This window comes from Chelmon rostratus, chromosome 12, assembly GCF_017976325.1.
Source record: "Chelmon rostratus isolate fCheRos1 chromosome 12, fCheRos1.pri, whole genome shotgun sequence".
NCBI lineage: Eukaryota > Metazoa > Chordata > Actinopteri > Chaetodontiformes > Chaetodontidae > Chelmon > Chelmon rostratus.
In genome coordinates, this window is record NC_055669.1 from 20,037,650 (window position 1) to 20,181,828 (window position 144,179).

Below are 144,179 nucleotides of genomic sequence, written 5' to 3' on the forward strand. Positions count from 1 at the left end.
ATATACTGTATATATAATTTAAGATTAATCTGTAGAATTAAACATCAATCATGAATTCTTTCACATCTTGAATAATTCTGCATTTCATTTCAACTTATGAAATAAATTTCACAGAGAGCAAAATGTCTCATGGACCTTTTTAATCCAGGTTTTGGAAAAGCTTATGTTTCATAGTTCTTGCTTCAATACTGCCCCCATGTGGTATGAAGCTGAATGTTTCTCAGGTACCACATTGCTCAAAGGAGTCAAATGTTGTGTTCATGACTCCTGCAACAGCTGTCTGCGGAAAATTCAGCAGCCAAACAGCCATCATTATTATAGTTTAATAAAGCCAGTCAATCTCTGTGTTCTCTGTTCAAACTGTGTTCAAACAGAAACTTAACTATTTTGGCTTGAGAATGAATTTGCCATTCATAAATGTATTATATTTAAACTGATTATGATGAAAATGACCGCCGTCTCTGACTTCCTCCGAGCGGCGTGAGGCAGCTGAATAGATCAGCTGAACAGTCTTCGTCTTTAAGTTGACGACTGTCTTTCTCCTTGGGTGATGTGACAGGCAGGTCTGGTGCACCATATGAAATATGAAACAGGATGGGGACAACGTTGTCAGCCATGTCACAAAGCATCAGTGAGGACGACAGGACCAAAGACCCCGGTCTGCTGTGCTGACATCTCTGCAGCTAATCGGAAGGTACAGGCCCTCACAGCTGCCGGACCAAAAGATGGAGAGAGGGTCAATAATTTAGCAGTTGCAATATGTGGAGGCTGGTCCGATGTTAAGGTCTCCTTCCATCCTTCTCCTGCCCTTTCCGTCACTCTGACTTTCCCGCTCACACATTTTGTGGACGTTTCATCAAATGCAAAGGAGTGCTTTAAATTAAACCCCAATCCACAACTTTAGAAGACTGCAAAGAGTGTGATGTTTTAGACTTGCTGTGCGGTATAACCTATATGTTACTACTTTCTGCTATAATCTGCACGACTGGACTGACACTCTGAGGTGGATTTCTATATGCGAACTGCAAGGACACATTGCAAACCATGTGACCTGTCTTCTCTTCTTCATTTATCGATATGTCTTATTCTATCCATGAGACATTAAAGAATTTCCCAGGTTTTTCTCTGCTCATGGGTCACGTTGCCATGACAACGGAGATGAGCTGAGTGTTCTGTCAGGCGTCACCCTTGCTGTCTCACCTCTGGTGGCTAGCACTCCAGTGTCACCGGTCCAGCGCTGCTGACAGTGGCTCAGTAGGTGGGCCGGGAAGGGACAGGGAGGAAGCCAGGGTGACGGGACAGGGAGACAGGCGGAGAGACGGAGGAAGTGAGGGTGGAAGATTTGGCTCACTGGCCCTCTGGGCCCCAACGCTGCCCTAATGACGGATGCCAGCGTTGCACTCAGGTGAAACTGAAGTGGCTGCAGTGTGATGGCAAGCAGTCGTCCCAGTGGAGGAGAAGAATACACAATAGAGGAAGGACACTCGACGGCATCGCAGCTCTTGTTCAGGACACTCACTGGCCGTGTAGCCGTCTGATTAAACAACATCAGCTGACCATTGGTTAAATTACTCCCGAGCAGTGAGCGTCTGATCCATGCACAGCATGCATGCATTTCTCTGAATGTTGCTGCACTGTACACAACATGTAAAGAGTCTCCAGCCGTTACACAAACACACGAGCAACAGTGGAGGGAATGGGCTCATCAGTGTAAGCTGCAAACATTAGCATGTCTGGCTAACTATCTTACTACTTACAATGTTATAGCATTGCTGACAAAGGCAAGGGGCATGCCGTGCAAACGACACTACACTTATAGGAAAATGTTAAAAAGTCAAGCCTTGTTTTCAACCTCAGGTTAATAAATTGAGAAGTTAATTACTGTTCTGGTCATTTTTACAGTTTATGCTGGAAGTCTTTTGTGTTGAAAGTCTCTGACAGCCTATTAGCCTTTCACATACTGAGTAACCTCTCTAGATGGCAGCACGACAGTCGTCACTGGAAGGGCTTTAAAGGATGCTGAAGTGTGAAAAACACTCCCTTTTGAAGGGATGACAGTCAAACAGTGTCATCATATAGTTCCTCATGTCTGATCCAACCACATTTTACCAACAGATGGACAGATTTCCTGCATATGGGTGATTCATGTATGTTGCCCTTTAAGTTTGAAAGTGTAGACTGTATGCATTGACATCACTTTGCATATGAGACAACTCTCTTCACATGACAGCTGCTGTGAATGGGGAGAACAGCTGATGGCACAACAAGCCTTTACAAAGTTATCAGGAGTATTGTTGACTCTTTTTAACCCTTTTTCCATGTGAATGCATCAATGGCAGATGCTGTATTTTCCTGCTGTAGTTTTGTATTTTCCACTTTGGAGGGAGTGACTGTTGTGATGTGCACGTACAGTGATTTTAGTGCATAACCTCAGTAGAAAAGTAAATTACCAAACATTCCCATGCATGTTTTTGAAGTGACATAACTGTTGCAACACTCCAACTTTAAAGTGGACAAAAACAAAACCGTGGAAAATAATCAGATTCATCAAATCAAGATCATCATTCAAGTTGGAAAGAAAGGTTTATTTGCATCTTTGCAGGAAGTTTTTACAGCTTAGAGTCAGCATGAATAGCAACGAAGGGGTCCTCATCAGTGTTGCTAATCCAGAAGTGGGCGCGGCCGTCGCCTCCAACAGTGATCTGCTTCCCAGTGCACCTGCTTCCCTCCTTCTGGCCGGAAATGACGTCACAGTAGGTGCCACCAGGCATGCCGGTGTTCAGGGTGACATCCAGGTTCCTGAAGGTGAAGACAGGGTACACACTGTTTTTAAGAAACCTGCAATCTCACAATGAAACTGTAGAATGAAGAACTTATTTTGCTGTAGTTTCTGCAGAAACTAAAGGAGAGAAATGTATTCATTATTTGGTGGAAGTTTTTGTTTGTGTGTATTACAAGCCAGAAATCCAATGAACATTTGTTACTGATGGTGTTCAATCTTCAATCTTTCAGTCTGCAGGATGTTGAAATGCATCTGCATTCAGTCCTGTATGCTTGTTTAATCTGGATATTGCGTGATTTAAATTAGTAATAAAAATCCTTACCAGTCATCGTTGTTGAAGACAATGAAACCGCGGTTACCACGTCCAAAGGCAACCTGGTTGCTCTGATTGTCCCACCAGTTGGAGTGAGGCTGTCCGTTGACCACGTTGCGGAAAGCAACCATGTTCCTAAAGGACAGATGTGACACAATTAAATTAAATGCATAATTTGTATGGTTTCTACGCCCATACGACCAGGCAGAAGTGAATGAGCTCTGTGTGTAAGATCAACAGTTCCCTGCCTCTTGCTCTCTGAGGACTCACTTGATCTGACGCCATCTGTGCTCACACACCCATCCGTCTCCACAAGTCTGGTCAGCGTTGATGGGAACAGCCTTGGTGGATCCATCGCCGTGGCTGGGAGGGCCCATCCAGTCATTCTGATCCTGTAAGATAATAACGGACGAATGAGTTCAGCAAAGAAAAAATGAATCCAAATGCACACTACACATGGCACTTTGTCATTATTTCTACTTAAAAGAGACTCTACCTTTCCATTGACAAAGTTGCGGTTCCAGCGGAAGCTAGACATCACCCTGGTTACTCCGTAAGGGTGGGCCAACATGTAGCCCACAGCCATCTTGTAGAGCCTGGAGTCCCAGAAGGTAACGATGGATGCACCACCAGCGCCGTGGCCTCTCTGGTTGTCGTGGTTGTCGACGAAGACAAGGGCATTGCCGTTGGGCATGAAACCCCATCCCTCTCCCCAGGTCCTGCACGCAAGAATACAGATTTATCAAAGATGAGTACATTTGTGAAACACACAAGCTATCTCATGGTTAAATAAATATTCTAACACATCAATTGGATGTGTGATTTAGGCACACCAACAGAAATGCACATACTTGGTGTAACTCAGCTTCTCGCCGTTCCATTTCCTGAAGACAGTTCCCAGTTTGGCACCATATTTGAACTCAGTCACCCTTCCCAGATGGAAATACTCTCGAGAGCCGATGGGTTCGCCTCCCAGATCAATAACCTAGAGGGAAATCAACACATAATTCACATCATCCATACTATTCGTAGCAGGTATGGTTTAGATTAACAGCACCATGTCAGTGATTTGTGGAGTAATTTAACAAGTAAGATGTTTTGATTCGGCCCTAACAAGAACCACGTTTCCACTGTTAAACATCCATGCTGTTAGTGAGTGCACTTTTTTTTTTTTTTTTTTAGATCACAGGCTGCTTTTGTGGCGTACTGCCTCGGTGTTTTCAGTTTTTTTACAGTTTCAGTCTTACCTGTGTTTACCTCCTTGTCATCTACTGTGAATATTAACATCTGCTCCCGTGCACGTGTTTGTGTTTGTCATCTTGATTTCTGCGCTCGTTTTCCCACGGCTCTGCCGACTGCTGTTTTCGGTCATAAATACTGGTCATGTGGGCGGTTAGAGCTCATCTAATCACATGCTTGCATGTAGATTTCAGCTGGGGCATGTTCAATCATGAGCCTGAATGCAAATCGGTTTCACTGGCAGCAGTGTTTTTTTTTTTATTAGTTTTTTTTTACTGTATGTTTTCCTGCAAACCAAGTCAGAACTCCATCCAGCCTTTGGTTTCAGTGAGATACCAGTAAAATACAACTATCAGCCGCAGGGGTGAGCTGAAGTGATGATGTATGCATCTGCACTGTTTGTCCTTAACACTACAGCATACGTATTTAGTGAAATGTGTTGGTTGTGTGGAAATTGAGCAAGCTTCTAAAAGAACATTTTGAAAAACCCACCTCCTGGAAGATGAAGGGTCTGGAGCCAGCGGCGAACCACTTGGTGTTGAGGTTGTGCAGACGTCCATAGACAGCGGACAGGTCACCGGGCCACATGTGCTTGCAGGCATCCACTCTGAATCCAGCCACACCCATGTCAATCAGCTTGTTCATGAAGTCGGCCACCTTGCTCCTGACGTAATCTTTCTCCAGGGCGAGGTCCAGCAGACCGACCAGACGACAGTCACGCACCTGGAGTGGCAAGAGCAAAGTTTTACAAGTCCGAAAATGGGCCAGGTAATGGTAAAAAGTTAAAACTCTGCTGTTCCATCAGTGTTTCTGAGGACATTGATTACCTGATTGGCATCGCCATAGCTCTCAATATTGCCGCTGCCAGTCCTGCATTTCTGGTCATTGAAGTCCGACCGGGAAAAGGGGACAGTAGGGAAGTCCTCCCTCCCAGCACTGAACCAGCTTCCACATGCAGAGTGGGTTCCCTCTCCACCCCCGGAGCCACACATGTGGTTGATGACAGCGTCCACATAGATGTTGACCTGTGGGTAAATACAGTATTGTAGGTGCAACAAAACCAATCAACACCTCCCTTCTGCACTTTCACTCCTTTTCTTAGCACCTACAGTTCATCCTAAGGTCAGAGGAAAGTGGCATAGCTGCACTGCTCACTGCTGGTTTACTGTTATGTTGCTGGTCAAGGAACTACTACTACGAGGTGCTGTCAAACATAGAAGAACATTGTTCCGTGGGCCTGTCTCTAATTCACTGTTGCAGTATTTTACCCCAACGTTGTTGCATCTGGTAATCATGTCTCTCAGCTCGTTCTCATTGCCGGATCTGGAGCACAGGTTGTAGCCGATTGGCTGGTATCTCTGCCACCAAGGCCTCCAGGGATTGTCGAGCCTGATGTGCTCATTTGGAGGGGAGATCTGAGGGAAGAGAACGAAGACGGTAACTCTCACCTTTAATACAGGAACTGTCTGCAGACAGCAGATTGTTGTTAAATGGGTTTTTACTGAGTGAAAAATTTGTTATTAAAGGTGCACTCCAGCGATTTGACATATGAAGTTCATCACAATGAATACTACTCAGCTGTACGTGCATCTCTGGAGGAGTTGTCTAAACTTAAAAAGAACTGAAGGCTGATTGCATTGTGGGAAATGTAGTGTTCTGCAGCTTAATCCATATCAACCCAGTATATCTCTTTTTCTGCTGTTTCTTTTTATTAACGTATCTCCTGAGAGTCCTCCAAGTTTAAGGTGCAACACTAAATCACCAGAGTAGCCCATGAAATGTAATGTGTAGGAGACGGATGAAAAAGAGACACTACTGTTAAAGGTTGTATAAATGGAAAGATCTGTATTCTGAGTTTGTATGTTATCACAGCCTAAACAGAAGAGAATCAAGCTGTCAATTTTCCAAATGACAGCTTTTTTGAAAAATCTGACCCCTTCTTTTTAGATCTTGAAATAAGGTATCGCCCTCCTCCTCTAGATTTAAAAGCTACCCACCCATGTTCAGCCATACATACCTGAACTCCACCAAAGCCATTGGGAGCCAAGTAGCGTTCACACTCTGCAGCGATGTCCGCCCAGCGCCACTCAAACAGGTGGACGATGGCGGTCCTGCCGTGCTTGGTGTGAGGGTTGTGCTGGGCGAGGCCGAGCCCGAACAAAGCCACCAGAATGAACAGCTTCATGCTTTCCCTGGATGAGAGAGAAAACCACACTCACCTGCTGCCTCGCTGCCACTATTTATGCTCATTTTCTCTCTCGCCTGGACCAATGAGAGACTGGCAAATATCAGCAAGGAGGTTAAACAGGTGCTTCTTTCTCACGGCTTCCTGCCTTGTTTCAAAACTACTAAAAAAAATAGCTTTGAGGATATGCGCCAAGGTCCTAATGCTTTCTTATTCATTTTCTGACAGCAACGTATCTGTTAACACTGAACGTTCTGCTCTCTGCAGGTCAAAACTAACTGAAACGCATACTCAGCAAACACCAAGATTCAGCAGCAGCACCAGCCCACAAAAATAAGTCTCTATATATAGATATAGATAGAGATATATAAATAACAACCATCTTCAGTGATTTGTAAAATTCCTCCTGCACTGATTCAGATGTAAAAACATGAAACTAGTGTCTTAAACATCTTACCTCTAACACTATGGACGTTCAGTTTTATCCTGCTTGTTTATTCAGTTCAATAACCGTATGGTTCTGCAACAGCCAGTTTAAACTTACCCTGAGTTACAAAACGGAGTTGCAAAACATTGATCTGGAGCGATCTATTTTGGGAAAAACAAATAAAAAGCTAAGGCAGGTTCATTTAGATTCTGTATTAGTTTTTTTTATGTGATGTGTGTGTGTGTTTATTGGGGGATTGGGCCTACGTGTCGCAGAGCAGTTTCTCTTTACGTTCCGCATATTTTAAGTTTATAACGAATCAAACATGTGAAGTGACTGTCCTCGATATGAATTTCACAAATAGTCCTAAATGATGAATATCACCAATAACAGTGAGTTCAGCTATTGTCCAGGAGGGAAATAGTGTATCTATGTCACATTTTTATGTCATTCTGAATGCAAAATCTTTGTATGGAAACATAAAGTATTCCTTGGTGTACCACTCACAATGTGTACAAAATTATGCCAAAATTGCTGACAAGAAATTGAGGTTCTATGATCCACTCATCAGGTCTTACACCTGAAGCCAGAACCAGTCAAATCCAACTTTATTTATAAAGCACATCAAAAAACAACAGCAGTTGAATAAAAAATGCTGTACCATAAAACAGCAAAAACAACAACTATTCTCATAGTTAAAAGCCAATCGATAAAAATGTGTTTTAAGATGGGATTTAAAACCAGGCAGTGTGGGGGGTCAGCCAAACATACAGAGGCCATTTGTTCCAGAGTCTCCTCTGTGCTTCAGCCCCGATCATGGGACAACCAGAAGCAACTGGTCAGCTGAGCTGAGAGAGCTTGATGGTGCATGTGGTTGTAAAAGGTCAGAGAGATAGGTTGGAGCTAGCCCATTTAATGATTTGTAGGCAAACATTAACACCTTAAAATCAGGCCTAAAACGTACAGTAAAAGGAGGCCACTACTGGGAGATGTGCTCTTGCTTGTCTTTTTCTGTTAAAAACACAAAGGGGCAACATCTGTGGGACAAGCTGAAGATTGCATATGACCAATAACGGTCTGATGTATGACTCGTGTGTGCACACAAAAAACATGTTTGCACCATTTCCCACACGTGAACTAGCATTAATAAAAGAAGGATGTTCACACCTCAGGCATACTTGAGAGGCGGAGCAGGCACGAGAGTTGATATGCAACCAGATGCTTAACAAAGTCTCTGCATCAATATATGGGAAATTGTGAGAGTGGAAATAAGGCATGTGCACATGTGCCCATTTCCACAATAACTGAGAGTTATAGAACAGATTCAGCCAAATGATCATAGCAGTGGTCAGATTTACATTACTGATGTTGTCTCCCATACACACACACACACACACACACACACACACACACGCACACACACACACACACACACACACTAAAAAAACACGTCAGAGGTGCAGCAGTTGCAAAACATCCTTGTATAACTTCACAGTGTCGTTATCTGCTTCTCATCCGCAAAAACCAATACAGATAAGATAGAAAGACACTCGAGCTGTATATGAGGCCAACTTTGTTATGTAAAACAAGGTGAGTAGAGCAGCCCTGACAAAACACAAGCATTTTCCCACGAGAGGCTCCAGTGAGACCCTGCCTTATGTATGTATGTATGTATGTATGTGGGTAAAGGGTCATGCTGGCAGTCCGGGTCAGCTCGGGAGAGACATTAATAATGTGATGATCAGATGAGCACTTCACTGGTCAGATTGTATGATATTCAACAGTTCCTTATGCTTCCACTCTGTTCTATTATGAATGAAAATCAACAGAATGAATGAGTTAGGTATTTTAGAGGAATGCATTGGCCTCTTTCCTCCACCACATTTATTCAACCAATGTACTTTACAGTCAAAGATTGGAGATGTGAAACGTCGAATCAGTTCATAAATTCTGTATCACTGCAGATGAAAGTACGGTTTATGAAGCTGCTACAATTAGCTCTACCTTGACAACATTAAAATACTGCTTACATGTATGAATAAGTGATAACAGATGATGTTCAAATAAAAACATTGGGCTCTAAATGGTGCTATTTGAGTGAGTACTTTTTTCTTCTGATACTACCAAGAAAATTTCCTTTTAATACTTGCTACTGTACTTTGTTCAGTAAGGTATTTGAATGCAGGACTTTTACTGGTAATGGGTATTTTTGTGTGGTTTTGCTACTAGTTAGTACTGAATACTAACTTACCCATTGACAGCAGCATGAATGCAACACTACATGAACGTTTGAAGCAGCAGTTACTGGACTCTCAGAGACTGCAGATGTAAATGCTGTTTAAATACAGTGGGTTTTCATATGTTTTGAATCAGCTCATGCACCACTATTCCTCCCAAATCCCAAATGCAAATTTCTTTTATTGGAGTTTTATAACAGTTTGTTAATAAGAGGACTAACCTCTCTGAGGTCTGACTGACCCGAACCATACATAAGCTGATGTTACAGTCTGTGTCCCTTTTTCTGTATGTGTTTGTCTGACTTTTTGGGAAACATGTTATATGTCTTCATGCTTGGTCCATATAACATAAAAACCATTTCATTTTTCCTTATTTTGGTGTAATATCAATGCTGTGTGGTCATTTGCAGAGTTTGTCACCCTAAACAACCACTCAGTACTGAAGAAATATTTAGCTTCAGTGCAGTCAGAAGAAAAGAAATTAATGTGCATTTATTATTAGTATTTTTACACAAACAGCAGCCTATTTCAGACTCATATAAAGAATGAAGACAATTCAAACAAGGGATTAAAATCACGCTAATTCTGTCCAAATGTGGAGTCATGTTAACAGTCCTGAAAGCCTCCTCATGACACTGGTACATTATCACTGCCAGTCTGATGTCAGTTACTATACAACTCTAGGCAGCATGTTATAACAGTGGTGGGAAGTACTTTCATATAACAACAGCTCCCCCAATGGTTCTTGAGAGAAACTGCTCCATTTAAAACAGCATATACACACTGTGCATGATTCTGTGTTAACCGTCCTATAACAACATCTTTCCCTTAAGTAAGTATACTAAAATTTGTATGTACTGGTATGTGGATATAATTTCTTTGTTCATATTTAAATTAATTAATTAGCTTTTGATTTATCATATAATTGGGAGGAGTTCTGTGAACAACATCTTCTGCATTATCGATTGCATTCTGCATTGTCGCTCAACACATACAACAAAACTGCAGCAAAGTAGCATCCAGAGGGTCCAGCTTCCACAGCGAACAACATAAAAACGTATGTCCCCGCGTCCCTGCGGGGGCACTGCGTGAAAGAGGGCAGTAAATGCCAGACTGTTGGTTTGTGTGCGCTGAAAGCTTTTGTAAATAAGGCCCGGTGTGCCTCATCACGCCTCATCCCACCTGCTTACTATCTGACCCAGCTCCTGCCCCTCCAGTCCCCCCCCTGCGGAGAGTGTGTCAAACAGACATCTGCCCTGCCTTACTGGGTTTCGTTCCGGGTCGCTCCCCCCAGTGAGTCTGTGGGTCGCCGGCTTGTAAAAGTGAAGGGGCCCTGACACGTTTGTGGTGGAAACACTCACTAATAACTCATCTGGGTGCAGTCGGCGACACATAAGGACTAAAGGGATAAAGATCTAATTTTACAGTGCAGGTTTGTTCTTAGGTTGGGATGCTCTGTGAACTGTAGCAGCACTGTTCTCTGCTGTTCTTTGAAGCCAACAAAATCAGACCAACACATGCTCAGAGGCATCAAAAGCTGCATTTGTGAAGCTTTATTTGGACATTAAAAGCTGAATCCAGTTAATTGTGAATATGAAATTACCTGACGTTTGCTGAGGTAAAGCTTTGCTCTATTTCCAGTCAAAACAGCTCAAACTATTTTATTTTATTGTTTTTAAAGAGTCCTGCCTCACATGCTGTTAATGGCTGGTGGCTACGCACCCACTGCCCAAAAGCCTGATGCCCAGAAACCTCCCGAACACAGCAAAATAAGAAAATATAGGTGCACACTTGTGTGTCGTAAGTGATGAGGGGTGGGGGACCATGTGCCTCCGAGCTTATCAGTGCCGTCATGTTTTTCTACAGTTGCCTGTTGCAAAACACGTGGCAACCAGTGCTGGTTGTAACGTCTGTAAAATGATGATTCCAACTATCTTTCTATGGAACATGGGTTTAAACTCCGGGAATACCGTGTTTTTTACATGCATGTCCGTCACTGAGGGTAAATACCCTGTATTACTATAACATTGACACCATGCAGACAGGCTTAGTAGATTTTTTTTGTTTAATTAAGAAAACCTAAATAAAAATGAATGCTTTGTAAATAGATAGATGATGCAGACTTAGCTACAGTTAGCTCTCAGGCTACCAGCAGAACCCCTTAATGCTTGATGCACAGGAAGGAAAACACTGTGTTCACAGTCAGAGATAATAAAACTGTTGTGTTGTCACTAAAAACCTGCTTGAGCCTACAAATAATGCTGTGGGTATCAATAAAATCTCATCAGCTCCCATCTCTTTATGAGTCTATACATTGCCTCTCTGGAAAATCCTCCTCATGCAGCCTTTAAATGTGCAATAACTTTTTTTGGCCACTTTGGGGCAGCAGAAACGTTGTCACCATGACATTGATCTGAGATGAAACAGTGAACTTCTCAGCAAGCAGTTGCTTATTTACGTTCAGCAGACACGTAACAACATCATCACTCATCTGCTTTTGGTCTCAGACAACCCCGGAAGGAAACATCTGGCTCTTTGGTTGCAAAATGCTGCCAGCCCGTCGCTAACTGTGTCTGTGTGCTGTTTGGTGCTCAGCAGGTCGTGTGCAGGAGTTTTTTGGAGCTTTTTTTTTGCTGAAAACAGGTGAGAATTATGTTGTGAGAAACTTGAAACTTGCCATAAAGCTCCATAAAGCTGAGAGGAGCTGCAGATTTGGGCGATAATTCTCTTCATCTCGACCAGCGGTGTCACATTCTTCACATCGTCGTTTGATGCGGTGGTATTATAAAAACACCGCTTTAAGGTTTCTTTTGAATTCCTGGCATGAGGTTTCCATCCTAATGACGCATCGTGCTCTGTGGGAGGAGATGTCAGGAAAGTTAAGGCCCTAACTCACTCACATTTTCCCATGGGCCCCCAAAAATTCCAGTCAGACCAAAGACCTTTCCTGTATGGACAACACAGGACATACCTCCAGAGGCGATGAAGGGTTTTGGGGACAAAGCGTCCTTTCACAGCTCGAGCCCTGAGAGCAGGTGAAAGGAGAGAAGCCGCCCCTGCTTCTGTCATGGGAAAGTGGAAGAATCGTAGCGAAAGGGGGGGGGGGGGGGCTGGAGGGTTGGCTGGAGAAAGTAAGGACGAATGAGCGAGAGATAAAAAGAAAAGGGGGTCAGCAGGTTAGGAGTAAAAGAGAAAAGAAGAAGAAGAAGAATGAGAGGTGGGTGTGCGGTGTTGGCTGATGACAAATGAGGAAAATCAGGGTGAAGGGGGGGGCGCTGCTGTAGTTCAGGGCAAATGAGGAAAAACACAGAGGGAGCGAGTGGAAAAAGAGAAGGGGGAGCAAAAAACGTGGAGGAAAAAACGTGCAGCTGATGGAAGGATAAGAAGCTGTATGTACCTCTTCTTACACCTCGGCTCGGTTTAAGAGCTGCTGGTGTGCAGACAGAGCACGGCACGCTGGAGCTCAGCTAGTCTCACTGCTGGAGATAGTGCTGCAGACACAAAGCGAGCAGGGCTGCATTCAGCACAAAGCTGCAACACTCACTGCTTCTGGAAACGTAAAAATCCACGTGGCTGAAGGGGCGTCAAACGACAGCTCTAACCACATTCACGGCCCGGTAATAGTGTGATGTAAAGCATTTGTCGCTTCACTGGGTGCTGCAAAAAATTTACTGCCCCTAGCTTCGCGTGGCTTTTTAATGATCCCAGTAATGCCGTCAAGTGTACTAACAAGTGTTTCTCGCTCTGACGAGAAGTGTGTCACCACATTTTTCCCTTTACGGTTTTAAAGTGTTCAATAAATGAATCGCATTTTGGGATGTTTTTCAGGTTTCCTTAACTGAACTGGGCATATCAGGGAGGAAAAAAGTCCCATAAAGTGAAATCCAGGGGCGCTTCCAGAGCAGAGCTTCAGCCCAGCGTCCTCCTTTTACTTGCCATGATGATATGTTGTGCAGATGTTGGGAAAAGCTTTCCATCTCACTGCACAGAATAACAGCAGCAGCGGAAGTCCCCCAGGAGAGGTTCACGCTCTGAAACCTGCTAATACACACACACACACACACACGTGCACACGCATGCACGCATTTGCAGACTTGAACTCAAACACCTTTACATTTTTAGACAAGTCATGGATTCGCTCTTTCTCTCACACACATGCTCTCCATCCAGCCTGAGAAGACGCTTCTTGTAGAGACACATGCTTCTCACATTGAGACATTAAAGAGACACATGTAGACAATAATCTTGACCATCCGCATTACAGTGTTTCGCAAATTATTTGTATCAGTGAGTCTCACTGCTTAGTCTTCCTGCTTTAAGCAGGACAACAGTCATCTGGAATAAAATGAATAAATATATTTTTATAGCATATATATACATATATAGGAATTAATTAAGAATCCTGTGTTTGTCTGAATGTAAGTCCAATATTCACGCTCCTTTTATCCTCATTTTGCTCTCCAACAACTCCCGAGGGAAACATCTGGCTCTTCAGCTGCTGAACGCTCCACTTTGATCACCCGCTCGTCGCTAACCTTTTCTGTCTGCTGTCTGGTGCAGAGCAGGTAGTGTGCTGTTGGTTTTTAGAGCTTTTTTCCACTGAAAGACAGCCTCCTGCCGCAGTCGGAAACAAGGCTGAGAGTGAGAGTGAACCAAAACAGTGAAGTGGTAAAAGCAGGAGAATGCCGAGCATCACACCTGGTTCTGTGTCACTTCAGAGACGTGACGCACTGTTAATCTAAACACAGTGATTGTGGCCGCTTTAAAGGGATTCTCCAGTGAGTTGCTGTTACACTTCCAAAAAAGGTCGTTGGACTCTTTTTGTTAGACCCTCCCTGCCTGATAAACACACACCACACCCGGTTCAGCTGAAGACGCAGCCATTCTGTTAGAAATAAACACATTCTCGTGCCTAAACAACTGAACGGGACTCCCAAGAGGACATATTTAGAGTGCCAGGGATAGGCGTTTTTTTAAAGTCAACAGCGCCTTTTGATGGAGGGGAAGGGACATGAACAGCAGTCTCCTGGGTGACTGGGTCCTGGGTTAGTCTGGCCCATCCAGATGCAGACTTTCTTGCTCTTTACACCATGTCACGTGACCTCCTTTGCCTAATTACTACGGCCACTAGCGGTCAGGGCCTCACAGTAAACGTAGATATGAGTTGTAATAACAGGGTGAGGTCGTGTAGCATATGCTGTCGCCTCAAAGCCGAGCCAAGTCTGAGGACATCATCAGGGTTTTTTCTCAGAGTTTAGAAAGCTGTTGTGCTCCCCATGACAAGTAAACCAATCCTCATTTGCAAAACAACTAATTAATTACTAAAATTTAATTAGACTTTAAAAAGATGCAAAAAGAGAGGTTCATTAACATAAGATCAAGTCAAATATCCATGACGATGTGTGTTCGGTTCCAAGTCATGCCATGAGTTTGCATACGATCTCTCTTCACTGTCACAAAAGGCCAAATTTGCCTCATTTCCAACTTTAGAAGAGACATGCACGAGAAACAGAACACAAAAAATGAACTTTACCCCAAAGACATGCTATGCAATGCATGCCTTCAAGTGAACGTTAATAGGTCTTAATAGAGGGAATGCCGTCGTGCTGCTGGTGACTGGAAAGTTCACCATAAAATTACAGATGGAGTCAATTTTATGATCCTCTTTCACAGTAGTCAGCGGGAAATGAGAGCTTTGCTTTCATGGGCATAAGCTGAGCAACAGTTTTACTGTGAGGAAAATTCCCGAGCTCCCCTGTACTCCTGAAATGTTTGTAGTTTCTCCTCCTCAGACATTTGTTACCTTTTATACTACAATAACAGAGAATTGAAGGGTGCCGAGTTTCAGCTGTAGGGCCTTTGGGAAAGACTTGAATCCACCCACTAACCCTTGTTTTCTGTGATTTCCTCCAACTAGAATTTCTAGATATTTCTGAGGAATGTGTATGATAGATCTGCTTTATTGATTTTAAGAGCTATTTATGTAACATGTAAGAGGAAAGCCTGAGTCAATTCAAGCTTAAGATAAATCACTTTTGCTAAAAAATAAAATCTGTGAATTCTGAGAGAGCTGCAGTAATCCCTGACTCTCTCCCACACCTGACAGCCTTTTCCATACCACTGCTGGCTCTGAGATCAGCCTTTGTTTAGCAGAGCTCTGCTCCTCCACACCGAGAAGGCAGCGTCGTGAGAGCAGGCTTGGTGATGGGTTAGAGCCGGCAGGCGTCCTTCAAACAACACAACATCGGCCTCGCTTTGATCAAACACGCCCTGGAGTCCCGCCTCGGCCTCAAACATGTCCTGCAGTATCGCTTCAGTCTCACCCTGCTGGCTATCTGTAGCTGGTCTGGCGATTTCAACAGACACCAGAGTCCACTAAACATAAAGTGAGCATGAGGGACCACTGCTGTTTGAGTATCAAATATTTCGCTGTATGGAAATTTATTTAACTGGCAGCCAAGCAGCACCTCAGAAAGCTCAGCAGATGATGAACATCCTCGCTAAACTGCAGCAATGTGCGGGACAGATGTCTGTCTGAGGCACAGGAGGTAGCATTACAGCACTGGAATCAGCTCTTAAAACACTCCTCTCCCTCAAGAAAAAATAGCAGCAAGTCTTTAAAGGCGAAGACGCGGTGCTGTAGGTCTCAGGCTTATACTTAAAGAGGAATAATCACAGGTTGTATAGTTGGCACGGAGAGGGAAGAGGCCGGCAGTAAACCTCGACCCGATCTCACACTAATGAGCTTTTGCGTAAACGCGCCGAGCACCCGTTGCTCGTCCTCGGCAGACTCGATTTGTTTTTTGGTCGTAAACTGTGTAGTCCAGGATTTGCCAGATCTGTCCAAGCTCCTGTCTTCAGCTGGCTGCTTCTCTCAGCTCGCTGCCATAACAGTAGCCAAGAACTACCTCTGTGCAAGGCAATGGCATAGACACACACACACACACACACACACACACACACGTGGTGGACTGGGAGGAAGTGGGTCAATAGATCTCGTCTTACATTAGAGAATGACTTCAGCGACAGTGTGTCTTTATTTTACCTCTTGTATCAGCCACAAAAACTGAGCGGTAAACTTCAAAGGTGAATATTCGCAGCTCGTAATCTACTTCACACGGAGCAACACAGGAAGTTTTCAAAGTGTAAACACTTGTAACTCATAACTGATGGCCTATGTGGGAGGTATCTTCAGCTGCAACCCTGATTCCAAAAAGTGATGTTGTGTGAAACATAAATACAACAGAAAGTGATAACTTGATCATTATTTTTGACATATACTCAATTGAAAACAGCACAAAGACATTATATTTACTGTTTGACCTCATCAGCTTCATTGATTTGTGTAAATGCCTGCTTATTCTGAATTTAATGAGCAACACATTTCAAACAAGTTGGGACAGGAGCAACAAAAGACTGGGAAAGTTGTGGAACGCTCCAGAAACACCTGTTTGGAACATTCTACAGGTAATCAGGTTGATTGGTAACAGGTGATAGTATCATGATTGGGTATTAAAGGAGCATCCTGAAGAGGAGATTACCACATGGACTCATGAACACTTTGTAAAACCGCTGTTGGTAAACGCAGCTCATGTGCGAATGGTTGCATTCTGTTCTTATTTATGTTTTACAGTTTTTCGGAACTGGGGTTGTATTAATCTTTCCTACATCGTACCTCCCTCTGTCCTGTGTGTTCCAAACACATGGTGTACTAATTAAGAAACAATGTCCTCTTTCTTAGAGAGACAGAGGGAGAAACGGGGAGGGAGAGGGGGAGAGGAGGCAGACGAGTGAGAGACAAGGGGGGGCGGAGTAATAAAGCACATCCCTTTTCCATATTGAAAGACGTTTAACCCAGTTTTTCATGTGAGAAAGTGAAGCAGTATCAGGGTGCATGAAAATAAGGCACGCTGATACTGTGGACAAACTGCTGACGAATAAAAACAAGGTATCCATGTCAGACTTGTGTCAGCAGATCAATGTGAAAACCAGCTCAACACATACATCATTCTGCACAGCGATACATGCATTAACAATAAAAGACAGTTTGTCCAATTCATTCATTTAATCATTTATCAAAAGTAAGTTTATTCCTTTGTTAGCTCAGTGTTTGACATGAGCACAAATCATGCAAACTAACACTCAGCACTCAGTCAGAAACCTGATGCACGCTCTGTCTCTGACTTTCATTCAGTGAAAACTGTGTGCGTGGCTCACACTTCGATGCAACTCTTCCTGGATGTGTGCGTTCAGGTTTTCACTGACAGACGGCGGATGTTCAGTTTCAGTGCTGTGCAGAAAATATGACAGGATGCTTAACTGAATTTAAACCCACCATCAGTCCTAATCATCCTTCAAGCCTTCATCGCTTGTGCTGGCAGGAGGTTGGCAGCAGGGGTGGATGGATGATCGGTTCAGATGACGTCTCTGCAGCCTGGTAGAAAACGTTGTGACTGGTATCAGGTCACACTGAGAATCACTGGTTTAGAACATCTCTTAAAATTTTAAAGTAGGGATTATAACCCTGACTCAATAAGATTTTTGTCACTTCTAATATTTGTTTTAAACTGCTCAGCGTATCGGTTTTGATCAGGATAAGATTCTCCTCCGTCTTCTCCTCCTTCTTATACTCCATAAACCAATTAAAAAGACACTAAACTATGTGACAAATGCCTTTCCACAAAAATGAACTGAGCTCGTAAAAAGTTGCCAGTTTGGAGATACAGGGTTTTCACAGGACAAAGACTCATTTTATTCCTGTACAACAAGAGTTTCGCTCGCAACCTTTTTCTTTTTTATTCCCTTTTTTTCCTCCTCGTGCATGAATACCTGCATTGTCCACAATAAAGTGTGGATGATTTGGCATGAGTCAGCATTTTTTTTGGTTCATCAAGACTGGTTTAAAATTCGTCTGCGACTTTCGTCAGAGTAACGAGTCCTTAGCCAAAACCTTTTAGGGTCAAATACAAAAGACTCTTTGGTTGCCTTTTATACTGGGTGAAATATAAAACAACAAAAAAGTCAAGTTTGAAATTGTTCAACTCTGATGAAACAGTGGAAACACTGTAGAGTGCACATAGCAAAAACAACACCACACACGTATCCATTGCCCCAGTGCATGCTGGGAGGATTCCCAACACACAAACCTTATGTAACTTCAATCACATGATCAGCACTCAGCCAATGACATGAAAGCTGATCATGGTTTCCACTCCCATCTCATTATCATGATGATCGTTATTCTAAAATAAGAGTGCGCTGTAACTCAACATAACCATCCAGAACTGACAATTTTTATATATTTTTTATATTTTCTTATATTATATTTTCTCCTTTAACCATCCTGTGACCCCTCAGATTGATCTTGTGACTCCTTGTAGGGGTCCTGTCGCCCAGGTTGGAAACCACTGCTATATGTCGGCCCCTGCATGTTTTTCTCAATCCCACTGTTAGACCAGCATTAACACTAATACTGTCATCTAATAATCTTTATATCTGATAATCGTGACAAACACTCTCACTGTTTTTCTTGCTCGTACTTTCTTCAAGCCCTCACTGCTGTTTCTTCTCTCTCTGTATGGATTTCCATATTTCTATAATACCCTTGCAAATGCACAGCAGCACCATAAACCTGGCCAGAGCACCATTTGGCTGTGAGAGTGGATGTAGACGTAGAGGCCCTGTAGAATATCCAGGAAGTTAATGTTGGAGGACTTCCATGAGGCATTCTGGAAAAATCTAATTCCAGCCAAATCAAATTAGAACCTCCAGAGTTGTGAGAGTCTGCAGCTGAACGTCCAGCCTGTTCCTGGGTGTCTATTATCTGCTCGTCCCAACACACACCACAGTCACAGGGGACCATCCCACACCGTGAACTCCACACTTGTGAGTGCACTTGTACACCTCCAACACTAGGGGTCTCTCTAAGGACTTGCTGAATGAAAGCCAAGTGGCTCAGCAGACAAACCAACAATTAGAAAAAGCTTTACTTCCAAATAAAGCTCACCTCCTCAAGCGGGGGGAGGGAAAGTAAGTGATTTTGTGCCCAGCGACTCCATCAGTGCAGCCTGGAAGTGGGCAGTAAGTTTATTGGCTCCTAAAGCTTAAAGAGGAGAGAGCTTTTGCCTGAGATTCCTCAGTTTCTCCTCCTGGTTCTCAATTTCTCCTTTCATTTTGCTTTGCTGGCATAAAATCTGAAAATCTAAAATACAACTGTGGTGATTACAGGAGCCCGTCTCTGTCTTTCTCTATCTGTGCATTTCAATTTCTGTCTTTTTTTTAAATTCCATCATTCATTGAGAAGTTCAGTAATATTCACTGTATATCTTGTCCCCCTGATTGCTGACTTAAAACTTTCGGTCGTTTTTCTGAGACCTAACTGTGGGGTGAGAAACTAAAAATAACAGTAATAGTAATAATTAAGTTTAATAGCCAACAGTCTACAGCCACAGTAGCAGCTCTGTGAGGCAGCTGTGCTTTAAACTAAATGCTGAAGTGAACGTGCTAACATGCTAATTATGACTATCCTGACATGCTGACAGTATGTGCATCGTATGAGTATTGCAGGTATGATGTTTTCACCACCTGTAGCTTGTTCGCATTTGCTAGTTCGTATTACTTACTTTTGCAGATATTTGGTCATGATGATCAGATGTTGGCACAGTTGGCCAAAGTATTAGAATTCATACAGAGGGTGGCATGAATGTCTGTACCAAATTTCATGGCAATCTATTCAATATCGGTGGAGACGTTTCACTCTAAACCACAGTCGTCAGCCTCATGATGGTGCCAGAGGAAAACTCAGAGACATCAGGATACATCCAGCACTTTACATATTTCAGTCTGCCTCAAAGCGGAGCGACTCACTGACGGATAGATGTTACCATCACCAGAGCCAGAGCTGCTAAAAGCAGTCAAATTTAAAGATCTCTAGTCACAATCACTCACCACGTGTGCAACGTAAGTCTTTAATACCTGCAAATTCTCACACACGGCAACTTTAATTAGCCAATAATATAACATACAGAAATATAACCCACAGTCTAACTTAAAGGTATAGCATGCAGGAATCGACAGATTACTTTTCTATGAGTGTGTACGCTGTTTTTTTGGGAACTAAAAGATCTAAATGTTTCTCTCACCATTGCAGCCCTCACAGCAAAGATGCAAAAAATAGAGGACCTCATCAACACTCCAACCGGTCAAGCCAACACACAAACTAACTTTACTGAAACATTTTTATGAGTCAAATCATGGGCCAGCATTTACACTCGAGGTTGTTTTCGGGGACGTGTTAAGCAAAATTTCACAGCCTCAATCGCAAATCAGTTTTCAACTTATCAGAACTTCCGTTCTGTCTGAAGTTCTGAATGGTGCAGTAAAAGCGGTCTGTCAGTCAGTTGTATTCGCTTCTTTATTGAGTGTGATCGAGCTCGGGCCAAACGCCTGGAGCCAAACCTAAGCCCAGACCGTTATTAAGTGTGTGTAGCGCATATCTGGAGCTTGTCTGACAAAACCACCCAGTATTGGCAAATGCGGGTAACAGTGGTTTCTGTAACGTAGCTGCAGCTATAAGGCATTGATGCGATCACGGCTTCAATTACACTGAGATGATCGCAGGCTGACGGGGCCACTGTCACATTTGTCAAAGGAGTACCAGGAATTTCTCTTTTCCCCTGAAAAACAGAAAATAGTTTCTCCCGGATGAATTATGCCATATATTGAATATAAAAGTAGACGATTCCCTCACACATATATCACCTCTGCCTCTTTTGTTGTGTGTACAAAGGACTCTTTCCTTATTCCAACCTTCAATCTCAAATCCTATTTTAGGCGCTTCTCCTCGCTGAACCTAAGCAACTTTTCTTAGAGACTGAACAATGTGCCCACATTTCTCACCCACTTACACCTAAACAGGATCTTTCAAAATACAGCCTTTAAATTTGCGTGTGCGTATCTCTGTGCTTTGTGTGTGTGTGCATCTCCATCCCCGAGAGCAGACGTGCATGGGTGTGCGTTTACTTCACAGTTTATGCGTATATGTGATTTTCTACGTTATATTTGTTCCAAAGCATCAATTTGGTGCGCAGGGCTTGACTTGGTGGCCAGTAATAAACTTCTATTCCAGTGCTGCCTGTGCAGTGGCCTTCACCACAGGCAACTATGTGGCTGGCCGCCTGTGCCGCCACAGGGAGAGCCATACATTTGACTGGTATGAGTCACTGCCCATTTACTACAGCTCTCAGACACCAGGCCACGCAGTGGTGCATCGAGTTGTCAGGCTTCAAAGCAGCTTTGAGGTTTAACAGAAATTGGGTGGTTTAAATGAAATTCAGATTTTATGGAAAGGTTAATAAGTTGACAAAATGTTCCTGAAAGGCTGCACATGATGAACCGCCATGGGTTTTCACTGAGGACAAGTTTGTGCACACTGTGGTGTCTTATAAACAAAAAAAAAGGCTTGACATTATCCTAAACTGGCAACCACATGGAAACAATTTTATTAGTTTTACATTGTAATTCTGGTGAGAAATACTAAGGTTTAGCAATTAAAAAGACAAGACATGCAGTAAGTGGTGAAGCACCTTCTGTCACTGCTCTTTGGCTTCATTTGCCAGTTTACTTGAAGATTCACTGTATATTGTAAAAGTAAGATGATAATATTCTGTCATAATGATATCAGCACATTATAAAGTAGTCAAAAGCAACTTAGTAAGCGTTTAGTAAAAAACTGCCTGCTTTACAGAATATAGCATTCTGCTTTACTGCTATGTTTTAACTAAGAAATATTACTGAAATAACTACATTTTAAAAGTGATGATGTCAGCAATATTCAATATAATATTAATATTTTTTGCCAATACATGCAATGAAAAGAGCAAAACCAGCTGATCCCACTAGCAAATATTGTCTGTGTATTGAAAGCCTGCAGTTTATTCCTCTGGAGCTCCACTGTTGTCCAGAAACTATTAACAACACATCAAAGCGTCACGCTGTTGCACAGGGTGACATGTTCATTCATTACGATAAACGTAGGCGGTGTAGTTTATTTTGAGCCGATCCCCACGTACACCATCCTGCTGCTGTAAATTCTCAGTCGAGTACCAAACGTGCATTAATCCTCAGCTGAAAGTAATCCCCAACACTCTGCTGCAAACCAGCTGTTTTACTAAACTACTGAGGATGAAATTATTATATGCTGTACTTGTGAAGGTTCAGTATGGACCAATGGGTTTAAGAGTCTGACGCGTTTGTGGTTTTGGTGTTTTTATAGGATTTGTTAACAATAAAAAAATATGTGCAATAACACCAACCTCATTCTTTAAATAGCCTCAGAAGGATCTGCATTAATCTAGTGCTTTGTTGATTAATGACAGTGCTGTGTTTCTGTTTCCTACATTTTATGTCCAACAGTCTGCAACGTGTCATCACACCATCTGTCCATAATGTACGAATGCATGACGTTATTACCATGCACATACAGTATACAGTTTCCACAAACTGAGTTATCATTTGCAATTCCTAGATCAGAACAATCACATCTTCCTCCTGGATCCACCCCCGGCATTTTTATAAAGACCTGTATGACTGACAGGAAAAATTGAATCTATAGGAAAAAATGCTACCTGAATCATGGTGAAAGCGAAGCTGTCTTTGGAAACAATGACTCTCCTATTGGGAGGAATGATTCCACGTGCAGGAATGTGTTCTCGCTCTGTTTAAATGATTCCAGACATGCTGCTCTCCCTATCGGCTTTGTGCGGGTGCACAGGCAGCAAGCATGCACGTGCATGCATGAGCGTACGCACTCCCACCCCCTCCACCCATGATCGCACGCTTGGTACTTGAATATTTCAGTAATCGGCAGCACCCGTGAGGTTTTGCTGCAGCATCACTTCCCAGGACTTGTTATGGCGTTATGCATCTGAGACCAAAACACAGCCATTACTACAAATGTAAACCCAGCTGCTCTGCATCCTCTGAGTCTGAGTCCTACTTAAAGAAGTGTTAAGTACCTCCACTGGAAAATGCAATGGATCAGCGTCACTCAAAAATGTCCATAATGGTCTTTTATGTTATTGCAGGTCCACCCAGCAGCTTTCCTTCCTTACAGCCAGGATTTGCCATTCTTTGACAGCCAGATGTTGGACTCAGAAAAAAGACTTCTGGGTGGTGCCAACCTCTCTTATTAAGAGCAGAGTTTAAGGCGGTACGATAGCTGACATAGGTTAAGATAAAGATATGAATGCATTTCTTTAAAACAGCAAGTTCAAGTTTTCTTTAGCATCAAAGTAATTCAGTCATAGTTGTGTGTACATCCATTGGTACACTGTAAACAGAAACTGCTAATAGCTAATTTGGCATACTTTTCATGGTGTTAGTTTGCCAACATGTAAACAAATATAGGCTAAAAAAACAGCTGACTAACAGACTGCACAGCAACATTATAAAGTCCCCAAATTATGGGAAGTGTAGCTCTAAAAGCAGGATTGTCCCAGAAATCGGAAAAGAATAATAGGCTTATTGAAGCTACCAAACCCATAAAAAACTATTTTAAATATTAACAGAGCTAAAAGGAGTTAAATCTTTCAATTCAGCAGGTGGGCAAAAATTTTGAACTTGAAGATAGTGTTGTGTTTACTGCTTCATTCAACATCCCCAAGTGGCTGAAATCAGTTGAAGTTGCGAATACATGCCATTAATAAGGCGCTACAGCCTCTGTACTCAGGCACAGCGCTCAGATAACACAAAGAAAAAAAATGAGCTTCTAACATACTAATGTTAAACTCTTTTTCCACTACTGTTCCACCGCAGTCCTGCCTTTAAGAATGATGGCTTTTGATTGGCTCGTTGCAGAACCTTGCGGAGGGACGCATAGGCACCGCAGCTTACCAGCACCGTGGAAACAGCGCTCCATCCAGCTGCGGGTTACTGTAACCCGAAACCACCATGTTGGAAATCACCCAATCCATACACTGTAGGAGGTGATGAACATGGAAAATAGCGAGCTACTGCTGCTACTGCTTTTTTTACCTTTTCCACTGTAACTGTCAGCTTAAACGCCGGTAACACTCAAGATGGAGGGAATGCATAAAAAAGTCCTGGCCACAGAGATCAGTGCATGTAGGCTATCTACCAAAATTACTCATCGACCAAGTTTTTATGATCCTCTATTCAAGCAAAGCATTGTTGCGGTGCCATCAATGGAAGATACAGTCAGGGCCTCATTGCAAGTGGAACAAAATGGCCCATTCATATTCTCGGAGTTGTGGGTGATATGAGCGCACTACTCTATAATCTGCTTCATCTGTTTTTCCATATCTCCAGCCACAGTTGTGCCTTTGGTCTTCATGGACGCACACACAGGCGTAATCAAGGAATGAAGCCAATGTGGTTTGTATTGAAGCCACTTTTTGTTTCGAGGTATGGTGACATTGTCTGTTGGCCACAGCTCTCTTTCAGTGTCACAAATCTGAATCGTTTGGCCTTGACTGCAGAGCACTTTATCTTTTTTATCAGTGTATTTGATAGCCTTCACTAGCCATAGACATTAGCCATGTATGACACACTAAATTCAAATAAGAACAGATTAAAGGAACCAACCACTAATCAGATGATCACAGGAACACTAACAATACAGGAACAGCTTTGAGCCAGGATCATAAAAAGTGCAACTTTAGTTTGATCCTTTGTTTGCAACATTTTCCTAACTTATTTAGAGTCGGACAGCCCTTCAAGATGTGACTAAGCAGAAAAACATGTGATCCAGGGGGTGTAATTGGGAAGCCAAGTCACAATTTAGATTTTTAGAGGACCAATTTAGATGCCAGCTCCGATCCTCGGGTTCCACCATGACCTACATTTTTTCTGTTTTATTCAACCTCTTTTCAGCATGTCGTCACTCTGAGGATAAACCAGAGTGACCTGGCAATGATGTGAATAGTTTTCCAAGTATTTGGTCACAAACCATTGTACTGGACAGATGACAATTTTGACATGACGGTGGCGCTAGATGAACACTCATCACCGAAGCTGCTACAATAAATCCTGTGGGGAGCATGAATGGTGTGAAATTTCTCAGCAATCGGTACAATACACCATAAATGTCAACCTCATGGTGACACTAGATGAAAAGTCAGGGGATCTCCAGAGTTATCAGGGTTCATCATCTGAGAGCCATGAATGTCTGTAGGAAATTTCATGGCAATCCATCAAGGATGTGTTGAGATATTTTAGGTGCTGCAAACAGAGCAGCATCGCCATACCTGGAGCCAGGTGCAGGTTTCCATTGACAGCAGGGCCCCTAGAGGAATGGTTACAACAGAGCTCTCAATAATCTCTCCATTACTCTCTCTACTTTAGTCTTCTAGTTTCAGTCCTTTTTCCCTTGTCTTCATTTGGAGCCGGGTAAACCATGTGCTGATTTACAGTCCCACATCCAGCAGTCGCTTGATAAACAGTCCACTGTGTGTTTTGTCAGTTTAACTAATGTTCAAATGCTTATTTATTAGTTAAAGCTGTGTTTGTACTATTGGTTTCATTCATTTGCATCATACTTTCCTCTTATTTATTCACATAATAAAAAATAATGGCTATCCGCTCATGAGAATGACAAGCCAAGGCAGGTCTTCAGGCTGATTTGAGAAGACACCTGGAACTTCAATAGTTACTGGCTCGTGGTCATAAGAGTATGTGTCCAAACAGCTTCTAGGACTGTTAAAAACAAGGTCAAATTAGCCAAATACAGCTCAATGCACGCAGCTGGACTCAGTAAATATGCCTATATGCATTTGTGTGGAACTCTTATCTCAAAGGGGTGATGGCTGGTTGGAAAAGGAGCCCCCCTTTGACTCGTTTTATGACTGAAAACCCTGCTTTCATACCCACTCATTAAGATGTCAGAGGGAATATACCTATGCAATAAAAAGCTAACAAGCAGACATTTGCTTAGTCTCTAAACTGTTAGCAACAGCCTTTAACTCCAGCATAAAGTCTCACTCCTGCCTGTTTCTAGATAGTCATCAGAATTAAAGTGGAAAGTATAACCCTCTTCCTGAGTGTTAAAACATTCACAACAACCTTGAACAGCACTACAGAACAGTTTCTATGTTTTTTTCTTGAGGTTCAGGTACCCCGTGGAGTTTCTGATCACTTGTAGTGCAGCAGGGAAATGTTTTGATGAATGCACACAAGCAAGGCAGCGCTAACATACACAGGAGAACATGGTCGAAGGCCATGCTATTCATGCTCTTCCAGTGATTGACAGTTAGCAATGCGCACCGTGCCAGGAAAGGCTGGAAAGACAAAGAAAGCTAGCAAACAAACATGGCTGTAAACAATGCAGGTTTCAAAATACTGTATACATCGGCTTTCCAAATGTTTCATGAGAAAGGAGATGCACTCAGCATTGTTTGCTAGGTCTTGATGTTTTGGTGGAAAACAGTGAATTAAAACAAAGCTTTGTTTGTTTCCAAGAAAACGCCACAAAATACCTTTAATACATACATACACATGCCCATGTGTGCATGTAAAGACTGCATAAAATTCCCTTTTCTGGACGGTTTCCTTGCTGAGCTGGAACAAACCTTGATCAAGCTAACATAGGCAGCATTTTTGCACATTTTGGCACACACAGGACCTACTACTGTGACCAATAATTCTCCTGTGTGAGTAAAGTATTGAGATGGACTTGAAAAAGCTGCAACCTATCCTGTAAAGCAATGTTTTTGTCTGATTTTTAGCCACTAAGTTGCAGAGAAATCTAAAAGAAGCTGACCTGGGACTTATTGGCTAAAAAAACACAATGGGAGCACAGCATGAAGCCTTACCCTAGTACAAGTGGAATAAAAACGGATAATAATACCATAGAAACCATAGATGTTTTCTGCGATACATTTAGGTGCTTTCCAGAAACAGCAATTTACTTTATATTTATCTTTATAAATATCTGTGTTTGCATTCATGAAGTCTTAATTTTAACCACCTACATTCACATTTAAAGTCAGATTTAGGTGAGAACAATTTATACCTATATGTTGGCTATATTATGTTTTTCATCATTTACTACATTTATAACTGCAAAATGTGTGAAATATCGCTATTATCACTGAAATTATTGATTTGAGGTGCCAGAGCCAAAATAATCCACTGAAATGGCGTATCGGTGTGTTCAGAATGTCATTGGTTATTTGAAGCATCAGTCATCTGCAAAGTCACCTGTGACTGGCTCGTTCTTCCTTTCAATTGAGACTGTTATTGGCTTCTCTGCCTGTTAGGTTCATGTGGCAGATTGTGATTGGTCACGTGAGGCCTCAGGTAATTGAAACCTGAGACTCTGGAGAGTAACTGGAGACAGATTAGAGTAATTCTTCACAGATGGGCGGAAGTTTTAACATAAACACAGAAGACAAGCGGAAGACGAGCACATTGCCTGCTAATTTGAAAAGGAGAAAAAGTCTTTCTGTGGATTGTGATCATGTTTTGGGCTAAGTATTTTTACTGCAGTGGAGCGTTTGGATCTTTGTTGATGCTACCAGACCGTTTATATCAGAGCGTTATCGATTTGTGGATCACTGAGAGACGTAATCGGTGAGTTGCCTTAATGTTAAGTCAATTGTTTGTAGCGTTTATTGTGCCTCTTGTTGTGATTGTGTAACCGGGTGGAAATCTATTTTTTAATATAACAAAGTCCGCCAGAGGAGTGCGTCTGATGTGTTGCGTCATCACGCACGTACCTGGGAGGTCGCGGCTGTCCAATCGCGTCGCTCGGAGCGCGTATTTCAAGCTGTCGCCCCGTCTCTCATTCAGAAGGTGAGGGAAAGCGTGCAGAGCAGCTGCTACAGGTCGGTCGCTACAAACAATTACTATTTTCACAAATAAATTCTTGGTTATATATCTCGGTAATTGGTTTGCATGAATTGCTAATCTGGGTGAGTAATAAGAGTACAAAAGTGAACGAAGCCTTTGTGACAATAGACAGAAAGACAAATAAACAGCAAGAAATGCCTGTACGGCCCACGGGTAGGCTGTCAGAACACTAAGGGGTTTTAATAGCTGGTCACCAGTTAGATTCTAGGCACTAGCTGTTAGAAGATGTTCACAAACAAACGCCTTCTCAACCAAACACAGAGGACATTTATCGTCCAGCTGGAGTCCTGTTTCTGGCCACCGACTAACAAAAGTCCAAGAATCACTTTCCTTTCGGCTCTTTCCCTCTGGTGGGTCTCCGCCAGCTGCTGAGAAAAAAATGTCTGTGTCTCTGGGTGTCTGACCGGCTAATTGCTAACTGTCACCAGCTGGGCGCTAACGATATACTGTATGTGACGGTCATTGTCAGCAATCAGAACACAGTGGGTTTATCAGAGCTGATGGGCTGAAAATGGTTTGCTGCAGTTGGACAGAGTTTTTGAGAACTGTGATTGATCGAGATTGATCAACACAATAAATCTGCAAGTCACATAAAACGAAACAATAAGATAAGACAGCCGAATGAGCTCAGCAGGGCCAATAATTGATGTTACATGTAATTATTAGGGACTGACTGTTGATGAGCTGCATTCACAAGTGGTGCTTAAACAGATTTAATGATTTGCTGTTTACCACCTCAGACTTTGACCAATTCCCAGACTCCATCCATCTTTAAAGATTGATCATCGGTTGAAAACGTAGGAATGTTAGTGAGAATAGTCTCATAGTCTCAGTAGTACAATTGCTATTGTACAAATGTCAGAGTGAAGCAGAATTCATAAAGTTGAATAAAAGTTATTTTTTCTTTTTTTAATGCGGAGCATCAAAGATGACACAGAGATTTAATGCTTGACCACAACAAACAAGAGTAATGAGGAACATTCATGGCCTATAAAAACAGCAACTCCCAAAGTGCTCTAAATCCAATAAGGTTCATGAGTTCAAGCATCTTTACTGTACAAACCATGTGTCTTCATCTGCCAAGTTCTCTGCTCTGTCTTTGCTTTTTGCTCTTCTCTTTTATCGTTTGCGGTATCTTTCCAGCCTCCTTCAGACTTTATCTCACTTATTTGTTGTTCTAGTTTAAAGACCCAGAGTCGATATGTAAACTGGGTTAACTTACATCCTTAATTTTCTTCCCCAAGTATGATAACAGAACATGACTTTGTGATGGTTTTTGTCTGTGCCTAGCTGTCTTTGCAAGCCTCCACATTCGTTTTCAGCCAGTCTCTCCCCGCTATCAGTTTTAACTGCCGACGGCTGGAGACAGAGCTCAGGGAGACTTTGTCTCATGAAATACGAGATGCTTGGGGCATGTTTAGATTATCACAGACCTCTCCACTTAACTCGCCATAACACTCAGTTCACTGCTGAGGGAAAAGGCATTCATCACGCAGACTTGACAAGAAACATGAAAATAGGATGGCCACTTTTCATCTGTGTCACTCCTCTGGTACAGTTGGAGGTTGAGCACCAAGATATCTGATCTCAGCTTTCGTACAGACTTACCTCTGTGCTGCTATCAAGAAATTAAACTCTTATCATACAGTTTTGATCATATCAAGTTTAACTGTTTATATACTCTGAGCACTCTGTTTATTATTGCAGCTAATGTGTTCAGTGTTTGTCCTCTCTTGAGGTGTTTGTAACACTCTGATCTAGTGCAGTACCTCTTAATCTGTGTATATTTCTGATGCTGATGATACGGCTCCAGGAATGGCAGGGGTCAGTGATCCTGAGGGAAATATCTCAACAATTGCATGGATAGCCATGACATTTACAGATATTCATGTCCCCTTCAGGGTGACTGTAATAGCTTCTCCTGTCTTTTCCTCTCGCGACATCAGGTCAAAATTTAAATCAAATTTTCTCGATTAACCGGATACCTGCAGAAATGACATTCCTGGCAGCCTAGTGAGCGTTAGCATGCTCTCATGCTAAACCAAGATGATAACCATGGTAAATATTATACCTTCCATGTTACCATGTTAGCATTGTGAACAAGTAATCGTGCTGATTTCAGCATATGTAGTATCTAGAAAGCACTGTTGTGCCTAAGTAGAGCCTAACCTGGAGTCACCAGTGGCTGTCAATGCTTAAAGTCTTGCTATTCTTTCCTTATGCTTTGGTCATTCACACCTTACACTTGTGCACGTCCTTGTATTACTGTAAACACCCTAACAAAGAATGTGTGCATACTGTGTAGGAAAAAAACCTTTATTGGACAACTCAGTTTTAAATGTATCTAAATTGCTTGTTGTTGAATTACGTCTAATGTCACGGACGGATTTGGCTGACTGTTTAATTGTTTATTCTGTGATATGATCGATTGTTACTGGAGCCAATAACGCTGCCTGTCCTGGTGCTGTGTCGGCCGTTTCTTTTCTCCTCTTTGCACCATGTCAGTGTGCAGCAGCCTACAGAAAGCGAGGACTTTGCAGCATAAAGCTAGGTGACCTTCCAAACTTTTGAAAGTGAAAGCACACCTTCCCACGTCCTTGCGAGCTCCTTCTAGGTGAGGCTGTCTTTGTACCACGTACAGCTATAATAAGCATGCTCAGACAAACATACATTCCACTCAGTGGTTATGCGGTCTGCAGTGTCTAGTATGCATCCCTCTCCACCCTCAGCCACACACGGCCTTGTACAGTAGCTGGATAATTCATAGCGACGAGGATCTCTTGAGGTTACATCTCCTTGTGATCTGATGGAGGACGGCTGAGTTCAGAAGACCTGTTTGAAACTTTGTTCTTACTGCCGCTGTTTAGGCCTATTGATGAAGGGAACCATCATTCAACTACAGACGTGTTCAAGGGCTCCCTGTCACCCAAGTGAAGTAACTTTGAGCACCTACTGAATTTCTATGTGCTCCAGGGTTACTGGCTGCCGTGTGGAGGAAGCAAATGAAAAGAGCCATCGAGGAGGTTTTATAATGAGTGTCATGAGGATGTGCTGCCTTACGTTTCTTTAGAAGACCTTTCCTGGGTACATTATAATGTTCCATAAGCATCACAAGCCACAATAAATGTACAGACATACTGTTTAGAGAGAACTTTTATTCTAAAAGTAAAACTCCTGAGCTCGAGTGACTGTAATTCTGCAGAGAGGTGTGTCAGTCAACTGTTTCTGGAGAGCAGCGAGAGGAATTATATTCTGAAGACTTGAAAGCACTCAGTTTAAAAACTGCAAATAGAAAAACAGCCACTGGGCAACATTTTCAAGACATTTTTGTTTTTATAGCTGCTCTGGGCTGAACCGTGTAAGAAGTAGAGACTTAATATAGAATAATTATACAATGTCTTGGTACACATTGGCAGTAAATGCATCAGTTGTAATCATATGCTTTCAGCTACAAAGAGGGCAGCTCTAAAGACAAGGCTTCTCGAAAATTGTAGACCGTCCCATGAAACAAGAATCTATAAGGAGCCACTGGACGCCTCTCAGTACATTTTGTCGGCTTTCCGAGTCCTGTTTGAAAGAAAAGCTGAAGACTTCAGTTTGTGCAGATTTCCTCGCTGCCAACACAGGAGGGCTCGTCAGTTTAAACCAAACATTTTGGGCCACCGTCCCGGGAAGCAACATGAACAAGAGGTTCTGACATGTTCCGCCAAACAACCTTAAACGAAACGAAAAAAAAAAAGAAAAAGAAGAAGCCGACCATCTGCCAGAAAACCAACGTGCACAGCCAGGCCGCTTTCAAGAACGCTGACTGCTGAGCGAGCACAAGGTCATCACATCGGGTCGTAGATGAATAATGCAAACAATTCAGATAGTCCTGCATCACAAAATTAGCCACAGAGCTCATTTGAATGTTTTTATGAGTGACCCCTTTCTGGTCATATTTCCTGTTTGAGCGTGATCGAGAAACATATATACCATAGTGGTATTTCACTATTTTCATCCACAGGGTTTGCTGCAAAAGTGCCAATAAAACACATTTACATTCACAAACAGTGAATTTTCAATGCAATGGTGCTTGTCTTCACTCCGTTTTTAGCTCCACTCACAAATCCCTCCAATATCTCAACAGCTATAAGATGGACTACCATAAAATCTTGTGCAGACTTTCATGGTCCCCGGAGAATGAAGCCTACTGACTTTAGTGTTCCCCTGACTTTTCCTCTAGCAGCTAATTTTCCACTTTTACTGTGAAATATCACAACATCTCCCGGATGGCTTGCCACAGAATTTCCATGGATCCTGCATGATGCATCCTAATGACTTTGATGAAACCTCTTGGAAAAATTGTCGGATGGATTGCAGTGAAATTTGGCTCAGACATTCAAGTCCTTTCCCTCTAGCACCATCAAGTCAAATTTGTGTTTGTCCAATATTTTGGTTCATGACTAAATACCTTCAAAACAAATGACAGACACCCTCATTCATGCTCAGCATGTTAGCATGGCAATATTAGCATTTAGCACCACTGTGCATCAGTACAACCTCACAGAGCATGGCTGGAGACTCTTAGCCTTGTTTAACACCAGCCACCAATTCAATTTTCAACTTAAGTGAGCAGCTGCCACTGAAGTGCCCATGAGCAAGACATTTTCTTTTATCCAGTGGAGCTGCTTAGTGGCCCAGAGTAGAAAACTGTGGTTTTACACAGTTGCAACCAGATGAGTTTGCATAAAAAAATGCTCAGCAAATGACTCTGGGCAAAGACATGTCGAAAAAAAATGCAAGGCCCTAATAAATCTGACCACTAGTTTTGCACAGCATGGAATCTGAAGCAAGTGATCAAAGCCACACTTACACGCACAACAGCATCAACGTTTTTTGAGAGGAAGTCCAGGCATGAAGCCATTGATCTGTTATCCCTATTATACATTATCCAAACATTTTTAATTAGCCAAACTGCACAGCGCTTTACTAACTCTTTACCTCAGCACACTAAATATCTGCTAAGCCCGTGCTTGTCATTTCTGCCTTGTGATAAAACACATAAACAGCGACAAATTTTCCAAAATGTGGTTTGCGTTTGTGTGCAAGTGGCTGCCATCTCACTGTTAAACCCGTCTTTCATCAATGCGCAAGGAAAACCAAATGAAGGGGAGGACTCTATAGCTACCACCTGTGCTTCCATTCTTTGTTCCAGTCATCTTTAACCATTAATTATTTTCAGGCTTCAGGAGCTCTGCTGTCCAAAAAATAAAAAATAAAAAATCTAAAGGCTCCTTGAGGAAACTCCTCAAGTCTGGAAAACATTTAATTTTGGCAACTGAGTCTTTTATATTAGCCTTTGGCCCATGTAGATGCTATTCAGACTCTTTTCACATTCTTAGGCTTTCAGGAAACGTCTGAACAGCTCCACCCCACCACTTAATTTGCATTTAATGTGTAGCATTTAGTTTAGTGCCTCTCCTGCTGCTCCATAACCTTTCTTCTAAACTTATTTCTTTATGGCAAAGTTGGGGCAATTTCCTTTATTTGTAGTCTCCTTTCCATCTCCGCTAAGAGAAACGTGTTTAGGAGTATCTGTGCAGGACACTGCACTGTGTCCTGTCATTAGGCTGCACAGGGGTGTAGAGATGCTCCGCTTGATGCTGCTCAGACATCTTCCAAAGCACAGGGGGCGGGTCCCGAGACAACTTTCCCGACTGGTGATTTGATGAACGCGGGATTTTCCAGTGTCAGTATCTTACAGTCGGTTCAGGTTCGGTGTTAGGGCGTTTGTCCAGCCTCCTGACGGTGCGCAACTCTCCGGGAAGAGAGTGGAGTGTGCTTTTTTTCATGAGAGCCCTGTACCATCAGTCTGAGAGCTGGGCTGAAGGGGGAGCGGATCTGAAGGGCCCAGTCTGGCTGTGAGAGGCATCTTCATACTTTCACACATGGCGTTGTAGTGTAAGCACATTTTTTGTGGATTGTGGAAGGACCGATTTTTTTTTTATTCAAAGTCGCCCGTTTTCTGAACAACCGCGGGCGTTCACCATGGAGATGCAAAGGTGGAGCACCAGGTGGAAAACGAAAAGGTGGCTATTGGATTCAACGCTAACTGCTGCGGTCTCATTGCTTTTAATTCTACAAGCTGCCGATGTCAGAGCAGGTAAGAAGCCGCATCCTACCAGAGTCCAGGGGAGAGGGCATCCCGGGCAGCTTGAGAGCGTCCGATAGGCTGGCGAGCAGCCCGCTGGTGACAGGAGGCTAAGGTGGCAGCCAGCGACTGGCCATCAGCTTTAGTTAAGCAGATCGCTGGCTATCAAAGTCACCATAACTCAGATTGCCAAACTTTTCAGTTCCTCAGTAGACCTATCCACCGTATCCAACAGAACAGGTGACACTTTGTGCGTCTTTTTTGTCTTCCTGGTCATTTATCTTACGATGATGACGGACGGTCGTTTTTTTAAAGTTTATTATCGAATGACACCAAATTAATCTAGCATCATATGACTGCACCTGCATCCAAGTTTCCAGGATCTTTTAAAGGGCTGCATTACGGTGTCAGTCCTGTGTCACAGCTAAGTTGATCACTTCGAATTTGTCACCCCAAAACTCGCCTTAAACTTTATAAGCTCCCTACCCGGTTTTAATGTCTCCAAATTCATGTTGGATACATTTTATTCCTGGCACAAACCCACGGAGACGCATCTGCCTCTCACTTTCCTCTGAGTGTGTAAGTAGGCAAAGTCTGCCATCCAGGTGTGGTCACAGAGGAGAGACTGACAGTTTCTTCAACACAAACACTCCGGTGGTCCGCGTAAAAAGAGCGCCCTGAAAATTACCAGTGAGCTGCAATGGCGCTTATTTGCGGTGAATATACTGTTGTAATTGACACTCTGCTGTTTGATTTTGGAAGCCGGTGTTCTAACAGAAAAAAGTTCTCTGTGCATTTGGGTTCCACTTCACCACTTGGCTGCACTACTGGAAACCCTTCAGCTTTTACGCACAACTTTTACGCACGACGTTTGGCGACCTAGCGAGTAACCCACATATAGTGCATCAAGTTTTTCCACAATATCAGTGAATTAAAAACTTAATATTTAAGTCAAATTAACAAAAGGCGTGAAATTGCTTTCTTATTTTGTGTAATATGCTGTCAGCTCCTTCATTGATATCACAATCAGACAGCTGTCAAGTCGAGTTTACTGTGACACAGTGAGCACAGTGTAACTTTAAACCCGCAGAAATTGTGATGAATCTTCTGAGAGTTTATAGAAATACGATGGGCTCAACATTTCGGAATTCTGGGACTGAAATTCAAGTTCTGGCCTGAAGGATCACCATCTTTCCACATTATCCGGGCTCCCACTAAGTCCAAGAAGGGGCGTTGATGGAAAAAAGAAAAAAAAAAGTGGAGTATTTTCTTTGCTTTAAAAACACATATGTGGGTCACATTAACTACTCCTTTATTTTCCTTTGTCTGTGAGCTCAAAGAGACGTCCAAAGTGTACTGTGGCTTTAACAAAGATGAATTTGTGTGTGTCAAAGTTGTGTGTCTGTTTGGATGCATGTTGCTTTTTTAATATTTGTGGTTTAAATCAGTTATCAGCCTTTTAAATGCTTCCCTTATTGTATCCGACCAATAATACAGACAGAAATGAAGCTCTTGTTTCTGTTTTACGTAGCTTTAACCAATTTTTAATCAGACACTTGTATACAATAGTTGGTCATTTGTGTAATGTTTTGCATTTCCTGTCTTAAGTCCCACCCAGTTTTGAACCATTATTTTCACTGTAAATCCAACAATACATAAAGAAATCATTCAGCACAGGGCAAATTGCAGAGAACTCCCCAAAAATGAAAAGATCATGAAAGCAAATACCACAGTGGCACGGTTGCCCATTGCCCATCTTTCTTCACTCTGACTGATATTTAAACTAACCATAATTGCATGATGTGCTAGCAAACATTTACAGGCTTTCCAATGTACTTTAATTGCTGCCTTTGCTGCCAGCTCTCAGTAGATGGCAGTGACACTGAAAAGATGCTGCTGCACGACCGCAGGGCCACAGACACATTAAGTCAGAATGTCACAGACTTAAAAGTTAATCACAAGTCTCAACTTAAACATCAAGCTGTATGGCTCTGATGAGCCATACATGGAAATTTCTCCTGCTCATCTGAAAATGGTGCTTTAACGCAGGTGGGGTCTTCTGGTGAAATTGCTTTAAATGGTTTTGATGGGTTTCTCGTGTCACGACGTGCTCCACGGCCTCAGGGAAGATCGCACTCCTTTGTCACGTTAGTAGCTTGTTAACATGGCAGATAGTATATCACAGGTCCCCGGCAGCAGTCAGGAAGATGTGTCATTAAAATCAGAGAGACTGACAAATTACCCCTCAGACAAGACTGTGGCTAGACTGGTACCTTTAGCACGAGAGAGCTGTCTCCTCTCTCATGTGGTTTTCATCCTTATCATTAGAATATGGTGGATTTCTTTTTAAAGGTGGAAGGGTGGGAATCTTCTTTTCAAGTTGTGTTGAGGGTATAGCGTGCTGGCTCAAACTCCTGCAATACCCAAACGCTTTTAAGAAGCTGTGCCTATTCATTTGAGGTCATTAATGGTTTTGGGATATTGCCTGTTTTTCAGGGCTTCTGTGAAGCAATGGTCGTGGAAGGAGAGGGGCTGAAGAGTCGGGGTGCGGGTGGGCGGGTGTGGGGAGGGGGGTTCCTGGCCAATTCAGCACATCTGGAATATATGAGGCCTTGAGGTATGCAGTAATGCAGAATGGCATTCTGAAACTCACAAAGAGACCTTTAGTCCAAGCTTTCTTTAAAAAACAGTAGCTCTGTACTTGGGACAATATTCAGAAGAGCCACAGACTATTTTCTTTTTTATGAGGCATTTGGTGTGAGGTTTAAAACCTGGCGTTTGGTGCCTCACATTTGTATTTTATTCTGTCTCTGCTCGAGTCAGAAGTCAGTCAGTTAAGGACAAAATGAACCCTCTGTCTGTCAAATTACTCGGTGTGCAGTGTCAGTCATAAAGCCCTTTTACTCCATCTCTCCCTCAGTTGATAAAAGTCACTGTGGGACTGAATTTAATGAAAATAAAATGTTAATAAAAGCTAAAATAAAATCCTGCTCCTGCCTCCCTCCGTCCTGCTTTTGCAGCTTGCTCAACGGTTAAACTCTTAGCCGTTTAAAATCATGAACTGTGGCTTCAAATGATCTGGACCCGTATCAACAGAAGCGACCGCAGGCCTTTCCTTCACTTCGAGCCCATCTGCACAACTTCAAATGAGCTAAAACTCGAGACACGACCGCTGAGCATGTGCTCGAATCAAGCGGGTTTGATTCACCACTCAAGCTGTTGTTTTTCTGGTCACAGGAGACGTAGCTACAGGAACGGGGCCTTCTCAGTTTAGTCTCATGTATGTTTTAGTTAGGGGGGGGTATAGGGAGTGGTGCCAGTGCCATAATGGGTTCAGCATGTGGACTCGTAGCTCCACCCATCAGACCCCCACCTGATCAGTAAAAGTGAACAGGAACTGCACAATCAGCACTTCCTGGCTTCACGTGCCACATGATTTAGAAAAACAGAAAGTGTCAACAGGGGTGTATTTTTATTTTAAATTTCCTGTCGCTTTTATTATAGATGATAAAATTACACATTTACACAGTTTAGGTGCACATTTTGTTGTAGGAATAGACGAAAATTATACTTCCAATTACTGGGAATAAATGGTTTTAACACTCTATTCCTTTACGCTATATTGCTTTGAATAATATTCTCACCACCAGTATATGCTCTGTTGGTTCATCTGTATCTATTGACCAAACTCTCTTCCTGGTTCGAGCAGTTTCATGGAGGATTATAAGGCAGATGAGGAGGTTTCCTGCAATGTGAATTTCAAGAAAGCCGTCTGTCTGATCCCTTTAAATAATTTTCCCACAATGTTTTCAAGCTGTTATCAAACACATGGATCTCTCTTTTTTTCAGGGAAGGGAGATTTCACATTAAGCCTGTTATCTGCCGTTCCTTAAAGGCTTTATCTTCCCAGCTGAACATTCAGACATTGTTTATCATCGCTGGGCCTTTGCAGAGGACGACACATCCTGCCTCTTGACTCACTGAAAAGACAGATGAGTAGTGTGATGTCTGGACAGGGTTGTGCTGCTTTTTGCTGCTGTGGTTGAACAAGTAGCATTTAATACTTGGGTTTGACTGAGTTTGGTTTGGAGCGCAGCTTTAACTGTTACTGCTGTTATTTTCTGCATTGGACCTCTGTCAGCTTTTAATATTCACTTCTTAGTTGTAGATCTATTTTTTCATTGGGCTAATACATATTGCAGTATTAATGTGTTAATACAGCTTGAGTGGTAAAGTCTTTGTATTTACTTCACTATATTAACAGCACAACTGTACAGAGATGTTATTACATGTGGTGAACATCATTAAAATAGAAGACAACAAATGTTGAAACAGTTATGGCGAGAAAGTGCTTGATCCTTTTTGTAAATGCCAACGTATTATTAGCAATTAAAACACCAACTTTGATTTAGAGACCCCTCACAAACATGGATAGGACATAATAAATCAGGATTTTATTAATGACTGTGAAAGAAGACGCAGCAAATGAAAAGTTGATCTCAGGGCTTTTGCTGCTGCAGCCCTGTTTGATCTGGTACGAGCAGGAGCTTAGCGTGGCTAATGTTAGCAAACGTTAACTAGATCCTGCAGTGTAGCTGCCATCACTGAGTCAGTTTCTTCTCTGCATATTTCTTCTCTACTGCTACTACCCTTACACTACATTTTAGCATTTGCCATGATCTTGCAATTGGGACTTCTGGTCACGGCTAAAGTAACAAGTTGCTATAAAGATTTTGGTTGAAAATACATAAAAACTGCTTATTGCAGACATCATATTGATAATTATACACTTCATCCGATAACTTAAAATTGCTGTGCATTGCTGTAATTTGGAAACAGTGTCTGTCTTACACAGTTTGTCCACTAGGGAGCACTGAAAATTTCTATTTATTTATTTATTTATTTTTTATTTTATTCACTTTATTGATCCCAAACTGGGAAATTCTTCTCTGCATTTCAACCATCACTGTTTTGAAACACACACATGCAACATGCAGTGAAACACACAGCCACTTCTTATGTATACTAGTCGCATCACACCAAAAAAAAAAACAAAAAACAATAGAGCAAAAAAATTGTGCTAATAAATCATAATCAGATTTTTTTACATTTTTAATTCCCAAATATTGATTTCCGGCTTCAAATAATGACCTGAAATTAATAAGCTGCTCTTACTTCATATTTTAAAGCAGATGCAGCTTCAGGCAGGCATGCATTAAATCACTGTGCTGTACGTCAACACTCCTGTTTATACACTAGCTTTAAAACAGACCCTATTAGGCTTTCCCACAATCAGACTGTCACTGATGTTCCTCTGGGAGGGGGAGAGATAGGGATTTACCAGAAAAACAGTTACAGTTAGACAATAGCAGGAGGGAGAAGAAATGAGAAACAGTGTTTATGGCTGCTCTACACAGTAGTTTCACCCCTGAGTTCCAGGTCCATTGATAGAAAAGAGTCTAGTAATGTTAAGAAACTTGTAAAGCTGCCCCCCTCTGTGCCCTCCTTACTCCTTAAACCCAGTGATCAACAGCAATGGGTTTTATCATCCCATAGATGCTGTGGCTTTTGGCTGTGGGGGTAGCAGTGGAGGCAAGGAGGGGGCCAATTATGTCTGCTGAATGGTTGCTAACATTTTTACTGCTCCTCTGCCAAGGTAGCTCATAAACGGACAACAGCTTGAACTGACAGTTTTGGCCAACAGTCCCTGCAAAGGCAAGGGGTGTAATGTTGACTTATCATCGAAATGCCAGGCCCTATTAGATCTTCTGTTAACTGCTGAAATATGCTTACAGTGTACTGTAAAATCCATGACGTTTTTACAACATGTACGCTAATAATACAGTCTAATAAAGAGCACGTTCTTCTATAATCTCATACATCATTTCGATTGCTACATTTTTTCAATGTTATATGTTTTCGTTATTTGTACTTATTTCCCATTAAATTCAATTCAGTTTAATTTAAGCAAGCCTGCACATATGATGCACTCAGCCTGTGTTTTAGGAGACCGATGACCTACCTTGAAGAGTTGAGTGTGAAACATCACATTTACAATCTGCTTTGTGATTGGAAAGGATGTTTTCCGATCTATGCAATTGTACATGAACGCAGCATCGTAGAACACTTTTCAACCAATCTAAAGTGTGCGCTAAATTTTCACATCTACCTTTGAAAGTAAACATTAATTCAAAAATACAAAATCAAATCACCAAAAAAAAGAAGTTTTCAAAGGTATTGGTGTGTGCCACCCGAAAGGTTCCACAAATGAGGAGCAGTGACTCAGCCCTTTGGAGCTTTGGACAAATTCATTCCCCAAATAACCTATTTCTGTGCAGATGTTCTGACACTTGGCTGCCCAAGTATCACCGGCTAATGTAATCAAGTCTTTGTTCTGCCTCCACAGCTGATCCAGTTGACGTACTGAAGGTTCTAGACTTCCAGAGCTCTCCTGAAGGAGTACGGAAAACAACGGGCTTCTGCACAGTCCGGAGAGGATCCAAACCCGACGTTGCTTACCGAGTGGGAAAAAATGCTCAGATCAGCGCTCCCACCAAACAGCTCTTCCCAGGTAACCTCACTACTTCCCTCCCACAGATTACAAGCACTTGAACCAGGAAACTTTGTCCATCAGCTGCTCTGGATAGTACAAAGTTGATCTCACATGTTTTTACATTAAACCTTGCAAAAAGCAGCTTTTACACAGGAACACATGCAGTCTCATTTTAAAATGACCTATCCAGCCTTTAAACAGGACAAAGAGTCTACAGCCAGGCTAGCTGCTCTGTAAGGCTGCACTTAGCCTCAGCGGTGCATTAAGCTAAATGCTAATGTTGGCATGCTAACATGCTCTAATCGACAGTGTGTATGTAAGGTGTATTGTTTACCATGTTCACATTGCTCATCTTAGTTTAGCATTTTAGCATACTATCATTTGCTAATTAGCACTAAACAAGCTGCGGCTGATGGGACTGTCGCGATGAGCTTTGCAGGTTTTTGTTTCCTGCCTCCAGCGTGGCTAAAAAAAAATTATGCAGATAAATGTTTAGATGAAAATCTAAGTGATGCTTTCATTTACTCTCTTGAACCACTTAATGGCAAAATAGAAACATCTTTAATATATTTCAATTTATGAGCCTCTGCGATGAAACTCTTCACTACAAACACCTGTCCTCTAAACTGCTGTGCAGACCCGCAGCAGTTGTTCTCCAGAAGATGCCCATGAACGCGTTGGTGCTTTTCAGTGGGCCCCAGCTGAGCCCGTGGGGGATGATAGTCACTCAACACATGAAAACATAAACATATGACTCAAGTAAAAAGACCAACACCAGATTTTTTGTTATTTGATATTTTGGGGCAGCCCACAATTTATTGCAGCAAATCACTGACAGGGATATTTCTTTTGATGTTTTGTGGACTGATCTTGTCAATAAAGTATCTGTCTTCGAGTTTGATTGCTGGCAGACTCCAGTATGCTGTATTTGGCTCACGTACTGACATCGAGCAGGGTTTTCATAGTGAACGTTGCCTGACTCAAAGCCTGCTGCCCGGCTGTGTGTGAGAAATAAAGCCATATTTATTTTACTAGGACCGAGTCCACTCAGAGAAACACAACAGCCATTTGACTGTATAACCATTTGGTTTGCTACTTTCTTACACTAATTACCGCTAATCAGCTAATCTGAAGATTGAATAACGAGCTGTTGAAGACCTATGTCATTACTGATGGTAGTAGAAAACCAAAGTTGACATAAGTAAAGTTGATATTTGCCAGTTCTTTCCAGTCTTGCTAGTTGCTTTTTTTTCTGTATTTAAGCACAAATGCATTGCATTATGATTTACTGTATATCAATAAAGTTCACATCCATTGGAGGCCTGTTATTTTTTTATTGCTCGGCCTAAGTGTAGAAATATCCCCCAGTTGCTTACTTACTCAAAACTAACTTGGCAAGAAAGTGTGTGGAAATTTATTAGGGACTGAGTGCTGTTAAATAAATTGTCCCACTCTGTGCAGTATGTGCTTTTTTTTTTTAATTTGGCTTCATTTCAAAGAACAAAAAAAAAAAAAGAAAAGAAAAGAAAAACAGTTCAAAACAGTGTGATGCATTAGAACTTAATTTCTGTGATTTTTGGCGTAGACTGCCAGCACACCTTACACTTTCAGTAACGGAAATTTGAAGAATATAATGAAGCGTGAGAGGTGAGACTTTGGAGGTGCCATGGAAGCAAAGTGTCAAAATGTCCTCAGTCAGACTAACTAGACTTTTTATTTGATCAGGATTAGTTATTTTTTCATTGAACCGAGCTATTATGGTTTTAAAAAATATGACATTTGTTTGAGTATTTACAGGCCTTGTAAAATTAATGTGGCTACATCACCACTATAGAGTCCTTTCAGGGGGTGCCAAGGTCTCTTTCAGCTTCCTTAATAAACGCTGCTCCAGGTCCAGTTGTCTAGACACTGTGGTTTATTGTGAGGAGAGAAAGTTAGGCAGCTAATAAACTTGCCATTATTCAATTTACTCATTACAATACAATTGCCTTCTATTGACATCAGTGGAAGATAGACATGTAAAAGATAGGGCATAAGTGGAAATCCAGTCCCTGCTCATTTCCACTTTACATTTAATGCAGTGAAGAGCTCCCCTTTCAAGGCTGAGACTTCATAGTTACTGCAAGTTAGCTCTAGGAAGGAATAGCTGCATTTAATGTAAAGGAATAGTTTGACAAAAGGGAAGGCTAGGTGAAAAGACTGAAATCACTCTCAGTATCTCTGTGCTCAAGATGCAGCTTCTGCCATCAACCAGTGACTTAGCTTAGCATAAAGATGTCCAGAAGTAAAATCTTCCAACACCTCTAAAACTGACTAATTAACATGTTTTATCTTGTTTGTCTAATCTATGCAAAAAGTTCACTGGCTACTGGCGGTAGCTTCATATTTAGCATAGAGATACTGTGAGAGTGATTTCAGACAGTCACTCTCATAGCGATCGTCTGAATCACAGACACAGACTGTACAGACGAGAGAGTGGTATCAATTTTCTCATCTAACTTTCAGCAAGAATAAGCATTTTTACCAGAATGTCAGACTATTCCGTTAACAATAAACCAGTCTGCAACATCCTCAGAAATGAATAAAAACCTCCTGACCCAGCTTTCCCACAAGAGTTCTTTAATTGAATTTAATTGAAAATGCTGTGGTTATACTGGGCAGCTCCCATGTGTGTAATTGGATGAATCTGAAGCAGAGCAATGCTGTAAAACCTCTGACAAAAATGTGTATTTTACCCAGAATTTTGCAACTACATATCTATTGGTTTTGACTAACATACCAACCTACATGCCTGGTGCTTGTTCCACCTTCAGGGGGAGTTTTCCCAGAAGATTTCTCCATCCTGTTTACCATCAAGCCCAAGGCCGGTCTCCAGTCCTTCCTGCTGTCTGTGTACAACCAGCAAGGCATCCAGCAGCTCGGCGTGGAGGTGGGCCGCGGCCCCGTCTTCCTGTATGAGGACCAGCATGGCAAGCCTGCCCCGGAGGAGTACCCCCTGTTCCGCTCCATCAACCTTGCTGACGGCAAGTAAGTGACTGACTGCTGCCCAGGAGGGCTTGAACACGTTGGAGGTCAATGTGGGTGGTAGATTTTTGCATCCCCTGGTTGTTTGCTTTTCCCTGCCCCATTTTCAGTGTTGAATTTAAAATCTGTTGCGAAGCTGGTGTGATTGGCTCAAAAGCAAAGCACTTTATCCAGAATTACAAGTTGTATTTTACGCTAAACAAAACCAATCCGCTTGACATGTTTTCTCAAGCACTCAGAACATGCCTAACTCTTTTAGCCTGGTAAACTGACACACAGTTCTGACGATTTATTACCGTCATGTGTTTGTTCAGACATTGTACCATATGGAACAAGTCAGACAGTGATGGCAAATAATTTGCTGCCAGCAATCGGATGACAGCCTTTTCTTTTCCATATTATTTACAGCAGTGGTATACTGGTATACTGATATGCAGTAATGAGCAGGGCATTCATAAATTGCATAGCAGTCCAGTGACGCTGAAACAAATCATTGTTACAAGTTGTCATCAATCATTTGCACAAATGCTCACAGAAATGCCTTGAAATGATTCCATGCATGGTTGTTTGTCTGTAATGAATTATATGAGAAAAAAAGACAGTGTAATTATATAGTACAAACATTACTTTCATTTGCAATTTTGCTATATATGTAGCTTGCAGTCGTGTGCACTTCATACATTTTGACACAGTTGAAATGAACCAATTTCCAAATTCCAAGCATACTAACAAAGCTGCCTCTGTGTTTATGAACCACCAAACAAGAGATTTATCAAATATTTGTATGATTTTTTAATTAACTGGGTTTGCTTAGGCTTTTTCTGACTCTCTCTGACATACTGTATCACCAAATCTAAATACTCCATATTTACCCGTGTACTGAAAGACATTCTGTACTGTACTTTAGACATTCAAAGGACGACGTGTTGGAAAAAGCACTTACTTGCTTTCGTGCCAAGAGTTTCAAGGGAGAGTTGAAACCACTCACATGTCTAAACAATAAATATGAAGCAATCAATTATCTTAGCATAAAGTCTGGACACTCAAGGGAAACAGCTATTAGTTTCATGAGTTTATGCTATTGGTAGGCAGATTTTGGTTCTTTCTGAAAGAGCCAGGCTAGCTGTTTCCCTGTTTCCGGTCTTAAAGGTAGGCTAAGTTAGGCTAATCAGCTGCTGGCTTTAGCTTTTTATGAAATTAACCACATTTACCAGGATTTGACCGGTGGCTACTGCCATTTTCTCGCCCTGTTTATATTTAGCACTCAATTACAAAAGAATGTCTCGTTTAACTCTTGCCAAGACAGCAAACATTTCCCAAAATGTCAAACTGCTCCTTTAACCATAGACTGGGGCAGTTTTCTTCAAAGGACAGGAAGTGGCAGAGCATTCTGGTTTTATTTCTGACCTCCTCCAATTGCGCCCTTGTTGCACAGATGGCATCGTGTCGCTCTCAGCGTGGAGAAGAAGAGCGTCACCATCATTGTGGACTGTAAGAAGAAGGTGACCAGGCCACTCAGCAGAAGTGACCAGGCTGTCATCAACACAGAGGGCATCACTGTCTTTGGCACCAGAATCCTGGATGAGGAAGTCTTTGAGGTATGGCGGCCATGTTGAATCCTGTTTTAAGCTAGCTGTGTTGTGAAGTGTATGATGTGAAACGAGTTGAAGGAATGGTTTGACATTTTGGAAAATGGATTTATTTGCTTTTTTTGGTCTTGAGTGAGATGAGAAAATGGATGCCACTCACACTCTTTTGTGCTTTAAGTGTAAAGCTAGCAGAGCCAGGAGGCGATTAGCTTGGGTTAGCATGAAGATTAGCAGCCTCACTGTGCCCCGCCATGGCTGCCAAGGAATTTCCCGTAAAACCATTTTTACATTTTTGTTTGTGTGCAGACTAAACATATGAGATGCAAGGTGATAATTAGTGAGCTTTTAATGTGTTGGTAGGCATATTTTTGACCTTTGAAGAGAATCATGCTCACTTTTTTCCTCTTTTTCAAAACTTTAAGCTATGATACTGATTTCTGACACTAAAATGTGTATGAGTCTGCTTCAAGATGTCCCTCCATTGTTGCAATTATTTAATGTCTTTCACAAATATGATGCAGATATTCACCACTACATTGAAGAAATTTTGTTTTCAGGGAGTCTCAGTAATTCCTCCATTCTGTATGGATGTAATTGAAAACACATTGTGAAATCTTACTCTCAGTGAGCTTAATTTACCGTTGTGAAAAGGGACAATTTTAGTGTAGTGTCTAATACTTTAAGTCCAAATGCTTTAAGGCCAGACCTTTTATTTGTCTTTCATTAACTTGTGCATACAGTAAAAGGAGAATTTTATTGGCCAGAACAACAATATTGGCTTTGTGTACTTGGCAAGAGCCATGAGTAATGTCTGTGGAAAGGCTACTTGCACAGTGTGCAAGTAGCACAAAGTCCTTTTTTCCTCTCAGCACTGGTTTTATTTGTTTAAATAGTTACTTGATAAAAGAAAGGCTGATGTCTAATAGGCTTCAGTTGTTCATATTTGGACAGTGTGCCATTTGAGATGTATGAATTTTGGAGCAATTTGTGAATTGATACCATATTGCTCCCCCAATAACTGTGACTATCAGAGCTCAGACTAATTCATGGCTCAGTGTGTCGTTACTGAGGTGGCGATTATGAGATGGAGGCAACCAGGTTTAGCACAGGTAGCTGTTAGCTGAGTGGAAAATGTGGGCTGAATGCTAACTCCAAACACAATAGACTCTCTTTGTTGTCTGCATGTGGAATGCTGGCTAAGTAGAACAGTCTGTAAACTGTTTGCCTCCAGGTCAGAGATGACTTTCCACAGAAAATGGGATCCCACTCCTCTTCAATGATAGGTTTTTGGCACTGCAGGATGCAGATGGTAAAACATATAGACATTTTTAGGTCATGATAAGAAGGGTCCATAGAATTTACAGAAATATATGTTGTACACGTGGCCTTTACAATGAGCACAACTACAGTAACTTAGTTTTAAAACATGACCAACAGTAAAGAACATAGGAGTGAAAGTGCAGTGATAAGTGTTGGGACTGTAATTAGGGTAATTAAGAGTTGAGTGGTGAGGATAAAAGTAGCCCAGCCTTTTCTATTTTTTAATGCTGATTTATGACCAGCCATTTGGCTTTTGTGAGTGCTCTTTGTTTCAACGTATATTACTCTAAACGATGTTGAATTACAGACTAATTTGTTTTGTTCTCCCTTTAAAAACCTGGAGAAGGGAAAATGATTCCTTTTGTTTCAATGGTTGGGGCTTTTTGCACGTTGCAAGGTGGTTTTAATCAGTGTATCACACAATAGCAGTGCTGTGGTGGCCTAGCTAGACATGCAGCCATATCTTAAACTGTAATTATTTCCACTTCAAGTTTAATAACTCAAGCTGTTGATTACAAACTGGCTACTTGTAGGCACTCTGTACTGTTAATGGCAAAAAAAATCTTACTGGCCACAAGGGTTTTGACTAATTACAGCATATTCCTATAGATAAAACAGGATTGTTAGGTAGATGCAAGCCATTTGTTTGCTACCAATTTGTTTCTTATGGGATTATACTTTGGCATACATTCTACAGCTGTTTTAGCTACTATAATCAGTATACCTTGAAGGCCATGGAAACTGCTGGCTACACTGTCTACAGTAGACAAACACAATGTGAAAATGTGAAAGGTTGTGAAAGCTTTGCTGTGTAATGTACTGGTTCCCAGCTGCCAGAGACCACAAGTCATACATTTAAACATACACTTATTCACTTTCTGCTCAGAGTTAGGTGAGAAGATCAATCAAGACATGTTCTTAAATCTCACTGTGGCTATAGGCAGAGATGGAAGTCCATTCCAGATTCTTACCCTAACCTTAAAAAATAATCTACCTAACTTTGATCATCTCTAACTCTAACATAAGCATTACAGTTGTAGGATCCAACAAGACACAAACTTACTGTAGCTTGTCTTCTGTCGGGGTATCTGAAGAATTCTAGATTTACGGCTATGAGAAAATATCCAAGACCAAACAGATTAAGAAATTGTGGCTGTTTAGCATACCCAGCCTGAGCCTCACAACTTTGGAGGCATTCCGCAGTTTAATTACTGAGGTTGGCTCAGAGCTTTCTCACCAAAACGGCTTTGAGCTGAGAGCACATGGCTACATTACTGCAGTAGATTGCATAAGCAGGTGTCAAAGCTGGAAGCACAGGGAAGAGTGAAGGCTAGGGGAAAATATGATCAGTGTGTGCTTAGTCTTGGCTCAGATTGCACAGCTGTTTAAAAGATATGGTCACTGACCAGGCCTCCAAATGCCCCCCCCCCCCCCCCCCCCCCCCTTTTCTTCTTTTAAATAAAAGCCACAAGATATTTGAATCATCTCTCATTTTTATGCAAATCCGTTCTTCAGACTTTAAAGGATAGGGTGGAACTCTTTGTTTGTGCAGTACGTCTGAGTTTGTGTTGACTTGTGTGTTGTTATATACGTGCATGCATGCATAAAAATGTGTATTGTGTGTGAGAGAGGAGAGTCTGGGGAGAGAGAGGCGAAGATAGTTTGTTTATGTGTCTGTCATTACTGCATAGTAGATTGTTCCAAAACGCTGTCCCTCAAGCAGGACAGTCTTTGGCAGAGGAATCTAACTAGGCTCTGATGGGCTCAAAGCCTTAAAGTGAATCATTGTTTATGGTGGAGTTGGCAGGAGGAGAAATGGTCTGACTGTTTCTCATCTGCCTCAGTCACTTTTCACTCTCCAGTACCCGTCACAAAATGTTTTGTTTAGGCTTGTGTAATAGGAATATAGTAATTATTTCATATTTGTTTGAGTGTTAGTGTGACTGAGAAGGTTTCTGTCAAATTGCATCTGCATGTGACCTCCTAGCCCCTTGTGCTGTGACCCTCACTAACTGGTACGAGCACAGCCAGGAAGTAATGGACCCAAGGTGCTTCTTAAAAACTTTTGCTGATGGAAAAGTGCAGAACGAGGGGGGAAAAAATGGAGATAGAGAAAGAGATGGAAGTGAAGAGAAGCAAGCAGATGGTTCAAACAGTTCAACAGTTTTGTGAGCTACTGGCAGGCGAAATGTTTTAATATTCGAAGGGTGCAATACAGTTGTATGCCCCCAGTGCTTGAAAAGAAATGTTATCCCTCTGCTGACCACAACGGCTGCATTTGATAAAACAGTGGGAGAAATCTGGAGAGTATTATACATTTTTCCTCTCCTCTGCTTCTTGGTTAATTGTTGTCCTTGTACAGTTTTGAAATTCCATCCCTCTATTTGTTCTTTCAAGATGTGAACCCGTCCCACAGTTTGGAAAAGCAGGCTTTTTAGCTGATACATGCGCTACATTTGTGCAGAGCTGGATGCAAGAAATAAAATAAGGAAAATACAGAAGTGGGATATGGCTACAAAAGATACTGCAAGTTTGCACAATATGCATTTTGAAAGCAGAAACATCTGCAAGAGTTGATTTGAGCAGCCGTAGTCTGTATGGGCACATCTGGCTGATGACGCCTCTGGAGGATCAGTGTGGCAGGAAGGTCATAATGACACCATTAAAAGTTTTGTTTGAACTGTTTCTTTAATAGAAGGTAGTTCCAGTGAAAGGTTTTACAGCAAGGTCTGCAGATCAGCCCGAGTTGGGACATTTCAGGAGAAGTAAATGTGAATATTCTCCTGTCCTGTTCTGACATGTTAAATCTCAAATGAAGGTGCGGTGGTAAGGACCCTGCTGAGAGTCCATGCAGTTACACTTTAAGCCCAGAAAAAACCCTGGTGTGGATGCTGTTTCTTAAATAAGCAAGCCTGTAAAGCTAAAATTGATCACACAAACATATAATTTGCGATGGCACCCTTTTGTTCTCCAGCCTCTGCATGTATGCCTTTGTCTTTTACTGGGTCAGACTGCAGATGCTCCGGGCATATTTCCAAATGTGTATTCCAGGTGCATTAATATCTCCCAGCTGTTCCTGCAGACAAAGTGACCTGCTGCACCTAGCCACAGACAACAACTACCTAATGGAATACTTACATGTTGTTCTGTAGGCATTGGTGGAAACAATTTGTTTTGTCTGTAAAATGTCAGAAAATAGTCAAAAATGGCTAGTTTAATTTTCCAGAGGCTACATAAACTACAGAGGCTACAAACCCCAAAGATATTCCATTTACAGTGATACACAACAGAGAAAAGTGAAAAAATGTTTGGCATTTCGCTTAGTAATTAGTTATTAAGTAATTATCAAAATAAGCACAGTTTATTAACTCTGACATGAACTTATACACAAAGTTCATAGTCCTGATTTTGATGTGTTCACTTTAGGTACAAGCACAGAAATGAGAACAGATATGTCACCCAAATTTCTACCAAGGGCAGAAATGCTGCATTTTAAACGCCTCTGAAGAGCACTACAGGTCTCAGGGTTTGTTCTACCCAAAACAAGGTCTACCAGTCAAATGCTTTAAGTCGAAGGAACCATGGTTAAAGTAGGAGCATGGATGGTTTTAGGTTATGTCAACCCTTGCCAAAGAAGTGGGATCTGACTGCAGTCTGAGAGCAAGATTTGCCTGTAAGTCTCTGTTCAGGCAGTGAAAAATTGAGTTTGGCATCCCTCCAGAAATTAATGCTCTAATGTTGATCAAGTTTCTAAATCAAGTCGTCGTATTTTTCTGGAGCCAAACCCAAACTATGACTTTGTTTATGCCTCGAAATTAGTCCAACAAATACAGGAGGGGAAAACCCCTGTGCTCCCTGTTATTCCTGATCCGTCGCCAGCAGGAGCTATCTGCATCCAATCAAGGTTGTGTCTTGATTTTGAGGTCAGTCATTGGCTTTGTTGCTTATGAATGAGGAAATGTGTGTTCATAATCAGAGAGTGATTGGCATTGGCGTCTGAGTGGCATTCAGAAGCTCTTATTCGACGTCCTATCAACAAAACAATGCCAAGAACAGATTTCATGGTCTGCTGGGAGCTCGTAATACCGCCTGCTATTAGGTGATCATCCGTCTGCCAGTTTTTTTGCTTAAGTGACTTCTGGTCCTCGTGGGTGTGGGCTGTGCATCGGGAGGGATACTCTTCACAGCAGACGCCAAGGTAGCCCAGAAGAGGGAGAATCCAGTGCTGTCTGTTTTAGATTTCTTAGCTTAAAATCAGATGTAAAACGTGTGTGCTTGAGGAAAAACCGGTGGTGCGTTTATTTCCAATACAAAAAACCAGCCGTACTCTCAAAATGGTTTTGCCTGTGGGTGAAATGGAGGCGAGAAGGAGTCTCCTCTCTCTTGTCTTTGATTTGTCCTTGCATGTACTTCTCTCCTTCGAATGGTTGTTACAGTGTGAGATGAAGGTTAACATGTGTCGAGGCGCATTGTATTAACATGCACATTGTACACAGACCCATTAATAGATTGATTGTAGTGTAGCCTAGACAGATGATTTATCCCATTGTGTCTGTGCCAGCTCTGAGCAGAGCCAGGCCATTGCTGTAGATCGTTCCTGGAATTCTGAGGAGGAACCTCAGCAAATGCCAGAGAGATGTGCAAGACAATCCAGACAATAACATCAACAAAAGCACCGAGATGCAGACGAAGGAGGGTAAAAAGAGGAGAGGGGGGAACGGTGAGGGAGAAGCCGATCACGGAGTATGGGAGTGATTGAATCACTGACTGGCTTTGTAAATGGGTTAAATGTGTGTGGTCTCTTGACATGATGTTTGTGGACTCTCCTGCTTGTTTTCTTGCTGTAGTCAATGCATTCTTGCTATATACACCTCATTTTCTTTTTAAATATACAGATAAACCAAGCTTAAAAGTAAAGTGAATGATTGAGACGGAATGAACACAAATAGGCATAGTTTTCTGTCCAGGCACACAGGAAGGCAGAGAGGAGGAAGCAGACAGGGACGTTGCCAAATGCAATATGTCTTTGTTTTCAGCCGTCCTCTCTGTTTCTGGCATTGACTTTGGATCCATTTGTCCTAAATTATTAAAAGAACATGCAGTACGCAGAGGCTGATTGACTGCCTTCCATTTGAGACCTTCTGGTTGTCATTGTAGTTTCTGGTAGGAGGTTCAGAAGGTGCGCGGTGATTGTGTGAGCGAACGTTCAATAAGCTCAGGCGGCCTGCTACGCACTCACTTACACACAGTCATACCTGGAAGCTTCCCAGTACAACCACAATCTGATCTGCTGGCCACAGCTGGGGCACGAAATGTCTGGCTCAAGAGCTGTTTTCCCTCCCCCCACCCAGGTCTTCTGCAGTCTCGGGATGGAGCTGACAACCTTTTAGTCCCAGATGTTTTCTTAAGGCCACTGTTATTTTAATGAGGGGGCTATGGATGCTGAGGAGGGGAAGAACAATGATTTGATTAAATGTACTGTACTTTTCTGTTTGCTTTTAAAATACATCTTTAGTTTTACAGTTGCGATTCTTCTTTTTGTAATTCGCCAGGAGTACACAGACAAGGCTTGAAATGTTCAGATCATGGGTGTTATAGGCATGGGCGTTTGTAAGTGTGTAATTTTATCACATTTTATCACCACCTATGTGGGTGGGATCTTTTCACTAATGAGGACTGAGCTATATTTTTCTCTAAGATCCTGTAATCTGTAGAGATTCTCCATCCCTCAGAGATTGGTAGATGGTAAAGGAGACCTACGCAGGTTACACTGTGAAATAACATATGTATATAAAATCCATGTGTTTTTGCATGGGATCTGCAAGTGAGTGATTATAGTGGCACGACAGGTAACAACAGCTGGCAGCCGAAGCCTACTCAGTGTGTAAAATTTAAAAATATATCTTCTGATTGTTCCTTCAATACAACCCAAACAACAAAAAGCAAATGAGATGTTCTGGTCACCTATGATAGGAGCATGGGGGCGGTGGATATCTAATGCATTCCAGAGGTCTAAGCTTGTACAGATGTTCCCTCCTGTAATTTAATGCAATCTGCATGTATGTGCTTCCTCTCTTAGGGGCCACCCTGATTGCGGCCTTGTTTCACCTTTACACAGTGCTTAGGTTATTTTCCCTGTTTATTTATCCTCTATGTTAGTTATTCCAGGTGGATTCTGGAAAAGGATCAGCTGAGGTGCTCATGTGGTAGATTGGTATAGATCACATTCTCCACATCAGTGGCATAGCAGTTCCTGGTTTAGAAATTCCTCAGGAGACGATCATGGAAAAAGAGCCTTTGGCTGATGGAAGGGTTGGAAGCGGGGATCTAATTTCCTTTTCCAAAAGCTCATGAAAAACAGACGGCCTCAGATAAGTACAGACCTTGGTTATTTATCTGCTGTGTAAGGCGACTTGCCGTCCCTAATGGCTGAGCGAGGGGACTGTGCTATAGTTCTTTTTTTAAAACTCCCCTAAAGCCTTGATTTATTCTATACAGTTATATGTAATGAGACTACTGCCTGTGGTACTGTACAACATCTGCCTTGTTGTTTTATTGTCACATTGTATTATCGCCACATTGGTGCAAAGCTCGGGCAATCAAGCAAGGACGACTAGGTGCATACTTCAATGTCAACATTTGGTTCCTATTTGGAGTCATGAAAGAAACAAAGAAATGGACAATGTGTGTGGCCTCTGGAGTTACTTTGCAAGTCAAGGCTCCGGAAATAAAAGTCACGTTCATTTTCTACACGTGCAGTGTTAGCTGACTGGCAGTTGGAGCACGTCCGAGGCTTGAATGTGCATGAAATTCAATGACAAATTCAACAGTCAACAAAGATTAGCAACCGTGTCAGAAAATGCCTCATCAAAAGGTCCAAAATGTGAATAGAAATGTAAGTAGAGTGGTCAAGTACAACCCCCAAAGAGCATTTCCAATCATATGCAAAGAGTGTTTAAAAATCAGTTATGTGTGTGTGCTGCTAACTGCGAGTGGAAGCTAAAGATTATTCTTTCCATCCACTTTTGGATTCTGGATCAATTTTGGATGAATTCCGCATCTGTGGTGCCTTGTTATGTTCCCAACTGCAGTAACGAAGTGTTCTGTATGGCTACAGCTCTTATCCGTGCCTCTGACTGGCTTCTCCTCAACAGCAACACTGCATGAGGCTCCTTGGTATTTTAGTATTTGGAGGCATTTGCTTAACGGAACTGGAAAAACTTATCTGAAATTTAAATAAATAAAACTGTTGGCCATAACATAAACCTACAGTGTTGTTAATTATCTAGCAGACCCCCCTATTAAATTCAGGAGGATAAATGAAAACTTTCTACAGTGAGGAAAACTCTAGAGCCTGTGAAATATGTCGACATGGCTTCTGCTGACATCCTGCTTTTCTTCTTCCTCTCTTCTTCCAGGGTGACATCCAGCAGCTGCTGATAGTGGCAGACCCCAGGGCAGCCTATGACTACTGTGAACACTACAGCCCCGACTGTGAAACCCCCAACCACCACGACACCCCCCAGGCTCAGGAACCTGAGGGCGAGGTCAGTATCTGGATGGGGAAGAAAGAAGGCTGGGGCGAGATGGATTTAGCAGTAGAGATCGGGTAAGAGGAGTAGTTGTCTGGAGGGAGGGAGAAACCAAAAGAGAGTTGGGAGAGAGGAGGGAGGGAGGGAGGAATAGTTGTAGCGAGGAAAGAAGGGAGGGAAGCAGGGAGGGAGGGAATATGGGAGCTGGACTTTGAGATTTAGTAAGGACGATAACAGAAATCTGGAACGACGCCTTCAGACTTGGGTGTTGCTCATAAAAGTTAGGAAGCACAAGATGAAGTAAGAGAAGGCAGCCTGGACAGATGAAAATTAAGTGGATCAATATGAAAGACGGGTGACGTAAAGTCAAACTCAAATTTGAATTCTCCTCACTTTTTGTGCAAGTAAATGAAAATGATGGCGACTACAGCTATTGTGCATATTGTTCCATTTTTTTTTCCAACGAGGATAAAACTTTGGACGTCTTTGTAGAAGCAAAGTCGAAGCTTTAAGCCTCATGGTGGGCATTCGCCATGGCAACTGTTCAGTGATATTTTAGGGCTGTTGTTGCTAGGAGACATGCTGTCAACGTTTAGGGTGTGGTACTGACTGGAGCGCTTCATAGCCTTCTACAGCTTACGTAACCAGCGTTCAATTGGTTGAACATTACTTTACCAGAGAGGCTTTGATCATAATGGGTCCACCTGTTCATCTCTGTTGCTGACGAGTGTTTTGCCATGAGAATTGTTGAGTAGCGTGACAGTGTGAGACTGTAGGTGAAAACTTAGCAACCCTGATTATGTAGCATTAGCAAAGCAAAAGATATATGTCCCTTCATAACATTAATTATTTGGGAGGACGCATCCTGCTGTTAAGTTTGAATTCCACTCGAAACGCAAAGGCTAGCAAGCTAGACTATGGCTCCAGCTCGGAAAGTAGAAGTAAGTTAGCCAGACTTGCTAACGTTAGCACTGAGTCCTGCTGAGTCATTAGCAGCCCCTGCAGTGTTTGTGTTTGTCCCACAGTAAACAAAGGAGGGGCTCTAGCTAGCGTTAGCAGTCAGTTTTTCAGCGCTACGTACACTACCAACATGATTAGTCCGTGATTCAAGTAATGGAGTAACTAATGATGTCACACAAGAATCCCAGATGGGACTACAGTAAGCAACAGCGAGCAGCGTTAGCATCATATTTCCCTGTATCCCCACCCACATTCTGAACAAAATCCCTCTGGGACAGCTAACCGTGACAGTAGAAATCATTTCACCTGGTTTAAATCGTACATTTTCAGTCTGCCAGAAATCCACAAAAAGCAGAAAATATTCTCTGTAAAGTGGATGACCTTAAAACATTTTTACAAACATTCCTCCAGGCAGAAGTACTTTGACAGAGGCTGGCTTGTCTGAGTTTCTGTGTCAACTCTAATCTGTCTCTTTTTTTAGCCTGTGTTTTACTCTTGGAAACACGCTGACATATCACAATAGATTGTTGAGTTTGAACTCATCTTCTGACATTTAAATTTTATCGCCACTGGCTCCACAACACCATTTGAAACCTCTTCAGCCAAATGTCTTAATTGAAACACAGTACTTTGTGTCAGGGTCGCACTTTATTTTTTTCATCTTCATTTTTTGTTATTTTGCTAGTTCAAGCCTTTTTGTCATCTTTTTCCTTCAGTATTTCACGAAATAACTGATGAGCTCACCCTGGAAACTTTTCCTTTCTCCCTGCCACGAAGTCGGAGCCCACTTTGGAGTGGCCCCGTGATTTATATCACTAACGAGTTCTGCAGGCTCTGCCCAGACTCCCAGGGAAATTTAAGCTTTTCCTTCCCCAGCTAGACTCCCAGTACCTGGAAAAGTAGACTATGGATCCCTGCTTCAAGAAAAAATCAGAAGCTGGTTCTCTATTTGAAAATATTGGCTGTACTGTGGGTACCATGTCCTGGAAAATATTGCTTCATCATGAAGTTAATCCTCAGCGCCAAGACAAGGAGCTTGTCAATTCTAAATAGACAGCAGGGAGCAGTTTGGATGCAAGAACATTGTAAATCTGTTTTTTTCATTGTTGGTTTCTGTACAGTTGTAACAGGAATGTTTTTCCTACATTCCAGCTCAGTATTTTAGAGAATTGCTTTTCTCCTGCACAGCTGAGAAATATTTCATCCAGAGAACAAATTACTGTTGTAGAAATTGAAATCTCACAGCTCAATGGTTTTTTTTAGCTGTAAAAACTGCTTGTGTACGTTGAGGTCTCAGCTTCTATCCCTCATTATTTTTTAACCCAAACCTGTAAAATTCTACAAAAGCTGGGAGTGTGGACATGACCTTAATCTCTGAAGTTTCCCCCTGACCTGAAGCTCGATGCCTCTGCAGTCGTCAGCCACATGTCTGCAGCTGAGTTAAAGGAGGAGGAGGGGGTGATGGAGGAGGTGGAAGGGGGAGCTTTTTTTTATGAGCACACTTCAGTATTTACGCCTTTCATCCGAGTCTGTGGTGAAGGCCTTCAGCTCAGCCAAGCACTTCAACACCATAAATCTTTATAAATCTTCCTCTGCTCTCTATCTTTTACTGTATTTCTCTCTGACCCTCTCCTCTCCTCTCAGTCAGCCAGTCTAGTTGGTCTAGCCACAGCTTCACTCTTGTGTGACCTCTCTTGTCTCTCTGGGCCACTGAAAGGACGCCAGGCCAGCATTGCAGCAGCCCATGGATCTTGTATTACTTTTATGAGCTTAGCAGTCAACCAGGGAATAATATTTATCCCTGCGCTGATAGAGCGATGTATATCAGGGGCTGGTCTGTTAACTTAATCTGCATTGCTTTTTTTTGACAGTGTTGATGGAACTAAAAGAAAAAGGCAGATCAGCGGGAGTCTTAAGGTTTTGACATTGAGTCAAAGTGGCTAAATTGCATAATATTAAATGGGTTGTGGGCGCTCCACCAATAAATGCCTGTCAGCATTGGTGATTTAAAGGAATAGTTGCATTTTGAGGAATGCTGTCATATACTTGTTGCCAAAAGTCAGATGAGAAGATTGATAACTCTCTCTGTCTGTATCATTAATATGAAGCTAGAGCCACAAGGTGATTAGCCTAGCTTAGCGGAAAGAATGAAGAACAGCTAGCTCTGTAGAACCACAGTTTGACATTTTTACACTCAGTTTTTGTATGAATGAAGAAGAAGAATCAAAATCTATAAGGTGTCAATTACTGAGATTTAGAGGTGCTTGTAGGCAGCCTTATTTTACCTTGAGATTGAGCCAGCCATGCAGTTCCCTCTGCGTTCAGTCTTTATGCTAAGCTAACTTTCTTCAGTTCAAATTTAACTTTTTTCAGCTTCTGAAGGGGAGCACGCCATAACATCACTTAAGTCTTATGTCATTGCATTGTGTTTATTATGATGTTTCTTCTCTGGTGGGTCTGGTTGAATTAATTCTCAAATGTCGATAACATTACACACAAAAAAGAGACCATGTTGTAACTTGGTGGAATGCTTTGGAGATACTAAAAGGCACACTCTGTTTAAAAAATAGAAAGGTGACATGTTGTTGTCACAGAGACTGGTTTAACCACATGCCAGTGTTTTTACCTTCTGCTACTGTTTTCTGTATGTTCCCCATAATTTCCAAAAATGCGATGAGTCAGGCCAGCTTTAGGTTTCTGTTTTAAAGGGCCAATTAGTGCAAACCCAGGGCCATTGTTGGCTTACAGAATTAAGTGGTAGCGGCAGATAAGTTTTTACTGGCTTCACATTAACCCTCCAACATCCTGTTGGAAGCAAACAAGAATCTTAATTACTGTTTGCTTGGTTACACACATGAACCTTTCATCATGTGAGTTCTCAGGGGGTTTGGATGGAAGGGGAACTTGCCACTGCCATCCATATGCAAGACTGTTCAGTTTTCTAATATGGATGTGATATTTTCATGATTGGACCATGTTATTTCTAAAATAGCATGACGACACAAAAGACGGTTTATAGTTATATATAGTTCACATGCTCTTACATGCCATGTAAATAATGTACAGTATGTCTTTCAGACATTCTGCTGCCTTATTTACATGTTTGTACTAATTCATTGACCCCCCCCCTCCCCTTGCCCCTTCCCTTTTTCCTTACAGTACAACTATGAATATGGTGAGCTCTATGACTACATTGAAGGAGAGTTAACCACTGACGCTCCCCCAACAGAAGGAGCCAAGACCGAGGTAACACCCGACTAACACCGTTATCATGGCTGTTTCCATGAATAACACATATACAAGCACATGATCTCCTGTTTTCAACATCGTCCATCTCTTGTCTCTCATTTTCAATCTTAGCCTCTCTTTCTCCTTTTTTCTCCACCCACTTCCTGTGTTATCAGCATGTTTGATGTCTGATGTCTCATTTATGCATTTTTTTTTTTTTTTTACCTTACTTACCTTACACTTGTTTTGAGGGTCCTATAGTCATACCACCCTGACAATCATCATGTTCCTGCTGCTTTGGAGAGAAACTAAATGGATATACGAATTACCAAAAGCTCTTAAATGTAACCTGAACTTGAGTTTTCCCATCTCAGATATGTAATGTCATTTGCTGGTCATGCTTGATTTCAGACAAATGTGGGTGGAGACTACTACACCGGTGAGTATGACTACACCACAGTGGATGGAAATCAGCCTGAAACTCCCACTGAGACTGCGGGACAAGGCCAGGTAACTTTTTAGATATTCAAATTTTTTACACAGATCAAGACTTAATTTTCTTTGTAAGGAGCACGAACAGGAAAGATGTTACTGGTAACTGTGCTTCAGTAAAATATAATATGAAATGACAAAGCAATTCATAGTATAACATGGTAACAGTTGTAGATCACTAGCAGTTGGTCGACATCCTCATTTGGTATTATAATGTTGCTTTCGTCCAATCATTATTGATTTCTGTAAAATCAGAAGCGTTCGAACCACAAAAGTATTGGTTCAAACCCAAAGTGGTGAACTTTATTTATTATGGTGGAAATTTCTCTTTGCATCACTGAATTCTAACATCCATCCATCCAATTAACATCCAGATTCCTATTTAAATGATTACTGGTTAAAAAGAAATTAAACAAAAAACAAAAATGCTTTGGCATCTCAAACAACAAAAGATATTTTTATGGTCGTCTTTGGAGGTTGAAACCCAACAAGGCCTCACTAAGAACAAACTGCGCACTCTACTCCTTGATTTCCCTGAGAAACTGCCTCCATTAAACAGTCTGGAGTCTGAAGCAGGAAACTTTGTCATTTAATGAACCATAACCAATGGAAAATCAGTAGAAAGACGCATCCCCCTATGTTACTGCCATATCCTCAATTTCGCAGATGCTGTCTTAATTTGTGCTAAACCATCACATAAAACACAACATAATGAGGAACATTTGGGGGTTAAACAAAAACAATACGACCGTGTGCTCCGCCCGCCAAATGTCTGCCGATTGCATTGTGATGCGCCTTAAGGTGGATTGCGTAGCTTCAGTCAGCTTGAGACTTTACCCTTATTTGAAATGACAGGTCAGAGGGCTAACCATGGAAACTAAACATACGTATGCTGTCACATGTTGGAACACTTCTGATTACTGAGGACTGTGACGGTGTGGACAACTCTTAGACATAGGGTCATATTGTCCATAGATCTAACACAGTACACAAAATTTTCAGTGGATGGCTGAAGCCCTGAACTTATATTACTTCTACGCTCTACAGTCTGTGCCTGCATTTGTTCCTTTTTGGAGCATTTTCCAGTGGGCGTATCTTTTTATAACTGAAGGGTACATCTTCTACTGGTTCAGCATGTTGCTCAAAACACTTTTAGTCTCACCTGGCTTTAGCCATGCATTGTGGTTTGTTAGCTCCCCAGTTGTGGAATAAGATGAGAGATTCTTGTACGAGTGATTTACCAGCAGGGCTTAAGCCCTGTCTATGTAAATCTTGAAAAAGTTACCCAATTCATTGACTATTAAGAACATGGAAGCACTGTTTAAGTTTAACCTCTAATAATTCTGCCCAAGAAATCTTGGACAATGATAAGATCCCATGAAGTGAATCACTTTTGCGAGTTTTTGCAGTGTAAGCTAAAAAGCACACGCAACAACGTTTAGCAGGCAAAAAGGATGCTGACAGAGGCAAATTTGCATTTCTCTACGTTCTCCCTCAAGACACTGTTGGTATTTGATGTCCAATAATGTGTTTGCTCTTGTGCAATCACACTTAGCTCTGATTTTCACTTCATTGGGTTTTTCATAGTTCTTGAAAGTTCTTGTTTGTGTAAACATTTGCATTTGACGTCTTGACTATGATTTGAGTATTTAAGATTATGCTGTCTAAATCATCTCACTCCATCATGCTGTCTTTTCACAGCATGAATATATTTTACTATGTGCATCATACATTATTTTTTCCATATTATGACATATTTCACTATATATGTTTTTAAAACATCAGTGTGTCAATAGTTCGGGACATCTCACATTCTGATGCTTTGGAACAATTCCTAATGTAAAATATGATTAAATGTTAATTTTAATAACAGTGCCTGCTGACAAAACATATGTGGAGTTTCACATATGTTGAGTTTTGGATGCCGTCCCAAATTAGACACATGTATGTGTGCACAACTAAACTGAGGACTTTCACTTAGTTGGTGTCCAACAATTGTGCTAAATACTAATGCCTTTACTGTGAATCATGCATAAAAAACATGTGAATCACTGAATCTGTTCACATGGTTTCATTTCACTAACCAAACCTCCATGTTCCCTCTCATCTTAACAACCCCTACCCCCTCTTTGCAATGCCTGGATTAATCCCAGAGCTATGAAGGGGAAATAGTGGATGATTACATCACCGGTGTGGAACAGGTCGGGGTGGACCCCACTGTTGCTGTGGAAACTGCTGCCTCTGTGGACACCCAAGACAAGGTGGATCCTGCCACTGACGCGTATGAGTTTAAGGAGTACGACCTGAAGGAATACGACAACAAGGAGTTTGTAGAGAAGCCATATGATTATGGCGATTATGGTGATTATGGTCCCACTCATGCAAAGCCTACATCTGCAGCCTATGAGGAAGAGTTTGGTCCTGGTGTTCCTGCAGAGACCGACATCAGAGAAAGCAGTGTAAGTGCTGGAGTGGTTAGGAGTGATGGTGGGGGGTGGGGAGTATGGAGATGGTGGTCAGGAATGTGGAAAGATGGAAAAGATGCTGGTGGCATTTGTTTGATGGGTTGTTTGCGGTGCCCTTTTTGTTTATTGTTTCTAATGGTATCAGGTTAGAGCTTGGGGCATTCTGCATGCACATGCACCAAGCACAAATACACCAACAAGCACAAACACACACCTTGTCTATCTAAGTCTCCTGCAGATAAACAGATGTCGGCCCAGCTGTCAGTACAGACACACCCTCCATAACCTCTTGGCCTCAGCGACCTCTGCTGTTTATCAAAGACATCCTCCCTGATTATCTCGCCAATGATCTGTTTGGATTACCTGATGACAAACTAAGTCTTTGCAAATGTTTTTTCATCAAATGAACTAGTTCAATAGTTAAAACCAGACAGAAATATCTGCTGAGCTAGTGTCTGTCATGGCTTGTTTCCAGCCCCCTTCCTTGCCTCAAGATCAAGATTCTCAGAGGCAGGAAGTGACACAGTCCCTGTCTGGATGTTGCCATGAGATATAGCTGCCTTGGGTTAATTTGAACCGCTCTATTAGTGCACTCCACTTTCCGATCTCAGGACACCGCAGCCCTGCTCCATGACTTTCTCAAAAAGAGTTTCCTCTTCAGGCTAAACAGTACAATCTCATGGTTTTTTGAGACACTCTTGGTGGTTTGTGAATTCTTCTCATGTGAAGTCATTGTATGGATAGTGTCAGGTAACGACCTCTGCAGTTGTGCACAGTTGGGGTCTTTTTTGCAGTTCCTGGCTTTAAGGCATCTTAATAAATAGGAGTCAGACCAAAGTCTAAATTATAGCTTCTTGCAAAATTATTCTTGAGGTTTGTTTTTCCAGCAGGAAGAAAAAAAAAAACTTCTTTATGCCCTAAACTACCTAAATCTTTTGAAGCATGCAGAACACTAGTCAGCATTTTAATGAGTATTTTTAACAGTTTAATTGGTGGTTTAAGCAACCTCTTTAATAGAGAAGACACCCAACAGGATGAGACATCTGCTGCTCATTGGCTTCAGTTTTTCCATTTTTGGTACCATTGTTGCTCTGAATTAACATATAAATGTCTGACCTATTACTGTGTGAAAAGCTCACCTGGTCTGTATTATGTCTGTAGGTGAGTGGAGGTCACAGTTACCTTGGAGAAAAAGGAGAGAAGGGGGAACCTGCTGTCATTGAGCCAGTAAGTGAAGTTTTACACTGCTGTGTTTTAATTCTGATAATAAACCTTGCTGACATGAAGAGGAAAGGTCAGCTTTGTCCAAGCTACGGAGTTAAACAGCTTACATTCAAATGTTAAAAGTCACATTTACAAATTCCCCAAAGGGAGTAGATGTATTAGAAAAGAAAATGGGTTCACACTTCAAGATAATACAATATATTTGGCCTGCAATAGCTATAGCCTGTTAGCTAGTCGCTAATAGTTTGCTAGCAAATGGAGTTCCCTGTCAAATTCATGTTGCTATTCATGTGGAAATCACAGCTAATTTGATTAGCTAAGAAAAGATAAGATAAGACTTATCACCGCTAATTTGATACGCTAGGAAAACACTAACATACATTTGTTTATCTATATGTGCCTGTCTGTCTAGCTAGTTGCTAAATAGCTAGCAAACAACCTCCTTCCTCAGATTAATGCTTGCTCGCTAGTTGCTAAATAGCTACATTAATTAGCTATATACATTAGCTACATTAATCCTACAACTAAATTAATGCTACAGCTAATTTGACAGGCCAGGTCTATGGAACATGAAAGGACTCTACTTCTATCTGTCTGTCAATCAATCAGTCAATCAGTCAGTCGGTCTATCTAGCTATCTATATCTGTCTATCTAGTTAGCTGGCTTGTTAGCTGTTTGGCTGTCTGGACTAGCTAGCCAGAATTATAGGCTATGTTTCTGTCTGATTCTTGTTTTAGCCAAGAAAATGTTCAGATATGAGTCATATTTCAAATTTAGTGACAGGCTTCCTTATGAGCTGAGACTTTCCAACACTTGCGCGCGATGATTTATAAGTCTATAAAAGTCCTAAATCAGATTCTCTGCATAGTTTCTGTGAAATATGTTTTCTTTAATCTGTTCCCTTGAACAGATGAGAGAACAGATCTCTTTCATATCTGATTGGCATCCATGTTTATGTAAGTTCATTTATTTCAGTTTAAATGTAACTGAATTTAAGGTGATGTATATTTCATTAAGGTAGATGTAACCAAGTCTTTCTTCCCTCCTAATGAGGTTCAACACCTAACTTTAACACAAAATGCCACATATTGCTAAGTTCTTTAAAAAGCCATCCTATACAATTTACCACTACAGGCTCCTGAAATAGCAGCTGCAGTTAACGTTTCTCCTCCCATACCATCTGTGCCACCACAGGCCTCCATCCAACCCTTTGACCACACACACGCATACATTGTAGAAGAAGACCAGATAGCTGAGGGGTTGTTAACTTCTTGAACTTGTAGCTATAAGTAAACTCCTCAGCCTCAAACCCAAAGCACACACTGGCTCTCATTTTCTCCCCATTCTCCATTGCCTGTGGATTTGCACACTGCCCTATAATGCTACTGTATCCACTTTTTCCTTTTTCAGGGGATGCTTATAGAAGGACCCCAAGGAGCCCCCGGCCAAGCAGTGAGTATCACGTTCTCCCACACTCCTGTCTGCCTTCCACAGATGGAGAACAGCTAAAGAGGGAAAAAATGTCTTTATGGAAAGAGCATCAGCCCTGATCGCCAGTGAAGCTTGAGTTGGGAGAGACAGTTGAAATGTGTATTTGTGCATGAATGTGTGTACATCTGTGTGTGTGTATGTGTGTGTGTGTGTGCATGCGTGTGACGGCAGGAGAGAGAAAGAAGGGGGGCTGGGGGCTGTTTCATTTTGAGGCTTATTTCTTTTTGAACCCGTGTCTTTGCTTCTGTCTTTGTTGGCATGTGAAGTACTGGACTGACTGTGGTGGGAACGCTGGTTAGCAGCAGATCGGGATATAATATGCTAAGTGTATGTGTGTCTGTGTGTGTGTGTGATCTCAGGGTCTTCCTGGTACCCCAGGATTGCAGGGTCCCCCAGGTCCCCCAGGAGATCATGGTGAGAGGGTGAGTAAAACGCAGGCCTCATTTCACAGCTGATTACAGATGTTTCTGAGAAGCGCTGTCACTCATTCTCAACTCTGTGAAAATTTAAAGTTTTACAAAAGAAGAATAAAACATATTTGTACCAATGACTTCAACCAAAAGCTGCTAATATACAAACGTTAACCTAAGCCATTCATCTCACTTGTGGAATTATGGGAGTCAGCATATATATAAAAACCCCTGTTTGTATTCTCCTGTACTGGAAAGCTGTGAAGTGTAGTCTCAATGCCATGGAATGCATAATACAATTGGACGCAGCTTGCTACTGCAGCAGTGGGGGGGATTAGCAAGGAGTGGTGCAGGGAAATTAGATGCCCATAAACTGTCAATATACCAACAGAGTTCTGAGAAACAGCTGTGTTGACACGCTACAGGACTTGTGAGAAGTTCAAGGAGTTTGCTATAAAATATGTAGAAGCCTAAATTTTCTCAAACACTTTTCCCAGCGCTGTGGGATTCCACTCATTTATTTGATTGATTGGATGATACAGAATAAGTGCCTGTCTCGTCCAGAAGGCTGGATCTCTCAGCTTGTTTTTCTCAAATGTGGCGATTGCCCCGCACCCTTCTTTCATCACCCTTTTAGCACATCTACGTACTCTGTCTCTGGAGGTTAACCCTTTAATTGCCAAAAAAAAAAAACACTCCAGTCTCCTCCAGTATGACCAGCAGCCCGTACAAAAGGCTTATTGTTCCACAACCGATCAGAAAATATTTTGTTGGTCCAAAAGCCCCCCCCCATTTCCTCCCCTGAGAAACAGTCTTGCTAAAGATTGACAGGGGGATTAAAAGTGACTCGTTTCTGTAGTCTTGTGGTTTTCCGTTGCGCAGTATCCGCCGAGACTCAATGTTTGATCGGCTCATTTCTCGCATAATCACCGTCTCCCTCCTTTCCACTCAAACAGCACTTTCCCAGCCATATAGGACCATCACTAGCACTAGATGTCGCTATGCTTAGTATAGCAACAGTGGAGGCAGATGGGAACACATGCCATCAATTTGAGGCAGCAGTCTGAGATTGCACATGACAAGACTGTTAAATAGACTGTTTTTTCTGGAAACACTGGTTTTTACTTAGTCTTGATCTTTTTAGATTTTTGTAGTTTTTGTTTTTATTAAATCTCAATCTAGTCTCCTTTCTACTTTAGCTGTCTATTCATATTATTCAGAATGGGGAATTTTAATGCAATTTGTTTGCTTTTAAGTAGAATATCTCACCATCAACTTTTGGATATATTGTCATCAAATGTGGTGCCCAGAGGATGAATCCTAAAGATTTTGTTGACTTAATGACAAAATTGTCCGAAACCTCAGTTAAACTGTGGTTTGACATTAATGCTAACATTAATGCTAACGCCCTACACTTTCCACTCTTAAAGTTGTTAGCCTGTGAAAATCATAGGCCTTGGCAACTGTAGGCATTTAAACATGCTGTGCTAAAGAAAAGTCTCTCAGTTAGCCTCAGATAGCCTGAGATGTCCTAAAATAGCTGCTGTAAAAAGAGTAAATCCTTTATGTAGCAATGTAATCTCTATTATGTTGCCGCCCATTGAAAAACCAAGAATGCTCGTAGTTATGTAAGAGTATCAAATCTCTCCATGGTGTTTTCTGGAATATAATGAGCATTGTAGCCTCACCATGGCTGTGGATTTCTAGTCTTGTTATGAAGTCGGTGCTCTCCTGCCATCGATATCCATCTGCCATCTTAATGAAAATCCATCCCTCAACTCTACTCATGGTTGAATCCCCTGTCTTATTCTTCACAGTAGGATTAGTAACTTGTCTATTTGGAATAAAACAACAGCAATGTACCTTCCCAGTCAAACGACTGCTGTAGATAAAGATGGAGTTTGCTGTGAACAGATTATTGATCAGTCTTTGCACTGCTGCTGTTGTTGGTTAGTATTGTTTGTTGTATTTTTAATTTGCAGAGCACCTGCGGGGGATTATAGAGGAATAACCATGTTATCCCATTGGAAAATATGTGACTTGCTTATTAACCTTATGTACTGACATACAGGTTAATAAAACAATACCTGATGAATCAAATTCAATGCTTTGAGGATGTGTATGTGAAAATAAAGTTTTAATCCTTTTGAATAGCATTTTTAGAGTTAATGGGGTTTGTTTTTTTTTTGGTTTGTTATTGATCTCACATTCACATAAGACATAATATCTTTGTATTTAGAGAGGAACCAACTGTCTCTCCCTCCTCTGATTCTCCAGGGTCCTCCAGGTCGTCCTGGTCTTCCTGGTTCAGACGGTGTCCCTGGGCCTCCAGGTACCATTCTGATGCTTCCAGTAAGTCCTGCTGCCCACTGGGCTGTCTGTGTCATTCCCCTCATGTACTGTACACGCTTCATCTCAGGCACTTGCCCGTCAACTTGCTTCAATTAGTAAGTTTACCTCATAGCCTCACCAGTAGGCCAAAGGATCGCAACCTTATTTTCTTTGGGTTACAAATCACTTACCTTGTAAATGTCAGCCAGTGCAATGGAGTGGAACCAGTGACTGAGGCTTTGAAAGGCTTGTGACACATATTTATGTGTGTGTGTGTGTGTGTATGTGTGTGTGTGTGTGTGTGTGTGTGTGTCTGAGAGGTGCCTGTGCTGTGCCAGCACACATGTGCAAGTCTATGTGTGTGGTATGATGACAGCTTTACAGGTCTAGCAAAAAAAAACGATGCAAACACACTCACCAGAGGAGCCCATTAGATGTCGCACTCTGTAAAAAGAGACGAGTCCATTTGTTTTTAATTGTGTTCCTTTCTGCTGTTGTGGTTGACAGTTCCGTGCGGGCGGTGAATCACACAAGGGACCTGTGGTTTCAGCCCAGGAAGCTCAGGCTCAGGCCATCCTGTCTCAGGCCAGGGTGAGTATCAGTGCCAAATATGCCTCTCGGTTTAGAGGACATTTGCTTTGATTTTCTGTCTCAGTGTGCTCTCATTTGCTGCCTTTAACTTCAACTGAATGCTCTGAAGGCCTGATGCAAAACTGAGATTTCAATTCACAAGAAATACTGTGGTCCAAGTTTTAAAAGACAACATTTAAATGTCCCAGGAAATGTAGTAAATAATGAAAGGAGGAAGTCCCCCTCATCCTATAAACTGTCTAGATTCTAAAATATGGAGCTGGGTCGGGTTAGGTAGTACATAAAGCCACACCAGATGTTCACGCTCACTCAGGGGTCCTGATAGCCGTAGCAAAACAGGTTGAATTATGCGGCAGTAAGTAAGGTGTGATGTATAGTGGGCCACATGAAAATCATTAAATGTTGCACAAACACTGAATATTCACACATTCACAACGCTCTGTGGAGCAGGAGGGCTGTCAAAACTGGTGAACTGGTGTTTAGTTATGCCTTGAAAGCACTTGTCACTGTTCTGCATGTGTCTCTCATGCGAGAGGGTTGGCCTGAGGCAGAAAAAGAAAAAACATGGCAGGAGTTGTAAGTTCTTAAAAACATAAAGGGAATTTGAAGTGAGAAATTTTTTAACTTGTTGAATTCTCTTTAACCTGTTTGCACTCTGGAGATGCAATTAACCACCACAATGCAAACACACTGATATGTGTGTGTCAGCCTTCAGTGTAGCATCAGGCATGAATTGATTCCCTTTGAATTAGCAAATTCGCTCCTTTAATAATCAGGCTGCAGATAAATCCCAGACAGCTTTTTTTTGGCAGTGCAAGTCTGTGGTCAACCATGAACAGGAACAAAGACCAGAGTGGTAAACCCTGAACACGAACAAAGTAAACTTTGCACATTGTAAGGTTGCGTGCTATACCGAAGCTAAATAGATGGCTTTTTATGAGTGTTTTCTTCATTCTTTATTTTCATACTTTCAGTATGAAGCCCAGTTAGTTGAAAGAATGTTTCTATCAATTTCAATAATGCTAATTCCTTCTTTATTATAGAGACTACACGCAGCATTTTAACATCCATACCACATTCATTTTGCAGTATTAGAATAATCCCATAAACAAACAAGAATTTGCACATGATGGTCTTCATTTTGAGATTTAAAAAGGTCTTATTTTCACAAGTTTCTGTCTATTAAATCTCCATCAGACTGAGAACAGGGGCTCTTAGATGGTACATTTAAACCATATTGTATTGTTTTCTTCTTGATATGTCTGTTGTTATGCCCGAAAAAGTCAGATTCATCACATGTGAAATCCAACTCGGCAGTAAGCCCGATTCTGATTCTCTGATTCTGAAGATCACTTCACTGGATGCTAATAAACTGACTGCAGAGGGAACGTGGCTGCACTTCTAATGCAAAACATGCATTATTCTAATTCCTTGCAATAGAGGAAGAAATATTGCTATTTTGCACATTCACTTGGCGTAGACGGGTATGAGTGCAAGAGTGCTGACACTGTGAGCTGACCAGTGGTTAACGTGTTGTTTTTGTCTGATCCACAGCTGGCTATGAGAGGTCCTCCAGGGCCATCGGGCATGGCAGGAAGATCTGGTCCTGTGGTGAGTAGATTTTGAAAACCATCTGCTTGCAGACGCGCACACAGCATTGATGTACTTACTGTAACATCCGTTCGTTTCACAGTTGAAATGAAAAATGAAATGAAAAACACATTAGATGATTAGCGCTTCTTCCTGTGAAGGCTTCTTCCTAAAACACTCCCTGCATGCATTCACACACTCACACACCACCCTCCTCCCTCTCTGCCTGTGAGCAGGTTTGATTTCATGATATAAAACTGTTTATTTACGTATGGCAGATTATTTGTGATAGCTTCGGGATCACAGATCCGCTTATTTGGGAGTTTCTTCCACACCACCGGTGCCTTTATGCCTGTCTCACAAAACACAAGAATGTTACACCAATCCTGCACCTCTAGGACACTGGAGGGGTTTTGCTCACGTGGAGAGATCATCCAGGATGTCTTTCTGCTATATATTCATAATCCAAGTTTAAAATCTGAAATTGTATGTGTTTGGATTTGAATTTGAAAGGTTTCCGAGTCAAATGATTGGATGTCCAAATGCAGTATTTGGCTTCTGTGCAAACATGTTCATTCATTAAATCTGTGCATATATTTTTAATAGGGAAGTCCTGGTGCTCCTGGACTTAAAGGTGACAGTGGTGATTCTGGACCACAGGTGAGAAGAATATCTTATTTTTACACAAGGAACCAGTGTTTGTTGAACACCTCACCTTATTACATCTCAACATGACGAAATTGTAACTTGGCTAGTATTTTAGTCTTCGATGTGTCATGTTCTGTTTATTCAAGCATTCGTATGTTTTCCCCATAGGGACCCAGAGGTCTTCAGGGTGCAACTGGTCCACCAGGGAAATTGGGAAAGAGGGTAAGAGTTCTTTCCAACCAGGATCAACCAGCTTTTCATATTTTATTGCTTCATAATGATTCATCTCCTCCAGATCAGCACTGTGTTTCAACAGGAGATTAAGTTGAAATTCCTAAATTTCTAATATTTCACGCTAACAAGAGTGCGAGGATCAATGCTGCAGTGCCCAAAGAGAAGAGCCTGTCTAGTTTCAAACATGGCCGTACTTCAAATAAGTCAGCTGCACCCAATAATCGTCTCTGCGTGTTGTGTAAATTCATAAAGTCATGTTTATTTAACTGTAAACTAGTTAGAAAAATTATAGCATCCTTCCTCTGTTTATTCTGTAAAGCCATCAAAGATAATTGAATATTTCTCTAATGGGATTTCCATGTAACCCGACATGATATTTACGTGTTCTCCAGGGTCGTAATGGAGCCGATGGAGCCCGGGGAATGCCAGGAGAGGCAGGACCCAAGGTAAAGTACACACCAGGTTATCCAATAAACCACGGAGTGCCTGCGGGATGCGTTTGAGAAGTTGCTGTGCCGAAGAGATTGACAGAACGAACCATTTGTTGCTGTGTGTTGCTTTCAGGGTGACAGAGGTTTTGACGGCCTGCCTGGTCTTCCTGGAGAAAAAGGACACAGAGTAAGTATGGGGAGAGAGTTTTGGGTTTGGTGACTGAACAAGGTCGGAGAGAAAGTGTCATTAAAGGCTTCTATCTGTGTCCAAAAATAAGATCCTGCAGTCTCTTATTTCTAGACGTTGATCCTCATTGATCACAGTCAGTGCCGCTCTGTACCCTGTCCTTAGAGCAGCATCAGGGCTGATTGGTAGTTCAAAGGCCACCTCCCATCCATCTCATGTTGACAGATATGTGTTCTGAACCAGTGGAACTCATTAGGGCGTTTGACCCACTTCTGCGAGGTGGGACCGACTCCAGAACCACTTGGGCTATGTTTAACCAGACCTGGAGTCGAACGGGGAGTGCTGAGTTTGGTGTTTGTGCAATTTGTAGAGCGCCGAAAGAGAGGATGGAGATCACAGAGGGGTATTTCTAGACAGGCAGTCAGGCCTTATCCTATACTGAGTAATTACAGGGCCAGCAGAGGTATGCCAGTCCTTATAGAGCACTATGAATAGTAGAAACCATGTAAGTCCACGCCAATTGTGGTGACCGTGCTTACTGTAGATTAAAGGCAGTTCAGTTGCCCTTTTTGTTTCACTTTCAGCATCGTTTCTCTCTTTTCTGAATTTTTGACCCATATCATATTTTTTCAGGAAGTGAAAATTAGGAGCTTTTTTCCCTCTCTTAGCGGCAGGGATCAAGCATGTGGACTCTCTTGTGACCTGCCACTCCCCCTCTTTGTTGATCTTCCTTTCCTGTGATCTTTTCTCCCCAGGGAGAACAGGGTCCTACAGGTTCTCCGGGACCTCCAGGAGAGGACGGCCCAAGAGTAAGTAGCACATCATTCACCATATAGCTTACTCTTGTTTTCAAAACTCTTAAACATTACTTTGCGTTCCTTGATGACACAATCTTTCTCTCTATATCCAAAGGGTGAAGATGGCCAGGTTGGACAGAGAGGTGTGGCTGGAGAGAGTGTAAGTGTATTTATTATTATCTCATGACACAGTTGGACAGGATTGTCCAGTTGCATCTTATTTCATCAGGACAAAGATAAGAATGTAATGAATATATGATCATCAAGTCACTTATTTCCTGTGCTACTACAGGCACCATCCCGTCATTCCTTCTACATTCATTTTGGCAATTATTTCAATGCACAGCCTTGCCCTCTTCTCTTCTTGGAACTGTAACGACATTCCTGTCTGCAAGGACCATTGCATGTGTAATATCAACCTTGCCAAGACAGAATGGCTCTGAATAATAGATCAGAAAATAGAACTGGGAAACGTGTTGTTCTGTCATGACCCATGAGAAATTGCCATATGCTGCCTAGTTCACTTCAAATGGACCATAGAGCTGCATGAGAAATGGTTGCTCGCTATCATACCCAGAACAACGTTGTCCTTTTAAAGAAATAGTTGCACAGCATTTCATCACGTATACCGTCCGTAAGATGAAAGAGTGCTGTAAGTGCAATGATTTTAAGTGCGTAACTAAAGATTTTGAGATAAAGAAACAACTTTCCTGATCGTTCTCTGAAAAGCACCTGCAGTTACCATATGTGACCACAAGGGGTCGGTATTTTATACACTTTAGTTAAAACAGTTTTATGCCTTTTCAGTGCGCCTATTATTCAGTACATTATGCCAGTTTCTTATTGTCTGCCTACTTCTAAATAAAACACACAGTTTCAGACAAAATGACACAAATGCTGATATGCTTTGGTATTATTTTGCAGAATTTTCTTTAAGTTGTGTTTGTCTCGATATACAGGGTCCTCGAGGTTTGCTTGGCCCCAGAGGGTCTCCAGGTCCTGGAGGACAGCGTGTAAGTACCCCTCCTATATTATTTAATTCTTGCACTGCTCGTAAGTTGTGTTCCAGCTCAATAAGATTCACTGTCAAATTCTGATCTTTAGGGTCTGCCTGGACTTGATGGGCAAGCTGGTCCCAAAGGAAACATGGTGAGAAATATATGTTTTGGTCGTTTTTGATATTTATCCAGGAAGAATATAAAATCAGGTTGTCACACTAGACTATCTTAGCAATCAGTATGTAACTTGGCTTGCCTGAGGCTGATTGCAGGTCAGTGACCTTTTAGTCTTGTATAAAATGACAAGAATAGAGGTCATAGGTCATCTGCTGATGAGAGATCGTCGATGGAGGTAGGGAGTGCCTCACAATAGCGGTTAGAGCTTTTCCATGAACTGCAAAGCCTGTGGACTGGATAGGCCATGATGAGGAGGTCTTAAGTTTGAGTAAGGGACGGAACAGGAAAGCCTGTCTGTGCGTGGTCCCATCACACATTCAGCTTCCCGGAGGGTCTCAGTGGGACGTTTGAATGAGGGTAACATATCATTGGTCAGGACAGCTGGACGAGCCCACACGTTGTCTGTGGTCACTGAGTCACTGAGCCGGAGAAATAAGCAGCTGTTGCAGGGACACAAAACAATAAGAATATGTTGTGTTTCTTATTAATTCCACCAAAGTTGGTATTGATTTCGAAAATCAAATCACAGCATTCACAGTAGTAGATTTTCCCAGAGGGTTTTTAAGCCCGTCTGGCACTCACACCAGCCTTTAACATATGGATGTTTTTAAGACATCCTTTACGAGTGAGGAACCCAAATGTTTGACTGACTGCATTTCAATGAATTTCCAGCTTTGCATTCTGCACTCAAGGCCCTGCGAACAATCGCAGTCAGGCAGCCTAAACTCGACTGAATCCAGCATTTGTATTTAGCGTTTGTTGTAACAGCTGGAGCAGATTGCTTCACAAGGGTCTCTGCTGTTTTTGTATATGTTTGGTTTGTGACACACTAAATCTCAGCAGGGATACCAAACAGCCCACCATTCCAGTGAGTCTTATTAGCCTTTATCCACACTCAGATGGCTCTGTAGCCACACAGCATGTATTTAGAGGAAGCTGTATTTCATAACCAAACTTAAAGTCTGACCAGCCACCAGTTTTTGCGGCTTTGATAGGAACTAAACATAACTTTGGGTCAGGCCAGAACACAGGCAGCTCTGCCTCACGAGCCAACGTATCACACCCCCCCCACACACCATTTGCACCTTTTTTGTTTCACATTCTTGACATAAATTGGATAAATTCAACCAATATATCCAAGCAGGGTCACCCAAAGTTTTCATCTAACTCAGTACCACAGCGCCGCAGGACTTTTTAAGGTTTGCTCTTCACTGCCCAGCCAGTACAGTCTGAATTCTTTGGCATTGTTGTTTCTTTTGCAGTAGTTTCACAGATTGAAAGCAAACAACGGAATAAATAAAATGGAGTCACATGCAGCATTTGAAATATTAATCGCATCCTCTTTGTCTTTGTGATGTACAGGGTCCACAAGGAGAGCCAGGGCCTCCTGGGCAACAGGGCATGCCTGGTCCACATGTAAGTTTCTCCTCTTTCCACTCTTTCTCCCTCTATCCATCTCTTTTTTCTATCCCATGTCTGATCACTCCATCTCTCTCGCTCTGTTCGTCATTGTCTCCCCTCTTCCCCAAACTCTTCATCCCTCTCTTATCATCTCTCTACCTCAGTCTGTCCTCTTAATGCTCTGTCCTCCTGTCCACCGTGCAACAGGAAGAACTCTGAACTGTTTTCTTAATCAAACGATCGCAGACATATTTTTCTTTTGCTCTCCTTTCCTTTTCCTCTTTCTCTCCATCCTTTACTCCATAAGTGTACGGGGCCTTCCACAAAACTAACATCAAAGTGAGCGAAGAACTTTACGAGTGTTCACAAACATTGTTTCTCTGCGGCTACGAAGAAGAAAAACATCCTCTCTGTCCTGCTGAGATGAGACATATTGTACTGATTTGATAGCACTTAACCCAGTTACTTTGTCCAGTTGGTGGCACAGTGAAAAATATTCCATTTTGGAGTCATCTTTAATACAAAACAGTACACCCCATATTGTAGCCAGGGCTAAATGACCATTGCCAGGTAAGACATTCAGTCCTGTTGACGCTCAGCATGGACGGAATGGCGTCATTCTCCTGGAAAGTTTTAGCAGGGACCTGTCCTGATGGTATACAGGTTGAATAAACAACTTAATTTTAGTTATACCTGGCCAGAGGCAGATTGATGCCTTCCAGGGAAGGCATCGGCCCATAGAAAAATAACACAGCTCGCTTATTTTAACTGTTAATAGCTTTTTTTATTCTTCATGGGGCGAATTGTCAAGAAGTCTGCAAGATGTGTGACTTGTAGAATAGAACAAAGAAGTTCCCTTTGCACAGCTGAATGAACACATCTGAACATATCTGTGAAGTAGCTTAGCAAAAAAAAAAAAAAAATTGGTTGGAATTGTAGAAGGAAAAAGAAGAATGCATCGCAGAATAAGCACATTACAAATAAGCACACCGTAAAAATTTCCCCCGAATGTGCCGCTTCATTTTGAGTCAAAACCACGTACACCTGGTTGTTGAAAAAGACTACATTTGGCTGACTGTTCTAATAACAGACCTATCTTAATTGTCTTTCAGGGTCTTATTGGTCCTCAAGGTCCAATCGGGCCACCTGGTGAAAAAGTAAGTGAAGAGGGAGCCCAGTCACTCCTTCAGTCCTCCCACCACAGCTCAGCTCTGCTGCCGCGATAAGTGAATCAGTCAGGACCTCATAAGTGATTCTGCAGATATACTGCTGTCTGAGGCTTAAAGTCCTTTACTGGCTCCTCTGAAGGCTAAAAAACACACACGAGGATGGACTCACACAGACATGCACGCACACACACACTATGCGTATTACCATAAGACTACTACTGCATAAGCACTTTGTCTAACTGAAAGTATTTTCTTTGTGGTTTTGTGGATATTTAATAGTATTTCAAGCAGATGAACTTTTGGCAGTCTTCATAATACTGTTATGGACGGGGCTGTGTGCATGCACTCATCTCTCCACTATCTGTCTCGACTTTATTGCTTTCTCTTTGTAGGGACCTCAAGGTAAACAAGGTTTGGCTGGCCTTGCTGGTGCTGACGGCCCTCCTGTAAGTAACGCACCTCACCCCTTTTTCATTTTTACGTCACTCAGTTAAAGCACCACCTGACAACACAATCAACTGCTGATGAACTAGATCTCCTCTTTCGCAGGGTCACCCAGGAAAAGAAGGACCCGCAGGCGAGAAAGGAGCAGCTGTAAGTATAAGCTTTTAATTTGGATTTTACAGGAAAGTATGCACAAGATTCATCAAACATGTCACTGTGCAGGGAAAAGCCGGCGTCGGCAGACCCTGCAAAAAATTAGATTTAGCATTTGTTTAGCCTGCATAGTGTGCCAGTAGGATGAGGTTTAATATAACCACACAATTTAGATAATATCTGTTAAGCCGTCTCAGAAATAGAATACGCTGAATTGCCTTGCTCAGTCTTTCCTGTGATTAGCTAATCTCGTGATTTTCTTTGATTGCCACCTTGTTGTTCTCTGTGGTGAACTGCAATGAGCTGGCACCAACAAAGGTGACACTGTTGATTAACTTTTAAGTTTAAGTTTTCATGTGCATAACTTTGTCCAATAGCTGCTGGAGGAGTCGCTGTTGAATAAAAACATTAGGAAATCAGTAATCAATGGAGAAATCTGATATAGCAGAGACACATTACAATAAAGGTTGAGTCACAGCAGTAGTTCACCAATCTCATGACACTTTTTTCAATCTTTTAGGGTCCTCCTGGTCCTATGGGATCCATCGGCTACCCTGGGCCTCGTGGCGTGAAGGTAAGCACTATCTTAGTCATACAGTACCACCCTGCCATGTTGAATTTCAATTTTCTCATTCTCATCCTGACTCTACTTTCCTCTTTTGTCAGGGTGCTGAGGGAATTAGAGGCCTCAAAGGTGGCAAAGGAGAAAAGGTAAACCCATCCACTGTCTCCTCTTCTTGCTCAGCATGATTGACAGATGCCATTCCTCTAAAAATGGAGACTTGTAAGTCCGTCTCAAATGAGGCTTCCTCGGAATCCAGCAAGTGGAAAAACTGTCTAAGGCCCATCAGGCTGGCAGTTAAGTCTTCATGCCACTGAGCTGTAATGGAGTGTGGAACATTAAACCAGAATGAGGCTGTTTGTTGGGAGGTTTCAGTGGAGACCGATCTGTTGCCATTGTTTTCTTGGCTCACTGTGGCTGAACTTAGCCTGTTGCTAACTCACTGTCACCAAATCCTTTTTCCTGTCAGTTGTCAGGAAATCGAAACTCTTCAAAGACGACCTGAAAATACTGAATTTGTTGTTAAGAGCTCATAGAATCCAGAAAACGAGTATTTTACCATTCCCAAGTTACACATTATGTTATGTGCTCATCACATTTTATTGTGTTATGATTTAGTATCTTAGTGGTTGCATGCATAAGAATATGTCCAAAAACTGGCATCAGATCATCAAAGATTAAAGACTGCATTCTGAATTTCAACCACCAGATGTCAGTAGAACAACAGAGAAACAGAGACAGTGAGACAGACCTGCAAAACTGCATATGTGAATGCCTCAGTCAAGTGGCCGCTAGGTGTCAGTATTAAACTATCATAAGGCGAGCTCAAACTTCTGACTGCCAACAGCGACGTGTACTGACTGGCCACTTTATTAGGTACACTTGTACAATCTAATATGTTCCAATACTACTGTTCTGCCATAACTTCTGCCTTTACAAAGATAGTAATGTTCAGTTTTTGTTGCCACTGACAGAGACGTTAATTTAAGTACATGTTTATTATTGGGTTTGTGCTTTGCAGTGGACTGTTTTATTTTTAGAGGTGTTCCTAGCATTTTATATCAGAATATTAGAAACACTTTTCAATATAACCCAGTCCAGGACAGCACCACCACCCACTCCGACCTCCAAAATAAATATAAAGTAGAATCATTACCTCTCTGACGGTGTCAACAAAAACTGAGCGATCTGAAGCTTCCTTAAAGTAGAATTCATGATAGAGGTTGGATTACATGAAGCTTTACAAGTGTACCTGATACATGATGATGACGATAAAGTTCCACTCTGACTTTGTCACCGAAGTGGTCCATCAGTATTCCTCTTTTTTGCTGTTTAAAGTATTTTAGATGTGACCTATTTTACAGGAATCTGACAGATTTGTCTCTGTGATACGGGATAAAACACTCAGCTCTAAACAATGATCTTTTTCATCTCTTTCATCTTCAGGGAGAGGATGGATTCCCTGGCTTCAAAGGTGACATGGGTCTCAAGGGCGACAAGGTGAGTCATCACCTCTAAAGAGAATACTAATGTTTGCAGTCGCAGAGAGTGATAGGCCGGTAAAGATAATGACACTCTTTACGTTTTTTTTCTTTGAATCAAGGGTGAGGCTGGGGTAATCGGACCCAGAGGAGAGGACGGCCCCGAGGGCCCCAAGGGCAAGTCAGGACCCAACGGAGAAGCCGGTCCAATAGGATTAGCTGGAGAGAAGGTAAATATTCAAAAGCTGCAAAAACCTGTTTTCATGTCATTCTGATTGATGTGTTTTATTGACATGCTGAAGTTCAAGCTCAAGTTCAAGTTTAATTGAAATGGATAATTACAAATAAATCTAATTTGAATGCTTTACAGAGTGATAAAAAGTTGCAACATAAATAAGTAAACACTCGTGTATGAATAGATGTAGGAGTCCAAGGTCTGATTCAGTGCCATTGTGGGATCAAAAACCAGACCAGGATCAAGATTGCTCTTTCCTTACAGATGCCTGTAATGAACTGGAGAGAAAGCAGTCTGAAGAGAGTAGTTTACTATAGATTTACAGCTGTCCTGATAAGATTTTCTCCACCTCCCTTCAGCTCTACAACAGTCCCATTTAATTGGCTTTATGTTGCCAACATTTCTCCACGGAGCTTTGATCTCGCCACAGAGTATCTTGCTTTGTGGTGCTGCAGTATTTATATTCTAACAAATACAAGTATTAAAGGATACAACAAGACCTTTGCAGTTCAGATTAAAGGATTAGAATAGAAGTGATGACTTTGAAGACAAATAATAGTTTACGAAAGCTTTAGCAGAGCTTTGATCGATGAACTGTTTTCTTGTACAGTAAATAGGCTTGGATCAAACCATTGTGTGGCTAATAGGACATCATAAAAGCAAAATAATTCAGTCCTAAGCAACCACATCATCAAAAAAATCATTTGAAATTATGTAAAAAGGGGAGAATTGTTGAAATTACTTGTAGCTCAAAAGTTAATTAGCAAGTTCTTTCAGTAATGTTACATGATTTGCAACACAGATGAGCTAATCCCACCTGGTGCAAATACAAACTAACTTAATTCCCCTTTCAATGCTAATTACACATTTTCCGCATCCCAATTTGCTTTGTATTAGCACAACAGTACAAAAGAAGAATCGGAAGTATTGGATTCATAACAAAAATGACTAAAACGAGAATATATGACTTGTCTTTAGTTTAAAAGCACAAAGGGTAGTTACATCACATATCGTGTCCTTCCTAATGACCATACACTGTCTAAAATGACCAAAGTGAATCCACATTTGGGGATTGAAAGCACACAAGGCCTCCGCACAGATGATGTCATGTTCATAAACATGGTATTAAAATATTTCCCACTCTAGAAGTAAAACTTTATGGTTATAAGTTTATTGCTTTTTGCAATGCTTCTGTGAACTTTACTGCAGTCTCCAACGATGTCTCTGGTGACACACAATGAGAATTCATCATCTCTGTTTTCTTTTGCTTTGCTCCTTTCTAGGGAAAACTCGGAGTCCCTGGATTGCCCGGGTACCCTGGCAGACAAGGCCCCAAGGTGTGTGATGAGAGTAATAATGTACTCTACTCATCAATGCAGAGAAATTCTTACCGTGCAAGCCCCGACTCCCCCGAGGGTCAGAGGTCAGGGCCAGTTCTAGGTGTTCAGCAAATGGCAGTTCACCAGAGGAGGCGTTCGCCAGCTTCAGGGCAATCTCTGCTCTCTACACCGCCTTACAGTGTGAAGCCGTTATGTTTGTGTGCACATGACAAATTTGTGTATATATTCATATGCATACTGTATGTGAATGTTCACTGTACTTTACAAACCTTCTACCCGTATATCTTATGAACCTCCACTTATCTGAACTTGCGTTCTTTCTAAAACCTGCTAACTTGCTGACTAACAGTTACTCACACAAACACAAGCAGACACCCACTGTACTCTCAATCCAGCTCTTACAGGAAGTGTAAGTGGCACGGTCACCTGCTGGAGTCATCAGCTGTCCTCCCTCCTTACACTCCTCCAGGCATTGTCTAACAGCCTTGGCATTCATTGCACTGTAGCGCTGACCACTGTGCCACAGCTCCACTATCAAGATGTGCTGCTGCAGCTGGTTCCTCCATGCTGCTGTCAGCACTGACAGCTTGGCACTGATATGACGGGTCAGATGCACCTACTCTCGCAACGTCCACATAGGCAAGTCTCCCGCTCTTGCTGTTAATGTCAGCAGGATCTGAGCTGAGCACGGCACACAGCCTGCACGAGACCAATACAGAGTTAAAATTCCAAAGTATCTGTCGAGTAATTTGCATCTTTTTTAATGAATGGATATTGTCCTCTTGAATAAAACTTCCCACTAGTGGAATCAGTGTAATAAATAGGTAGAAAGTGTAGAATAGCGGTAAAAGTAAAGATAGCCATAATACAAAGGGTATTTCTTTGTTTGTATCTAGAAATAATTTTGAGCAAAGGCTGCCCACAAAGGTTCCCAGTGGAGGCCAGGATCAGATCTTCTTTTCAGACTACATACTTCAAAAGTGTTTTTGGAGACACAATAAAGGCATGATACATAAACAGCGCCAGAGTCTGCAGCATTTTGAAGAGGTTTCTTTGTAAAAAAGAACAGATTTATCAAGCATTTAAAATGTGTGATATTCACTCCAAGTTAAAGCAAAGCATGAATTTTACTTTAGTAACTTACAATGAGGATGCTTTTATAGAGCAAATCTATTATTTTAAAGCTACTTCATGGGAGCACAAAGAGAAAGAGAGAAGTTAGACTTTTTTTTTGCATGAACACTTTTTAAAGCAGCGTACCTTTTGTATTTTTTTGGACTCACTGATCAGAACACAAAGTACAGGTCTAACCTCTCTGTCTCTTCTTGTGGTTTCATCCTTGGGTTGAAAGAGCCGCTTTTTTTATTAACCTCGCTTGTTTGATTCAACAATTGTGAAGTAGCTCAGCCTATCGACTGGCATTCGTTCGCTCGACAGTTACTTTATATTTAACTGCAGCTACTTAACTTTTCCCTGAAAGTGATCCACAGAAGTGAAGAGGTCAAGTTCTGATCACTGCGGCTCACACATGTTCCCATTGCTCAGTAACATCAGTGTTATAAAATGCCACATTGTCCTCGCGAGTAGGTTCAGGGTCAAAGTCCTGGCTCGTTTACAGCCTTTATCCTCCTCGATCAGCCTGTGCTCAAATCCCTCCACTGGCTGTGTTTTTGGCTGCTGCGCCCCGTCACTCTCTGTTAACAGCTTCCCCACACCGTTAATTCTGCATGCCTTTTGCAATAGCTTCAGTGGACTGTCTTATCTCTGTGGCGCAAGTCAGGCTCGTCCAGTACCAGCTCTCCTTTCAGTTTACCATAACTGCACCTCTGTGAAAAACAAATTAAGCAGCATAGATCTCCCTTCCTGCTGTCTCCACAACGCTGGGCTGTTTGCCTCTTGCAATTCTGCCCACGCTGCCTTGTTGTACTGCCCTTGCTTATGCTGCTCAGTATTATGCCTCGTATACATATGCATGTGAGCGGTAATGAGCACTATAGATGTGCATTACATCAGAGGAAGTTTTAAACTCAAAGCACCCAGACTTGCACATGACCTTGTAGCGCAGCTGGGACAAAGAAATATTGAACTTGAATTGGTTTAATATATATTTACACTACCTAATGCTGCATAACAGCGAGGCTGTATTGGTAAGCTGCTTGGTACTCCCTTTATTCACCCAACAGTGATTTTCCCTCCTAGTATTTGTTTGACTGGCACCACTGCCACTATCAGAGGGCACAGCCTGCGAAAGTCCAATAACTAAATTGCTGATGGGTATCAAGGGGGATCTGCTGTTTCCCCTCCCTTTGTCTTTATTTGCTCACACAGACTTTTTTATCTTCCTATTTTGCTTCCTACCTGTGCTAACAACCTAACAGCACCTCTGTCTGTGTGTCAGAAAGTCTGTAAGTGTCGAGGGCCAGACTGTCCCTTTAGGCTCCTGTTATGCTTTAAAAGAAGCTTCTCATTTATCTGTGGGAAGAAGCTATAAACTGCAGCCGTATGACAACAATCTTCAGCCTAGTATGGCGGCCCTTATGTTAGGACCTCACGGTTTCTCTCTTAATTAGCCTTTGTCAGTAAAGTGCAAAAGGAATGGTGATATTTTCCCTTCAGACTCTGTCACATTGTTACTGGACACAGACATCTCTTATTTTATTCCCTCCGGCTCTCTAATATATTTCCTATTTCTGTCACTTCTGTCTGTTTCGCTAACTTTTTTTTATATATTTGTCGTGCAGGGCTCCAATGGCTTCGCTGGATTCTCCGGGGCGAATGGCGAGAAGGGCGCAAGGGTGAGCCACAAAATTCATTCTCGGTCCTATTAAAGACATGAACACTTGGTCACTGTGTGCAGATCCCTGTGTAGCAGATGGATTAAGTGTAGATTAGAATATAGAAACACAGGATGGTCAATATGTCCTGCGGTCTGAGAAAGGAAAAAAATATTGTTAATTGAAGATCCATTTTGAGTCATAACTCTGAAGAGAGCAGCTTGTACAGAGTTCACATCAAGTAAAGTCAGTTTTGTTTGTACAGAAATTGGCCTGAAGGAGCTTTACAGTCTGTACAAGCTGTATGACACCCTGTGTACCTAAACCTTTTATCCCAATAAGAAAAAACTCTCCAAAGGAATCAGTTGTGCCAGCATTAAAGTTTGTTAATGCGTCCCTGAAATGTCACTTTGGATGTAGGATGTGTGTATTACCGTTTTTATCCCCCAGCTATTTTCAGCCATAAGAATGTTAACGAGGTCGACCGCTGATATTAGGCGATAAGGTCGACCCAGTTCATCCCAAAGGTGTTGGATGGAGATGAGGTCAGCACAGTCGAGCTCTTCGACATCAAATCTGACTTCACGCACTCGCACATGTTGAAACAGGAGTAGAGCCTTCCCCAAAAGTTTAACACCGAGCTGGAAACACAAAACTGCTGAAATACCATCGTACGCTGTAGCATTAAGATTTCCCTTAAGATGGACTAAAGAGCTGAGCGCAAACCATGAAAAACAGCCCCAAAGAAAAAAATGTGTAATCAAGATTTAGCAATCAAGAGAGGATTAACGCTGTGTAACTGCAGAAGAGGGTTACAGATCTTTATTAATCACAGCTAAAAGTCAAAATACAGGGTAATAATTATACCCTGGAGTCAAATGAATACAATTAAGTATAAAGTAGAATAAAACGAATCAATCAGTTTAAGGCCTTTTGCCGATTTTTCCATGTATAAGGAGCAGATGAAGGCATGAGGGCTGTAGGATGGTGGGGAGGGTTGTTATTGACGAGACACGCTCGTCTTTGCTCTCAGACAGACACTGAGAGCCAGACACCCCTGGCCCCGGCATGCTACAACTGACAGGTAGTTCAAGCTGTCAAGTGCCTGTGGGTAACCACTTACCGCAGCAATTTGATTATTTATTTTTGCCCAGAGATGCTCCGATGGTTCTGTTTCATCCCTCACTCAAACCCCCTCAGCGTTTGCGTCTGTCTGATGTGCGAGTGTGTTTGCTATTATGGAATTGCTTTAGCTCAAACTTCTGAGAAGAGATGAAAAAGTACTTGCATCTGCTGATGTTACAAGGTATGATTTTGTCCTAAATCAAAGCTTTTGTTTGTCTTTCTCAGGGAATCGCTGGCAAAGCAGGACCCAGAGGGCAGCGTGGCCCAACGGTAGGCATTTCAACTGTCTGCCAGCCCCGAGCCCTCCACATAAACCATTTATTTTGTTCAAATGAAAATCTATTCCTCTGTGTCGTTGTGTACGGGCTTGTTCCTCTAGTCTTTTGTAGAGGATGGGCAGTGAATTGTACAGATGGGCGGGGAAGGTGCTACACATTGATTACCAGCCATTTATACAATTACTGTCTATGTTTTTATTGTTTTGTTGTGTTTATATCAAACAAAGTACTGAAAATGCTATTCCTTCAATCACTGAATTCATTTGTACACTATGTTTATAGGGTCCACGTGGTGGCCGTGGTGCTAGAGGACCGACAGGAAAGCCAGGTGCAAAGGTGAGATCCAGTACCATTTTATGATGGTTGGGCCAATGATAATGACAGAAACAGCAGCAGTTAACAGGTTAATTTGCTCACATGCTGCACAACATGTTACACAAAGCTTTGTTCGTTGTAAATCATATAAAAATGTAAAAATATAAGTGTCATATAGTCATATAGTGTCATCAGTCATATTAAACAGAATTCTTGTGCCAGATCATGTCGAAATTTAAATGCGTGTGTGCAAACAGGCTTGCTATTAAACCTCACTGTCAGTGCCTTACATGGGTTTTATTCACACTTCACACTTTGACAGTTTTGACAACGTTTCTCTGTGCCTCTTCTTTCTCCTCAGGGCACCTCAGGCAATGATGGACCTCCTGGCCCGCCAGGAGAGAGGGTTAGTATCAGATATTTTTTTGATCATAGCCTCTGGAAAGGCTGGAGTTTTGTGCTCTGAGTTGGTGACAGCCAGAGCACGTCAGGTGTAGTGTGTTTGACTCTTAACTCAAAATGAATTACAGCTATTTATCAGATCAGAATTAAATCAGGAGGCGTATGTGCTCTACAGTAGCTGCTGGTTTTCCAGCTTTGAATTAACAATGATAAATGTATTCTTAATTCACCTGAAGGGGCCCAACTCTGTTTACTCATCAAGCTTAAAGTGACATAAAATCATTCACGTTTATAATAAAAACGTGGCTGTTATAAAAATGCGGATTTGGCAACTAAGATTTAATGAAATACCAGCGACTGCTCAAAGTTGTGTCGTGCTTCTTATCCATTCTTCTCACTACTCACTCTGTTCATTTTCTTTTCATTTAAGGGACCTCAAGGACCACAGGGACCCGTCGGTTTCCCCGGACCTAAAGGACCCAACGTAAGTAGCTGCTGTCAAAGTGTCTGGGAGTTAGCACCGTCCGCAACAAACCCATGTTGACACTTTTCATATAAGCTTTTCAAATATTTATACACACTTATGACCTTATGTCTTTTCTGAACTGTCTTTTATATACCTGTTCACCCCCAGGGCCCACCAGGAAAAGACGGGCTGCCCGGTCATCCTGGACAAAGGGGAGAGACGGTGAGTGGGTAGTTTCGTCCATGAATGCATTGTGTTGTGCCATATGACCCTGAACATCATGCATCAGCGCCCACTCACTCCCCACTCAGTCTCTCAGATAGGTTGTAGAAAAAAACTAAGGCGAGGAGGAGGATAACTGAAATTGCATACAAATTGTGTTCTTAGGGTGAAAGTAAAGCACCAGTAACAGAAAATGCAATATGCTGAGCTGATTTAGCGCAACCTCATAACAGCTGATGGTCACTTATTTCGACCGAGATGATTGATTATTTGATCAAACCATAAATGTGTTTTTGTGCACATTTTGAAGTATCGCATTAGAAAAGGCTGATGGAAACGGCAAAATTCAGAAAAACTCAGCTCAATTTCACAGAAAGAAAAACTATTTTTATGTTCGCTTGAGGAGGTTTTTGCCCTTTTTGAAACAGTAATAGGAGATGGAAACACCTTTTTTGAATAAGTTCCGCTGTAGCGAACATTTAACTCACATTTAACTCTCTTCTTCGCTCCACACAGATCTGATGTGACCTTCCTCACATTTATACACGAAGCAAAAAGAAACCTCACACTTCTGTCGTGTTTTCTACATTTTATTTCACTGTTTGAGGTTCGACTGGCGCTCTTTTAATCTCGACATCATGTTCACCTCTTCCTCTCCAGTGGTATAATTGTTTTCCGACTGAAGAATTAGCTCTGCTTACTGCTTATCTCACTGAACCAGCTGCTAATAATCTCATTACAGTAGTGGATGGAAACAAGCATTCCTTCACATTTTCTTTTGATGATTTTCTCCAAATTCAGTTTAAATCTGAAGTACATTTAGATTGAAACTGAGCTACCGATTAGATTCTATAATAGTTTTGATAATTTGATACTATGTAAACTGTGCTAATGCTTCTCTACTCTTAGATAGGTATATTTTTTGCAGCGCAATGTGGTACAATGCTTTTACTTAAATAAAGAAAATGAATGTTTCTTCTGCAACTTTCGTGGAAAATACGTGACACACAGGAGGTGAAAATGATCTTTGAAATGATGACGAAAGATGAAATGATCTTTCTTGCTTTTTGCAGTGTACAGTCAGAGGAATGCAGACTGCTCTGCACAGCTGTTAGTTTACTGTTCGTTACAAGTGGGAAAGGAAAAACACTTTATTAGTGACAAACAAAAGATGTCACCATGAGTCATATTAACAGCTTACACTGATTCATAGTTCACACTGATTTCTGCATGGCTCAGACCCTTTACATACTGTTTAGCAAAAAACAGACAGTGCATACTGTATAAACTTCCCTGTGTTCACTCAGCTTTACCTCCGTTTTCTCTTGCAGGGTTTCCAAGGAAAGACAGGACCTCCAGGACCTGGAGGGGTGGTTGGACCACAGGTAGATATACAGCACAGTACATGGCAACAGTTCAATTCCACCTCCTCACTTCATCTGTGTCTGTTGCTGAGAGCGTTGGAGAGGCTGAAATTTCAGTATGTACCTGTAACAACAACAGCTGAATCCTGAAAAACACTCCCGAAAGTAATCAAGATGCATCAAATGGTTTTGATAAGAATTTTGGACGCCTTCAATGAGATCTCTTGTCTGTCGGAAGCATTGAAGCGTGGGCTGAAAATACATTATTCCATCTCATTAAGACTTCCATTCACAATAGAAAAAAGCAGAAGTAGGTGAAAATGTAAGATTTGTTGACCTCTATCAAAAGTGAGATATCCTGTATCCATATCATATCCCCTTTAGGACACGTTTACCTGAATATGTCTCTGTTGTCCCTGACAGGGCCCAACTGGAGAGACAGGACCCAGCGGAGAGCGAGGACACCCAGGCTCTCCTGGTCCACCTGGTGAGCAAGGTCTACCCGGAGCTGCTGGAAAAGAGGGTGGAAAGGTAAACCAGCATGTGTTTTGCATGCTACAAAAGCAAAATGCACCAGCCACAAGCAGTTATGTATCACGCCAAGTGTTTTTGCTCATAAAAGAGGACCACCTCTATTCCTACACTTGAACTACACGTTGAATTTCAATGGAACGGACTTATTGTCACATGAGTTCTTGGAAACACAAAGTGTAATAAAGAGAAATACAAACTGCTTTGAGTCACGGCCAAATTCGCATTCAGTTCTGTTGTATTTAAAGATAAAACTGCAGTAACACCTGAGGTCATGCAAGGTTCTTTAGTGATGTGAAAGTACTTGTGTTTATTGAACTGAAGTCTTCTTTTGACAACTCACATCTGAATAAGACGTTGTTTTAGAAACACTTTTTTCAAGGTCTTTAAGATTTTAACTTTTTTTTTTCCACTGTAACCAAACTGCACTCGTATTGTTTAAAATAAATGGGTTCAAAAGATTAAAAATTGAAACACATTTTTTTAGAGGAACCAAAGAGGATGTCTTACTCTAGTTTATCAGTTTTACAGTCTGAAATAATGGTCCAGTAGTGTTTAGGAAAATTGAAGCTTGGTGGTTCAGCAATTAAAAGATAGACATGGTGCCTTTGTTTAAAATCTGGTGCATTCTAGTCTTCATTATTGCTTTGAGCGTTGTTTGTTAAAAAATGGCACATCTGTCCTATTGTGCCTTCACTTGTTAATCACTTGCTGTTGTTCCCGCATAATACGGTATAATTCCAGCTTTTTATCAAACGGATCAATCACTTTAATTGTTTTTCTCTGACTTCCCACTCGCACGGACTCAGCTCCGCTCGTTGTTTTCACCCAAAGCAATTCTGTGTTTAATGATTAGCTGACGGTATATCAGATGTCAGTTAAGTGGATGTTATTTCTTTCTCCCTCTGCAGGGTGATCCAGGTCCTCAAGGTCCTGGTGGCAAGTCAGGACCTGCTGGCCTGAGGGGCTTCCAGGGGGCAAGAGGTCTTCCAGGGGGCATGGTAACGCACAGACCACCCACACACTGACACACTCATGCAAACATACACATGAGAAGTGTGTCATCCCCCATCCTGAGCACACACCCGGTTGAATTTAGCTCCAAACCCCAATTACCAGGCTAACTACCTGCTGCTAAACCAAATGTCAGGCTCGGCAGTGGGCCAGACTGAAAGGTGTAGAACTGGTTTACACAGAAGTGACAGAGAGGACGGAGCCAGACACAATATTGACATGTTTTATCATCATTTATCTCAGCAAGGTGGAAGTAGGTTCTAGTCTGTTGTCAGTGCGGCTTTGGCAAAACATTTTAACCAGTAAAGTTTCTCTGTAATCAGCTATAGTCTGTATATTTTTAGAGGCATTTAGTTCCACATCGAGAGCTGCACTAGTAGCAGATTTTTTTCTACAAGAAATTACTGCTTTGCTCCCAATCGGAGGATGAGTCAAAGCCTTCTGATTCTGATTCAAACCCACAACTTTGTGAGTACATCACACGCACCCTGAGCCTGCTGAGTAACCCAAATTAATTCTCAAAAGAAGTGGGCGTGGGTGAGAAAAAGTTCAAGGTGAAAGCGGATGGCTGTTATAAGGCTGACTGAGGATCAGCTTGAGGGACTGAGGCTGAAGCTCATTTCAAGGCTGACCATTAAGAGAGCACACGACAGCACTGCCCAGACTTATTACCACCGTTATGTTTGTCCCATGTGTGCGGAGGGATGGCTTTCTCTTCATAACGACGGCATACACACACACACACACTCACGCACACACATACACACTACAAGAGCAAATACAGCCTCCCACTCTCTCTTAAAGTGACGGCATCCAATAAAAGACAGGCACAAACATACATGAGCGTGTGCACCTGTTGTATGAGCAGGAACAATAAATTTGATCTCATGTTTGCTGAGGGAGTGCAAGCACACACACACACGCACGCACACACACACACACACACACAAATAGTTTATTTTTCTCCCTTTTGATAGACATAGAGAGATTCACACATACACATACACACACTCTCTTAATCCCATCTTTCAGTCTTGAGGAAAGGCACAGTGGCAATATATGAGCCAATAAATAACTTTTTGTGTGTCCGGCAAAGAAAGATCCTTCCAGCCTTCTAATGCACCGTGGTGAAATGTGGAAGCCGGGGAGCTGGAGAGGCTGCTTGGCAGCGTCTGCACCCGCTGGCTCTGTCGGAGCCTGTAAATTAGTTATTATAATGAAAGTCTTTACTGCCTCTGGTGAACTGTGTTTTCCATATGCAATCTCAGCCTCCTGGCGCTATGATTCAGCAGCACAGGCATTGCCATTCAAGGGCCGGGATCTCGTGGAGAAGAGAGGGGTCCAAAGATATATGGACTGCACCTGAACTTGTGGCCCACCACGGGGTTCAGAACGTTGTCACCCCATTTTCATTTGCTTTGAAGCTCATTTAATGGCTCCTTTTGCATTAGTAATGTAAATACGCCTACAGATTAGGCTATATCATATTTTATTAAGTAATCGCCAGTTTTTCTCTGGTGGAGTTGAACTCAAGCCTAAGTAAATGTTTTGAAATCTTGGTATTTTATTAATGAGTATTTCTGTGCTGCAGCATTAAATTATTATAACTATGTGATTTATTTTCTGAGTTTGGCAATTTTATACAACTCCAATGAATAAATTTCCACCTACCAGGCTCAACAGAATGAAGTCAGTATTACCTGATTGGTTAAAGGTTTGCTTCACCCAATTTCCCCAAGAACGTCTTTCCTCACTCACCTCGTTTTGGTTTTATGTGCTTAAGTTTCTGGGATTTCTGCCGTCACTCCCATACAGTGGATGTGAATAGAATTTTGCTTGTGGTGCTCACAGCATTAAAGGAGTGACATTTCAAGAAGTCCAGCAGCAACATTTCTCTCCAGAAACAGTCGGTATTGGAGTATTTCTTCGGTCCGAAGTAATTTTAAAGAAATCACGATGAGAAACATAAACAAATCCCATTCACCTCAATTTTATTGTGATGACTGAAGAAACATTCTAGACTTACAAAGCAAGACTGAACAAATAAAGCCAAAGCTACCTATAGGACTATGCACCATTATAAGTAAGAGGGAATATGTTTTTTCTGTTTTGGGCGAACTGACCCTTAAATGACCCGCTTCCTTGGTTATTTAAGAGCTAATAACAGAAAGAAAGCACATATTTGCCCTTTGCTTTCATGCACATCAGTCTGAAAGGTATTCTGGAAGTAGTGTTCAGAAAACTGAATAGAAAGTGGACCTGACTTTAATAACATCATCACTTATATTCAAAAAGAAATGTTCTCCCTTTTTGACACTGTATATTGATCACACATTGAAAGTTACTGTATGCTTTCTTTGATCTAAGCCGTCCATACACACATACACATTCACATGCATAGCTACACATATACATGCGTACACACGCACGTGCACGGTAACATTTAAAGGCCCATTTGACAGCTGTGATTACCGCTCTTTGAATGGCATTGAGTGGCGGCCCGTTGTGAATGAGATCTAACCCTCTCCTGTCCTCTGCTTTCAGGGTCCAGCTGGCTTAAAGGGAGGAGAAGGGCCTCAGGGTCCCCCTGGCCCCATCGTAAGTAGCCCGTTACTATGGTTACCTCATCTCTCCTGCCACAGAGATTGCAGTGAAAAGTGACTTGTGCTTGTGGAGAATGAGGCTGCACATGCTGTGCAGAGCTCGTACTCCAGAGAATGTAGAGGGTGGTGGAGTAGCGCAGAGTGGTGTGATCGAAATCAATACTACAATAGATGAAAAGATGTCAATATGAATATAAGTTGCAGGATTAAATGTCATTTTTTTCTTTAATCAGTTTAATTAATAAAAAGATCATACAACACATTTACTCAACAGATACAGTAGTCCTCAGGTATGATCTTGTAAAATAATGTGCAAAGCCTCTAATACTAATTTTTATTGCGTTGCTCAGGAGAAGGTGAACATTTCAGTTTGATTCGTTTGTAGCGGTTTAAATTGTGTTGTGAAATTGTGTGTGAACAGTTTGATAAAAAGCAATTTGCTGCTTGATTTATTGTGGTTTTAGAACAGCTAAGAGATATCCTGAGGTATGAAGTTTACTAGAGTGCCGTGTTTCAACATCACTTTGAAGCGCCGACTAATCATTGTTTAATTGCTTAATTGAACAACAGCTAGTTTCATCCCAGTAACTTGATTGATCTGAGATGTTTTCCTCTCACATTTAGTTGTTACTATAGCAACTGTTGTGGCAAAGATGGAGGACGCGTCTGTCTCGTTTTGCACCCTTTTTATTATTTTATGGCCGCTACTTTTAGAGAAACTTTTCAGTCAATTAATTATCCGACTTAAAAGACTTGGGATGTTTTTTTATCAGTGATTACAGCTACTTATGTTGCATCTTCTGCATCACTGATTCACACTTGATCACAGTAAAGGACGTCCTCGTAGATGCGATATGCATTAAGATGCAGTGCTTTCACATAGTTTAGGACCCCGAGAAGGAGCACAAATGGCAGGCTAATCCATAAATAAGTGGGGCACTTTTTTCCTGCCTTTGTCTCTGAGCCCCACAGTTAGCAATATATGCTATGAAAAGCCTCAGGAGCTCCGGTGGTGAATCTGTACAGAAAGCTGACTGACAGGCAGGTTTGAACTGTCTGACATTTTGTTCAAGCGTTAAACGCAGGCTCCCGATAATTGCCCCTGTTCGCCAGCGACAGAGCAACACCAGATTAGATGACAGCGGATATGCAGAGCACGGATGAAAAGATGATGAAAGCGAGAAGAAGGGCGTTCTCTGAATGAGTGAAACCATTTCCACTGCGAAATGAGATAGTTTTCTTAAATTGGCTTGAAAGTGAGCCATTGGCTGAAAACATGTGATAGACTGTTTTGGTAGTGTTTGAAAAACTCCTTGAAAAAGAGGCCGGTGTGCAATGCCCACGCACACAAGAGATCTGATATTTTCCTCCATCGATTTCCTGCCAGAGATTGAGCTGCTGTGGGAAAGTCTGTGAGTGGTGTGTGTGTGTGTGTGTGTGTGTTGCTATTTCATCCTCTTTTTAGAGGGTTGTGTGAGACAGACCAAGAAAGGAAAAAAAAAAACAGAAAGAAAGAAAGAATGCGACAAGTTGAGTCACAAACTTTGAATGTGTGTCTGCATGTTTTTGTGTTTTGATTTCTAGCCAGAGAATCACATGTGTGGGAGAAAAGACATGGGCAAAATGAGATGGAGGGAAGCAGATATGAGTCATAGAAACTTGTGTGTGTGTGTGTGCGACTGTCCTGGTGGGCAGGTTGGCAGGCTGGAGATGACAGTTTGGAGCTGTGTGTGTGTGTGTGTGTGTGCGTGTGTGTCATGAAATGGGCCAGGCATATGAGTGCCAGGTGGCGGCTCACATCAGCAGCCGAATCATTGTGCGTGTTTGTGTGTGAATCAGGGTGAATCTCTGGCTCGTACATGTGCACGTGTTTTATCTGAAAGCAGCCTGAGACCTTCCCCGGGTTGGAGGACGCTGTAATGAAGTGCTGATCAAAGACGTAGTTGCAGTTTCCGTGATTTGGGCCACCTACACAGTGATGAGCATCCACCCGGGAGTAGTGAAGAGCAGGGTAATAAGACATGCTGATGCTCGAAAGAGTGGTAAGACCTCCCATAAGGCCTCGGCAGAGAGAAGAATCTGAATCATTTTAGGTAGATAAGAGTTCATCAGCACAGCTTTCATGCGTCTGAAGCTGACAGCAGGGTCAATATAGTTTTATTCTTGTACTTACAATTTAATTTAAAGGCGGAATATGTAACATTTCCGCATTAAAATGTCCAAAAACAACGAAACACTTGTTGCATATTTTGTTGCGTTGAGTTCTTACATCCATGAACATGCCTGAGTCGCCCATGGTGGTAAAAACAACTCCCATGATCCCATGCTGCTTCACGGCTTCGTCAGACCATGTGTTTTGTCTTTATTTATATTATTGACAGACCCCCAGTAGCAGAAATTACATTCTATGTGCATTTAAGTTCAGTCATAGGTCACGTTATTATTGTTGTTACAGCTCTTTACAGCAATACAGCAAAAAAAAAACAAAATAATCAAGTAAAAAGGTTATATTCTGTATATTCTATTCAATATTCTATATATTGTGTGCTTGTTGCAAAAGGACCATTTACTCTTCAGTGTCCTCGGGGAGAGTGTGTGGGCACATGAAATAGTCTTTTAAATTAGTAAAATTGAAAAACAAATGAAAACAGTGAGGTTTATACATTCTGATTTATAGGAAACTTCACATTTTATTGGCTGAGGTCTGTGGAAAAGGTAGTCCTTGAAAATGTAATTAATTAGGGCAGCCTTTCTAATGAGGTGCTTCAGGTCTAACCAAGCACACCTGTCTGTGGCTTTCACACCTTTTCTGCTGGAAATTTTCTAGTTCACTACCAAGTAGTGCAGTAATGACTGATGGGTCTTTGTTCACTTTGGTCAGGGCTCACCTGGAGAGAGAGGTGCTGCTGGCCCTGGAGGTCCCATTGGTCTGACAGGACGCAACGGACCCCAAGGACCACCTGGCCCTGCTGGAGAAAAGGGGGGTCCTGTAAGTATTTCTGTACTTCTTCTCCCACTCAGTCAAACACGTCTTTAACCCCTCATACGCAAAGTTTGAGCATGTTTGTTTGGCTGCTGATAATGCAACACTTCTTCACGCTTAGGGAGAGAAAGGCCCCATGGGTCCTGCTGGCCGCGATGGCATTCAAGGTCCTGTTGGTCTTCCTGGTCCTGCTGGTCCTCAGGGTCCCCCTGGAGAGGACGGCGACAAGGTGGAGTAAAGATGCAATACACTGGAGCACTTGATTTAAATATCAACCTCAGAAAGTCAGTTATGTTTTAAACAAAAGCTCATTCTGCACTCTAGTTAGTTCTGCCTCAACATCTGTAACCATCAGCTGCTTCCTAATCAGATCAGAACAATGTAGTTCAACTCCAAAGTGTTCTGTAACACAAAAAATATGATAGCATCAAAGAATTCATCGAATGACTGCAACTGTCAGTATCTTCAGAATGTGTCTATTAATGTGAGGATGCACTCTTTGGCTTATCCTCTCACTTTATTTCTTTTATACTTCTGTCTATAGTTGTAATGACCTATGACACACAGTGGCTATTTCCCATTGGCTGCTGCTACGATAAACATGTGTTTCAATGTCATGTCTAAATGTACAGTGCATACACACACAAAACACAGCACTTAACAGCAATACTGCACATTTTTTTTCGATTGCTCTGTTTAGCCTTGAGCCTACAGTGACAGGAACTGTTATCAGATTGTTGCACTCAGTAAACAAAATAATCGCACACTGGAAGCATTAAAACGTTCCCGAACACAAACACATAAACATGTGCGGAAATAGCCAACACTTACCTGCTCACCCTCAGGCCAGCAAATCCACAGCTGGTCCACTGAAGCACACATCTGCAGCTTTATGTTGCAACCTTCATGCCTCTCCAACACAAGTCACGCCGTCGTCACGCCGTTTTGTCAATCCCAGTGCCAATGGGGTTAGACAGAGAGCCAATCAATTAATTGCAAAACCCTCGCCCGAGGTCTGTGAGGGCCAATCAAATTAGTATCTCCTGAAAAATATTTACTGCTCGATTGTGGTAAAGGTGACACTTTGAGATACGTGAACTGACAAAACATGGGAGCCTTTTAAGGTGCAGAGGAGAGATGTGAGCTCTGCTGTTTGTATTGCACCACAGGGAGAAGTTGGCGGACCTGGACAGAAGGGAAGCAAAGGAGACAAGGGTGAACTTGTGAGTCTTTTTTTCTCTCTCTCTCGCTCTGTGAGTTGTGAATGATAATCCATGCTAATTGAGCAACGCACACTAATCTTAGCTGCTGAATTCTCATATGAGCTGAATAAATCAAAGACCACAGGTTACTTGATGATGACTCATCCGAGGTTATCTTACCCCAAACAGTCTGCAGCATATGAAATATTAACTGAAGTGCTGCTGTGTTTTCTAAATGGATACTTAGTTTCTAATAAAAAATACCAGTGTGTTCTGTCCTCATCTTAAACGTGTGTATTTTTCAGTTGACTTTGGTTTTAGTCATCAAAAGCATCACTTAAAATAAATGTAATATTGAAATATGTTTTCCTTCCTTCTGCTGCACAGATCGAAGGAGGACAAACACCGTTAGCATGCAGTTGTTTTCATTAGCTCCCACTAATCTCTGGTGTAAGTGGAAACAGCAGGTTTATCGTGTTTGTACAAAGAGTCAGACTGCAATTAGAGCAGAAATTGTTCTAATATTTTTCTACATGTCTGGGTTTGATGTCCTTTAATGTCGGCTCTTTAATCTTCATTATGAAGTGAAAACATTGTTGACTGTATGCATTTTATTTTCTTGTGGATGTGGCAACAACTGATGAGGTTCCCTTTAAAGAGTCAGTCTTGTTCTTTGTGTTTTTAGGGTCCACCAGGCCCAAGCGGTCTTCAAGGTGTGGTCGGAGCTCCTGGTCCAGCAGTGAGTATCACTTCCTCTCGCCGTCTGATGATCTCACTTTTATTAATGGATGCCATATTCAGGACTAAAACATGCAATGAAAAAGAGTGCAGCCAATGTAAAGACGTTTACAACCTTTATTTGTCAGAAGCTAAATTTGTGTTGAACTTTTTAAATCCTTTCATTTCCAACAAAAGTGTTGTTCTCTTAATAGTAGATTTTATACTAGTTGTCTTCAGACCTCTAGTGTTATCACAGAGTGGCAGAATCATGTCTCTCTCTGCAGCACTCCCTGTTATTTAGAAGTTTCCAACCCCGTTCTGCAGAGAGCAGCATGCACTCTATGCAGGTTTTTATTTTTGCTTTACCATCTCTGGCTGACGGCGTGATAACCAGTGAAATGAGATGTTACGGTATTTAGATAAATTGTGAAAACAGAACATTTGCCTCTTAATGGTGCATAGTTGGAGACCCCTGTTGCAACAAGGTAAGACTGATTTATAAAAAAAACAATGTCTCATTCACTGGATGGGCAAAAATGTATTTCTGCTGCAGCCGGGACAAAAATACATTATGCAGGCAGTGTCGCCTCTGTAGTCCAAAAACCTTTGGCTGCGATCCCCATTCATTTAAGAATCCCAATCTTTTTATCATTGTAATGTTACACAAATTAAATTTTAATCACAACTTTTACTTGAGGCAAATTATTAACATCAGCGTCCCTGTTTACTCATCGCAGTTGTTAACAGCTCGTAGTTTAGTAAAAAAGTTTTTCAGCAGCCAGTCATCAATTATGTTGCAGTTTCACAGGATTAAACTTGTAACCCTGCACTTTCAAAAGCAGTCTGACAAACTACAACGATGCATCAGCCCATCAGTCATTTCCGTGTATTACCTCATGTGGCACCTAGCTGAAAATGCTGCCTTGTATGCTGCAGAACATCCTCTGCTCATCCGTCTCATTAACACAACAGGAACAGTCCTGTTTCTACAATAGCTGATGGCCCGAGGGCAACTAACAGCTCATTGCTGTAAATTATCAGGCCTTAACAACCATTCTAGCAAAAATTCAGCATCTGCAGGGCTCTGTGGGGGCTACAATAGACCTGGTGAGACGGATTGCCGCGAGCAGGTAGTGCACCCAAGCTGAATAACAAATTATTTAACAGTTGTTTGTCCTGGTGAGTCAGTCTGCTCATGTGTATTCATATCTTCATAACTGAGACCTGACTCGCGCTGCGTAGTTTCAACATTCTCTGCCATTTTTATTATTTCAAGTCCTAACGTTGTTATCAATTTTGACTATTCTATCCACACACCTCTCAATCCAGGAAAAATGTTGTTGTTTGTAGGGAATGATCCAATTTCTTTTTCAGCTAAGGCGTAACAAGGTTTACAACAGCTCAGTCTAAGGTGTTGTCTTAAAGATGCCTTAAGTCAAGCAGTTGCAATGATGGCAGGGCGTTCATCAGGATGTTTTTGTTTTTGTATTTGCCATTATCTAATAAAAAGGCATAAATGTTACGTAAGAACAGTTTTAGTTAGTAGTAGTTCAACAATCTCTGAGCTAGCGGAGTGCACACTGAAAATGCAGACCTGCTTGGTTCTTTTGCCAGGGCTCGCCTCCCTGTGTGCTAATATTCCACCAAAATAAGTCCTAGTCTACACTGTTTTTCAAGGCCACCTCTGTTGCATCCTTGGATTAGCGCCGCCCAAGACAAATGTGATTGGTTTAAAGAAACACAAACAGAGTGTTTTTTCTTCCCCTCCCCTATACCAGAATGATAATGGGTTCAGCCAGATCTGTCTCCAGCACTGACACAGCACTAAAAGAAACTGTGGAGATAGATATGCAAGTCTGACGTGATTAAACAATTTTAGCATATCTAAAATAACACGAGGCAAATAAATATCCCAAAGTAGCCACTTTGATTTTCTTTAGGGACAATCTAAGCATATATTAAGATGAATGCACATCAGGTGACTCATAAATGACACGTGCCTCAGCGTGTGTGGTGCCTCCAGGCCTGAGCATCTATTAAACCCACAGGTATGATTCACACAGCTGCTGAATCACATCTCATTCAGTTATTACAATTATAATCAGCTACACTTCAAATTTCAGGTAGACGCAGTCTTGAAAAATGAACATCCACAGTTTGTGGAAGTTTTAGAACAAGTAATTATAGACTTTTGATGATTAAAACCCTTAAGAAAGTTTTATTAATTAAGAACTTCAGCCTGTGTTGAATGCACACTTATATTTGCACTTCCTTCCCTCCTCCATCTTTTACCCAGAAAACCGTTTTTCAGGTTATAATTTGTCAGTGGAGAATTTAACTGCAGCATATAACAAGTAGATAACCCCAAAATGACTTGACACATCGTCTGATTAACGGCGACCAGAAGTCATTCATTACAGTGGAGAATGAATGATGCCCAGTAACAGACTAGCGCCCCCTGGTGGCAGTTTGATCTGCTGGATCTGTCAAATCAGGGACACATCGGATTTATCCAAACTGTATGTTGAAACCAGATTGTCTTGCTTGTAGGACGAAGACTACGGAGTTCCGTCATTAACATATTTTTGAATTATTTAACTTTTAAAAATTTCATGTAATTTAATTTTCAAAGCCGAAAAAATAAACAACACAAAATAGTGGAGCGAGCTGTTCACATGGTTTACTTACAGCCACACACATTTCTGAGTCCGGTTACCCTGAGGAGCTGCTGGGGCAGTCAAATTTGTGACTTTGTGTTGGTTAAAGTTAACTTTAGTCCGCCTCGTCTTCGGCTCTTCAGTTCAAAGCTGTACTCACGCTACCTGTAATCACCTAACATTTCCTTCTAAACTGTTCTGCATTCAGTACCAGCGCCCAAGGCTGCCTACAGTACATGTCCCAGGGCTCAGCGAGAGCTCCACAAGCACTTTCAAGTGCTGACATGCGTTTGAACTGAAAACTCCCAGTTTGTCAGCACTTCAGTCCTTCCCTGTAGTCTCCCCTTTATATCCTCTGTAGCCCTGTGCACCTCTGACTTCACAGATGAAGTCAGCATCTTTCACACACCCTCTTTACCATAACCCCGTGACTATAGTGTACTGTATCCTGCACTCCCCCGATGAAGGTCTTTGGTAATCTGGCTGATGCTTTCTCAGGCAGACCAGCAGCACAGTGGATCAGTGGCTAGAACTGCCTCACCTTTGTACTTTTTTTGTTTTGCATTTGCATTGTCCTCCAAATGTTCAAATAGGCTTTAGCGGCTCAAAAGCTTTGCAGGTTGACTCTAAACTATAAACGGTTTGCTTGTGCAAAAGTATGGTTGTGCGTTAGCCCTGAGATAGACTGTTGACCTGTCCTGGGTGCATGCTGGGAAAAGATCCAGCCCCCTCATGACCATGTAGAGAATTGATGGATGGATGAAATTGCCATAAAATGACCTTCAGAAAAGGCATTGAGGTAACTGTTCGTCCTAATCTGTGTTTGAATATGGGCATCGACTCACCCTCTACCATGCGAGCTTAGATACGCTCCATAACCTTGAAAAGGATTAAGAGGACAAAGAAATCCCACAAGAGAAATTCCACATAGATGCCAGTGTTTGTGGAGCGGAAGCTCCGGCTAATTGGGATCAGAATAAAGATGTTTGGATTTAATGAACTTTGACCTCCTACAGGGCAGTGATGGAGAGTCTGGGCCAAGAGGACAGCAGGGTATGTTTGGCCAGAAAGGAGATGAAGGACCCAGAGGATTCCCCGGTCTGCCAGGACCCATCGGACTGCAGGTGAGTCCACATCAAATCTTGTGTACACGCACACATGTTGATTCTCTTTCTCTGGCTCTCTCTGAACACATGACAACCAGATCACGTTGAACGCAGCCTAGTAGGTATGCACATCGCTCTCCCTCTGTCAAAGCCAGCCAGAGCGGAATGAGTTCCTCCACACCCCTGAAACCGACAACATTTCATCTCTCCTTACATCATTTACATTACATCAAAACAGAGCATAATTTATTAATGCAGCCTCGGCTCCTAATAACACTTTGTATTGCTCCTGGGCAAATAATGCTTTTTCCCCCTCAAGGACTTGCCTTAGCATAGACAGTGCTAAAAATCCATCACCGTTGCTAACATTTTGCATTTGGCATTTTGCCGTGGTGTTAATGGTGGAGGGGAAACAGGCGCTGGTTTTCCACTCAGACTGCATCATTATCATGCAGTAAACCGCTTCCCTGCAGTGCTCCCAGGCCCAAATAAGAGACCAGCTGCTGTGGTAGCCTGTATTTGATCGGATATTTTAATCAATGAGTAGTATAAATTCATTTATCTTTTGCAAATACGTCTCATTATAGACATATTACAACGCACGTACAGTATTCATTTCCTGGAGGATTTAGAGAAAAGGGGCTTCAAGTCTGAAGCAGGTAGGCAGGCAGAGTTTTGTTCAAGGTTTTTCTTTTGATACAAGGATGCAGTCATTTGCTTTGTCTGGTATCAAACCTGCAAACATTAAAACCACCAATACATCCTGCCTACACAAACATGGACTGTGCATATTAAAGGCTGCGCAGGAGAGTGAGGTTTTAGGGCTTTTATCAATAAATGACCCGCAAATTTATTTTCCACTTCAACACACATTGATCTGCGGCTATTTATCTCATTTTTAATGGTTGTACATCATTGATTCATAGAGAATGTTTTTCTTGGACTCATGCACGGAATATAGCACCCGCTTTCAGTCTAGAACTGACTTTTAAGAGGAGAAATAATGCATTCTTCCTCTTGCAAATGAAAAGCTGATACAACGAGCAATAAAATGCAGCCTTCCTCAATGCAGAACTCAACAGCAGGTTTTTGCAGATACAACCTCACCTGGTGTGGTATATCCAGTAGCTAATGGTGCTAATGTTAGCTAACTTTAGGTAGATATTAGAGTTATTCCACTGACGTTATCACTCTTTTTTTGTTGTGCAACTGTGTTTTAGCATTTATTCTTATCGTTTATCTGCCTCTTGGGCCCACAGTTTTTGCTGTTCAGTAAAAGTTGCGTAGTCTCGGTATACAGCATATTCAGGATCTGCTTTTACCAGATCTTTGGTGTCCCATAAGGATGAAATACTAAGATTAAGACTAAGCTCTACGTGACTACTGCTCCACTCTACTTTGTGCTCTTCAGCTCTCTTTTCCTCAAAACTGCAACAGAGTGAAAGGCGATCAAAAGAGAAAGGCATTGGTTCATTAAAGCCAATGAGCTGAAGTTGAAGAAAGTTGCTTTGGTGGAAATGAATAAAGAAACTGGACGTTTTAGAATATCTCAAAGTCAATTATCCAAGGACTTGCTGAGGATGAAATTAGAGCGAAGCCCTGCTGGTCAATAGGGCCAGATAATGTTGTTATTAAGTGCAATTGGCTTTTAATTGGGCATAATGCACTCCATCTCCACTCTTTTAATTATGTTTGGCTAAGCTGCCCTTCAATAGATGGCAGCAGCCACTGCGAGCTCAGCTCTTCAATGCAATTATCTGTAGCATTAATGATTTTTGACTGTGGGGAATGAATGGCTTCAGTTTGAAAGGCCTCCATCATACGGAGCTGTGTTTGCTGTGGCATATTGGAGTCCTAGCTGAATTCGTCAGATTGAGAGGTTAAGATGTGGACGTAGAGGACAGTAAATATCAGATTTGATTATACCAGAGTGTCCTTATAGTTCGAGGCTAGTGTGGAAAACAGAGGGAAATGCCAGATCATAAGTAAACATCTGTTGATGTGCTATGATGTGTGGTGTGTGTGTATGTGGTGTATGTTCATTTTACTCACAAACCCAGATTCCAAAAAAGTCTGGACGCTGTGGAAAACATAAATAAAACAATGTGATCATTTGCTAATGCTTTTTGACATTAATGCAGTAGAAAACAGCACAAAGACAATATATTTAAGGCTTCACCTCATCAACTTCACTGATTTTTGTAAATATCTGCTTATGATGCAGCAACATCTCAACATTTTTGGATTCAGGGTAACTGATAACTGAAATGTTATCGAAGCTGCGATATGGCCGAGTGCAATATTCCAAATCACAGAAGCTGCAAGTTTTTGATAAAGATGACGTATGTGACAAAACAGCATTAGAATGATGTACTGTAGTGCTGCAGAGATATCCCGAGCTACAAATCTTATTCTTTAGATGTAACATGTAAAACATTTGTTTGGCACAAATCTCAACAAATATCAGATCATCACAATTTTAACAGTTTTTTCAGAGAAAATGAAAATTGTGATGCAAAATCGATTAATTATACTTGCAACAAATCACGTCACAATCATAATATCTGTCGCGTCCTGCAGCCCTACAGTTCCCCTCCTCTTTCCAGCCTTTAATCCTTCAGAATATATATTTAAGTCCAGCATTAATCAAGACGACGTCACATCCGAACATTATACATGAAAGAAGCTGATGCTTTATTTATTTGTCCATTCTTATTACTCTCATGTTTTATTACTGTGACTGAAGTTCCACTCCGGATCTGTTATGAATTAGCCTTCTCTGCCACTGCAAAGGTACAGTAAATCAACGAAATGGGCTGAAACTACACGTATGTGATCTCAGTGATCGATGCCGATTTCACGGCAACTTATCATTAGCGCTGCTTTCCGCCCACCTATTGATTATGCATGCTCCATCATCGGAGCTTAACTAGCACAACAAATAATAACTGCAATTATGCAGACAGACAATGGGCTACAATAGCAAGTGAGAGCTCCTTCATTTTCGTTGCAGATACCTTGCACCGTCAAGGTGTATTCAAACTGTTTTAGTCAAAACATGATTGAATCCCAAAACTGGATAGTACGCACCGCCTGCGCTGCCCCCTTTGTTTCCACTTTCCTGTGGACATAGATGGATGGAGCTTCCACCCTGTAATTTACACAGGCTGATTATACCCATGCCACCCATACCCTTTTAATTACAGTAGGTGTCCTTTTTGACTAATTGTGTGTTTACACTCAGGGTTTCTGCTCGTATTAATGCAGTCTCCATCACGTTGCATCCTAAAGCTCACCATTCAACGCACATCATCTGAAAAGGCCTGTTAATGAGCAGCAAAAATGTATTTATGCACCTGTCTGGATCCTTTTTAATGTGCACTTGTGTCTCCGATGCTTCCTCACGTGACCCTTTCCTTTGTTCTGAAGAGTTCTCGTCTTCTTCGCAGGGTTTGCCCGGCCCTCCTGGCGAGAAGGGAGAGAATGGAGACGTCGGAGCGATGGTGAGTTTAGTGCTTTCTGTGGCTTTTCTCTGTTACAGCCATTCACATTGTTTTCACGTACAACTCAGCGAGGTGGGAAATTGTGTTGATTGTTCTGAAGTTTTGGCTGGTGGCTGAGTTTGGCAACTCCAACAGCCACTTGACAGATGTTTTTGAAGTCTGTGGAAGATGTGTTGACACAAACATGTCTGCTATGAAAACTGTATGCTCTGCAGCAAGTTTTTATCTACTGACATGTATTAATTTTTTAGTACACTTAGACTAAAATACTCTCAACATAGCACTAAAGGGTGAGCTCAGCAATCGCAGTAGTCTGCAAAAACAAGTATCATGTACAGATATTACATGAATAGCCAATCACTCTACCTCTTCAGTGCAGCGAACAGACATGAGCCTATCTGTGTAGGACTAGGGCTCAGGCCTCAACGAGCATTGCCAAGATGCCATGTGTGCACAGGTAACGCACAGGTTTAGTGATCAGTCACAACCTCCATTTCTATAACACAGCAGCTCAGGTCAGACATGTTTCTGAAGATAATCAAATCTGCTTTTGATTGATTTATTTCTGTTGCTGCTCGTCCTTGTGCGGCTGCTGATATGTTATCAGACAATATATAAAAATGACTTACTTACTATAATGATGCACTGCCATACAGTCTTGCGCCCTGTATATCACACACAACCTTACCTTTTGCCACTGTACAGTTAATTGTGTATTGTTTTTCTGTTAATCTTCATCATCCTTGTGCACCATAAAAAGAAGCCATATTGTCATTATTCTATATGGAACATAACTTGTATTTTTGCTGACAGGGTCCACCCGGTCCTCCTGGCCCCAGAGGTCCTCAGGGTTCCAGCGGAGCCAATGTAAGTCTGATTGTTTTTTGTTGTTGTATTTCTTTTTGACAAGGCTTGAGTCACACTCAATTTTAAAAATTCAAATTTTGTCAAAAAACACATTTTTCTGACAGGATTCTCACTTTCTTTGGATATTTCCCCATCTGTCCTCACTGTGATTTATCCACAGGGTGCACAAGGTCCTCCCGGTGGAATTGGTGCAATGGGAGGTGTTGGTGAGAAGGTAAGAACCAATATATGTCTTCCCTGAAAATAAGTGCAGTCTATGGAATGTTTCTCTTTCTGCTCCTGAGGGAAAATGCCATTTTCATTAACATGTAATGCATACAAAGGTTTGTTTGACATCAAAGGTCAAGATGCAAACGAAAAGTACTGAGCTGGCAACCAGACAGTCATCTGATAACACTATGCGGATTGTTTACTGTGAGTGTGATTATCCACTTTTTAACATGTTAATCCACATTTTCCCCGTGATACAACAGGGAGAAACTGGTGAGGCTGGCAACCCGGGACCACCTGGAGAGCCTGGTATTGGAGTAAGTACACTACCGTGCCAAAGCACCTATCATCTCATTTCACACAGCATTTATTATTTTCTAAAAACAGGGTAACTGATCATTTATACACATGTAAACAGCACTTAAGATGCATGGCAAGCAGCATGAAACACAGTCCAGCCATGCGCCTTTGTGGGCGATTCATCTCATGTGTAATTGTGACTGTCTGCTTATCTCTGAGTGAAGCTAATTAAGTTATGTTTATTATTTGACACCTCAGCTGTGGGGGCTGTTCCACCACTGTCTATTTTACCTCCATATTACTGTAGGCTGATGTGTAGCAGTGCCAGCAACCTGAGGGCTTTTCAGCAGATAATTAGCTCAGCCACATTTGGGCACCTCCGCTGTTGGTGGTGTCATTAATCTAACCTCCGGTGCGAGGCAGTTATTAGATGCAAAAGTCAAAATATCCTGGGAGTTGATTTGTGTGGCAAAAGCATTGCAATAGCATGGAGTTCTTCGCTGTAACATTTTGTTCTTTTATATCTCTAAAAGTAGTGTTAAATGACAGGAAGTTCACTTTCTCATAACGTATTTAGCATAGATTTACACAGGCATCACATGCGTCAATCCCCATAATATGTACAACATCAGTTTCATAACCCAGCATCCTGTGTTTTCCTGCAGAGGCGCCCCTGCTTTTCAATTTCCAGTGGTATGAATCATGATAAAGTGCCCACAGCAGGCATCCTGATAATATCTCAGATCAGAGCAGTGCTATTAGTCCAGGGTAAGCAGTACACATTGGTCGAGTAGACCAGGGAGGCCTCACCTGAGTAATGGCTGTGAGCCAGTCACCCTCCTTGAGTCCATCAGGCTGTATTGACGTATCCGTCTGCTGCCGCGTATCTGTTTACAGTGACAGATAGAGCCAGTGTTGCACATCACATCGAGGTCAATTCCAAAGGTGCCACGCTGGCATCGACTAGAGACGCGCTTTGCTCTAATGGACCAACTAACGATTCTGGGCTTGTAATTATGCTCCAACTGCCGCTCTGAGTCATAGCCAACACTTTAAGACAGTATTGCTGCTATTACTAGAGCAAAAAACGATACTGCAAAGACTATCTAGTGTGATCATTTAGTGAATCAAAAATATGTTTTTAAAACGAACCTCTGGAGCAAATAATCTGAACTGTTCAGAGCTTCATTTGGTTTCTTTTTTCAGATCCAAACTTTGAGTTCTCAGAGCCGGCTTTGGTGCACGTTCTGATGTTGTAGTGACAGATTTGCTAACACATATCACAGAGGCTGCACGGCCCTTATGTGGTCCTCAATGTGACAAGCCTGTGATGCATTTTTCCTCAGGGCATCAGAGGAGAGACCGGTGAGAAGGGAGAAACTGGCCCACCCGGAGCTGCTGGACCCGCCGGTGGCCGCGGACCCCCCGGAGATGACGGTCCCAAGGGTAACCCTGTACGTGAGCCGCACTGTTACACACACACACAGTCATGACTGATGCCACATTGAAGCTGTCAGTGACAGAATCCCCGTGTCATGCTTCTTAGTCGAGCCGTCTGCCTGGCAGAGTTGTTGTTGATGTGATGTCAGATATCTGAGTCGAGCTCAGTCTTCATTTCTCGATCTGTCTGCAGGGTCCTGTCGGCTTCCCAGGAGACCCTGGTCCCCCTGGTGAGCCTGGTGCTGCTGTAAGTGCTACATTTACCCCTCAATCGATCTTGTGTTTGTGTTTAGGATATATATACCATTCAGTGAATACATGCTGAATTAATTATCCTTGTGGAGCTTTAACCGTGACTAAATACCTGTAGCAGTGAGAATTAAAAGCAATGAAAAGGCCAATACGTTGTATTTTTGTGTGTGTATTTATTGAATACAGTAGTTCAAGCAGTGGTGTGGAGTCGAGTTGCAGTACAGTATGAAAGCTGACTTATGTTGTCATGTTTCATTTTGTTTAGGGTCTTGACGGTTTAGCGGGTGACAAAGGAGATGATGGAGAGGCCGGACAGCCTGTAAGTCTTATGTGAGCTGAAGGTGTAAAAACAATGAAAAAGTCACATTCAGCCACTAAAAATATTTTCGCATTTACACACTGATGTGCATGAATACTGCAGCATTAATCCCTTAATGTATACGATAACCTGAGGATACAGTATCGAATGATCTATCTGTCTTCTCTTTTACAGAAATAGAGTTATCTCATGATGTAACAAAACTCTTCAGTTTCCTTGAAGTCAACTGTTCTCTCTGCTCTGATTTAGGGCCCTCCAGGTCCATCTGGCGAGGCTGGAGTACCAGGACCTCCTGGCAAAAGGGTGAGTACATTTCCAAAATGATGCATGAGATGATACTTGTGCTAAGCTCTCGAGATGGTCTCTATTTTTAGATGAACAATGCTCCATCTAGGCTTCAGAATAATACCCGCTGGAGCATGATACACATTTATGACAGCATTATATGTCTGGGTTTTGAATGAATATACACGTGTTTGACAGGAAATGATGCAGTTAGGTAAACTGAGCGCCTGGAATAGGCAGTAATTGCAGATAGAGATCATCCTGTAAGAGAATATTGACATATTGTGAGTTTGACTTGCAGTAATGTGAAAGCAGCAGGACCGCTGCTGCCGCTAATGTCAGGAAATTAACTTGTCACTTTAATTTCTGGCACTCGATGCCCTTTCTGCCACATCGGACTTGAGCTGATATTATTTCATTTTAGCGGTGTAACATTTTTTACGATGCCTTCCATTTACTGTAATAACGTTTTACTGTCAGCAATAAAGCATGCCATTCATGTACTGTGTGAATGGCTGGCTCAGTATGGCAACAGACAATAGAAACGTTGATACTTAAAGTGAATTATTTCAGTTTTGTGTACTTCAGCAGAGCTGATGCTCAGTAACTTCTCCTGCAGAGCATCAGTATCAACCAGCTCTGTGTATTAATGCAAACACACAGCTGACGGCACATATGCAACTCTTCCATGTTGCAGAAGTGTAGGTGTGTTTTTTTTGTTTTGCTTGGGATCATGAATAAACAGTGATATAAAACAGCTGCTATATTTACTCAAGTTCTGTACACATTTAAGGTCATTTTATGCCACGTTCTTCTTCTGCTTTCAGGAGGAAATACTGTGCTTTTTACTCTATACATTTATTTGACAGCTACAGTTACAAGTCACCTTTCAGATTAGTAAAGGCTACGACTAATACACTGCATTGATTGCTGAAGATTTAACCAGTCGTCAGCACTTCCACCAAAGAGAGATTTCCCCTCTTAACTTCTCACATGGCTTTGTGTTGTTCTTTGTGTGCTGTTTGAGTCCCAAAGAGACAAAATTATACTATGTTTCACAAAAAAAGCAAAGATTAGAAGCAGTCTAACAAAGTAGTTCAAATTGGTGGCGCAGAGCTTTGTTTTTCCTTCTTTCCTACCTTATTAATCATCTCCCAACCCCTCAGATTTATATCCTGACCCACTAGAGGGGGTGCGACCCCCAGCTTAGCAACCACTAAACTACCCAACTGCACATAAGGAAGATAAAACTCCCTCCACATCCACCAAATTTGGCCAGCAAGTGCTTTTACTTTCAATACTTTAAGTACATTTTTCTGATAGTACTAAAGTATGTGTACTTAAGTAGGACTTTTATATAACTTTTATATAAGTATAGGATCTGAGAACTTCTTCCAGCACTGTGAGGAAGAGAATGTGCTGAACTGATCTTCATCGCCACTTTCCTGATTTCAAAATCTGATTAGAGTATTGCCTGTTGTGGCTGAAACACATTAATTTCTCAAGCTTATCATGACGATGCAGCTTGTGGTCCGACACTGTACTGTCCTGCACGTCGTAGGACAGAGGATCATCATCAGGGTAGATACACTGAGATAAAATGTCTTAAAACTGAATCTCAGGATCAGACGGATGATCACACATTTAAAAACATTTGTACTGTAAAGCACTTTTTCAACCCGCGATTTGTATTCCAAGGCGCAGTGTCTAGGTGACAGAGGCTACACAGCAAATTAGACCCCAGTTCCATGTCCATATTAATGGACTTTGCGATATGATTTTTCATCCCTCGCCAAAGTAATTCCGGGTTAGTCTCTCTTCCAATATCTCTTCGAAATTGACTCAGGTTTGGTGCTCGTTCATGCATGTGGCTGCTTGACTACATTAGCACACATGCACGCACGGGTGCACACACACACATGCCAGCGTGCACACACGTGCGCACATTCACTAATGCACATACACAGTTGCCAGAGCTCATAACCTACATTGAAGACCGGTGGCTTTTGTTTGGTCTATTTGATTATGGTTTCTAATGGCAAATGACAGCCCACTTACAAGGTTCTGACCAGAGGCTGTTTGGTGAAAATGCTGATGTGCTTTTAGCTCAGTATGTTTGGAATGTAGGGCATTTTGCTCGCACTGATGTTGTCTGGCCCTGCATAAGGCTCTCTCTTTAAAAAGATTCAAGGTCGGAGCATGCATCAGCTGAACAATTAGTACAATATATACATACATGAAACTAATGCTTGTGAGGCACTGTTGGATAGTTTCCCCTTGGAGAATAATTAGCCATTTTCTGGCCTTTTGAACAGGTTTATGTGAAAGGTTTTGACATGAAGGAGTTTAGTTATTAAGTTTACTATGTTAACTATGGCGATATATTTGATGTATTCATGTACTAAACTATGACTGTATTTTTTGCTGATCTTCTCAGGGACCTGTTGGACGAGCAGGTCAGGAGGGCAGACAAGGAGAGAAGGGATCCAAGGTAAGCTGTCAACCATCTGACTTCACAGTCGGCATCAGCAGTTGAAGTTGTACATGCATGCAGAAGAAGAATGCATGCTGGGATCAGGGTTGAATAATGAAATGGACGCACAAAACAGTCTTAATTGGAATCTTATAAGCAACTGAACGCTCAGTATTGAAATGTAAACACCAGTGAGTTTACTTTAAAAAACATCTGACTGAAGTTATGTCAGTTTATTATTAAATGCCAGTTTCAGATTTAAAAAATCATATATATATATATAAATCATGTATATCAAGTCAAAATACTGAGATGCTCAGGTCTGATTGTTAATGTGAAATTCACACATACAGCACATACTCAGGATAATCAATCAAGCCTCGGTAACTGTTCTTTCAAGGACATCGCTTTGTAGGAATTTAAGTACCTGAAGAATAACAAATGAAATATTTCAGTGCTATTCATTTATTTGTATATATGAAGTATTCTCTGCTGGTAAAAAGTCATGGTTTGGGTTTAAATGGGCCTTTTGGAGTTTTATTTACTTTCAGTGTTATTCACCATAACACATTATGTGTGTCTCTAAAGTTGCACAAACATGTCGAGTGCATTGTCCTTCCTTTTTTTTCAATCCAGCATTGTTTGCAGCATTCCTCTTAACTGTCCTTGCTGGCCGTGCAGCATGCCTCGCCCCCTGTAACACCATTGATCGGACTGTGCGTTGCGTCACCCAAAGTTGTGCATCCTTTGAGATAAACAACTTAAAAAAGAGCAGCAGAGGGAACCTTGAAGTCGCTTGAATCATTCAAATCTGTACGGCCTCTCTCGCTTCCATACGCGGCTGCCGGACTTCGCCGCCCGAATGCATTCCAGCAAGATTGAATGAAACGTCTGGAATGATAGATGTCCAGTAGACGGTATAAAAAGCAAAGTGACACCGATTCAAACCGTTTCCTTTAATACCTCGCCTCAGGTCCCGTATGTTTGTAAAAACTGCTGAATTTGTCTCACAGAAGCAGCAGCGGGGTGTCTTGAGGCTACTTTCAGCGGATTTGATTGCTTTGTTAAAATCCACAACATGCTAGTGCTTGCACGGTTGAAGAGCATCGAATGGGAGAAATCTTTGTAAGCCTTAAAGAAATTGTTTGTCTCCAGATCAGTTGGTTCAGAGAAATGCACGGACGGAAAACCTGACAGATCTCAGACACAGCCTCGCGCTTCCCTTTGTTCTTCGTCATTCTCCGTCTCTCAGACTGTCACGCAGACACACACATATACAAAGTGCACATTTTATTCACACTGAGGTAAAGGGATTAGAGTTGATTTGATGGAGACAAGACAAAGCCTGCGTGGTGATCCTAGAGTGTCAAATCCAGGCCTAATTGGTTGTCAGAACAATTTAATCCCCTCCTCCTATGAGCCAAGTCGATATGACATCTCTGGAACTTCAATACATACAAACTCGCTGTCGCTGCTCAGAGACAACAGTCGAGATCTGGTAACATTTGATCTGTTTCAGTGTTTCAAATCCTCGAATCCTTCCATTCTAAGGGTTTGTGGAAGGAAAACATCGCAATACATTGAATAATATGACTTCCGGATACAGGATTACTTTAATTATCACGTTGGATAAAGGACATATTTGACTTTTATCCAAACACATATGGTGCAAAGACCGTACGCACAGCAAAGTAACAGCATTTCAGATAACGTGTGGAGGTTTTGACAGCGTGTAGCCCTGCAGGGGAAGTTTCAGGAGCGAGTCCCAGGTTTGTTTGTACCAGCTGCACAGGGATGAGCATATATGCACACAGTGTGTAAAAAAAAAAAATTCAAGTGTTTTTTCAGGAAGGAAATGCGTTCAGCATGTTTGTTAGCATTCAAGGACACACACAAACACTCCTTCAAGTGTTATTTTGTGCTAATGCTTCACAGGGAGAAGCTGGAGCAGAGGGACCTGTTGGGAAAACCGGACCTGTGGGACCTCAGGGGCCTCCCGGAAAGGCTGGTCCTGAGGGACTGCGTGGAATCCCTGGCCCTGTTGTGAGTACATTTTGTCACTTTTGGTGCCACGCGTTTCAGGGTGCTTTCACACCGAACCTGTTTGATCAGGTTAAAATGAACCCACATGAAAAGGTGGATCACGGTCTGCTGTCAATGGGACTCGTTTGTGGTGTGAAAACAAACGAACCAACCACAGGATACTATGATCGCAGATGTGTGATTTTAGCATAATTTCAAAAGCTAAACTACAAATAAAAGCATCTGCTGATTGTGAAATCTGTTCAGGAAGTGAGCTCATCATTGATATGTATAAGCCATGTATATAGTTATGCAAACCCCTGTAATTATTTTTTCTTTGTTTTCAGGGTGAGCAAGGACTCCCCGGTGCTTCTGGCCAAGACGGCCCTCCCGGACCTATTGTAAGACATGTCCTCTCATCTCCTCAGCAAAAACATTTAGCTTCAGTTCTTGTATATACGCCAAAAAATGTGCTGACTGCTGATACTGCGGCGCTGCCTGCCCATGCCTTGTTAAAGAAGTTTGCTCTTTAGCTAATAAATGACATGGATATGACTCATCTGAAGGAGAATGTGTTTTTATGGTGCAACATACCAGTTTTTGGTGTGATGACATCAAAGTATTATAGAGCTGCAATGATTAGCCAATAAATCAATTAAATAATCAGCAACTATTTTGATAACTGAATAATTATTTTGGAGTTTTTTATTGTCTTCCTGGTTCCATCATGAGAGATGTGGGAAGTTGATGCATTTCATAGATGATAGTAAATTGAACAGCTTTGGATTTTTGCTCTGTTGGTCAGACAAAACATGTCTGCTGACATTTTGTGAACAAAATGATCGTTAGCTGCAACCCCTGATGTATTGCTGAGCAGCTGTTGCAGTACCTCTGCAGGGTAGCCACCATGAATACAGAGGTCTGCGATGGCTCTCACTGTAAAATAATGTGAATTCATTTCACATTATGCTTGACAGTCTGCGTCTTTCCCTCCACAGGGACCCCCTGGACTTCCTGGTATGAAAGGTGACTCTGGATACAAGGGAGAGAAGGCAAGACATTATTACGATGCTAATCTCAAATGGCTTTATTGTATATTTCTCATATCTGCTTATGCCCTTATCTGAAGTTTCCACAGTGAGCAAACATCTGGGCCTATTGCCTCTATCTCTTTGTTCGCTGTCTCCCAGTGAGATGAAGAAAGGCTCAGCTCTGCGCGGAGCTTTCACAGTGATTTAATGCACTGAATGAATATGTATAAGTCCAATAATATCATCTTTCTAATGGTCATTGGTTTAATGCCAGGATGCAGCAGTCAGAAGCAGCTGGCCATAACTCTGCCCAGCAGCAGGTGCCGAGACAGACCACCATTGTTAAATATGACGACCACTATAAACACACTAATTATTTATAGGCAGAAATAAGACAGTACCGGGCAGACATTGTGCATAAACTTGCAGGTGAATTTGCATTTTTGCTTGGCTGAAAAACCTTCATTCCTTCAGGTGACGAACAAACTGAAATTACACTTTCGTTGATGTGAAAATTGCTTTTGTCAAACGGATAATTTGTACAAATATTGTTGTGCTCTCTGAATTTATTTCAATGCTTTTGTCTCACTTTGTGTTCTCTCCTCCCCTCTCTGCCTGTTCCAGGGTCATCCAGGTCTAATTGGTCTGATCGGGCCCCCTGGCGAGCCTGGAGAGAAGGGAGACAGAGGTTTGCCCGGACCTCAGGGTACTGCAGGAGGCAAGGGTGATTCTGTAAGTCGGGCTCTGTGTCAGGCAGGAATACGCTTCCTGAAAATATGCTCTGCGTAGTCTCCATAAGAATGTGAATCTCAGACGGCCGTAGCTGCATAAATGTATGTGTAAAGTGTGACTTTCCTAGAGTTACAGGTTAAATTCCCACAAGATCACCATATAGTCGTACAGGAGAGAAAGTGAACCATATGTTTGGATTATAATCTCATATATACTCATTTTACTCCAAGTCTTTTTACATGTGGGAAGAGTTTTGTCTGCTATAATGTATAACAGTGGAGCCCAGTTCACTGCTTGCTTATAGACAAACACATCCATCAAACATCATCTCAGAGATAAGACGCTTTAAATGCTTTCTCTTGTCTGTTATAAGGGCGCCTCTGGTACCCAAGGTCCTCTCGGCCCCCCTGGTCCCCCCGGTATTTCTGTAAGTTCCATTCTTTTTGATCAAACATGTATTTTATCCACTTTGTGTGGGGTCTTTGTTCATCTCTTCATGTTTCTTTTTCAACAGGGCCCTCAAGGACAGAAAGGATCCAAGGGATCAAGTGTAAGTTGAGTTTTCATCCTTTTCAGTGTTTTGCCACCATTTGTTAAACCAGTTATGTGTTTTATGAGAATCGGTTCTTTCTTAATTATTCCCATGTTACCTTGTTTCCTGCCAGGGTTCACCAGGTCAGAAGGGAGACACTGGACTGATCGGACCACCTGGACCCCCTGTAAGTTACCTACTACTGACCATGTAGACTCCTCTACCCTGGGATTGGCTGACCATCCTCTGAGAAATATGTATCAGTAGCAAAAAATGTGCTTGACCTTGACCTCCGTGTTGCAGGGTCCACCCGGTGACGTCATCCAGCCGCTACCCATCCAGCAGTCTGCCAGAAAGACCAGGCGGCAGGCGGAGATGCAGGGAGACGAGCCGATGGCAGACTACGGCGTGGAGGGAATGGAGGATGTCTTTGGATCCCTGAACAACCTCAAACAGGATATTGAGCGCATGAAGTTCCCCATGGGCACCCAGGACAATCCTGCCAGGACCTGCAACGACCTGCACCTGAGCCAGCCTGACTACCCAGACGGTAGGATGGAGACGGTGTTTGTCTGAGTATTAATGAGACAGAATTCGTCAAAACATTCAGCGCTTTGCATCAGTCTCTCCGAGCAGCATCTTCTTTCTGTCCAGCTGCCGAAATCCTGAACATCTCTCTGAAGAAAGAGAGGAGTTCACTGTCAGTCATCACCACGAGCTCGCAGCAGTTTAGCTTTCCAAACAGCAGCAAGTGATTTAAAGTACTTCTTTGCCCTGGGTTTCGCCTCTCAGGCTACTTACAAGATGCCCTGTTGCGAGTCTGGAGGTTGTTGGGCCTGCATAAAAGCAAGTCTGCAGGCGCCACTCAGGGTTGAAAAAAAGAATATCCTCTTATACATATCATACATTTCATGTAATATTCTCTTAAAAGACATTAGCAAAGATAAGGCAGCAAAGGGAAAGAGCTGTTTGTAGTAAAGATAAATGTTTTTTATTATTCTCTGTAAGGGAAACTACACACACAGCTTACTGATTGTACAGTAAGCTGTGTGTGTAGCCAAAAACATAATTTTGTCTTAGTGGTAGGGCTGCAGCTGGTGATTATTGTCACCGGTGATTAATATGCAAATTATTTTCTCAATTGATTGATTAGTTGTTTGATCCATGAAACATAAAATAGAAATATTAAAAATTACCTACAACAAAAACACAAAATATTCAGTTCACTATAATGTCAGTCCAAGAAAAAAAGTAAATTGTCACATTGTAAAACCTGGAACCATCAAATGTTTGGCTTTTTTGCTTGAAATGATTTCAACAATGATCGATTTTCAAACTGGATCGAGAGCTCTAAACCAAAGTTCCACCTTTGGTCAGAACAAGTCTGCAGCAGTCTTGTCCAGGATGACGTGAACATTAAATAGCAGCAGCAGTGTTCATGTTCTGTGCTTCGTACCTGCGCCTCGGCACCGTCTCACTGCTCTGTTTGTCTCTCAGGTGAATACTGGATTGATCCCAACCAGGGCTGCACCGGAGACGCCATCAAGGTGTTCTGCAACTTCACAGCAGGCGGAGAAACGTGCATCTACCCAGATAAGAAATCCGCAGGAGTAAGTAAAGGGCAGACGCTGACATCTTTTAAATGCAGCGTCAGACCTGAGGCAAACTGTGTTTTATGATAATGGTGATTTAAAGACTCTTCAATCCAACGTATTGACGAAACTCAGTGAGGTTAAAAAACATGCAGGAGCTGTTTGCAGCTGTTTAACTAAGCTCTGTGTACAGCTGGTGCACGGTGACAACTTTTAAACTCCTCTAATTGTCATTTCCCTTTTTTTTTATTTCAGGTTAGAATATCCAACTGGCCCAAGGAGGCTCCAGGTTCATGGTTCAGTGAGTTTAAACGAGGCAAAATTGTGAGTCAACACACTTTTTATTTACCTATTTTCTCTCCTATTACCTCCCAGCAGATGCTCGTAGATAAGTTTTTCAATTTTGCTGCTCTATCACTTCGTCTCATTTACAATAACTCTTTCCCACTAATCACTCTCTTTCCTACGCCGCCTTCCTCTGTCATACATCTCCCACCTTCACCTTTCTCACCTTCCCTTTTCTTAATTTCCTCTTCACCTCCTCATCTCTCCTCTCCACCTTTTCTTTCAAACCCCTCCTAACTCCATCCTTTTACCACCTATTCTGTTCTTCTTTCCCTCCTTTTCCCCATTGTTTGACCTCATTCCCTTCGCCTTTCTCTCCATCTTTCTACCCCAGCTGAACTACGTCGACGTGGCAGAAAACTCCATCAACACAGTGCAGATGACCTTCCTGAAGCTGCTGAGCTCCTCGGCACGGCAGAACTTCACCTACATTTGCCATCAGTCCGTGGCCTGGTACGACGCCAAGGCTGACAACTATGACAAGGCGCTGCGCTTCCTGGGCTCCAACGACGAGGAGATGTCGTACGACAATAATCCCTTCATCAAGCCGCTGATGGACAGCTGCTCGGTAAACGCTCGTTTTCTAACTTTCGGTTCGCTGCCAAACTTTCTGTTTAATTCCCATGAAATCCCATTAATCCTTACAAATATGTAGACCGTCGCAGGAGAATGTCACTCAGCGAAGTTTGGACAGGTGCAGAGCAAATGTAGAATCAGATTTTGGTTAAGAAAGCATGTGCAGTTTCTCTGCTGTAGATTTACAGGATTCAGTGGTTTTTAATTAACGTGGACATGGAGCTGAAATGATGAGACAATTAACTGATTAATTAATCAACAGAAAATTAATCTTTTTATTTGGTAATTGATGGTTTAAAATACCAAACATTCACTGGTTCCACGTTCTGAAAATGGAAATATTTGCTGGATTTCTTTGATTTTTATGCTATTGAATAGAGTATGTTTGTGTGTTTGAATCCTTGTCAGACACAACAAGTAATGTGAAGGAAACTAGGACACAACAATGCACGGTTGTTACTATTTTATAATATTTTATGGATCAAATGTTTCCTCAAGGAAATAATCAGCAAATTAAACTGAAAATAAGCATAATTTGCTTTGCTAGTGGAAAGTCTTTGATATTTATTCGTAGTTTTTAATTTAATGGCAGTTTGGGCACTTATAAAGACAAAGAGACACTTTCTTTAAGACATTTCATTGTTTAATTTTAGAAAAAAAAATGGCCACAGCCTGGGATGACATCTTAAGGATGTTTAATGTCCTCAATCAACTTCCCAAAACTCCCAGATATTTGATTTAAAATGATGTAAAAGAAGAGAAAAATAGCAGATCTTCACATTTGAGAAGCTGGTTATCAATACTGTTGTCGATTAAAACAATGACAACATTAATCAAGCTAACCAGAAGATATTATATCATCCGTCCACCCATTCATCCAATTTCTGTACCTGCTTTTTCAAGGCGATTCTTCCGTCTTATAAAACTCCTCCTTATTAAACATCTCCCTGAAAGCATTTTCTCAGTGCCACCTTATGAAACAGCGTCTCCCTGTCTGCCCTCTGTGTTCGCAGTTGAAGCAGGGCTATTCGAAGACGGTGATGGAGATCAACACTCCCCGCATCGACCAGTTGCCCATCATTGACGTCATGCTGAATGACTTTGGGGAATCCAACCAGAGGTTTGGCTTCGAGGTCGGCCCCGTCTGTTTCCTCGGCTAGACACGCCCCGACTCCCCGCTGAAGGACAGGGTCAGAGGGTACATATCACCACCCACACGCTGAGATCCGACAACCTTTGCCTTCTCTCCCCGCCAAGCAAAAACCTGTGTTCGCTTTTGTTGCCGAGAAGATCCGGAGACGAAGAAGAAGAAGAGCGCCCCTCGGCCCTGTCATGAAAGCGCTGACCGGGGGAAACTACTCCTCGCCCTTGTAGGGCCAGAATCACATGACTTTAACTTACATGTAGTGATGGGAGTGACATCAGGAAAAGGACATTTGATGCCGTGGCGGACAGTGGCGCACTTTCAGCAACAGAGAGAGGATCCACTCACCCCGAGCCCCGTCCTCCCTCGTCCTCCCCCTCCCTCCCACCACACCTCCCTCTCTGGATGCTCCAGGTGCTGCTCTGAATACAACCACAGAGGTGCTTTTGTGCAGAATCACAAAACACTCAAGGTGCTACAAAAAAAGTGCTTTTTGATAAAACTGTAATTATTATTATTATTTTGTACAATATTGTTCCTTTCCGAATCCACTCTTAAAAACTTGCATGTGCCCCAGCTCTTAAAGTTCAAATAAATATTCGGTAAACTATATAGAAATAAATCCAATGAATATATTTGACGTGTGTTAAGAACAAATTTGCTAAGAAATATAATGTCTTTTGAAAACAGTCCAATTTGTAAGTATAAAATAATCCTTTTGTAAATAATATAACTTTCGGCATTTGATTTTTATGAGAGCAAACCCAACTGAAACACAACACCTCTAAAAGCATTTTGTCTTTTTTTCACAACATACCGCTCGGTATGCCCATCAGGATATTAAGCCATAATAAAATAAGATAGTAATATAAGTATTGTAAGAAAGGGCTTATTCTTCCAAGCGTTACTCCCCCAGATGTTATACTGTACCTCAGTGTGGCTGTTCAACCATGTTTATATCTTGATGACACAAATCAAGTTTGAACATTATTTGTGGTGTTAACTTACTTTAAAACATTAAAACATTTCTGTGTTTGTCCAATTGTTGTTGGGTTTTTTTGCCATTCACAAAAAAAAGCCCTGTTGACTTTCTTCTTTGTAACAGTGAACAAAATGTTTTCATGTGCCTTGAATTGTTCATTCTAAAATATTAAAACTGGATTCTGAAAAATGTCGGGTTGAACGTCTGTATTGTTGGAAATGATTAGAGCTCTTGTTGTGATTCTGCGCTTCCTTACACATATTACCTTCCTTCGCCGTGATAGTTCCAGATTAGGAGGATTAGTGGTTCTGGGTTCACGTGATTGATTCTGCTGAGCCCAGACGCTGTGATCTCCAGATATCAAGCTTCTTTCTCTGACTCAGATTTGACTTTGATCAACGTATGCATCTTTTTTTGCATCTCCGCCTCTTTAGCCTAAAGCTATGATAGCATCGACTTCGGAGCCGCTTTCAAACCTGTGTAATTACAGTATGTTTACAACCTATGTACAACTGAAATAAATGTTTGGTGCTTTGCCAAATGCATACTGCAATCGTTTGCATTCACTTACAGATTATAATTATTTACATTCATAGCGAACTGAGTCTGTAGAAGTAAATTCACAGTCACACAATGCTCGCTGACACCTCGCGTGCCAACGCTGGATGACAACGACACGCTGCAGGCTGATTCTGAACGACAGTTTATTCAGTTCACGTCCCGACCTACAGGAGAGATTGGTTTGTGTACGTTGTGTGTGGTTTCCTCAATCTCTACAGTGAAGTGAGTTGCTTTCATGAAGCGTTATTTACTACATAATCATACATAATAACAGCTCACAGAGCGCTTGTCTGTGCCGCTGAAGAGTCCACGACAAATGCAAATTGACAGTAATTATCTTTTCTTCCCAGGGAGTTTGTCATTTTAGCAGCGGTGAGTGTGAGGGAATAGATTACATTTATGATAATGAAGGATGTAATCCATGGGATGGATTTTACAAAATAGATGTAAGGGAGCAGTGAAGATGGTTTTTCCGTCACTTCAAAAACGGCAACAACAAGAAATTAGGCATGTTTCTAGTGCAAGTTGTCCTGTAGTGATGGCGAACTCAGCATGACACCTTTATTTTGCTTTGAGAAGCTTTATTGCTACATCTGAATAAAAAGTTAAATTAAAAAGATCTCATCACGAAAGTGTTTGTATTCGGTATGAAACTATTCTGACTAATCATTTTTTCAGCTGCAGAGGATTTTGGCCTTCAACACTATGACAACACGAATACCTCTGATGATTAAAAGGCTCGATCGCATGTTTAAACAATCTCTAAATGTTTACGACCATCTTTTGCCACTGTTGTTTTCCACAATTAGGAAAAAGCACGCTAGCTAATTCTGGTCTCATCTGTGGCCTGATAAACAACCATTTACTGTGTAAAGCATGGATGTAGTCTCAGCTATGGGTTTATGAAGAACCGCTGTGAAGCTCAGTGACAGCGACTCAGGTTGTCGCCATCTCAGCAGCGCCTGTCTCCGCCAAACTCCTGGCTAATCCAAAAATGAGCAAAGAGGTGGAGCCTGAGTCAAGCTGAGGCAGGTCAAATGAAGCCTGGTTGCAGAAAGCTAGGGGCTAGCTGTCATTTAAAGCAGCCATGCCGATAATCTTTAAGCCCTAATGTAATTCATTAGTCGTGAGCAGGGACTTTAAGCTTGTTTATTTCTGGTGTTAAGTTTGGCACTTTAATATGGGGGTCTATGGGGATTGACTCGCTTTTGGAATCAGCCTCAAGTGGCCGTTTGAGGAACTGCAGTTCTTGACCTCATTTTTCAGCCCCAGAGGCTGCTGCTGGTAATAAAGGCATCAAACTCAGTGCCCCATATCGCTATTTTCAAAGTGCCATATTCTGCAGAAACAATAGATGTTGGTTCAACTAACCTGACTGGAATTTCACCTTTCATCAACCCTTGATGTAAGAGGAGACCTTTACCGTAGCAGACGCACAATTCAGAATTACAAAAGCTCAGAATCAGTTGTATGTATTTTGAACCTTGGTGGTGAAATCTCTATTTATTTTCATTGGCAAGAACAATGCTCACATAAACAAACCTTTATCTCCCAGTCTTGTCATCCCACATGTCTCAGCAATGTTTTCAACCTCCATACAGAAAACAACTATTTGACTTTCGTGAGGTCTGTTTCGTTTTTGGCTCCCTGCACAAACTGTTTTTCCTTCTGTTGTGTGAATCATTGCATCTGTTAGCGGAGCTGTGCGCGTACTTCTCAAACCTGAACGCTGCCATCGTGTTTCGGTCAGGGGAAGCACATATGGCGATGAGTAATCATTGAGTTTGTGCGCCTGACAATTGTGCTCGGGCCGACGGCCAGTCCTCTTTTTTTTTTTCCCCTCGTCTTTTTGAATTAATACAAGGCCACCTGTTTCTCATCGTTGATGGCAGAACAACGTGTTTTGCTGTTAGGTGAAAATGGCTGCAGGATCAAAACAAGGGAAGGGGGAAAAAGGCTGCGGTCCAACAATAGGATGTTGCTGGGGTAAGGGGCTGCTCGCTTGCTTCACCCACTCTAAACCCTAGCTGCCTAAACCCAGCTAGTCACAGCTGATCTGTCCGAACGCCCACTTTGGCCGACGTGCCTAAAAATTTCTGTCAAAACTCCAGGGCTGCCGTGGGCTGTAGTTGCATCTGATGAGAAGCAGTTTCCAAAGAACAGAGAAAATAGGGGACATTTTCTATTTTTTAACTCTCTACTATGGAGCTGTTAAATCCTCCATCCACTATTCTTATGCATTTGGCAGGGTCATGAAGGGCTGGACCCGACCGCCGCATGAATTAAGCCAGAGGACAAGGAAGCAGCCTGGAAGTTTCCACCGTGTCAGAGGACTAACGTGGAGAGACAGACAATCGCATTGAAGACATTTCAGCCTCTCTGGTTCGTCTTACTTGGGTGGTTTTAAATCTGAAGAAACAGTAAAGGCAAAAGCCCACAAACAAAAGATAGACTGAACCACACTTATTCTTCTATAGGCCCACATACTGTTTGTACTATCTATGTAGCCCATACATACATACGTACTAGCTTGTCACCGCACTGTTACCTCCACATGAATGTAGCCTCTTTGTCTCTTCATCACCTATTATACAGTATTTTGGCATTTCAACACAAGCAGTACTTTAGTATGACTTCACATGTTTCCCACTGTTCACCCTGCCAGGTTTCGTTTCATAAAATTTTGAACTCTAAATTGCTAGCTTAAATGTGCAAACTTGTTACTAGCTAGCTAACGTTGGTGTGGTAACGTTAACATTCACATATTCAAAGTTACATCAAATGAGTGGTTCTGTTCTGTTCTCTGTTTGTAACATCCAGTAAAATAAAAGGCAAGTATCTGAAGTTTAGCCATCAGTATGGCAGCGCTGTTACGTTAGCTAGAAGATGTAGCTAGCATAGCCTAGTAGTGCAGCTAACTGAGAAAGTTAGCCATTTCATATAAGCTAATGTTACTTTGGTCCATTAATATCAATTCATAAGCTTTACATTCTTAAGAAAAGAGGAAAAAATGTAGTTTAGTACTAATTAGCTCAGCACTTTGATGTTGAATGGTGGTAATGTTAGCGACCATTAACATTCCTCTTGTAGGTGCCAGTAAGATTTGAGAAATAGTATTAAATTGAACTCTTTCATTTGTGCATACCCAATCGTGGCACTGTCAACTGTTACCAGCGAACCTGTTTGCCTGTGGAATACCTGTGTGTTTGGAACTGCTGATTTCAATATCTGGACAGTTGGGAGCAAAATCCAGAAAGCCAACCGACACGAGGCCCTTTAACAACGTCAGCAGAGCTGCTCAGAGATCAAGTGCAGAAAACTTCTGTTGAACTGGAAACATGCTGGATGTAAAAGTTTGCAACTGAAGCCAAAGAGCAAAAATAACAAGTGCACGTGCGCCTGCAGGGATAAAGGAAGATAAAGCTGACTTGTTGATAATCGCTAACACCATGTAATTTTCAGCTATTTGGAGAGGAACACTAGAAACAGCCTGTATTGACTGGTGTCTCTTTTGTAGCGAGATAATTGCTTCGTCTCTCTGTTGATATTTTCTTGAAAGACCGAATTCCTACAGACACAATGCGTCTGCTGTGTTTACAGCATTAACATTTTTCAGTAGTATATCGATTTGTTTTTCGCCGCTTCAGTAAATAGATTCTTTGTGGCAATTATGAAAGTGTGACTGCAAAAGATACCCGGCGCTCATCAAATATCATAACCGACTTGAACTGGATTGAGCCACAAAGCAAGCGGCAGCCACTGTTATTGCTGGAGAGAGTCTCATCAGGAATGCAGGTCACGGCTTACGAAAACCCTTTGTTCAAGAGCGCCAAGAAACTTCTGTCTCCCTCTCCTCTCCTGTCAGAGGCACTCCTTGAGTTTAAGTATTCCCTGTTCAAACAGTTTCTCTGGGAAAAGCTCCAACAGCACTGTGCTTCACTGCCCAACCCATCACCTCATCCCAACCTGCTGCAGACTGCTGATCTGGAGAGGGCCTGGAGACACCCTTGCTCCTCGGGTCTCCTGTTTATAATAGCTGTGTTCCTGCATTAGCATTACCTGAAGCGCCCAGAGAGGGCTGCAAAGCTGACCGCCTCACCCACCCAGCGAGTGAAACCAAACGTGTGCAACAGCTCACCAACCCTGACAGTGCTTTGCACCCTCTCCTTTCCTTAAAAAAAAAAACAAAGACAAAAAAGAACAGCCTCGCCGTTTTCCTCAGAAGAGGGGAAACACTGATTGGCATACCAAAGTGAAAAAGGCTTCCCACCCGGCTGAAGGTGACTCCTGCAGCGAAGGGCGTGCTCTTGCTGCAGCCCGCGAGCCCATCCTCAAGGGGAAGGTCTGAATGGCAGTCAAAGAACAGAAGCCAAGTCAAGAGCACTTTGGGTGAAGAAAGCCAAGGTAAATGATCAAATCGACCTGTTTTGTAAGCAAAAGAGAATCTCATTTGAAAAAGCTGCTATTTTTTCCCCCTTAAAGCACAATATCTTAACTAATGATGAATGTTTTAAAGGCTTGATCGCATTTTCATATATTTCATATATCTGAATTCAGGACACTGATGTTTTACTGCTACGTTTTTTTCCTCCAATGGTCGTGCAGTATTATCAAAGTCACTTCCTCAAATGCTGCAGAAGAGGCTCTTGAACAGGAGGAATGAGATAAATGTCAAACAAAAGCAGCCTGAAGCACTTTTTTCACAACATATTTCAAGTCTTACTTCAAAACAGCAAAGTCTGAAGGTTTCTGTTCAGACGAAAAACTGCCAGTGGTCTCTTATAAATCTCATCTGAAGTAAAACAGCTTGAGCACGAAAGCTGAGTAAACAGCTGTGTGTCTTATACTCCTGCACAAACTGTGGGCCCTATTTGTATGCATAATGAGCACTCCACACATTATTTAATACCTCGTATCGCTTATTTTAAGCACTGAAAATACTGTGTCACATGAGAGTGTGTGACTAATGGCTTTGGCCAGAGAGGAACATTACAACGCCACAGAGAGCTCTGTGTCATTTATTTCAGTAATATGACAGATTTTAGATTTCTGTATGGTAATGAGCTCTTGGCAATCAGGAATTTCTCTCAAAATACAAAAGTCTCTCGTGCTCTCCAGCTACTGCAGTGAGTTTTTGTTTCTCTTGAGCTTTTGAGACATCCTGACATTTCTGACACTGTCCCAGTACAACGAAGCCGAATGGGATTTTGTCTGTTGTGGTCACAGCTTTGAAAAATTTTCTTTTGCAGCCTCAAGCTTTCCAGACAGGCACTCGTACTCTGTGTTACCCACTATTTCCACTGTAAAAAGTGAGTTCCAATCCAAAATGCCCATAGCAAGGTCTTTGGATGCCCAGATATATAACAACTCAAAACATATACATATTTTTAGTAATATTACTAATGTTTTCAGGGTAGAAAATTAAAGAAATCAATGTGAGGAAAAAAGAAAATGACAATTATGAGATATTTAGTGAAAAATTATGCATTGTTGAAAAAAAAGATAATTGAATTTCCCAGTTACTAATAATGTTATATTTATTGATTTTTTTTTTGTTATATAGAATTACAAAATTATTGTTTCATTTTCATTTCACTTTATGATCGCTTTACTTTAACGTTGTGTTAACAACACCCTGAGTGAAACGAAAAATTTAAATGAAAAAGTTGAATGAAGCCCTGCCAAGAAGCAGCAGCATGAGCTCTGATTGGCCAGACTCTTGCCAGCACATAGCAACTAGCCAATCAGAGCTCCAACTGCTGAAATAAAAAAATAAAAATAAAAAAATAAAAACTTTGACGTATTATCTCGTACTTGAATGTTTAGAATTTGATGTTGTTTGATGATGTTTATTCTCATGACTTCTGACTAGTTTTGTTTTATTTATTTTTTTCTTGTCATAAATGGGCCGCCATATAAACCCTGAGCTGAGCTGGAAAACGGTTTCGGCTGAACCTTGAACGCATCTTCGCTCAAACACTACAGCAGAATGAAAGAGTAAGATTGCTGTGAAAGTGAATAAGCTTTACTTTGCTGTCACACTGTCCTCACGCGCTCTTTCTCTCTCCCTCTCTCTGCGCGTGCACACACGCGGCAGCGGCGGCGGCTCGGGTCTCGCGCCTCTGTCTCGTGCTTTCTGGTGAATCCTTCCAGCTGCGACTCTTGTCGCCGCACAGCTGCCGGTGGTTCCTCCTCGCGCGCGACGCAACACGCGGGGTCCGTTAAAAAGTGGAGCGAGGCAGCCGGGTGATGTCACATCCGCGGGGGAGCGTCCCTGAAGCCTGAGGACGCCGCGAGGGTTTTCGCCGCACGCATGTCCACAAACTTTTTTCCTCCTTGCAGTGACGAGGTTTCTCCCCGCTGCCCGCATGGCGTGCGTAACGGGGACCAGCGGATGGATGTGCCCCCCTCCTCCCCAAGAAGCCACGCTTTCTACCAGCGCGTAGTGGACGAGGCGGCGCGAGCCCACAGGCAGAAACTTGCGTGAGAATCGTTGTTCCCCGTCGCGGAGGAGGTGGAGGAGGGAGACGCCGTAGCAGCCGACAGAATGCGGTCGCTGTCCGTGGTCCTGAACCCGCTGCTGGTCCTGCTGCTGTTCGGATACTGCCCTTCAGTGGTGAGTTCACCCGCCTTCGCGTTTTTCCCTCAGAACACATGAGAATGAACTTCAGCACCGAACCATGTGCCATGCAGGGTCCTGGTCCTGAACTTCTCTTGATTTGGGATGCCTTTAATCAGGGTGGAGCACTGCACACCAACATCAGAGAAATGACTCATTTCAGTTTCCAGCCTTTGTTGCATGTTTTGGACTCCAAGGCTGGCAGCAATTAACACTTATGTGCAGAAATTTGTGTAAAAATAACCTGCACTAAAAAAAAAGAATGATGCTGAATTTAAGGTGGTGGCAGAGGAGGAGGCACCCTCACAGCACTCATGTTTATTGCCTACATCCACCACAAAGCAGGGATATTGATCCTGGAGTGTTGCCAGGCTTATAACTCACTTTTAAGGGAGAGTTCGATCATTGTTAGAAATAAAGAAAGAAAGAAATGAAAACATTCCTGCTGGGAATTGCATCCAAATCCCCTCCCAGACAGAAGAGGCTGCACTAAGCGTCTTGATAGAGGCTTATTCTCTCCCTCACTCACTCTGTAAAACTGACTTTAACTGAAACGACCATTAATGTTTGATGCAGTTTTGTGGCACGATGAGTGCTCGGTCTCGCTACCGATACACCTTCTTCACTCCTTGTTTTTAAAAGCGATGCAATTCGTCCTGCCTAGTTTGAGCCTCCGGAATGGGAATGCATGCGGGAGCATTATCGCAAATTAGGAGGAGCAGCTTGCAGATCACCAAGCCATTTGGACAAGAACAATGGTCGATTAGGTTCATCCCACCCATGCAGAGCACAATCCCTGTGCCAGCGTCTTGATTGCAGTGTCCTCACACACTATCACCTCGCCGTGATTGAAAGTGGTGTGTGGAATTAATGCTTCTCATTTGCTCACAGAAAGCAGGAAGTGTTTGCCGGCTAAGTCGGGCGCAGAGCTCTGTCAGAAAGTCGAAACGAACGGCAAAAACAAAAGAGGAGGCAGCTGTCTGTATTATTTAAGGAGAGAAAAACTCTTTGTGCAGAGTTCCTCACAAAGAAAAGAGGCCTAGCTGGAGAGTGCATCTGGCTTGGCTGAGCTACAGACTCATTTTAATATGAGGAAATGTGCGAGTGAGAAGAGGGGAAAGGATGTGCGTCACTCAAGAGACAGAGGAGAAAGACGCTTTTAACAGATTAGTGGAACTTGCTTCTCTTTAGGAGCCTTTCAGAGCAGAGTAAGGAAGACGAAGAAGAGCCGACGGTGTTTTTTTCTTCCTCTTTTATCCCCTTCATGCCATGAGAGGCAGATTCCAGCGACACCATGGTGCACCGAGCCATCCAGTATCTCTAATCATCTCTGAGACGACCACAGTGCACCACTCATGACCTCCAGATATGTCACTTTTTCTCCAGCCGCTGCTTTTCAGCATGGCTCATTCAGACATTAATCTACTCTCGTGGCTTTTATCTGATGCTAAAATCAGGAGCAACTTAGCATCGGGGCATCAGTAGAAATACGCTTTAATTTCTAGATCACAAACTTTACCGGCAACCAACAGCCAGATGGACAAAGATCAGAGCTGCAGCGCTTTGATAATACCTGAAACAATTTTCTTACAATCTGATAATGGCAGCATAAGAGAGTTGTGCCGGGGGAAAGAATGAAAGCTCAGGAGATTGATAGCATAGAGGGTTATTTTTTCTAAGCTTCAAGATAAGAAAGCAAAAAGATGTGGCCGAGGGTGTTTAAAACCTCAAGTAATGTCAAATAAGGCAAATTCTGCATTGCAAACATTAATTAGATGTTAAAAGAAAGGGCTTTTTATGGCAGCGATGCTCCATAAACTGCTACGCCCACATCCTACCTGCAAAAAGCCGCCTCTCAGGAGGTGAAAATGATGAGTCAAAGACTGAGATTTCTCCTCGGCGTGACGTCGCCGGCTGCTCAGAGGGGACATGATCTTTCACGGCTGATTCCAGACGCTCTTTAAAGTGTTCAGGCTGACGGGCGAGGGTGAGCGGGGGAAGGGAAGGATGCCAAAGTTCACATGTTCCACATGTTATCCTCCGGCCGGGCTGAGTTTTAGAATGTAAAACACAATCCAAACAATAGCTGGTCGTCTGCCAAAGATGCTGGTGGTGCAGACAAATCTAGCATCCGCAGTCAAAGGTTGGCGGTGTTTGGCTGGAGGCTCGTGTTAATTTCCCATGCTGACAGTAAACAGCAGCGTTGTTCAAATACTGATGCTGTTTGCGTCTCTGATAGCTTTCAACTTTCCCAGCACTTTAGGAGCAACATTTGGAGCAAAAACAACTTTTTACCATGCACACTCTGACATGAGTTGATGGCGCTGCGTTAAAATATGCCGCGTCGTCTTATGATGCATAACTTTATGTTCTTTAAGCTTCATACCGTGGAGCTGTGGAGCATATTGGATGTAATAAAGAGCGGGAAAAGCTCCCACAAATCAGGTTTATCTGTGTCTCGCAGCAGGACTCTCAGTTGAGGCATTGGAAGGCCTAGTGAGGAGAAACCGAGCACTCGGGTTATTCATCAAGGCCAGGAAACACTATTTATTGTTGAAGAGGAGATTCACTGGAGAGCATACACTGTGGAGGAATATCTTACAGCAAAACCACTTTCAGAGCCCAGACTTTTTTATAAGTCAGTGGAATTGGTTGGTGTCAAAGCTTTGGGGGCACGAGGCAGAAGAATGGATGACCCGCCAGGATAAAAATAAGAAAACGCAACAGCTGTGTGCCGCAATTTCACCACAGCGATATCATCGGCGTTGAATTTATAAAGCATGTCTGTCTGTGTGGGCTGTGCGTTCACGACCGCGCCTGTGCTTCTGCATGCAGACCATCCGGCCAAAGGAGGGGTGGCAGGTGTACAGCTCGGCTCAGGATGCAGACGGGCGCTGCATCTGCACGGTGGTGGCACCCGAACAGAATCTGTGCTCCAGAGATGCCAAAGGCAGACAGCTCCGCCAGCTCCTGGAGAAGGTACGTGCACGCCGATTTCTGTCTACGTGACAACACACTCGCTGACGCCCCGCAAGCAGCCAGCACACCTGCACCCATATAGACACGTAACATTGATTTCTATCGCTTTTCATGCTTCTTTGTTGCCCAAATCCGCCGAGAGATTGCACCAGCCAGGTCCATAACCCCATTTTCCACTTCTGCATATATTACATGCATGACATCATCTGAATGGTTGCTTGTAGAAGATGAAAACGCTCTCCACCTCACCTTAACAGAGCTGGAGTGCCCCCTGTTTCCTGCAACAAACTGTTCAAGGCTGTTTGTTTAAGCATTTTATTAAGAATGCTATTTCTGTTGGAACATCTGCTTTTTAAGGATTTATTTTCTTCTTTGTTTTCACATTTACCACCACGGATTTTCAAGTGTTCATTTTGAATAGATCTCATAAAAAACAGCCGACATGGTGAGCTGAAGTTGAAAGATTACTTCTAATTCTTTTTGCCCATGACAGTCGTGATTTAAAGTGTTATCCACAAACGAACAAATAGCACAGCACCGGAGTCACTTTCCTCAATTAGTGTGCCATATAAGGAAGCATTTCTCTAGCCTACATTTTAATGTTGTGTGCCAAAGGGTGTTCTCTGTCATTCACTGGGGCCTTTGACACTAATGTACTAAGCTGCCTCAGGGCTTCAGTGAGGCCATTTCAGGATCCCTCCACCACAGCCAGGGAAGTACGCAGAACACAATGTGTGAGTGTTGTGCCACTTTGCTAGTGATGTGCTCCAGTACTGTTGGTTAGCTGCAATTAGAGCCAAAGAGAGAGGAGAGAAAGGAGCACATTTCTTCTTGTTCAGATGCCCCATAAACCCAGAGAGCTTTTGTGAAACCAGAGAAAGACGCTGTGTGTTTCTGTGTCAAGTATCTGAAATACGCGATCGAACTGAGCAGATTCAAGAGTTTAACCATGACATTTGAAAACAGGCGGCTAGTTTTGAATTATATCTGATAAACTGAAGCACGTGTTGAGGACAGAGAGAGAGAAAAGTGGCACGTAGCAGCTCCGTGTCCGTGTTGAACCCATCCAAAGCTCCATTCGGCTCACACGTGGACGGTTAGGAGACAATCACGCCGGAGGTCAAAATGTTGATTTCTTCCTGGGGAAGTTGGAGCGTGGCAGGCCACTGAGCGGCTGAACACGGAGGACGTTTTAATCTCGCGCCGGACGGAAAAATCAATGCTGCGCTGTTTTCATTCTTTTCAAAAGGTGCAGAACATGTCGCAGTCAATCGAGGTGCTGAACCTGCGGACGCAGAGGGACTTTCAGTACATCATGAGAATGGAGAGCCAGATCAAAGGGCTGCGGTCAAAGTTCCGACAGATCGAATCGGACAGGAAGACGCTCGTCAACAAAAACTTTCAGGTACAGTTTTTGTTTGATGTTTAACTTTTGGGAGGAACATCACAGGAGAGGCTCTCCTCTGAAGATACCTGAGAAGCATATGAATTGATAAACTTTCATCACTGATAAGATCAATACGGGTCCACCACTGCCCAGCCAAGGACAAAACAGTCTTAAAAAAACAGACGGGCTGTGAAAGCAGCATCCAGGGTGGACTCTTAAAACTCTTTATCACTGAGGAGTGACAAGATCCTGATGGTGACATGAAACTTTTCCATTACTCATCTGTTTAACTCTTACAAAACAGCATGTTGGCAAAGAAAAGCAGCTGTACAAAGACTCATATGTTAGATACAGACGCCTCCTCCTAACTGTGATTCTTTAGATGAGCAAATCTGATTTTAATTTTGACCCCACTTCTGAACCCCGCTGTAAAGAAAAAAAAAAAAACGTTACAGGTAGAAATGGGAAAGTTTGATACCATGTAATACCCAATACCCTGACAGGTATCGCCAATACTGGTGTACAGAGAGAAAAACTTTGCATTCTCACAGAAGAGAGAGGATTTCCACATAATTTGACACTGTCTAACTGACACTGGCATTGCATAACAATAAATACGAGCAATTACTAGAATGATCATTACTGTTATCATCCATCGGTGAAATTTGTTTGGGTTGGAGTGGTCTGTACGCTCTTTGTCTCATGATTAACTTTTGATATACAATCTTTCCTGCAAATATGCGAGAAAACCAAATTAGAACAAATTATAAGGGAAAGAAGAATCTACTGCTACTTTCTATTTAGCAAATATCAGCCCACTACTATGAAAAGATGTAGTTATCGCAGTACCAATATATTTCTAATCTATCTGTGAGTGCCAAAGGGAGGAGGTTCTCTTAAATCATATATTTTGCCTTAGTTAAAGATGTTGACGCTTGCACTGGAAACAAACCGAACTCTTCCTGTCAGATTGAGAGATTTGTTAAGACAGGTGTCTGTGCAGCAGCGTATTCTTGTTGTTCTCTAGGAGCTAAAGGGAAAGATGGAGTCCCTGCAGCCGCTCATCCCTGTCCTGGAGCAATACAAGACGGACGCCAAGCTCATCTCCCAGTTCAAAGAGGAGATCAGGAACCTGTCTGGCGTGTTGATGGGCATCCAGGAGGAAATGGGAGCCTACGACTACGAGGAGCTGCAACAGAGGGTCTTAAACCTGGAAAATCGGCTCCGCAACTGTATGAATAAACTCAGTAAGTCCTCAGAAAAAAGCTGATGCAGGCATGCTGACCCCAGATTACGCGATGGCACAGGGATCACGGGCGCATTTCTTGCAGCCCCAGAGCAGACCTGCTGCTGGAGGCAGAAATAATGACGCGGCTTGATTCTATTTGCAGAGCCAGAGAACAGTTTTCCGAGCTAGAGGTCAAAGGTGGTGGCCAAATGGTTCCTTCATTGCCATTTGGCCCCGAAAAGCTGTGGTTCTTTTGCTCCACCCATAACTCATCTAATAAGATCAATTCTGCCTCCAGAGCAGCTTCGCCTCTGATAAAGGTTTGCATGACTAAACTGCAATTTGCCAACTGGCAGGTTATCAGCACTGATGCAGCCTGTCAAAGTGTCAGCGTAAATAGATAACATGTGAATGCTAATGGGCTGTGGCTGAAAGTCTGTCTGAGATGATTACTTAAGCATTCATTGTGCATGAGCATTGATTGATTAGGTAAAATAGCAGTTAAATAATTAATAGGGAGCTTGCAAGCTTGCGTGCAAGTGATAGCCTACTGTCATTTGGCACAATTAAGGTGTCTGGCAAGATGAATTAAGTGCAACTCGAGTACTTCAAATATTAAAGCATGTGGGATGAATGTTAACCCAGCTCTGACACAGAGTGAGGGAGTTTACTAGTTGTTGTATTGCAGCAGTTTCTCTGGGTATTTTTATACCAGCAGAGAAAAACATGCGTTCAAATCTACAGTTTTTTTCCATATTTTGAAAAAGAAGTAATCCTGCACTTTGAGATTTATTGCAATCAAAACACTGGCTGTAGCTTCATCATGTGGAGTTTGTGCCGTACGTGACCGGAGCTGTTTGATGTGTTCGCAGCATGCGGCAAACTAATGAAGATCACTGGGCCGCTGACAGTGAAAACTTCGGGGACCAGATTCGGAGCCTGGATGACTGACCCGCAAGCGTCTCCCAAAAACAACAGGGTGAGCCGAGTTAATGTGCTTCGCTGTGTGTTTGAAGCCTTTGAAGCAGCGGCGATGATTTACATACAACTGCTTCCCTCCTGTTGTTCGGGGGGGGGGGTTAGATGTTGTTGAGTTACAGCACCACACTCGCTGAAACTTGACTGCTGAGATCAAGCGAAAAACTCGACGTCGCTTTGCAGGACATTTTGATGTTCAGTGATTTGATTCTTTTAACTGAATGTAAAAAAACAACTAAGAACACACTGAGTTACTGGAAAAGTTTGCATATTATTCCTTAATGTTTTTCCCATTTGGCCTTCATCAGCATTTTTACAGAATGGATAAAAGCCTTTCTATATGCTGCAGGATGTCTTATATTGACAAAACTGATGAGTTGCATTGATTAAAGATGATATCACTAAAAAAAAAAGACAAAATCTGATGAATCATTTTATTCAAATAGAGGATTTTTTAAACATTTTTAGGGTGATGACAGATATTCAAAAAAAAAACTTTAAACATACAAAAAATAACATTCAGTAAAACCTTACTCACAAAACTAAATAGTGTGAATCCTTGAGGCCTAAATATACGCGTTGATGCATTCCCTTCCCGATGAGTGCTTGCAAAGCCATTTCTTTGAGTACAAAAAGAAATGCGCCATTCAAACTCCAGGATCAAGATGCTCTTGAAGTTGAAAAACGTAGTCACAGAAAAGAGAAAGCCTTTATTAAGCCAGGAACAGCAGCACATACATAAAGGCTTTGAACATTAACGTTTCCCTTTGCTTTGAACGATTTCTTTTGGTGAAATTAGTGTTTTGAGTTTGTTTACATCCACGCGAGCTATCTAACCGCCGCTCAGCAGCAGCCTTCTTTCCTGCCTTATGCTGACACTTTGGCTGTTATCATCAACAACTGTCATTCAGTGCAGCAGCACGAAGCAGGAATTTGCATTGTGTCAGCCGCCTGCTCGTACGCAAACAGGTACAGACAAACGCACACTGTACACATATAACACAGATTTGGCACACTTTTCAAAACATTGCATTAGCTGCAGATGAGTAGCGGTCGAAAACTCCTAAAGCCCAGAGGAAATACTAAGAACCTACTCAATAAAACTCTGTTTTATTAAATAGCTATAAAAAATCCTTATTCATCCCAGTATGCAGTATCCTCGGATTATAAATCCAGAAAGTCTGTGTCTGTTTTCTGGGTTAAAGTCGCCCTCCCTCTGTCGCAGTCTGACCTTATCAGTACCAATAAAAGAGAATAAAATTCCATCATTGAAGGTTTGGCCTCCAACAACCGTCTGGCTTCTGCTTGTTTTTATTCCTCCTTTGTTCTATCAGCTCTTGTAGTGAATGCCCTGTTTCCTTTAGCGAGTTCATGGACATGCTGTCACACAGGTGACGTTTTTATTTTACAGGTGATTAGACTGTTTGTGAAGTCTCCCATGACTGAATGAGTGGAGACGTTGGTGGTTCTTGTAAATCTTACAGCTGGCTTACAGTGTTGTCTGCGTTTATCTGTCCGCAGGTCTGGTACATGGACAGCTACACCAACAACAAGATAGTCAAAGAGTTTAAATCCATCGCTGATTTTGTGGCCGGGGTCGAGTCCAGAACCTACAACCTGCCTTTCAAATGGGCTGGCACCAACCACGTGGTGTACAACGGCTCCCTGTACTACAACAAGATGCAGAGCAACATCGTGGTGAGGTACAGCTTCGAGACGGGCCGCGTGGTCACCCAGAGGGCTCTGGAGTCGGCGGGCTTCCACAACGTGTACCCTTACACCTGGGGGGGCTTCTCCGACATCGACCTGATGGCGGACGAGCTGGGCCTGTGGGCCGTGTACGCGACCAACCAGAACGCCGGGAACATCGTCGTCAGCCAGCTGAACCCGGACACGCTGCAGATCCTCAACACGTGGAACACAGAATACTCGAAGAGGAACGCCGGCGAGTCTTTTATGATCTGTGGGACGCTCTACATCACTAACTCCCACCTGACCGGCGCCAAGGTGTACTACGCTTACTCCACGAAAACCTCCACGTACGAGTACACAGACATTCCCTTCCATAACCAGTACTTCCACATGTCTATGCTGGACTACAACGCCAGGGACCGCGCCCTCTACGGCTGGAACAATGGCCACCAGGTGCTGTTTAATGTCACACTTTTCCACATCATTAAAACTGAGGACGACGCTTAAGCAGAGGAACATACTGTACATGAAAAATGGATGGTTGCGCTTGAATGTTATAATGAATTTTCATTTATTTATTTATGTCATTTCTCTCATTAGTTTTGCCATTTTTATTTTTACAAATTTAATTGCCATCTTGCTCTTTCCCTGTTTTCACACGAATGTTAATTAAGATAAGTGAAAACGTGACACTTTCTCTATAAAAATAAAAACAAATTCGATGCATTTCGAAACTATATTGCAGGTAGCGCGTTGAACTAAATAATGACACTCTTAATCAGCAGCCTAATGAAACACTGAACTTCCAGTCATTGCTGAAGCTTTTCCTTCCAAAGTGAAAGCTTTCCAAAAATGAAGTCTTCATATTCATAATGGTTTTCCCATTCAGAACTGCATTTATTCATGCCCCCTAATTTATTCATATTTTGACTGTGTTCGCTAATTGTTCGTTTTGTTTCCATTCTTTTCCTCGCCATTTATTCATCATCATCTGCTAATTTATTCCTGCCATTCACTGGCTCCATTCAGCTTTCAATTTGTCTTTGTACTTTTCCTTTCAAACGTTTTTGCACTTGACCTTGTTCAAGACAATGAGAAATGTGGTGAACCATAATGCACCTGTATAGTTACTGTACTTGGCTTTTTTGTGTCTGCAAAGATTTTCATCCAGGTCATCGAGTATCTCTAATTAGTAAGTTAAAGTTCTTCAAAAAAACTCAATCTGGCCGCCTTTAATTTACTACTTTGAGATCTTGGCTTTTTTTGTAACTTCAGCAACAGTTTGTATGCCTTATTCAGTGCAGTACGTTCTGTAAGGATAACAGCTCACGTGCATGAATGTTGGCTATCCTAATAGCATTTTTACTGTAACTGTATATCTGTGTATTTTGTATCTGCACAACATCCCATTCTCGTCCTCTCTAGCTATATTAATGGTAAAGATCCATTTATACAGACAGCAGTAGATGACTTTAATAAGCTTTCATTTGTGTAAATAACAAGTTCTACATAACCAAAATAAAAGTATTGTTTTCATTACGTCAGTCTTCTGTGTGTTTGTGTTGTCAGGACAACAGTTTGGTAAATCGGTGAACAGCTCAGATGTGAAGTAGCACCGAACGATTTGATTCAGTGTGACGTCGCTTTAAATCCACAGACCTGAGTGCAACAATGCTTTCCTGCCAAAAAAAAAAAAAATGTTATTTCATCGTCCTCTAAAAGGACAAAGTGACAGAGTTTTTTTCTCTTTTCACATCACTCTAACTCTTTGTCAGAGCTTTTATCACATTGAGAGACATCTCCTGGTTACTCTCAGACAGGAAGAGGGCGGCATCTTTGAGACGTAAATATCACTTTGTACTCGATGACAACGGCTCGTAAAAGCTTCAGGCTTTGGTTTGATTGGGTTCTATTGAAGGACGGCTATGTTTGTGTACTTATATTGACGGTGGCAGTTAGTGAACAATAAATGAACAGTTTTTAGCATTTTGTAGGAAAAAATTACACCAGGCAGGTCAGGGCCCATCAGTTGTTCTATGACTTATCCAGTATTTCACTTGAGTGAAGCCAATAAATGTACATGAAAAACACAGAAAAGCAGAAAGCATTTGTGGTGCTGACAGTGAGGACAACTTAATTCAAACATTTGTGGCCAAATATTACTGTTAGGTGCTGACAAAAAACTAAAATGCTGGATTATGTTCTATATATTATGTTCACGGATTATGATAATGTGAAGTCTTTGGAGATATATAAATCTTTCCTACTGACGCCTGAATATACTGACACATACAGTATATCATATAACTGAGCAAAAACTAAAAATTTGCTGACATTTTTCCGACAACCCTGATTCCAAAAATGTTGGGATGTTGTGTAAAACATCAAAGTGTGATGTGCTAATCCCTTTTGACACAGCACAAAGACAATATATTTAATGTTTGACCTCATCAGCTTCATTGATTTTTGTAAATATCTGCTTGATATCTGAGTTTGATGCAGCAACACATTTCAAACAGGAGCAACTAAAGACTGGGAAAGTTGTGGAACGCTCCAAAAACACCTGTTTGGAACATTCCACAGGCAAACAGGTTGATTGGTAACAGGTGATGATATGATATGAACTTTAATGTTGCATGCACTACATTGCACTGAGAATAGAAATTCCTATACATTTTAATGTATTGCATGCATCTGAATGCCCCAGCAGAGATCAATCATTAATATGATAATGTGAGAATATAATAAAGACAGACAGAAGCACCATTATTTCATTCTTTTTCTTCAAAAAACTGCCCATAAAATGTGAGAGGAAGCATAAACGGCACAAATTACAGGTGATAAACCCACTCAGCAATAACAAGATCATTAACCGCTGGCAGCCAGGCCAAAAGAAGTTACACCTTTAATTATCAGCCTTTTACTGGCTTGATTAATCTCTGGACTCAGATGCATGAAAACTATGATATGAATTATTTGTGTAGAAAACCCATAATATAACCCATAACATAATATTAGCTTCTCACTTGATTCCAGAAGCACTCAAAGTTCAGTCAAAAAAGTTCATGTGCTGTGGAGACAAGTCAAATTATCTCACGACTTATCACAATTTACTTGCGCTAAAAATATGACAATGAAAGCCAGATGAACAGATAGTGAGACAAGAGCTGGAGAACAAGTCTGTGGTGAACAACGAGATTCTCAGATAGCATTGTGTTAGATGCACTGAAATCCAACAACAGAAGTTAATAATGAAGCAAACAAAATTCTCAAGGAGCCACATTTGACCCAAGCAAGTTTAATGAGGGAGGCAGACCTTCTTACGGTGTAAAACATTTGCAAGGTTCCAAGCAATTTAATGTATCCTTGAGTCCTAAAATTAATCTTCCAAGGTCGTAATATTGTGAACTATGTTTTGGGGTGAGTGATGTGGCGAATAATACACTGACTAATGTAAACAAGTGAGGTGGCGTTCATAGTCTTCCCCCTGCTCACAGGATGTTACTGCTCCTACAGACTCAGCTTGTTCACGCTTTTTGCAGCACCGGTCTGCTGACTCATGTGGATGTTGACTTATCCAGGAGCCTTTTTATGGCGAGGTGTGACTGCACAGTGTGTCATGACCTTCAGGACTTTTTTTTAGACATCCACTGCTGCATGCCCAAAGGTGGCTACAGCGTTGGATCAGGCGTCATTACACTACACACACCTGTGTGCACACAGCACACAGAAATATCCATGCATGCACACACTGATATCCACTGTAAGAGCACTGAGCAGCCACAGCTCAATCTCTGGCAGGTTTTGCGTTGAAACTCTCCTCCAGGTCAGATCAATGCCGGCCAGCCAGACATGAAGCATCTCAAAGGTCAGAAAACCAGCCTCAGGAACTCCATGCCTTAGGAAACACAATATGGATCTCCTGAGCTATTGATCCCTGGAGTTCACCCAAGTCAAAGACTCCCCCATGCATTAACTGATATGCTTCTTACAGCATTGATATGTGTTGAATCCTGATACTATAATTCTTGAATTACCTTATCTGCAAGTGCTGTACAGTATGACAATTGTACAGTAGATGACAGGGTTCACTGGTGCACATGGGTGAGAGGGTGCCCTTCCAGTGGAGAAAATGTAATAAAATGCCCTCTAAGGGTTTGGGTTAGGGTTAGGGCGAGTCATTTTGGCCCGTGAGGGAGTTCATAAATACAAAAACGCAAATTTGTTCCAACGACAGAAACACGTTTTTCCGAGCGGTCCCTGAACAGAACACACGTCGCGGTTAATATTACGTGGCATCATGGCGCCTCAATAAAACGGAAGTAGATGCGTAGTGTCGGACTCTCCAACAGAAACGGACGAAGGGTTATCTCATTTTGTTGAAATGAAAGGCTAAATAGTGCTTCTAAGTTAGTTTGTGGGACTCTCACAGTGATGAGGAAGGCTAATCTCAACTGTCATTACAGCTACAGACATGCTAAACTGGATTAGCTGCGAGGACAAATGCGCATGGATAGGTAGTATAATAAGTGAACAATTTTCTGTGGAGTTTGAATGTCCAACAATCAGCTTTCACAAGACCGCATTCGGACAGAGACAGTGTGAAGCAGGCAAGTTTTGTGCGCAAGTGAGCAAGCTAATGGCTAACAAGCTGAAACCTAATTCAGAAGGAGAATATGTGAAGCTGAGCCTTGTTGCTGCTGTGGAGCTGCTAACCGGACAAAGTTAAACTGTTCCAAAGTGTCCGTTTGTCTGGAGTAATTCACAAAGATGAAGGAAAACCTGACGTGATAACAAGTGTGTGTGTGTTTTGACCTCAATGGCGGTCATTAATTTCTCAGAGCTGAACTTGTTTCTGCTCTCAGCTTTCTAATGTGAAATCATTAGTGGTGAAGTTAAAGCTGTGGCAACTGGAAAGAGGAATCGCTGCGTTTTTCAGCTTCGCAAGAACAAAAGCTGCTATGACATCTGCATAATCTGCCTAGTGTGTAACCTCCAGACATTAGGTGAGAGGTTTCAGGAGTGGAATCAGCTGATGTGCAACAACATGGAATCATTGAGTTGTAAGGCAGTGAGCTGCTACTGGGAGCAGCTCTCTGCAAAGACTTGGATCCACTCAAGACCGACTGACCCAAACCTGCAAAACCAGGAGCATCATTATCATCATCATCACTGCCATCTGACATCAGACGCCTCACCAAAGAGAAACAGAGGTTAGTGTGATATGATTCTGTTCAATAAGGCCTGTTACACTCAGGAACTGCTCTGTAAATTACTGACGCTTTAGCTTTATGAGTCTTCACTTCAGCTGGAATCATAGAAAATTTAACACAAAATATAAACAAATTTGAAATTGCTCTACACCTGCAGATGGTCCCTACAGAAGAAATACAACATAGCCGCATGAAATACACAACAACATGACAAACAACAGGCAGGGAGCATTACAGATAATAGAACCCCAGCAGGAATTGATTTATAAATAAAGACGCTCCAGGATGCATACAAACAGAGTAGTAAAGCAAGTGAGGGCTTGGGTGCAGGCATTTGTGGTTAATAGGAGCAACAATACAGAGCGAGTAATTGGTTTTAAACAGACAAATTGGCGCAGTTAGCGAAGAAGGGTGTGCTAGTTTTTAGTGGACACATGGTATGCCAGAGTAAGTTTATTTTTTACTGCATTCGTCTGACAGCTTTAGTTACTGCTTTTCAGATTTGTTCCCTTCCTCTCCAGTGAAAACCATGCATCTCCAAATTTGGCCATTTTGATTTTGTAGTTATCTGAAAAACTGGTAAAGGTTTAAGTGTTCCTTTATGGGTTGAGAAAAATCCCGTACTTCTTAAAAACTAAAAACTATTCACAAACCCTTGTGGATTAGCTTGAAAATGCATTGTCACAAAGCTGAAAATGGCTGTTTTTCTGAGCTCATGAAAAGACGTGGTTATACCTTTCTCACAGGACAGCAAACAAACATATCTAATATAATATTGCTGTAGGTTAGATAGATTAAAGTCCAGAACAGTCTATAAAGTAATATAAACGAGCACACCCTTAAGCAACTACTGCAGGAAAATGTGACATACATACTAATGTTGCAGTAATATTAATCAAAAACACCATATATAATCACAAAATACTGACAGGGACCATTGATCTGTATACTTTTACTTTTGAAACTTTGATTAAATTTTGCTGCTAATACGTATATACTTAAGTAGGGTTTTGAAAGCAGGGTTTTGACTTGTAGTGGAATATTTCCACAGTGCAGTATTGATACTTTCACTGAAGTAAAGGATCTGAATATGTCTTCCACCACTGCAGTGATTTATTTCCTGTCAGCTATTGATGCTTATATACAGCGCAACAGGAAATAAACTCAGAGCAATTTAGAAAGCTGGATGTGAAAAAGTCTATAGAAATGAAACACAGGCTGCACTTAACATGCAGAGAAAATTTTCTACCCATCACCCAAATGAGAAATATAATTACCATGGACCATTTGATGCTGTTTTATGAACATCCCCTGGGAACCCTTATTTGTCATTATTACAGTATAAACATTAACATCTGCTGGCCAACGGTGTGAATGACTTTAGCTGTCAGCCCAGCTTTGCCAGCACAAAAGGATTAGAATAAAAGGATATGTTAAGCACCAGGGAAGTGTTACCCTTTTTCTGAAATACAAAGCATGTTTTTGAGTATTTTGATTATAGCGTGTGATGCTACAAATCACCCTGACAGCTGCAAGCTAATCCTTTTAAGAGTGGGAGATCGCCAAATCAGTGAGGGTTAAAGTGGGATTCAGACATTCCTTGCTGCATTAACACAGCCACAAATGATGAGCGTTGCAGGAATGAGCATCAGGAAAACCAAGGAGAGAATAAAGAAGGGAAGCAGATCTTTCCTCTTAAAGATGGATGATGGAAAAAAAAAGGCAAAATGACATTCCTGAGAAATGTTATTTTTTAAAAAGCAGTTTTCAGTTCCTGTGCCAGACCTAACTGAGCGAAGAAGTTGCTTTTAAACATCAATTCAGTTTCGATCGAGTCGGGCGTTCTCTTACGCAATCGAAGCACGTTTGAGGGCAGTGGCGACAGTTTGACTTCGAGATAGAGCCACAGACTGTCTCTAAAACAAGTCAACTGTGGTGATTGAAGTCATTAAAGTTAACAGCTATTGGTGGCAGGGAGCACTTAGACTTTACATTTAAAGCAGGAGTATAACAAGGCTGGATTTAGCCTACATCAGAGGCCTCCTTTTGTATGTCACACTTTATAATTGGGTTTGTTTCCAGGCGAGTAAAAATGGAAATTGCACTTTCATTGTCGTGATACTTTAACAAATCACGTTGTTGTTTTCAGGTTAATGTTCTTTTTGATTGAAAATCTGACTGGGTCTTAAAGGAGCAGATATTCTTCACCCTGTTTGATCCCAATGCCCCCATTTACAGAAATCAAAAACATTATAACACAAAATGGCTGAATATTTAAATAGATGGAAGTGATGCAGACAGCTGCCAAGGTGTATCTTTAAACATGCTTAATTTAGTTTAGTTTATCTTTTATATCTTAGACTGTCAATGCAAAACCATATGAATACAATTTGGGCAATGTGATGTACTGATTCCTACTAAAAATGTATTCCCAAAGACAACACACACCCCAGAGGGTATGAGTGAATCTAAAAATAAAAATCCTAGCAGCACAGAGTACCAGTAAAGTGACACACTGGTCCTAAGTTTGTCAAATTCTGAATGCATTAAACATCTCTAAGCAATACTCTAAAATTACCTACTGAATATATCTATATGTACAGCTGCATACAGGATGTATACCTCTGAAACTAATGGAACACATTAGTTAGTTGTTTAGCTTTTCTGAACATGCTGCTGGGAAAATAAGTACAGAGGTACTTGAGGCAACATTATAAATGTCCTGTGGACTGAATACAAATTCAACGGCAATTAAAAGAACTGGAATGTGATGTGATTGATTAGTTGTCATTTTTTTTGCACATCTGTAAAAGATTTGCTTTTTAAATTTGAGGTTCCTAGAATCATTGGTATAACAGGAAATGTACAGATTATTATAGGAAAGGGTTTTTATAAGAACAACCCTGAAAGGTGAAAGATACTAGCAGAATTTTTATTTAAAAATGTTGGAAAAATGAATTAACATTATCAACAGAATGTGACGATATAGCAGTCCTGACGTTATGGCAAAGACATCTGTGTATTGTGTTGCAGAGATATCTGCTGAAGTTAGCATGCTAGCCAGCTAGCCCCGGCTCGTTCTGTCTCGTAATGCGACTTTGTACCTCAAGAGGCGATTGCTTGCTATGTTTCACAAGCTCTTTTTGGTTCAACAAATACATAATATAAACCAAACAAAATAAACTCACTAAAATGTCCAGAAAGGAAATGCTTCTATTCCTGTCATAAATAGCTACAGCAAAGAGGATAGTGAGGAGCAGTTAGCGGTTACTCTGGTGATATGCTGCCCCCCTGTTCGGAGTGGCCTTCAACAGGTGGCCAATTCTTACGCATTGCATCTTTAAGCAAGTCAGTTTTATTAAATTGCCCAAAATCTCACGTCACACATTGGCAACAACATAGGTGGCTCAATACAACCCATATTAACATTCATTCTTAGGCAGTGGCTGTAGTTATTATGGTGGGAGCAGAGGAGGAAGTCATATAGAGGAGGATGTATGGATGCCTTTGCCTTTAATCCTTAAAGAATATTGTTGATCGTTGATCATTCTTGCTTTTGAAACCGACGGCCAATCTAGTTTGTATAAACAATGGTGAGATTAAAAGTGTCAGCCCGAAGATCCTTCAGAGACCTCGCTTTAATGGAATTATAACAGTTGGAGACAGTTATATACTCACAGAGCAAATAGTGCATAACTTTTAATGCAAGATCCCCACAGTGGGGATCAGGCAAATAAAGAACAAACATTAAAAAAGGACACAACAGCAGCCAAACTGCTGGACAAGTTTTCAACACTTCCTCTCGTCCTTCCTTACAGCGTTGCTCTATAACAGGCATGTCAAACTCATTCCATAAAGGGCCGTGTGGCTGCTGGTTTTTGTTCTAACCAAGAAAGGGCACACCAGGCCAACCAATCAACATCAAGGGATCACTTAGTTATCAGCTGAAGACTGAGATCAGCTGATTAATTGATTCCAGCCTGGTGTGCTCCTCCTTGGTTGGAACGAAAACCTGCAGCCACACGGCCCTTTATGGAATGAGTTTGACATGCCTGCTCTATAATGTCTCCAACAGCAATTATTGACAAAATGAGCAGTATAAATGTCGCATCCCCTCAAGCTGTTACAGATGATCAAAGCTACTGTAAACTGTGGTGTGTTTGTCCAACAAACTAAATTATTCAACCCAGAGGCAGGAATTAACGTCTGAGCTCGTCTTAGATATTTCATTGTGAGAGGAAATAGCGGCAGGGTACTTCTGAATTTATGGAAACTGAGATTCTGTCAATAAGCTAGATGGAGATAGATGGAGAGAGACGTAGATGAAGAAATAGAAAGATGTGTTTGTCTTTCACGGCGTCGCGCCGTACCAGCTGTGTTAATTTTGTATGTCGCTCGTTCAGGTTTGCATTTCTGTATGTGGCTGCTCTCCTCTGCAGTCATCTCTTATCTGTGTGCACAGCAGCTGAGGGTTCGTCTCTCTGAATGAATGGGCTCAATAAACCTGTCACAGCCCAGACTTGTTGACTGTGTATTGACTCATGTTACAGCGATCCATCCTTTTTATTAGCTTCAGTTCGGCTACAGGTTTACAGCGTGATGTTCTGCCCACACATGACAACACCTTAAAGTCACCTAACGTAGTACATTTGTTTGTTGTTCGGCTCAGTTGTTGTTGCATTCAGTACTTCGAGTTGTAGAATACAACAGTGCCTTGGTGTGTCACTTTTCAAACCTTGTTCCGCTCTGTTGCAGGGTTGTCATCTACTCAGCTTCTCAGCTGATTTGAATGTACAATAAATAAAAGTCTGTTGAGCAACGCTGCTGCTATCACTCCCAGCTGGTGTCTATTACAAAACCTAGTAATACAAAAATGGCTAAATCAGATATCTGTTCATATGGGGCAAAATATAAATAAATTGTTTACATAGCTCATGTTTGTAACCACCAAAATAAAACCCTGTAATTGTATAAAGTTAGGGACTGTATGAAAATTGGGATGAGGGATTGTGGGTAGCCCAGCACCGTCGTCCAGACTGTAATATACAGCTATTGGATGGATTGTGCTGAAATTTTGTGCAGTGTAACCATGGTGCCCTGAGAATTAATCCCACCGACTTTATTGATCCCCTGACTTTTCATCTAGTGCCACCAGCAGGTCAAAGTTTCCACTTGTCCGGTGAAATAACTCAACACCTTCTGGCACACTTGGCACAAAATGTTTCTTTGTATTCAAGGTTACCAGGTGATGAAATGCGTTTGGCAATTTCCTAACATTCCTCCAACACCTCTTTGAGGCTGGCAATTGTTAGTGAAGTGTCTTGACGCCATTGGATACATAGCCATTGAATCTGGTAGAGAATGCTGGCAATCCCCTGACTTTTCATTCAGCACCACCATCAGGTCAAAATTTTGACTTCTCAAACTTTTGGGTTATGATTGAACACCTGCACACCTGATACTCCCATCAGCCTCAGCCATATTTTGTGTTTAGTGCTAATTATTAAAGCTACAATACACGCTAAAATAAGTTTGTGAACATGGCAAACTGTAGCCTCTAGACATCTACTACATTAATGTTGACATTGTGAGCATGTTAGCATGATGTTAGCATTTAGCGCAAAGCAGCCTTACAGAGCTGTAGACATTTAGCCTTGATTAAATAGTGAACAACATGAAGTTTAGCCCCTCTCATCACAACAGTCATTTGCGTACAGAGGTGTAGTTAAGAAATATGCAAAATGGTTAATTCCGTCTAACTTTCTCTGACACCTCACTTGTGTTTAGGGAATATAAATAAGTTTTTTGTGTCAAAAAATATGAACTGCTCCTAAAGACCTACCTACTCTTTAGTTGTCCTGTCATTTTGTTGACAGTTTTGTCACACAACTTCAGATTAAATTGAAGGTGAACT

The 144,179-nt window shown here is 41.9% G+C and overlaps 3 protein-coding genes across 3 annotated transcripts; 2 read left to right on the forward strand and 1 right to left on the reverse strand.

The window, feature by feature from the left end:
- Positions 1-2,609: 2,609 nt before the first annotated feature.
- On the reverse strand, positions 2,610-6,519 carry amy2a (amylase alpha 2A). The gene is made up of 9 exons (XM_041948635.1): positions 6,352-6,519; positions 5,603-5,749; positions 5,162-5,359; positions 4,827-5,057; positions 3,947-4,080; positions 3,592-3,814; positions 3,366-3,487; positions 3,105-3,230; positions 2,610-2,799 (listed from the first exon to the last, which is right to left on the reverse strand). The coding sequence occupies exons 1-9, from the start codon at positions 6,517-6,519 to the stop codon at positions 2,610-2,612; spliced, it is 1,539 nt and encodes a 512-aa protein (XP_041804569.1).
- A 27,492-nt stretch (positions 6,520-34,011) lies between these two features.
- On the forward strand, positions 34,012-118,151 carry LOC121614929 (collagen alpha-1(XI) chain-like). The gene is made up of 67 exons (XM_041949030.1): positions 34,012-34,195; positions 40,590-40,754; positions 43,550-43,763; positions 45,196-45,358; positions 54,088-54,216; positions 58,321-58,407; positions 58,801-58,899; positions 61,035-61,340; positions 62,508-62,573; positions 63,982-64,023; positions 64,422-64,484; positions 66,750-66,824; positions 67,311-67,394; positions 68,949-69,005; positions 69,591-69,644; positions 69,801-69,854; positions 70,259-70,312; positions 70,431-70,484; positions 71,240-71,293; positions 71,397-71,441; positions 72,241-72,294; positions 72,386-72,430; positions 73,819-73,872; positions 74,970-75,014; positions 75,419-75,472; positions 75,576-75,620; positions 76,144-76,197; positions 76,290-76,334; positions 77,632-77,685; positions 77,789-77,896; positions 79,185-79,238; positions 81,983-82,036; positions 83,366-83,410; positions 83,701-83,754; positions 84,095-84,139; positions 84,566-84,619; positions 84,770-84,823; positions 86,155-86,208; positions 86,611-86,718; positions 87,630-87,719; positions 90,277-90,330; positions 93,217-93,324; positions 93,440-93,547; positions 94,488-94,541; positions 95,206-95,259; positions 98,914-99,021; positions 102,453-102,506; positions 103,320-103,373; positions 103,534-103,587; positions 103,847-103,900; positions 105,230-105,337; positions 105,517-105,570; positions 105,841-105,894; positions 106,144-106,197; positions 108,617-108,670; positions 110,588-110,695; positions 111,022-111,075; positions 111,673-111,726; positions 112,330-112,437; positions 112,811-112,864; positions 112,952-112,987; positions 113,103-113,156; positions 113,273-113,519; positions 114,467-114,579; positions 114,817-114,885; positions 115,241-115,474; positions 116,496-118,151. Exons 1-67 carry the CDS (start codon positions 34,081-34,083, stop codon positions 116,640-116,642), a joined length of 5,454 nt encoding a protein of 1,817 aa, XP_041804964.1. The 5' UTR covers positions 34,012-34,080; the 3' UTR covers positions 116,643-118,151.
- Positions 118,152-124,716: 6,565 nt separating this feature from the next.
- On the forward strand, positions 124,717-133,559 carry LOC121615089 (noelin-3-like). The gene is made up of 6 exons (XM_041949260.1): positions 124,717-124,785; positions 127,624-127,767; positions 129,017-129,172; positions 130,182-130,401; positions 131,255-131,361; positions 132,882-133,559. The coding sequence occupies exons 1-6, from the start codon at positions 124,717-124,719 to the stop codon at positions 133,557-133,559; spliced, it is 1,374 nt and encodes a 457-aa protein (XP_041805194.1).
- Positions 133,560-144,179: the final 10,620 nt, after the last annotated feature.

Bases quoted from the DNA above. Each gene is read 5' to 3' on its own strand.
- amy2a (XM_041948635.1), bottom strand. From the start codon at position 6,519: ATGAAGCTGTTCATTCTGGTGGCTTTGTTCGGGCTCGGCCTCGCCCAG. The intron at 5,058-5,161 runs GTAATCAATGTC...TTGCCACTCCAG, and splicing joins GCTATGGCGATGCCAATCAG to GTGCGTGACTGTCGTCTGGT. The intron at 2,800-3,104 runs GTAAGGATTTTT...CTTCACCTTCAG, and splicing joins GTCTTCAACAACGATGACTG to GAACCTGGATGTCACCCTGA.
- LOC121614929 (XM_041949030.1), top strand. From the start codon at position 34,081: ATGGAGATGCAAAGGTGGAGCACCAGGTGGAAAACGAAAAGGTGGCTA. The intron at 86,209-86,610 runs GTAGATATACAG...TGTCCCTGACAG, and splicing joins GAGGGGTGGTTGGACCACAG to GGCCCAACTGGAGAGACAGG. The intron at 99,022-102,452 runs GTGAGTCCACAT...TCTTCTTCGCAG, and splicing joins CAGGACCCATCGGACTGCAG to GGTTTGCCCGGCCCTCCTGG.
- LOC121615089 (XM_041949260.1), top strand. From the start codon at position 124,717: ATGCGGTCGCTGTCCGTGGTCCTGAACCCGCTGCTGGTCCTGCTGCTG. The intron at 130,402-131,254 runs GTAAGTCCTCAG...ATGTGTTCGCAG, and splicing joins CAACTGTATGAATAAACTCA to CATGCGGCAAACTAATGAAG. The intron at 131,362-132,881 runs GTGAGCCGAGTT...ATCTGTCCGCAG, and splicing joins CGTCTCCCAAAAACAACAGG to GTCTGGTACATGGACAGCTA.